A 144,179-nucleotide genomic window follows, 5' to 3' on the forward strand; every position below is an offset into this window, starting at 1 on the left:
AATGCACAAATGCATTCATATTAAAATTAACAGACTCATTCAATAGTGACTGCAGCTTTTTGAGTGTCTACAACTTCTGAAACATTGTCTAATACTTAGTTCTTATGATAAGTATTACTATGTCCATTTCATTGATAAGGGATATGAGTTCAGAGAATTCACATGACTGACGTGAAGTCCACATAACTGGTAAGTAACAGAGCAAGGCTACATGTCTGAGTCTTATTCTACAAACAGAAACTGTCTTTCTAAGTTCAGAATTTCAGAAACCTGATACATTTCCTACTGCTCCAGCTAACAGACTGAGGATCTCAGTGTGAGACTGGGTCTAAAGCTCATCTTTGTCACCCCAAAGCCCAAGTTTGTCCTATTCTGTGCCTCTGCTTTCCCATTTACTGTTTGTTATTCTATTGGGAAAGTCAAGTCATGGCCAAGTATACAGTCAACATGGAGGGAATCAAAGTGGTGCGGGAGGTGGGGGAATGGGTAATGTGATTGATTACTCAGAGACCATTAATGTGTGAGAAATCTTAGTCTGTTCTGCTGTAATAAAAATACCAGAGGTAGGGTGTTTTCCTTCCTTTTCTTCCTTCCTTCCTTCCTTCCTTCCTTCCTTCCTTCCTTCCTTCCTTCCTTCCTTTTTTCCTTCCTTCTTTCCTTCCCTCCCTCTCCCTCCATCCCTCCTTCTCTCTCTCACTCTCTCTTTTTCTCTCTCTCTGTCCTGCATTTGGTGTCTATGGTTTCCCCTTTCTCTACTCTCCTCAGCCCATGCCCACCTTACCTCCTATCCAGATGTATCTTCTTTCCTTCTCTCATTAGAAAACAAACAGGCTTCAACGGGATAATAATAAAATATAATAAAACAAAACAAAAAAACTAGGCTATAAGAATTGGACAAAATAAACAAACAAACAGAAGAAAAAGAGCTCAACAGAAGGCATAATAAACAAAGACCCACTCATTTGCACACTTACAAATCCCATAAACACACTAACCCGGGAGTCATAATATATGTGCAAAGGACCTTTAGAGTAAAAAGAGAGAAGAAAAATAAAGATTGATAAAATAAAAATGAAAAGGATAGTAAGATAACTTTTAAAAAGAGCCCTGACGTGATGTCTTGAGACAAGGATCCTCCACTGATGTCATGGAGTCCATTTTCTGTTGACCATCTCTCTACTGCTGGACATGCAGCCTACCATTATGAGGCATTTGTTTCCCCAGGAAGACTCCCTTGGATGAAATTAAATTTTCATTTACACGTGGTTGCCTGTTGGAGATTGTTCTGGATTATGCATGGTGGACATGTATGCACTTCTCTTTTCAGCTCTCAGGCCCCATCTGGTGCATTCCCATGCAGACTCTGTGTTTGCAGCCTTAGCCTTTGTAAGTTCAGATATACATCAGTCATATTGACTTAGAGGGCTTTGCCTTCTTGGTGTTTTCCGTTCCCCTCAGCTCTTACACTCTTTCCTCCCACTCTTCCATGGGGTCCCTGAGTCGTGAGGGAAGGGATGTAATGGAGACATCTCATTTAGGGCTGGATGTTCCAAGGTCTCACTCCCTGCATGCTGTCTGGCTGGGGGGTCTCTGTATTTGTTCTCATCTGTTGCGTGAGAAACTTCACTGATGATGCTGAGCAATGCTTTATGGCACTGGTTTATGAGGACAGTAAAATGTCACTGACCTCATAAATTAATTTTATAGCTATTTTTGTTTTGTTTTGTTTTGTTTTGTAGAACAGCAAGTTTGGTCCATGGCTGTCTAGTTGCAGGCCACCCCCAAAAATGTCAGGGATGAATTCTATCTTGTGAAGTGAGCCTTAAGTCAAATCATACATTGTTTGGCTACTTCCACAAGCTTTCTGCCACCGTTGTACACTAGCTTACCTTGCAGGCAGGACACCAAAGTAGATCAAAGGGTAAATGGCTATGGTGGTGTCTACATTCTCCTTTGGTAGCATGCAGATACCGCCCTGTACCAAGGCACTATGTGAGGAAGACGCTGGCCTGACTTTGCCATATTCAAGGCTTGTGTACACGTTGTCTTTAGCGATCAAGCTTTGCTGTCAGTTTGTGGAGAGTAGCCTATAGTCTTGGCAACAGTATGGGTCATTTGGGGTTTCCCATGGGACCCCTTTGGCCCACAACTCACCCAATCCTGGTACAGGAAGCTTTATTTGGTAACAAAAGATAGCCAGTTGGGTCTCTGTCTCCTCCATTATTTGGTGTTTCATTTACATCACTTCCATATATATGTATATGTTAGGAAACTCCTACTGTATCCTGTTTCCATACTACCCCTCAGAGGACTCATTTACTTTATTATTCCTGTCCTCATCCCCCTCTTCCCTTCCCCTCTACTTGATCCTCCTGTTCCAGCCCTTCTCTGACATTCATCCGTTAGGGTGGCTTTATTATAGTACTGGAATATGAAGATCTGAATATGAAGCCAAGTTCCAGTATGGTCTGGAAAAAGCCAAAAATTGGTAAAAGCCTTCTTCTTGGATTATATATCACTATCTTCTTATCTTACATAGCAGAGAGGAAAGGGAGAAAGGGAAAAGACAGTGAGTGGAATGGGGAAAAGGGAGGGAGCTAGAGGGGGAAGGAGAGAGAGAGAGAGAGAGAGAGAGAGAGAGAGAGAGAGAGAGAGAGAGAGAGAGAGAGAGCTCTTGTTCTTGTAAGGCCTCTAATCTCAGTGACAAAGTCTTCACTCTCACACACTGTCTCCTAAACTCTGCATCTTCTGAAACAAACTCATTAGAGATTAGAGTTTCAACATAGAGATTTTGAGATGGCACATATATAGTTCATAACACAATTAAGCTGAGGTTTCAGGAGAAAAGCAATAAAAATGATTAAGGAGATGAGGCAAGTAATAGAAGAAGGATGTGAATGTTATCCCTGATTATAAGCATGAAGACATGAATAAGATGGATAAATTCCTAATGCACCCCTGCTGTTCATATGGGAAATGGGGATTGAAACCATTCACGTCACATGGCCCCTGTAGGGATTAAATGAAAAGGCCATGTAGCATTCTTAGCACATGCCTTCTTTTGGGTCAGGGCTGAACTTGCTGTCATAAAATCATTGCTGATAATTTAGTTGTTAGTGTCTATTTTGGTGAATAGCTTCTTGAGCAGAAAGGTCATAAATTAGAAAAGTGTAATTGATGTCTTTAAGATGTACAGTTGTGAAATTGACAAGATAAGCTATATAACTTATTATGGAAGAAATATGATAGATTCTCCAGTGCTGAAAAGCCCCATCAGAATAGAGCTGCTTCTATAGGGGAAGTAAGCTTCTATAGGGGAATATATATATATAATGGTACAGGGTTTGTCCATAAAAACATAATGAAGACAAAAAAAATTCTTGCTGTTATTTATTGAAGTTCTGCTGTGGTACTGCCACTGCCCAAGTGTAGCATGTAGTTTTTGGCTGGCATGAATGCACACGCACGCACACACACACACACACACACACACACACACACACACTAGCTTATTCTCAACCAGTCTTCTTGGTTCAGTTGCTGGGTGCTTCTAATCTCCTGCCGCCAGCGTGCCCTTCCCAATACTCTTAGCTCAACATCCTAAATCTGCCCTTGGCTTCAGTTGCCACCCCAGGCCCCATTGGGGAAGTGGGCAATGGCCACTCCATCCTAGATCTCACATGACTAGTGGCCTTTTCACCCTCTGAAGCATGGTGTAATCTCTCTTCCTCTCTCTGCTTCTCCTTGCCTCCTCCTGTGGGGACCTGGAAGGCCTGCCTCTCCCTTCAGCCCAGCAATTGGCCCCTGGCCTGATAGGTCAAGAACCAATTGGGGAACAGGACCTTAGCATCGGAACCACCCCCTACACCCAAGCAACTGTATGTATAGCATCGTGTTTTTACTTCGTAAAAGTCTGTTAGGAATACTGTGTCATTTGTAGTTTACAGATCAGATAATTTTGTTACTGAGACACAAGTGGGTTAGGGAAGGACCCAATATTCTAGCCTTCTACTGAGTTTACTTAATCTACTTAAAATAAGAATTCTACAATAATGGCCAATATTAACTCCTCATATAATTATGGAAATTATAAGGCAATGAATCAGCTCTTCTTTGCCACTTTGTCAATGAAGAGCCCCACAATGTATATTTTGAACTAAAAACTATTGCTGCTATTAATACTTGTGCATGCATAATGTACTTGTGTGTGAGGGGGAATACATACTATGGTTCATGTGTGTTGGAGTCAGAGGACAACTCATGGACTCAATTTGTTCCTTCCACCTTTACCTGCGTTCCAGGGATTGAACTCAGGTCTCCAATTTATACAGCAGGCTCCTTTACCCACTGAGTCATCCCTTCAGCCTCTGCATTTTACCTTTTGATATTTGTATTAGTAACTGTTCTCATTACATGGATAAATACCAGACACAGAAGTTTAAAGAAAGAAGGAATTGGCTTTGACTTATGGTTTTAGAGTACAGACCATTGTGATTGCAGGTGTGAGAGGTCACACCTGACCACATCTGGCCATAGGAAGCAGAGAGAGATGAGTTAGTGCTTATTAGATTTCTTCCTTTATTCAGTTCCGGACCTTAGCTTATCAGATGGCTTTGCTTAAATTCAGGGAGTGTCTTCCGTACCTCAACCTATCAGATGGCTCTACTTACCCTCAAGGTGTGTCTTCCCACATCAGCCAAATCTCTCAGAAAACTCCCAGAGCCCCCGTGAGTGGTAAGTCTCCAGGTGATTCCAAATCTAGTTAAGTTGTGGGGAAGACAAGCATCACAGTTTTTTTCTCCATCCTTAGCTAATGGCATCTATTATAGCGGAATAACCACATTGCTCACATAAAAGAAATTCTTTCTTCATTTTTGCTCCTCTATAGATACTCTTCATCCCGATTTAATGATTGGGGGAGTGGCCTTGGCTCGATTTGCTTCTGTGCATAGTCTGTAGTTCTCCAGCAGGTAGCACAAAATCTTATCAACATGATCATACCCTTGTCTAGGTGGATGTCTAAGGGTAGAGGACAAGGGGAGATTTTCTACATCTCGTTGATTTCACCTTTTCTTCGTCTCTGTGCTTTGCCCTACAGAAAGAAAGTCCTATGCTTACAGGCCAACATACATACATATATCATTAGACCAAATACTACAGGAGAATAACATGCTTTTGGTCGATCCAGATCATTTTAAATGATTTTTTAACAATTCGGGAGCTGGAGAGATGACCTAACAATTAAGAGAGCTCATTGCTCTTGGTGTTGGAGTATAGTTCCCAGCACCCAAGTTAAACAGCGAACAGATGTCTATAACTCTGATTTGAGTGGTTCCAACACTGTTTTCTGGCCTCTACAGGCACCTGTGCACATGTGCATTCTTTCACACACACACACACACACACACACACACACACAAATAAATAAATCTAAAAAAGAGTTCAGTAACTATTTTTTAAAAAAACCTATAATTATTTGAGTGCTTCCTTTTAGAACATATTGCTTCTGGGAGATTAAATGGGAACCTTTTAAAATCATTACAGGCAACATCAAAGAAAGAAAAGGGTCTCTGCATTAAAATTTTTTGACTTAGCTGAGAATTTCAGAAATCTAAACAGTAAGAAGAAAATCAAATGCTAGATGAATTTATGTAAGTGTTATTGTATAAAACACTTTTCTGAGTGTCTCCAGCTTTACCTTAAAGAGACAAATGGCCATGGATTTGTAATGACATGGGAAGCACCATTCATTTGTAGGAAAACATAACCTGAAGGAGCAGAAAATAATTTTCAGGTTGCCATACTAATGTGAATAGTATGACTAATAGCAACTTTCCCTGGACTTTTCAGCAGCTGCCTGAGTGCTTATAAAACCCATGAGAACTTTTATTTGAATCCTGACTCTTTGCAGCACAACTTTCTCTCTTGATCCTGATGGGCTCATGCCTGGTACCCAGTGGTCAAGTCACATGATCTTTCAGTGCCTACTCACTTTACCTTTTATGAATCTTCACAAATGAACAATCAAAGCCAAAGATGAAACACTGTTAATGTTCTAGAAGATTTATGGTTAGGTCTGCTCAAAGCCTTGGTGCACTTCAATAATCTAAGAAAAATTGTGTGCATGTGCTCTTCTGTGTGTCTGTGCTTGTATGTGTGTGCATGTGTACATGTATTTGTGCTTGTTTCATGTTTATGTGTGTTTGTGTGTGCTTGTCTGTGCATGCATGTACAATGTGCATGTGTGCCCATGTTTGCATGTGTGTGCATGTGTTTGTGTGTTTGTGTATGTACGTGTTTGTGTGTATATGTGTGTGCATGTGTCTATGTGCATGTGTTTATGCTTATATGTGTGTGTTGTTTGTGCTAGTGCTTATGTGTGCATGTGACTGTGTATGTGTTTGTGCTTGTATGTGAGTGTGTACTTGTGTGTGTGCACTTGTGTGTGTATGTGTGTGTGCACTTTTGTGGTTGCATGCGTGTACATGTGTATGTATATGCATGCATGCACATGTTTGTGTGTGCATGCTTGTGTGTGTACATGTAGGTCCACATAAGTGGAGGACAGAGGTTGAAATCAGATATCTTCCTCAATTGACTTCCACATTAGTTTTTGAAATAGAATATCCTACTGACCTGAAGCTAACCAATCTGTCTTGGCTGACTGACCAGTGAGCACCAGGGATTTTCTTCCTTCTTTCTCCCCAGAGCTGGGGTGACAGGTGTATCCACTGTATATAGCTTTAAAAAAATATTCATGTGGATGAGAGAGATCTAAACTCAGGTCCCTATGCTTGTGAGGTAAGCATTTTACAGATTGAACTGTCTCTTTCGTCAGCTCAAGTTTTTTGTTTGTTTGTTTGTCTTTGTTTCAGAAATAGAGAACCATTGAGTTTTATTTTAACTTATAAATGAACTGACTGTACTTATGAATTACCATGTTTATGGATTACTGCGTGGCAGCTGGGCCAGAGTTATTATTATAGTCGCATGCCTGTGCATGTGTGATGTGTGTTGTGGGCATGTCAGTGTAGGTACATGTATGCCACCTTTTGGGAATTGGTTTTCTTCTTCCACCATGGGATCTAAGAATCAAACTTAGTCTTTATAAGTCCTTACTACCTGAGCCAATCACTAGCCCCAGACAATTAGGTTTTAAAGTTGTGCACAGTTGACTCTGCTTTAGCATACAGTCCTCAGTACAAAACGGCCACCACCTTCATCAGATCAACCATGGCTGTTTGTAGGAGTCCATCACAATCTGACCTATTGGCTGTCTGGGTTCTCTCATAGAAGGTGGGCAGGAGCAGAGAGCACTGGGAGGGTCTAACAGCTCTACCCAGGCACTTAGTATGCAACTTTATGTGCCCAGGCCTTGAGAGGTGTTAGAGAAAGACTGCATCTATTCACATGAGAAGCCAGGACCCATGCAGTATGAAGACTTCTCAGTGTAGCTGCTTTGGTGATGGGGCTCTTGGGGGGGGGGTGTTGACCCAAATTCTTGAAAGTAGCCCTCTTGCCCATAAACAACCTTATTATTCCCCAATTTGAACTTTGATGAAATATACTTTAGTTTGTCCCTGGAACCTTAAAAAGACTAGAAGGCAAATGTTATTTATGTCTGAGGAGGAATCTTGCAACACCTCCTGCCTCCAGCACTCTCACTGTTTGTACAATGGCATTTTCAGAACAATTGCTCCATCTTAAGTTATACACTGACATGTTCAACAGATGTAATGATTTTCGACAATCATTGTCAAGCCTCTATGTTCTGTTACAATAAAACAAAACAAGACAAAAGCCTGTTAGAAATATCTCATTATCTCAGTAACTTTGCCCCCACAGTGTACAATAGTGTCAGTCGTTACTGCCAGCTGTAAGTTAACAGGGTCACCTAAGCAGCTCTTGTGTGTGTAGACTTCACTTTCAGGCACCAGCTACTGCTCTGTCTCTGGTATAACAATATCTGATGATGCAGCATTAGGCAGTATCAATGCTGTTTCGCTTTGTACTTCACTGAAAAAGTCTCAGTAACATTGCAAGCCAAGTACCATTGCTACCCTCACCATCCAGATAGAAAACACGACTATTGGAAGGTTTGTCTAACATTTATCATGAAAATAGGAGAGCTGAGACTTTTTTTTTTTGATGTTTTAAAAATATTTTTATTAATTCTTTAAGAACTTTACAATGCGTTTTTATCATATTCATCCCAACTCTACCCTACCTCTTCTCAGATTCACCCCCCATCCTTCTACTCCTACAATTGTATGTACCTCCTTTTGGAAATAATGCGTTGACTCCAATTTGGGATATCTATATACTCACTGGTGTGGGGCCGTCCTCGGGAGTGTAATTGGTCTACCAGGAGCCACTCCCTTAAAGAAAAATGCAACCCCCTCCCCTAGAAGCCAATGACTGTCCATAGCCCTTCAGTTGGGGGTCAGGTCTCAGGAACCCGTGAAAGCCCGTGGAAGAATGTCCCCTGGCTTCATCTTGTATAGATCTTTTGCAGGCAGCCACAGAGACTGTGAGGTCAGGAGTATCGAGGTCCTGTCTTGTCTAGATGGCACCATTTCCTCCTGGTTCTCCATGACCCTGTTTCCTCTCCATGACCCGTTTCTTCCCAGTTCTCCATGAACCCTGTTTTCCTCCCGGTTCTCCATGACTCATTTCCTCTCTGTGACCCCTGTTTCCTGCCAGTTCTCTGTGACCCCTGTTTCCTCCCTGTTCTCCATGACTTGTTTCCTCTCTATGATCCCTGTTTCCTCCCAGTTCCCTGTGACCCCTGTTTCCTCTCCCTGACCCCTGTTTCCTTCCAGTTCTCCATGAGTCCTGTTTCTTCCTGGTTCTCTGTGACCCCTGGCTCTTACATTCTTCCCTGCTCATCTTTCTCATTAGTCCCTGTGAGGGTTTGTATATGCTTGGCCCAGGGAGTAGCACTATTAGAAGGTGTGGGTTTGTTGCAGTAGGTGTGTTCCTTTGGGTGTGGGCTTAAGACCCTCACCTTAGCTTCTTGGAAGTCAGTATTCCACTAGCAGCCTTCAGATGAAGATATTGAACTCTCAGCTCCTTCTGGACCATGCCTGCCTGGATGCTGCCCTACTCTTGCCTTGATGATAATGGACTGAACCTCTGAACCTACAAGCCAGCCCTAATTAAATGTTGTACTTATAAGAGTTGCCTTGGTCATGGTGTCTGTTCACAGCAGTAGAACCCTAACTAAGACAGTCTCCATGCTTTTTGGAGAGAGGGTTTGATATAGATGTTCCCTTACTGGCTGAATATTCTCTGCTGCACGTGTTCTCTGCACATTGTAATGCTGAAATCTTAAAACAGTGTTTACTCATCAGCTCATTCATCACGATATTGCCTTCTCCCGGGAAGGTGTTCTAGAAAGCTGAAATTCTTTCCAAGTTGCTTTGAATTAAATTACTTTATGCACTCAACCATGAGTGTGCAGTCACGTATGTGGAGGCTTGAGGCTGGAGGCAAGAGGACTGCTAAGCTTTTATTGATGCCAGCTAACAGTCATCTTGTTGACGTCGTAAGCAACCTGAGGAAAACACCTCAAAGAAGCAAGGGTTCACACTGACTTACAGTGCACGGGAATCCTTCCATCATCAGGCTAGCAAGGACATGGTGGGAGTTGGGAAGGCACAGAGACAGGGGCAGGGGCACGCACAGTCAGCCAACAGAGATTGATGTGTGTCTGTGCTTACCTCATGCCGGCTCCCTTTTTCATTCAGCCCGTAGAGTGTTGAGGCCCACGCTTAAGGTTGGTCTTCCTACCTTATTAACCTAATCTCTGAGGGATTCATTTCTACAGTGATTCTAACATCCACTGAAAAGACAAGAAGAATCCTCACAGTCCTTGGTTTGACTCTTACTCTGAGTTTTGATGATGTGCACCCTATTGGTCAGCAGGACAATGTGGGTGAAACACTGAGTCCATATCTTCCTACAAATATTCTGTGAGCATTGTTTGGATATTTATTATTATTATTATTATTATATTATTATACAGAAGCCATTTTATTGTTTAAAAGCCTGACCCTTGTAGGAAGCACTCTTGAGAACTCTGCTTTAGACTGTGAAATATCAGCGACTCTCTAAGATACATCTAAATCAATGGCCCTTGATAATTTATATGACTGCATTTTCCCCTCAGTGTTGTTAAAAATAATGAGAGAACCCACACTCTCAGAGAATGTAGCAGGCCATTTATGATTCTCACCCTTGGTTTGGTCATCTAGAGTATGCACTGAGCATCAGCTTTAAGCCTTAGTGGGGGATTCTCTGAAGGAACAGCAATTGCACAGGTGCTTTATACATGTTGTGGCTTAAAAGAGAAAATGTATCTTCCATGCAAGCTTATTATTTTGTATGCAAATTCCTTCCTGGGTTTTCTGTGTAATTCTTAGGGTTCAATTCATTACCCCTGATCATCATTCAATTTGTTGGACTTTGAGTGCCTGAATAATTGGAAGGTAGGCAAGTGTTATAAATTATATTGTCCGCGTTCATAATCTCCATTTTAGTATTTATAGCTTCGCTGTAAAAATCCACTGTGTCGGAACCTTACCTACAAGCTCTGATATTGAAAACAAATCAATTTGTAAATACTTTTTTTTTTAATACTCTGAATTCTTTTATCACATTTTACACTTTTTCAGATGTGGTTTTTATGGCTTTGGGTGCCACAGCAACACCACCAAGCAGTATATCTCACAGACTGACTTATTCGTTTCTTTCGTGACAAATGTTTATTGGCGTTCAGTGGAAGGCGGTGGCTGGTTCAGCCAGTTCCTTTGAGAAGAACGGGAGGGAGCTAAGGCTTTAAGAGTTATAATCTTTCTTTTCTGAAGCTTCCCCTTTATCAGTTATTTTCCTATTGCTGTCATAAAATACCATGACCAGGGCAACTTATAGAAGAGGAACTTAATTAGGTTTACGGTTCTAGAGGACTAAAGCCCAGGATGCCCAAGTGAAGGGGGGGCAGCAGGAACAGCTAAGTGCTCACATCTTGAAGCACAAAGCAGGAGGCAGAGTGAACACTGGAGGTGAGAGTCTTTCAAACACCAAAGCCCACATCCCTCCCAAACAATTCTACCAAGTGGTGACCAAATGTTCACACCTATGAGCCTAACCAAAATAAGCAAAGGCAAAGTATGATATCCCTCCACGGCCTGTCCCCTGGATGCCTGCCTCCCAATCTTATCAGGATCAGGAGGACTGTAAGTTTCTCAGCTTCCCTGTGGGGGTGAAGTGGGGGGGTTGGGGGAACAGGGAGGGCACTCTGTTCTACAAGCACACAGTGGAACTGATTTAAAGCTGAAAAGAGAGAGGATGAAAGAGATCAGTAGGGAAGGGCAAGGAGAGGAGGAGAGAAAGAAAGAAGGCGTGAGAGACATTTGCATGTTTGGCAGTGAACAGGCCTCAGTCTTATAGACACAGTACTTGCAGTCCCAGGGTTTGAACTTCCTCAGCACTGCCTCTGTTTGCTACACAGATTTACTGCTCAGTTTTACCCTGGTGAGAATATCTTCCATCATGTGACAGTTCTTGGATTTCTTTGGAAACTCACATTGATGGGCCACACCCATTTACATTCTTGCTAACAGTGTGTTATGTCCTTTCTTGAGGATACGTGTCAAATCAAAGTGCCATTCCAGTGCGTGTTCCTGTGGACACACCCGTCAGCAATGGGAAAGGGGTTTTACATCATTTAAAAAAATAACGAACTTGGGAAAGCAGGCAGCTGCTGGCATCTAAATAGAGAACCTGTGCCGTGCTTTGGAGACAGGTAAAGAGAGCTAGAAGGAACTCTCTGGTATTTCCAGGAAATAGAATACAGATGCACAATCACCTTTTTTCCAGGTACCTACATTTGTTAATGTCAACTATCTGGGTACTATCCCAGGCAGAGGAATGGACAGACAAGGTGTGTAAGGGCCGTGGGTCCCCAGAGGCAGCCTTACTTGGTGAGGGTTTGGTAAAGGCAAGGCTTGACCGGAAGGAGAAGAAAGAGAGGAAGGAAGGAAGGTCGTGAGTGAGCCTTCCCTGCCTCCACTCCCCTCCTTTATGTGTCAGTAATGAATACCTACACATGCATGAATCTTCCAATAGCTAGGGAAGACAACTCTGAGACATACATACCTTATAGGTATAAATGGTTTATTGTATAAAGATTTTTTTTTAGTATTATTAGTACCATTCAATATCTGAGACAAAATACGCGTTTGCATTTTATCCTTTCAAATGCACTTCAGCACATTCTGGCTTCCTATGCAGACACTTTGGTTTGCTAGAGAACGAGAATGGTTAGAAGAAGACATAAAAGCTACTTTTTTTTTTTTATGGGACTTGTACATAAATCTTACACCTATAGCACGACCGAGCGGAGTGAATTTCCAGGGCTTGTTTTTGTGTCACTGGCTTGGTTCCTTCTATAGCAATAGCCAGGAGTGGAATTGAGCTCCTTGTCTGCGTCATAAATAAAGGAGGGTGTCATGGCTGTTTTCATTTGACTGAGCAGTAATGGAGTTAATTATACTTTCTGTCTCTTTGTTTTTGATCTGTGTTTCCAAAGTCATCTAAGCTTCAGGGCGCTCTCTTTTTAACCCTCTCCTGGCTAGATAGTGGGACCTCACACTTACGAGCCATTGATCTTTTAAAATTTCCCCTTCTTGTTTGTGATTTTTTTCCAGATTATGTTTTGTCATAATTCTCCAGAGAAATATGGACATCAAAAGCATTATTTTGTACTTAATATTTAAGATTTATTACAGGTATTTTACAATAATTATGTGTGAGATGTGTAGATTTTTTTTCCAGTATGAAAATATACTAGGCAGATACTCTATCACTGAACTATATCCAGACTTAATTTTTTTATTATTTGTGTGTGCGCAAGTATTTGCATATGAGTTACATATTGCCACAGTGTGTGTATAGAAACAAGAGGACACCTTTATAGATTTGGTTCTCTCTCTCCATGTTTATTTGGAATCAAACTCTTATCATCAAACTTGTGACACAATTACCTTGACTTATATAGTCAACTCTTTGGCTAGAGGCTCCTTAAAAACATTTTAATTTTGTGTTTGGGGGACATGGCCTTACTAAAGTTTCTAGGCCGTCTTTGAATCTGTTATGTAGGCCCAGGCAGTCCTTGAATTTACAGTCCTCCTGCCTCAGCTTCCCGACTGGCTAGGAATGTAGATATGTACTAACAGGACAGAGGGAAGGAAATATGTTAGATTAATATTGCATATAAAGAAAGCATGTTAATGAAAAGTGAATTCTGGAGTTAGATCTTGCAAGTTCCTTTGTTATTGTTGCTGATAGTAGGAACCATCATGACAAGGTCTCTGATCAGTATTGATTGATTGAATTTGAGGAGCTATATATATGAACACACACATATACATCTATATGAATACACATATATATCTATATGAACACACATGTACATCTATTTGAGCACACATATGTACATTATATGAGCACACATATGTACAGCTATATGAATACACATATATATTTATATGAACACACATGTACATCATCTATCTGAGCACACACATGTACATCTATATGAGCACACATGTACATCTAATATGAACACACATGTATATCTATATGAATACACCCATATATATATGAACACACATATACATCATCTATATGAGCACACATATGCACATCTATATGAACACACATGCACATCTATATGAGCACACACATATATCTATATAAACACACATGTACATCTATATGAGCACACATATATACATCTATATGAACACACATGTACATCTATATGAGCACACATATGTATATCTATATGAACACACATATACATCTATATGAACACACATGTACATCTATATGAGCACACATATGTACATTTTTCTGAACACACATGTACATTTAATATGAACACACATGTATATCTATATGAACGCACATGTGTATCTATATGAACACACATGTGCATCTATATGAGCACACATAGAAAAGTTTAGAAGTATCAAATTAATTTTCCATCCTTATTGATATTATTTATTTGCATCTATATCAATAAAAATGTTCAAATGAAATCATTCTGTATAATTTATGTTAAGATGATTGAGAATAAAGGGATTCTTAGCATTGTTTTCTCTTATGGTTGGATAATTGGAATATATGAGACAAAAAATGAAGCATATACTATCCTCATGTATATATGCATGTATATATATATATATACACACACACAGACAGACATTCATTAAAAATAAAAAATACTTTATGATTTGCTTTTATTTTGAATGTGGTTTTGCTTCTAGCAGATACATCCGTTTTTTTGTATCACTCCCTTGATCCTGAGTAGCTTCCCGCAAATTTTCTAATTTGTTATAATTCTTAGAATGGGGCTTGTTTTTATAGACTACTCATATAATCACCCCCCCCCCCCGTTTTTTCAAATTAAAAGTGTGTTAGAGATTCTGTCATGAAATGACTTCATCTTGTCATTTGTCTCTGGTAATAAGTTTTACTATAATTCATACTGTAAATGAATACTGTTATTTTTATGAAAAGATCTAGGAACTGATTATTTTGTTATTTGTTGGAGACAGATTCTCCGTATGTATCCCAGGATGTCCTCAAACAAACAGTTCTTTCACTTCAACTCCCAATGTGCTGGGATTAATTACAGAATTAACCTCTCTATAGGAGTGGATGGCTTACTTTTTTATCACACACTGAAATCGTTTACATGTAGGAATGCTACGCTCAGGACAGGATAGGGAGTCGGCTGATGTTTAGGAAAGAAGATAAGCAGAGAAGCACCGTTCCCTGTAAGGCAGAGAAAGAGCCTTAATTTTCAGCCTGAGGTTTCATATGAAAAGTTAGGATTCCTTCAATCCTTTAGGACACCGGACCATCCTGGTTAGTCCTGAACCCATGCTAACAGGTCCAGGGGATGCCACGGCAGGATTCTGTGAACTGGCAGGTCCAGGTCTTCAATGTGAGATTCATCCGTTCCCTGTCAAGAAAAGCCCTGTGATATTAGGAACACAATCCAGTAGGAGCAGAGTGAATCAGCATTTTTATTCTTTTTATTTTTTAAATATTTTTATTTTCTATATTCTTTGTTTACATTCCAAATGATGTCCCCTTTCCCGGATCCCCCCTCCCTATATGTCCCATAAACCTTCTTCTTTAATTTAGCAATTTCATTTCAACAAGATCATGATTATATTGCATCTGGTGCTTAAAAGTCAAGGAAGAAAAAAAACACCTAGAATTACTCTACGAGTGTGGAATCAAAGGAAACAAAACCCAGCCTGCAGAGTGCTGAAGGGTCCGTGCCCGTCTGTCACATGATTGACAGGGAGGAGAAAAAGGCAAACTTCCACATTCCACGTTCTTCAATGGGGCCACATTTCTACCTTAGGATCCCATAAAGTGAATTTTGACCCATTTTGATTTATTGCAATATGGCATTTGACACAACTTTAGTACTTAGAAACACTATCACAAGCTAGAATCCCTCCTTGAGGGTTTCTGGGAACCACAAAGAAGAGATGCAAACTTCCAACATGTTTTATTAACACTCCAGAAATCCTGTTCCCAGCCCCTCTTCCCAAAGCTGCACTTCCTTGTGTGTCAGGCTTGGTTTATGTACCGTTTGCATGCCCTGGACTGTTTTCTGCTATCAAGAGAGGCTGAGCCTAAAGAACACAGTTCTCATGTCTCTAGTTATTGGCAAGTGGGCTCCAGAGGCCCTGGAGGAGGCACATCCCCCTTCAGCCTAAGGTGTTTATTTCTGGTGAAGTTTTGATCAAGTTTGTGTGTCAAGTACTCCCGCACTTAAACCCCACAGAGGAACAGGACAAACCATTGTGAAAGTCATCTCCATTTCAACCAAATGGCACACATCCATTGCTTTCTAAGAAGGTGCCTTTCAGCAGTTCTCCTGCTTCAGGGGCTGAGCATCTGAATCTCGTTCATATTCAAAGTCTACTCAAAGGGGATTTTCCACTCGGGTTCTGGGAAGGTCAGTGATTAGGCCAGTAAACCCCGATTTCCTTAATCCGTGAGGAAACCATAAATGTGCTCCTTGAAGACATTTAAAATAACTCGGTTACATTAGCGTCAGGACAAACCCCAACCAGCTAAAATGATTGAACTCAGTCAGCTTTCAAATTCCCTTCTGCCAATCAGTTTGCTTTTATGAGTGTGACATTGCTTTCTCCCCCAACTCAGCCGTGTTTTATTAAACTTTACTTATGTGCTACATGCTTACAGCCTTGAAGATGTTACTTTTCAATATCAAAGTCGATTAGTATAAAGTAATTTTGTGTTCTATAAAATAATTTCATCTGTGAGGAAGATGCCGAATGATCAATAAAACAGGAAATATTGCACTTTATACCTATTTATTTATTCTGTCTCTCTCTCTCTCTGTGTGGGGTGTGTGTGTGTGTGTGTGTGTGTGTGTGTGTGTGTATGTGTATTGGAGGATGTACATGCCTCTGCATGTAGTTCAAAGGTCAACATCAGGGATCAGGAGTCTTTCTCTAACACTTTCCTTGTGATGTTCTGAGACAGGGTCAATTGAATACAGACCTCACTGATTGGCTAATCCACCCGTTTCTGCTTCCCCACGACTGTGGTTATAGGTGCTTCCATGCCCAGCCTTTTGTGCAGGTGCTCAGGACCATCAAATCCTCACGGCTGTGCAGCAGGCACTTTACCCACTGAGCTGTCTCTTCAGCCCCCAGAAACGGTTAGAAGTTCAATGTAGCAAGGAGAAAAAAACTTAGAAAAAACTCTGGATTTCTGACGTGGGCCACAGGGAGGGGTTGGCGTTGTAACCTGTATGTGGTATTAACAGAGAAAACACACAGTGGGAAACAGAAGACGGGTTTACGTTTGTAGCTATTACACGTGAGCATTCTTCAGACCCCTGAGAGGAAAATTCCTAGCTAGCTCACAAGGATTGGAAGCTAGAACTCAGAAGTTGGGGGCATTTGCATATCCCTTCCAGGGCATGCTTGTTTTATTTTACAATGTTCTGCGGAGCCAGTGTCATCTGGGAAGAAATTGTTATGGTAGTGTTTCCTCTAAATCTTTATATATTTGCTATTTATGTGTTAAGATAAAGCTTTCTTAAGCATAATGAGGTGTGTGCAATGTTTTAGACATTGCTTTATAGAAAAAGACACTGTAAGCAGCCCTTTCTGAGATGGAATTCCCGCCTTTGCTTTCCAGCCCACACCCCCGTGCAGTTCTGAGTGACATATGCACATGGATGTCAGCCTCAGGTCTGGTCTCTCAGGGACAGTCTCCTATGTGCTTTGAGACGGGCTTTCTCTTTGGCCTAGAGCACCCTGAGCTGCCTGGGCTGGCTCCGCCAGTGGCCCCAGAGATCTGCCTGTCTCAGCTTCCCAAGTGCTGGGCTTACAAACACATGCTTCTGTACCCCCATTTAATCTGTTACCTGGGAAACCTGCTTTGCCTTCCTGAATTTGTTTCTTTACCTCTTTTAAGAATAGGATGTCTCTAGCTGAATTAAAGAGTTACCCGGAAGAGGAGATGGGATAATACAGAACACCTTCCTCACAATCAACTCCAGCTCTGGGGGTGACAGCATCCTCTTCTAGTCTCTGTGGGAACCAGGCATGCACGCCAGGCATGTAGACAAAAGCATTAAAAGACTCACACACATAAAAATAAATTTGAAAGCTGTGTAATACATTAAATTCCTTCATAAGACAGGTAGAACTGAGGGCTTTCTAATATAGTCATTGCCTTGTGGTTCTGAACCAATCACTGAATCTGTGTTTTTATTATTTTAGTTTCATAAGACATCATTTTCAATATATAGAAATTCAATTTTACCATCATTATTTTCTGCTTCTCTTACTGACTTTTATAAATTGGTAGGTAGGTAGATAGATAGATAGATAGATAGATAGATAGATAGATAGATAGATGTATAGATAGATACATAGATAATAAGATAAATGATAGACCCATCTATAGATAGATAGACATATTGCTATATTTGTACCCCCCAGAGGTGGTTTTTAACATTTATTCTTCAGAGAAAACACAGTCACAGGACAAAGACACAAAATAAAATCCATGAAAGTTTGAAAGATGTTGTAATAACCCACAAATTGATTCAAGACAAACTATCAGATTTTATTTGGCAGAACTAAATCAACTGCTTTCCTATGATTGCTTATGATCCTAAGGGAGGTTTCTGTAGCTTTGCAGAGATCTACATCTTTAAATTTTGAAAAGGTTTATTAATTTTACTTGTTTTGTTTATTACATTTAACTTGAATTTTGTGTATTTGTTGTACATGCAAATAGAATGATAATTTTTGCATTGTTTTTCTGATGAGTACATGTCTATAAAACCATTGCTGATTTTAAAATGTGTATTTAGAAACTAGCATTCTGAATTTTTTTCATATGGTTACAGAGGGATAGGGCATATCTAAGTATCAGATCTTGCATTTTTTTGTTCTTAGTAATGAAATGAAATTTTTCTTATAGCAGTTTATGAATTACTGCTATAAAACAGTTAAATTCCTCTGATGTATATAAACTCTAAAATAAAGTCAAGTCAATAATTTATTATAAAAACTTAAATTATTTAAATAAGATGACTTATAAGGCTTATATAAAGAATGAAATTCTATTTATTTTCTTTATTAAAAAAGTATTTATTTATGTATTTTATGTGAGTACACTGTCTCTCTCTTCAGACACACCAGAAGAGGGCATCAGATTGCATTACCGATGGTATGAGCCACCGTAGTGATTGCTGGGATTTGAACTCAGGACCTCTGGAAGAGCAGTCAGTGCTCTTAACCACTGAGTCATCTCTCTACCCCAATTCTATTCATTTTCATGATTCAATGTGGCATGCTTAATTTTTTTTTAATTCAATGATGCTATCCATCATGTTTTTCCTTTAGTGTGTGGCTGAGAGGGTCATGAAATGACAGACATGTGCCACAGGATATCTATGAATGCTCACAACACAAAGTCAAAAGCTAGTTAAACCATTGGGATGTGGTTTCACACTTAGTTTTGTAACACATTTATATGGTTTTTGTTTGTTTGTCTTTTCAGAATAAACCATTTTTTTTAACTCACAATCACAATACAATTAATTCAAGGAGGCCAAACACTTGCCCAGTAACCAACACTACAAGCCTCAGTAAACATCTATAGTTCGATCTCTTTCATGGCCATTCCAAAGCAATGGAGCTGTTAGAGATAAGGGTCCACACTTGTACTATTAATTATACAGAACCAATTTTACATCTCTTCAGCTTGAATTTCTTTGATTAGATTAAACCATTTGCAATCCTACACTGCCACAGCACCTCCTTGAAGCACTCACAGGGCTTGACATCTCTCTGGTTCTGAGCACACTCCAGGAATTGCTTGATCTCTAGAGAGCAAGGTCCTAAAGACTGCTGGTTCTGCAGCTGGGCTCCCGAGGCTCCTGGTCAGTGATGTCAGGCTTTGGAGGCTCAGCATTACCACCTGTGCTGAAGCCCCCAGTGATGGCATGACCCAGGGTGTGCACCACTGCAGAGCCCACAGCCACACAGAGCCCACAGACACACCGGCTGCAGTGGAAGCCATCTGGGCCATCAGGCCTGGCTGCCGGGGTGCAGCAGCAGGTGAGCCACTGCAGATGGTGCAACTGCTGCTGAAGGCTGAGCTGCAGATGTTCTTCTGGGAGCCAGGAAGTGCGACTTCTGCTTCCACACGGCATCCTAACTGCTTGTAGTCTCGGTGTTCAGTGAAGACAAACTGTCCATGTACATGGTTTTCAAGCATGTACTTTGTATATGACAAGAATTGTGTCATAATATCAAAGGTTGGACACACCTTGTCTATGTGAATGTCTGCTATGCTGGGCTGGTTATTGAGGATGGACAGCCACAAACTCAAGCTTGACTATGTTTATTCATGTTCATAATGAAGATTCATTGACTACCATGTACTGATTCATACAGATCAATGACATGGACCTAGAAAACTATCTGTTTTGAAACAGTCCAGTTCAATGGCCTGAATAGTCAACTTATTCCAAAAGCAGCCTGAGAAAGAAAATCTACTAGAAAAACTAATTTGTTATTGTTATTATTTGAGAACCTGGGGTGTCATATGGTTTAGAACAGACCCACTCTTTCTAGAAAGTTCTGCATGACTTTGAACTCCTGATCCTCCTACCTCCTACCTCCTACCTCCCAAGTACAAGGATAACAGCTGTGGACTCTTACACTCAGCTGGAAAAAGTAATTTGAACTGAGAATATAACATTTCTCTCAGTAAAGGTAAACACATTTGTATGTCACAGACACAATGTGAACAGCACTTTGCTAGAAAATTAAACTGAAAAAGAGCAAAATCCAAATGACAAGTAAATAAAAACAGAAACACAACTGTGCCCCCGTGACTTAAAAAAATCCACTTTTTTTCTGAAAGAAAAATACAAAGGTTGTGTAATTTCTGATAACATGACCATAAAAATAAACACATAAAAAAGTCTTAAAGACTTAACTCTTTAGCAATAAATCTCCATTTCTTGCTAGTTGCTGCTGTCTATTTTATGGTCATTGACTAAGCCACAAATACTGCAGCAGCATAAAGGCTTCATGTAGTAGAGACATCAATGAAAGAAATGTGTCCAATGATCCATAGGGAACGAGACCTTTTTGCAGGTAATGGGATTAGTGTGTTTGTATGTTTTTCTTTTTACTAAGACCAAATCCTCCTAAATGAATGGGCAGAGATACAATAGCAGTAAATGTGAAATTACCAGATACACATATTCACTAAAGAATATAAAATATTTGCACCATGCAGCATCTATCACACATATATCATGTTCCACGTCCTTTGTCCTTTGTGATTATAGGTGCCCAAGTGGGGCAGTCCTTAAATGGGTGAAGATTTGAGGATTTAAATGCCTATGTGGTGATGAGATGTTTATGTTTATTTGTAATATATAATTATATATTATATAAATATGGAGAATTAAAAATATCTATCATCACTTTAGTGTATGAACAAGGACATCTAATCACTTAAAACACAAAAATAAATGGATATAATGAATAAGTTGCTTTCCAAGAGGAATCAGGATAGGTATAGACACAATTAGAGGAATTGGGATGAGTATGAATGTGATTAGAGGAGCCTAAGTGAATCCAGAAATAAATACAGGAAGCAGAATAATCATGAGCACCATGAGGAGAACCATGATAAGTATGAACATAAGTAGAAGAAGCAGGATGTAAATAAATGATTCGAGGAATGAGGGTTGGTGTGGTCATGATTAAAGGAATCAGGATGAGTATGATATGATTAGAGGAACTAGAGGGTGTATAGACATAGTTAGAGGACTCAGGATGGTTATGAGCATGTTCAGAGGAACTGGGATGGGTGTGCACACAGTTAGAGGACTCAAGATGGGTGTGAGCATGGTTAGAGGATTCAGGACCAATGTAAGCATGGTTAGAGCATTCAGGATGGGTGTGAGCATGGTTAGAGGACTCAGTATGGGTGTGAGCATGATTAGAGGACTCAGGATGGGTGTGAGCATGGTTAGAGGACTCATGATGGGTGTGACCATGGTTAGAGGAACCAGAATGTGTCTGAGCATGGTTAGAGCACTCAGGATAGGTGTGAGCATGATTAGAGGACTCAGGGTGGGTGTGAGCATGATTAGAGGACTTAGGATGGGTGTGAGCATGGTTAGAGGAACCAGGATGAGCATGAAGATGCTGCTTCTAGTCTGACTATATCACAGGGGCTTCCCAGTACATCCTCGCAGGTTAAAGACCCTCATCTGTCTTTCAGAAGCCCTTCATCTCTTATAAACCGTCCAATGGGATGTGAGTAAATATGGCCACTGAAGAAAAACACTAAAAACCTGTGACGCCTTGAAGCAAGCACAGGAATTTCAACATTGAAACCAGAAGAGGGCAAGGGTTTGAGAGAGGTCAGTCAACACAATGGGTTGCTGGTTTGAAAGGAGAGACATACATAGGATACTGCAGAGGGGTTTGATGAGACAACGGTTCAGACCTGGTGATGAGAGGTGATGGACCTGTCTGCCTGTGCAATTTAGTTAAAGAAGCCAGGTACATAATGGGCTGGGCTGAGTGTTGAACATGCAAAATGAAACTGTGCTTTTGGAGTTCCAAAAGGGATTTAATTATGGTAATGAGTTAAAGTGGACTCTTTCCCTTCTTGTCTGGGAGAAGTGAGGCTTACAATAACAGGATGAGATCAATAAGTCAGAAAGAGAAAGGGGGAGCCAATGAAGATGAAGGAGGGAGGAGAAAAGGAATGGCTAAGAGGTCAAGGCCATAGAGTTGTCTGGAGGCGGTGGATTGTTAAGCACACAGATAGGTTTGAAGAGAAGAACCCCAAGACAAGAGTGTGCAAGGGTATGATGCTCGGAGATAGAGGGTGTGGGGTTGAAAGGACAGTGGTGAGTGGGGTAGGGGGGGGGCGGGGGAGAGGCTTGACTGAGAGGCAGTGAAAGCCACATGAAACCAATGCCAGACACTTCCAAGAGTTAGGTTGTTTCTTGGTTTTCTCTAAAAGCCCAAGGCTTGGGTTTGGGTCATTGGGCAGCAAAGGCACACACACCTTACCAGATGAAGAGACCGGTGAGGGAGCAGGAGCTCTCGGGTTTCTATAACCCACTATGGGTCCACGAGGACTTTAGTGGAAGAGAGACCAGAAGCAGTCCATAGCACGGGGACTCTCTGGGATAGATCGGAGGGCAGAGAAATTTGGAGTACTGTGGAGTCATGGCGCAGAACTGAGGAATTCTAAGGCTATGAAACAGCTGTAAAGAAAAACTCAAATAGTCCACCATGGGACCCTAGAGTCAAAGACTGGTCAAGGTGAAGGTCGTGGGCACTGAGGCCTGTGACTGGGTGCGGGTTTTGAGGAGAAGTCAAAGAAGGGTGAAGAACACATGAGTATACAAGAGTCTGGCGGAAGCTCAGAGATGGAGGGACTCAGGTTCCTGTCTGTGAGGCCAGCGGAGTGGTTGCTTCCACCCACAGGCTTTGGCCATGGTGGCCAGCTAAAGCCAGAAATAAAAACCTGTGAGCGTCAAACAGTCGGTTGCTTGGGGTGTGTTTAGCTCTCCGATGTGACTCTGTTTTCCCTGCTCTCTCCTTTGACATTCCTAGCTACCCTCCTTGACCCACCTTCTCCCTTGTTGTCACTGATGCTGGGTTTACCTCCACTGTGCTAGCAGCTCAGAGAGCTTCCTGCTATCCCTTCTCTGGTGTGTCCCAAGCCCTCGCTCGGAAGAGTCATCTAGACAATGCTTGTTGGAGGCGTGTGTACAGAGCAGAGTTCAATCCTTTTTCATTGTTCTCCATGCTGGAATGGCTTGTGTACTCATTTCCAGTTTTCCTGTAGCAGATTTTTCATTTGGAAACTTCTGTTTTTCACTCATAAGTTCCCATTGGTTCTCTGTCACTGCTCTAGAGAAGTCTGTTCTTTTAGGAAAACCCCGAGTTGCCCTTCTATAATGCCTGGGAAGATTCCTTAGAACAACTCTGTCACTTTAATTAATTTACAAATGTTAAGTTTTGTTTTGAATTGTAGTTGGATATATTTGACACAAATAGTCTGATTAGGGCCATGACTTAATATGCCCATGCGACAATGGAGTTGATGTGTGCTGGAGAATACATATTATACCAATGTTTGCAGATGCTTTCACTGAGGGAGGGATGATAAATCTTGTCAACAAATCCTCCTTGGGCTGGCAAGATGGCTGTCTTAGTCAGGGTTTCTATTCCTGCACAAACATCATGACCAAGATGCAAGTTGGGGAGGAAAGGGTTTATTCAGCTTACACGTCCACAATGCTGTTGATCACCAAAGGAAGTCAGGACTGGAACTCAAGCAGGCCAGGAAGCAGGAGCTGATGCAGAGGCCATGGAGGGATGTTTCTTACTGGCTTGCTTCCCCTGGCTTGCTCAGCTTGCTTTTTTTTTTTTTCTATATTCTTAGTTTCCATTCCGAATGCTTTCCCCTTTCCCAGTTCCCCCCACCCTATCAGTCTCATAAGCCCTCTTCCCTCTGCCCATTTCCCAATCACCCCTCTCCCATTTCTCTATCCTGATACTCCCCTACAATGCTGGATCAAGTCTTTTCAGAACCAGGGCCCTCTCCTTCCTTCTTCTTGGGAATCATTTGATATGCTAATTGTGTCTTGAGAATTCAGAGCTTCTGGGCTAATTAATATCTACTTATCAGTGATTGCATTCCATGTGTATTCTTTTGTGATTGGGTTACCTCACTTAGGATGATATTTTCCAGTTCCTGGCGGTTCCTCAGAAAACTGGACATGACACTTCCGGAGGATCCTGCTATACCTCTCCTGGGCATATACCCAGAGGATTCCCCGGCATGCAATAAGAACACATGCTCCACTATGTTCATAGCAGTCTTATTTATAATAGCCAGAAGCTGGAAAGAACCCAGATATCCCTCAATGGAGGAATAGATACAGAAAATTTGGTATATTTACACAATGGAATCAGCTTGCTTTCTTATAGAACCCAAGACTACCAGTCCAGGGATGGTACCACCCACAAGGGTCCCCCCCCCCCAGTCCAGGGATGGCCCCACCCACAAGAGTCCCTCCCCCCCAGTCCAGGGATGGCCCCACCCACAAGGGTCCCTCCCCCCCAGTCCAGGGATGGTACCACCCACAAGGGTCCCTCCCCCCCAGTCCAGGGATGGTACCACCCACAAGGGTCCCTCCCCCCCCAGTCCAGGGATGGTACCACCCACAAGGGTCCCTCCCCCCCAGTCCAGGGATGGTACCACCCACAAGGGTCCCTCCCCCCTTGATCACTAATTGAGAAAATGCCTCACAGCTGGATCTCATGGAGGCACTTCCCCAACTGAAACGCCTTTCTCTGTGATAACTCCAGCCTGTGTCAAGTTGAGACACAAAACCAGCCAGTACAATGGCCTAGCAGGTAAGGTGCTTGCCACCAAGCCTGATGACCTGAGTTCGATCCCAGGAACCCACGTGGTGAAAGGAGAGAAGCACTTTCCATGAGTTGTTGCCTGCGTTTGCCCTATGGCACAAATGCTCCTCCCCCTAATAAATAAATGCAAAAAAAGATCAAAGAGAAATAAAGAAATATATAGTAAAAGCTGATGATCTCCACACTCCACTGGAAAAGCCATCACTTTGTATACATGAATGCAAGACTGCTTAGCGTACACACATAGGGAAAGCACAGGCAGGTCATTACAGGGTTAACACTGAGTCTGTGAGCAGCTAAAGTGCATGCCACTTTTGAGAATAAAAATTGTGTGTACCTTATTAAAAACCCGCCTGACAGGGTCAGCAGCCCCGTCACAGAGTACCTACCAAGAACAATTTCAATTTTAATAGGTTTTACTATGTATTTCATAAGCATGCCCATTGAAATTGAGTCATCAAAGCCTCCCAGCTCCTCCAAGACAGATTTTAGCCGGAGAGCTTGGAGTAATTATCCAAGTGCATGTTAGCCTGTGTAGCCATTTCAGTCTCGTTCATCATTTCAAACAGCTACAGACTCTGCCTGCTAATTTCTTCCGATGGATTAGCCGTTCTCACTTGTCTATCTCTCTCTTTTTTTTCCTGGGGGGTGAAATATTGCCTTCCTCCCACGTTTTAATAAGCCGAGCAGGCACGCGCCACTGCACAGCGCTTCACTGCTATTTCTTATAGCTTAGAGAATGATGTTCTGGGGGAAGAGATGCAAAGGTGAGAACTTAGGCGTTGCTTCCCGCAGCCTACAATCAGCTGCATTGCTGCATTGAAACACTGGCTACAAGAGCGGTACTGGGCTGCTCTGGCCTATTTGCTTCCCGTCCAGAATTTGCCATTCTTCCTGCATTGCTTCTGTGTCCTGCGGGGGGTGGGGGTGGGGGGCTCGGATCTTTATTTCCCTCCCCCTGAATCCCACCTCTGCTCTGCCCGTATCTGTGCCTCCCCCACACCTCCAAGGAGCCTCGGTTCACAGGGCTTTCGTTTCAACACGGAACTTCCTCAGTGTCTCACTGTAATGACCCTGTTTAAGCCTTTTAATTTGGGAGTTCAATAATTTCTTTATTCTCTGACCTCCCAGTAAGAACACACACCATCACATGCACATGCTGGGATCACTCTCCTTAGGCAGGTGGTGTAAAAGGGGATCCCAGCAGGGGAAAAAAAACCCCACAGTTTGCGTTCTATCTCTGTGTTTTAGAAGCTCGTGACCTCTTTGGGTCTCTGTTCTTCTCAGTTTTCTCAGGATAAGCGTTCCTTTACAAAACATTAGGCTGTAGTGGGAAATTATCAAGGGATAGCTAGGAGGGCAGCTCTGTGGTGGGGGCTCCGTAGGGAGCTTGAGGTCCTGGGGTTGATTCCTAGGGCGGGGCGGGGATGGCGAATCATGCACTCATCCTACAGTAGAGACCTCCGCACGTGAATCGCACCATGCGTCTTTTGTCCTTGGTAATTGAACAGATGGGATTTCTACCCTGCTTGCCCTTGCAATTGATGTCCATTAGCACTCTGATAGCTTTATGGTGGATTTTACAGAAGTGGCTGGAATGAAGGCAGGGGCTTGGAGGCTCGCTCTCTCCACGCACCTCTAGCATTCACAGCCATCTCCATCCTCTTTGATGGTGCCTCCTGACACCTTCCTGTGACTCGGCTTTGTGTCTTGATACTAGTTTGAACGACATGGATTGGAAAAAGTAAACTGACCCTGGTATCTAGAGTTGCTTAGCAGATGGCTGTTCCCCAGATAAAAATCTTAAAACAAGAGCAAAGGTAGATTTTCTAGACTTTAGAGAGAAAAAAAAAGCCATTACCTCTACTTGACAATTTAAGGAAAAACTCCCTTGACTCAGCTCCAGAGTTATAACATATTTCCTGATAAGTCAGAGATGGATAGCTTTTATGCAGATCGGGAGAACTTGTAAAAGACAGTAACTGGTAATTCATATCAAGAGTCGCGGCTCTCGGGTCCTTCTCGCGATAGGTTTTGGAGATGTGCTATGATTTGGAATTATGTTCGGAAGAGCACCGTCTAGGAGCAGAAACTTGAAACTGGTGGATATTTCTTTTCTTTTCTTTCAGACATGTCAAGCTTCCATACTCTTCATTTACCCATAAATTATGTAGGTGGATAAAATCCCCATCATTAGAGAATGACCTTGGTGTTAGGACGCATTGATATTATGGGTGATGTTCTTTGAATTTTTGCAAATTTTCGACATTAGTTATGGTTCAGCGCCAGTATCAAGATCATTAGTATTGAGTCAAGTACTTCCGTGCTCACCAGGTACTAATTAAAATGATGTGTCTGACTATTTATGTATATTTCATCCCATGAGACAAGACATACATATAAAATATATATTTCATCTTCAGTTTTTCTTCCTTCTGGATTATTCTGTCTTTATTTTTGCTTTTGGCCTTAGCCATTTAACGCTGGAAAAGAAAAGGCACAATCCTGGAACCCTGCCAGAGAAGAGTCCTGCCTCCTGCTGCTGCTCTGTGCGACCCTTTAAGGAAAACCCCCATCTTGTGAGCAAACCATCTTAAAGCAGCAGTCTCACTGCCCTCCGTTCCCTTCAGGGTTGAGGCCTTCATGCAAACTAAGCACACACTCTGCCGGGCTTCATTCTTGCTTATTGCCTTATGTGAAGAAAGAAAATCGACTGTCTAAACGTCTCTTCTCAAAACAGCAGTAGCTTTGTTTATTCTACAGAGCCTGGATTCTGCAGTGGAGAAGGATGCTTGGTAAATGCACATCCATTTATGCATAAATGCATATTGTGGCTGTGCCCAAGAGATAACGCTTGTGAAAGTCAACTAGAAAATTACTTGCACAGTATCAAGTCTCTGTCAAGTAGCGTGTATACCATTTATCATCATCATCAACATCACCCTCCTCCTCCTCATGGAGACAGGCTTTCTCTATGTAGGCCTGTCTGTCTTGGAACTCGTTCTGTGGACCAGGCTCACCTCGAACTCAGAGATCTGCCTGTCTCTGCCTTCTGAATGCTTGGATTAAAGGTGTGCAGCACCACTGCTTGGCTCATGTTACATGTATTTTGAGGTGTTATTATTTTTTTTTAAGAAATACTTTTAATCTTTTTCTTATGCATGTGGGTATGCACATATGTAAGTGTGTGAGTGTGAACACATGACACAGCATGTGTGGAGGTCAGAGGACAATGTGCAGCAGTTGGTTCTCTTCTACTGTATGGACCCCAGGGACTGAACTCAGGTCACTATTCTTGGTGTGAAGCTCCTTCACCGACCAGACTCGGTTGTCCTAAACTCTGTGATTTCTAAAGCAAATTTATCCTCTCTCTAATTATTTCTCTATCTCTGTCATTGTCATCCATAATTCAGGTGGCTTCTGACTCTGAGGATGCTTGATAAGCAGGAGGGAAAGGGGCGCCCTTTTGAGAGGAGAAATTAATTTTGGAAGGATGCTACTCGTGCATATTCCCTGAAAGGTTAAGTAAATGAGTTCTGTTAGCTCGAGAACTCAGAAGCTCATGGTTAAGTGCTGCCATGCTTCCCTGGCAAATGCTTAACACTAGACAGAGAACCCAAGTCCCCGCAAATGACCAGTCGTAAAGAAAACAGCTAGCCGATGCGGCATGATGCCTTTCATCCCAGCACTTGGAAGGCAAAGACAGATCTCTGTGAGTCTGAGGCCAGCCTGGTTCACATAGTGAGTTCTAGGACAGTAAGGGCTACTCGAACAGTGACGACTACATAGTGAGACCCTGTCTCAACAAAACATAACAAAAAGAAAGAAAGAAAGAAAGAAAGAAAGAAAGAAAGAAAGAAAAGAAAAGAAAAGAAAAAGAAAGAAAAGAAAAGAAAAAGAACATGAATGGCTTGCTAATTATTCTTCCCCAATTAAGACATCATGCTTTGTCTTTTAGATATGTCTTATGATAAAGAAGGAGCTAGGCGTGTTATAGGGAGGACTAATAAGAAAGATTTTTAAACGTTAGTTCATCACTGACCATGGAAGAACAGAACCTCAGGATTTGCATGTCTTCTGCTAGTTTATGGGTTAATATGTTCGTGGACTTTTAACAGCTTTGTTCATTTGCACGCAGCTGGTGGTTTCTTTATTCACGTGTTGTCGTCTTACCTTTCCATAAGGGTCTAGAAGAAAGCAGCGCGCGCTGGAGAAGCTGTCCGAGTTGCTCTTGCTACCTCAGCAGGCACTGCCATCCTTGTGGCTTTCAGGACTGTGAACAAGATTTCCCTGAGACTAACCTGTCCTGAGACCAAAAAGAACAGTCTTTAAGATCCTGACTTTCCTAAACGACAACAATCTGAATTTTCTTTTAAGACAGGATTTCACTGCATACCCCAGGTTAGCTCCAAACTCAGCAGCACACAGCCCATGCTGTCTTTGAACGAGAAATGCTCTCACCTGTGCTTTTCAAGTGCTGAGAATGTGGGCATGTGCCACCATGCGTTTAAACTTCTGCATTCTAGCCACTGTAAAGCCCATCTCATTGATGTCAGGACTACGGAGGTCCTTTCCGTCCTCCTGGCACGAGAACCAAGCAGTCAGATGATGGATGGTGACACTTATTAAAAACTTTAATGTGATTTTCTTTTTTAAAGATTTATTTTATCATTTTAAGTGCATGCATGCACATGCTTGTATGTGTGTAACTATGTGTGTGTGTGTGTTCATGTATGCATGCACACATGCATGTGTACTGAGTACAGATGCTATTAGATTCCTCTGGAGCATAGGCAGGTATGAGTCTCTTGATGTGAGTGTTGGAAATCAAGTGTATGTCCTCTAGAAAAATAGTAAACACTCTTAAAAGCAGATCCTTCCCTTTTTGCCCCTAATATTATTTTCAAAGAAGCTCAATAAGGGCTCAACTCAACTTGTGTTTTTAGAACTTTGATATTGCATACCTGCTAGACAGAGGCATGGGAAGCCAGCTTTCTTCCCTTCCCCCTTTTTTGCTTTTTCTTGATGCTGTAAAACACATCCTGCTGTCTCTCTGGTAGCAGGTGAATTTTATAATAATACTTGTTGACATAAAGCTGCAGCAATTTCTACCAAAGATTGGGTCCAGAGACCGAATCACAAAGACCTTTAAGGATTAAATTCCCATAAGAATTAAAATTATAGCTGTGTCTGAAGACTGAACTGCAAGGTAAGATTGGGTACTGGCTGGTTTTGTGTGTCAACTTGACACAAACTGGTATTATCACAGAGAAAGGAGTCTCCCATGAGGAAATGCCTCCATGAGATCTAGCTGTAAGGCATTTTCTCAATTAGTGATCAAGGGTGGGAGGGCCTGGCCCATTGTGGGTGGTGTCATCCCTGGGCTGGTAGTCCAGGATTCTCTAAGAAAGCAAGCTGAGCAAGCCAGGGGAAGCAAGCCAGTAAGTAACATCCCTCCATGGCCTCTGCATCAGCTCCTGCTTCCTCTCCTGTGTGAGGTGAGTCCCGACCTCTTTTGGTGATAAACAGCAGTGTGGAAGTGTAAACTGAATCAACCTTTTCCTCCCCAACTTGCTTCTTGGTCATGATGTTTTGTGCAGGAATAGAAACCCTGACCAAGACAGATTGGGTACATGTTATTTCCCTGTGAATAAATATTTAACTCCAGCCACAGCATTGGTGATAAACACATTCATGGAAACAACGGAATGAACCACCGACAATTTATTTTGTCAAATGAAGCTCTTGGACATCACTGTAAAGTCACATCATACTGTACTTCTGTGTGGGGATATCAGCCCTACTCGTCTACAAGATAGCAAACGTTTCATGATGAATGAAACTATTCCTGAGCCAGTGTGAACATTAATTTCTTTTCTCTGGCTATGGCAAAATATCTAGTGAAGGAAATTTAAGGAAAGACTCATTTTGGATCTTGGTTTGAGAGTGCATGCTGGGAAAGGAATGGCGTTGAGAGGTGGTCCCTGTATCTGTGTTCAGGAGGGAGAGGGAAGGAGGGAGGAAGGGAGGGAAAGGAAGAGAGAGGGAGGGAGGGACAGAGGGAAGGAGAGAGAGGGAGAGGGAGAGGGAGGGGGAGGGGGAGAGGGGGAGAGAGAGAGAGAGAGAGAGAGAGAGAGAGAGAGAGAGAGAGCACGCTATTGTATAACTTTCTTCTTCTCTGTATGCAGTCCAGAACGAGACCCTCCAGCCAGCAAGCAGTGTGTCCCACATTGAGGGCAGTTCTTCTCAAAGTAGCTGATCTAGAAACTCCCTCTTAAGCACATCTAGAGGTATCTTGCCTAGGTGACTCTAGAGCCTTTCTAGTTAGTTGACTGTCAATATCTCAGGGTATTGTCAGCTTTTGTGAATATCAGGCAGAAAAATGACCGAAAAGATTTTGTCCATGTCAGTGAAGACTCCAGCTATAGAATGTTGCTTCTATTTGGTTACTTTTTGAGATGCGGCATCTATAACAGGGACACTGACAGGAAGTATGTGCTGAAGTGCTTCAGTCACTGTTGCTAGAGCATAAACAGTCTCAAGACATCATAACTCAGGAGCAACAGATACTTTATTGTAATGGTGTGATTTCACACAGGCTGAGAAATCCCAGGTCGTGGCTCAGTTCTGGTCTTTATCTTATTGGCAAAAGTCTTCAGCCAGTGCATGGTGGGAAGGCTGGGAATGGACCCATTTGTGTGCCTGCTGACTTGATGGGGCACCTGGGAGGTCGGATAAGCTGAGAAGTCACTAAGTCACCCCCTGAGCTCTCTAGTATGAGAATCCAGTCAGAGAGGCCTGCTGGATTCTCCCACAACCAGAATCATCAGAAAACCAAGAGAATCTAAGCCATCTTTCTGAGCCAGTGTTGGAAGTCTTACAGTTTCCGCTCATCTATATGTTATGAGCAAATTCTAAGTTCTAGAAAAGGGAATTTGACCTACCTCTGGATAAGAAAGTGAAAAAGGAACTCACTACCATCTAAAGAAAAATCTCCATAAATATGGAAAAGAAATACCAAAGACTCTGAAAGATCGTCACTCTGCAGGTCCGCATGGGGGAGAAAGAGTTGGTAATAAGCTTACTACCCCAAGTTGACTTATAATGGGGGACAGAATGGCAGCTGATTCTGTGCTAAGGCTCTAGTCACTAAATGTGTAGAAAGGAAGAACAGCCCACTCTTTCCTGGAACATATCCTGAACAGGAGACAGCATCGGCCACCTAAGATCCTGAGGCAAGGTATGTAGAGAGTTTTCCGTGATGCCGCTGACATCATTAAATCCCTGTGTGTGACTGAAAGTGATCCAATCAAGAGGCTCGTTCAGTGATGCTTTCATATAAAAGTAGTCTATTCTATGGCATAAACATCTCCAGATATTTGTACAAAGAAGATGAGAATCATGGCCCTTGCGGATAAAGTATTCTAAGGGTTAAATTAATAGCAGAAATGATCTAATCCTCGCTTAAAATATGCTCTGTCATAGAGGGGGAAAAGAAGGAAAATGACGGGTATTCACATGATTGACAGCCTTTCCAAATAGAAGTGTTGCTATAATTAAGCAATAATGTATGAGCGAGTGTGCGTTGTGACAAATTGGAAGCTTGGCTGATTAGATTGAGCATATAAGCTGTCAGTATAATTATCATATTTTAATCATTTTTTTCTCCATTTTTTTTTTACAACAGCATTGTCTTCAGCCTCATTTGGTGCTTATTAGATTGATGTTCTTGGAGGAATCGTACAACGTAAAACATGTCCTCACACAGGGTGAACTTTAGATAAGGTTGCAGCTATGTCTATAAACATTTGTAACAGTCGCTGGTGTGTCTTCTACGCGCTTCTCCTATCTCGTCTCTTGGATTGAAGCAAAGTTTCTCATTCTTGATGAGAATGAGTAAACCTGGGCATGTGCCTCCCACGTGGACTGCTGGTTTTCAATAAAACACATCGAAGGCTTATTAAAAAGATTGTTAGAATGTCATTTATGGGTCTGGTCCTCCTTGGGCACAAATGTTGAGTTTGCTAGCCACACAGGAAGGGAGTTTGGGGGCCGGACCACTTGTGCAACCACAGAGGAGGCAATGCTAAAGAAAGGGTGTGATAATCTTGGGTTCCTGAATTTAAATATACAACCTGTGCATAAATCAGCCATGTGTTTCCAAGAAGAAGGCTGGGCTGGACTTTAAAGAGTCTTGAGTATTAATTTTCATCCCTCTGCCTTAGATCAGAATTCTAGTTGGGATGGCCCCAGCCCTTCATTCCTCAACCAGAAAAGAAAGCCCTCATCAGGTCTTTAGGTCAACATGTTGTCTTCCTGAGACAGAGGAACTAGACTGTTATAAAATATAGACTTTGGAGTGTGGAAGGATACACACACCTAGAAGCTGGAATTGTCTCCATTTCTAACTTATAAACTGCCTCAGTACTGAGACTACAGCTCAGCAGTACAGCACAGAGCTACATCCTGGAGGTCATAAGTTCGATTCCCAGCACTGAAGAAACAAGCCAACCCATCAACTTCAGCGGAGGTGTCAGCTCAACTGGTAGCACATGTTGCATGTTTTGCAAACCCAATGACCTGGTTTCATCCCTTAGAATAGGTATCAAAACAGAGCTGGCATGGTGGACATACCTGTGTACCACAAACCTGGGAAAGCAGATCCTTAGAGCTTACTGGCCAACCTGTCTATCCTACTCGGTCAGTTCTTGGCCAATTAGAGACCCCCACCTCAAAGTGGGGTAATGCTCTGACAAACAATGCCAGAGGTTGACCCCTGGCTTCCATACACAGGTATGTGCATGTTCCTGCACCCCTGCATCTGCCCACGCAAGAACATACACAAACACACCCATATAGTAAATAAATGAACACTGCTGCTTTATGCCCCGGACCACGTGACCCAACCTTACTTGCCCTTAGGGGTTGGGGGTGATATGTCATGAAATCAGTGGCTCAGACTCACTCCTGAGAACGTCGTCGCTGCAAGCTTTTTTATTAATCCTTTCAGACACCCTTTATATCTACCCATCTCCCACTGGTCCCAAGCAAGCGTGTCTTGCAAGTGTCAGTTCCGGACTGGCTGGCATCGTCTGGCTCACCAAGCTTTAGGTTCTCAGGCCGTCTTCAATTAGGCAATCATGCAGAAGTTGATTCCGCAGCTGCGTGGTCCCGATGTTTATGCAGAGGCAGCCATTGCTTTGTCAGTGAGGCCTGCTGTTAATCCTTCAGAGGTTCACACGAAGTCATGTGATTAACCTGCAGGGTGTAGCTCCAGCTGACCACCGGGCTCTAGTCCTCTCTGGGGATCACATGGCATCCCGGTTGTGATACAGGGCCACTCTCGGAGTTATTGTATGTACCTGTAGACTGAGAGTGGTGCCTCTTGCCCACTTAGCTCCTAACTCACTTCCTAAAGTTTGAGTACAGACTCTCTGAGTCACTTTGCACCTCCTCCACGTAGAATGAAATACTGCATTGACCTTTTTAATTCCCTGGACTTTTTACAATCTTAGAGATTCGGCATAACAGCAGGACTTTAATCTTCCTCGTGCATGTAAGAGACAAAATAAGGCCAAGGGAGGAGTGACCTCCTTCAGAGTGTCCTGCCGCCGTAGCTTTGTCAACCTGCCCGCCCCTGCGTACGTTTCATTCAAGGCACAGACAGCTGCTCTGCCCGGGCCACGTTTTTAAACATACCACAGTGTTTATATTCTATACTATGGTTCTCCTCGAAGGATGCAGTATTGATTGATTCCAAATGGCACTTACTTAAAGGTTTCGAAGTCTTTAGTTTTTCCAGTGTGCCTTTGCAGTTTCTGTGATTCCAGCCTTTAGCTCCAGGAGGCATGGAGCCGCAGCAGTCTGTTTACACGAACATCCGAGGCGGGCGCCGGGTTCTTGAAATCTAATGAAGTGGTTAGCCAATTCCTTGCGGCTTTGGCAGAGCCCGATCATTTAGCCAAGTGTCACTGTACGCGTTTTTGAGTTTGAGGTCTCAGATGTTGTGTGGTTTGGTTGATGGATGAGATGGCCTGGAGAAAAGGCAGAAAGGGGGAGAACAAAGAGCAATGTTCCTCACGTGGCCCAGAGTGACAGCGCACATCAGCGGCTCACCTCCCCTGCCCATACCGCATTGTGAGCAGGGAGACTGATGAAGAATCCTATCAGGTCTGAGCTGTTCGGGTGTCATTCTGATCAGTCCTCCCAGGATTCCCCAGAGCATCTGGAGTGGTCCACAGCTAACGCGGGCAGCTCCTGCCCAGGCTCCCGTCCTTTCCAGGTTCTGGGCTGGCGACTGTCACATTTGTGGTGGGATTTTGCACCTCTTAGTTTTCTAGGTGACCACCTTTCACAGTGTCTCAGGCTGGGGAAATGGCTCAGTCCATAAATTCCTTGCCTTATAAACACGATGAGCCTGTTAAAGCCCCGAAACCCACATTACAACAATGTGGCACATGGTGGTAATTCAAGCACCGGGGAAGCAGAGAGCCTGGGTCTCAGTGGCCAGGTAGCACGGCTGTGTCCCAGGCCAAGGAGACAACGCACCGTTTCAGGAATGACATCTGAGGTTATTCTCTGACCTCTACACACATCCACATAAAATAGAATGAATAAATGTTTGAAAAAAAAGGATGCTGGCTAAAGAGGCGGCTCAGGAGGGGAAGTGTAGAAGTTGAAGGACACGAGCTCCATCTCCAGAAACCGTGTGAGGCAGAGTGCAGTAACATCCTGCAGTTCCAGGGTTCTCACCGAGGGGTGCGAGGCCGACAGGGCACTCCCGGAAGCCAGCTAGCCTAGCTTACACAGTGGCAAGAGATCCCCACCTCAGGCCGGTTAAAAGACAAAGAACTACACCCAACATTGTCCTCTGACCTCAGCATGTGTGATGTGGTACAGACACACCATTCCTGCATGTGCACAGACAGACAGACAGCCCCGCGCGCGCGCACACACACACACACACACACACAGAGTGTATCTCACAGTAGCTTGCAAGGCCATAGTTAGCCTCTGAAATTCGACGTACAAAAAATTAAAAGCAGTGTGTAATGAAGAGGTTTTATCATTTATTTGAGTGTTTGAAATTAAAACTATTGATGCATAAAATAGCCTCTATAGAAAAAGACAGACTTTCTGAAAAATCCTTAATTCAATTACATCTACCAGATATAATGTAAGGCCATAGAGTTATCAGATGTATATATATTTTATAAGAATTTGAACTATATAATACCATTCTCAATCTATGACTTAATTTTTTGTTTGTTTTTGTTTTTTGTGTAAGTGGGATTTTTTTTTTGTCAAGGCGGCTCTTTTTTTTTTCAAACTCTATATCTCTTGAAGGAGCAATAAGTACAGAAAAAAAAATGAGCCAGGCAATGGTGGTGCACGCCTTTAATCCCAGCACTTAGGAGGCAAAGGCAGGCGGATTTCTGAGTTCAAGGCCAGCCTGGTCTACAGAGTGAGTTCCAGGACAGCCAGGGCTACACAGAGAAACCCTGTCTAGACACACACAGCCCTCCAAAATGATAAAGATATCATTGTTTGACCTGAGATTGGAAGCCTGAGACTTTATAAATTTCTTCTATTTGATTTATATTAGATGATGCATCTAGACATTATTGGCAAGAACTAACCTTTTAGTTAAAGAAATAGACTTTTTAAAATTAACTCATTAAAAGTTATTAGGACATGAGCAGAGCTTGCAAGTGCACTGATAGTGCTGGAGAGGTGGAGAGGTGGTTCCGTGGAGAGGTGGTTCCGTGGAGAGGTGGTTCCGTGGAGAGGTGGTTCCGTGGAGAGGTGGTTCCGTGGAGAGGTGGTTCCGTGGAGAGGTGGTTCTGTGGAGAGGTGGTTCCGTGGAGAGGTGGTTCTGTGGAGAGGTGGTTCTGTGGTTAAGAGCACTCACCGTTCTTCTAGTAGCCTGGAGTTCAAGTCCCAGCAACCAGCCAGGAGGCTAACAACCACCTCTAACTGGAATTCCAGGTAGAACCAAAGCCCCTGACCTCCACAGGAACCACACTCATGTACACACACACACACACACACACACACACTTAAAACACAGTAAAAACAAATATTTAGAAAACTGCACAAATGCTGTACAATTTTCAGACAATATATTATGGACATTTTGCTTTTTAAAAAAAAAAACAATGTTGGTTTGTTAATACTCTTTAAAAGAATCCTTGTTGTTTATCCTCTATTGGGTATGAGATTCCTACAAATTGTTCCATAGCTTTCACCAAACAAGAAACATATATATGAAAGTATATTTTTTATTTACTTATGTGCATCTATGGGCATGTACAAGTATTTGTGAATGCAAGAGCCAGCTGAGGCCAAAGAGGGCATCAGATCCCCTGGAGCTGGAGGTACAGGCGATTGTGAGCCACTTGACAGGGTGCTGGGACCCAAACACACCGCAGCACACATCCAACCACTGAGCCCTCTCCTGGCCCCATGCACCAACATGCTAGTTCTTCTATATATTTCTTCTATTTCATCAGAAATGTTTTCCATGTAAATCTCTGATTTTATCACAAAATATTTTTAATTCCACCTTCAATTAATTTAGAAAGTTTTTGAAAGATTTATTTATTTATTTATTTATTTATTTATTTATTATATGTAAGTACACTGTAGCCGTCTTCAGACACTCCAGAAGAGGGCACCAGATCTCCTTACAGATGGTTGTGAGCCACCATGTAGTTGCTGGGATTTGAATTCAGGTCCTTCAGAAGAGCACTCAGTGCTCTTAACCGCTGAGCCATCTCTCCAGCCTAGAAAGGTTTTTTATGTCTACCAATTTATATGTATAATTTTTCATGAAATAGTCAATTTTAACATGATTTTCTATATATTTCTTGAATTTTATCAGAAATATTTTCCATGTAAATCTGCAATTTTACCTGAAAATGTTTATAATTCCACATTCAATCAACTTAGAATTATTTTTATACCTACCATTTTATCTGTAGAATTTTCCATAAGCTTCAATTTTAAGATATTTTTCAATATATTTCTTCAATTTATTAGAAATATTTTCCATGTAAATCTTCAACTTTATCAGAAAATGTTTATAATTCCACTTTCAATCAACTTAGGAATACTTTCATGCCTACCATTATTATATCTATATAAAAATTTCCATGATAATCTTCAATTTTAACATGTTTCTCTACATTTTTCTACAAGATACTTGAGGAAGGAAATTTCTATATCTTATCAGAAATATTTTCCATGTAAATCTTCAATTCTATCATAAAATATTTCTACTTCCTTTTTCAATCAATTTAGCAATGTTTTTATGTCTACCATTTTCTAATGTGTTTTCTATATATCTCTTCTATTTTATCAGAAATATTTTCCATGTAAATCTTCAATTTTATCATTAAATGTTTTTACTTCTTTTTTTCAATAAAATAATATGCTTTTCAAAAAAAACTCTGGTTGTAGACGTAGTTGATTGTCTAAAGAATATGCTTTCTTCTACTGAATTTTTTAGAAAAACAGTCATCAGTTCCCTTTGTCACCAGTAGTGGGTAACCTTTTTCCTTAGAATACTTCTGATTCCACCTCAAGCGTGCTTCTATTCTTCATAGTGATTGGCTTATCAGGTGTCATGTGATCCATTTTTGACCAATGAAATGTAAAGAGATGTGTGTGGTTTTGCTTATGGCTGTGTTTTAAGCCGGAGGATCGTTTCTCGCCACTTACCAGGTGTTGAATAATGGATTCTAAACGAAATAACATGAAATGCTAAAGGATTCCTCGTTCTAAATGAGAATAGTTCTTCCTGGAGATTGTTGGGTTTGGATGGAGGCGATGTCAGGTGTGGTTGAAGACTTTTCGCCGTTGGTGTATGTGTGAAGCCTGTCTCCAAAGGAGCAGATCCAGAAGTCTGGAAGCGGCAGAGTCCTCGCTTACAGACCCTGGTCTTCTGGGCTCCCTGAGATGTTTTCATTGGTTAAGCCATTTTGATTTCAGGGCTTCTGTCACTTTTAGCTAAAGTGAACTTCATTGATACATACTGCTGAATATCAAGACTTTCACATTTCTAACAATCTAATAACATCCAACTTAACACATAAATAAGCCAAACACGATGCCCTGGTTCCGATAGACTCCCATCTTGCCTTGTGACTCTGTTGAATCAAGATTCACTACATTGATACATGCATCTGGGATTACAAATGTGATGTGTTTGGTTTTCCATTCTTTCTTTTAGTTTTTTGTTTAAAGCGTTTGTTTTTGTTTTTATTTTTAATTACATGTGTCAGTGTGTGGGGTCAGTGCATGTGAGTTCAGGTGCTTCAGAGGCCAGAAGAGGGCGTCAGAGTCCCTGGAGCTGGAATTGCAGGTACCAGAAGTGACTGCTGGGAGCTCACCTGTCATCCTCTGCAAGAATAGTGAGTTTCTGCCCAAAGCCCTCTCTCCAGCCCCACAAACACAACTCCAGGGTTTATTTCTCTTCTTTTCTTGCTCAATAGCTGAGGGTGACCTTGAACTTTTGATGTTCCTGCCTCCAACTTCCAAGTGCTAGGATTATAAGGCACATACCAACATACTAGGGTTATGCAGTTCTGGGGTTCAAACAAGCTAAGCCCTCTGAAGGGTTTTAAAGCAGTGTCCATTTCTGAGTATAGGATGAGGAAACAGACCAGAGAAGGAGGTCACATGGTACATCACCACAGAGTCCACAGGGCTTGGACTTGCCCCTATTCTGGACCAGCCCTCACTGTGATTCCTTTTGATCTTGTATTTCCTATTCCAGCACCGTACTTAACATGTGTTCCGAACATAATGTGTTTAATTATCATCTCTCCCGTTTGAGTGTGTGGACATGAAAGCTGGGGTTGTTTCTGTCTAGAGCACTTAGCAGAACAAATGGGCAACACCAGCAAGTGTTGTCTTAGAGAGGAAAAATAATTGTGGTGTACAAACATGTTGGAGGAGTAATTAGGGAGGAATTGTCTTGTTTTTGAGTTCATAGAGTAAAACTAAGATTTGTGGTTGAATCAACAAGTCATACTTTATCACTACAAAAAAAAAAAAGCCAATTTAGATCCCTTCTTGCCAACCCTGACTCATGCCCCTCCATGTGTGGCAGGTCTCCTGGGGGGTGTGGGAGCCTCCATGTGTGGAGGGTCTGTGGGTCTTTCCCAAGGATGTCACTCTGCAGACCCTGTTGCAAATGGACAGTAAGGCTAAAGGGACTCTTTGTTCCCTCGGTTACTAGGAAGCTAATCCCTGACAGATTCTGGTTCTAATTAGGGTAGGTAAGAGAAAATAAGATGGGAAAAGTTCCTCTTCATGGTGGCCACTGGGGATAACAACTACAAGCAAACACAATGGTCTTCTTCCTCCTTCTGAGGATTCTACTGAAAGAAGCAGCTCTCAAGCAGATAAAGAACAAGCAAAGCAATTTCAGTAGCAGTGAGTATTAGGAAGAACAGGTTACTGTGCAGGGAATGGGCAGCCTTGGGTCCAAATGAGGTTAGATGAGTAGGTGGATGACAGTGAACACTTATATCTTTGCGGCATTAAATACTCTGGAAATATTTACTACTGGCAGTCGAAAAGTTAACACCGTCTCTGAAAGTCCTGGTTCTGTGCATCGCACAGATGTCAGGGAGGGAAGACACACATGCTGATGGGAGGAGTTACAGCCATTTTGGGGAAGACAACCATGTAATTAGCAAATAGTGATATAGAAAACGAGAGGCTAGAGGTAAATATTATAGAACATAACAGGAGGGGAGAATAACGTGGTTAGGGGCGAGCAGGGAGGATGGGATTGAGAGGATTGTAACAGTGCGTCACTTTACAGTGACATCATCAGAAAAGCAAATGTTCAAGATTATTGTTGCCACGGTAATGGGGTGCCTGTTATAGGCCTCATATTTGATCTGTTACAAATTTCTGACATGCTTCTCTATGTACAATGTATCATTGCAAGCTCAGGGCCCATTAACATGAGCACATGGCTCAGCAGCAGATGGCCTCTCTCTGTACAGACATTACCCATGCAGATATTAGCTGCTCAGACCTCACCCATTCCATGTAACTACGCTCAGAGCATGGAACCCTAGGGTTACTTAATTGTAAAGGTTTGTATTATGTGACTTTCTCTCTCTCTCTCTCTCTCTCTCTCTCTTGCCAACCATCACACATAATTCTCAAAATTGCATGTTAGGGCACACTTTGCAATAAAATAATTATTTTTACAAACACATTGCAATCCTTTTCCTCCTCCTCCTCCTCTTCCTCCTCCTTCTTTTCTCCCCCCCCCCTCTCATTCTTGAAAGAGTCAAAGTGTATGCTGCCCACTTCCTAGGCTGGAGATCAAATCCACAGTCACAGGACTGTGCTCTGCTGCTGAGCTATATATATAGTCTCAGCACGTGCCTTCTTTTGGGAAGGAGTGACTGATATTGGAGGAGAGAAAATAGGAAGCTTTTTACTTTTATCATCTACTTGTTTCTTAAAAAATAGAGAGATTGATGTGAAGCTGTGCAGCAGACACAGTAAAAGCAAGCGAAAACGGTTTTCCCCCTTTCCTTGGACATTGTAAATAGCAGAAGGTTCCCATCAGGGTGAGCCAGGATGTTTTACAAGCCCAGCGTAGGAGCACCGCCTACAGAGTCCTTATATGCCAGAGTCAAAATATGCTCATTTTATGAGATCAAAACCAGACAAGTTATTTGAGGAAAATCAACACCTACATAAAGAGACACAGATGCTAAGCGCCCCTAAACTGCATTGACACTGGCTTGTCTTACTAAGCCATAAATCTTTGCCAAGGAATGATTATCTCCAAAGCAACTGGAATTTTGAAACAAAGAGCAAGTGCATAAAAGTTTATTTAGAAAAACAAAATGTTGCTAAGGAAGGAAAAATCTATTATTATTATTATTGCCATTTCTGAAATAATCTGACTCTTAGAACATAGCACAAAAAGCTCCCTTCAGCCTGTGGGAATTTCAACTTGTCACGAACAAATTATCAGATGCCATTCTGTGTGAGGACAGCCCTTACCCTCAACCAGGAGCCCAGGGCATTTAGAAAGTCCTTCTGAAAGTACACACTATACATTCACAGAGCATTAGGGACCTGGCTCCAACACTGTATGAATAGTATAAATGAGAACCCTGGCATGGTCTCTGCCCTACAGCACAGCCCATCTCCTGGTTCAGTCGAAAGCGCTTAGAAAACAAGGGAAACCAGATGTTGATATATTGCACATCTGGCACCGCAGAAGGAGTTTTGGGATGCAGGAGACAGGAGCCATTACTTTTTCCATCAGTGCTATCTTCTTCGGGGTTCCATGCTGGACAGTGGATGAGGATCTCATAAATCTCCAAACAGAAACAAACTCAGTGCCAGGGTTCTGCCTGTATCAATGAACAAGACGGGAATTCAAAGCAATTGACAGGATGCATTTCAAAAATTGTCAACAATTTTCACACTGTTTGGTCAAATCTTATAAGGAACATAAATTATGCAACAGCCTTCCCCTCTGGCTACTCCACTGACAGGGAAAATGTCGAAGGCGACGTGAGATTTTGCAGACATCCTTAGTTTTATATTTTAAAATTTAGGAGCTAAATTAAACACCAAAGAGTTCTTATTATTCTTGTATAACGGTATTTTAAAGAATTATTTAAGAAGCATGATAAAATAAGATGAGCGGTCTGAGGAAAGCATTATCTTAACAAAACAATGTTGCTAAGTTTTAAAGGATCATGACTAGAACCAACCACTCTGTCTTAGACAGCCTAATTTCAGCTAATACAGACAAACTCCTTTGCAGTGTGCCATCAGTCAGTTTGCAGTAAATAATGTGAAACTATTTCAGATCATTTTAATAAAAATAGTATTCAAGGCTGAGAGGTAATTTTTATTGTTAGTTTTGTTCTATACACTATTTTTAGTATGTATAAGGAACCAGGATTGTTTTCAAGGCTTGAAGTATTTCTCTTATCTTTATTTTTTGTTTTTGTCAAAAACTATTTTAAATCTCTTGGTAGATTTTTTTATTTTTAAAATGTGTTTATTGGGAAGACTTGAGGAAGGTTGATTTTAGCTTCCAAGAGTGTAATATAAAATTCATTCCAGGTGGGTTAATTTTGTCAGCATGAAACTATTTCTAATTGCATACCATTATCATTTAAAATATTTCGTCTAATTTTGAATCTCTTAAAAAATATCGTGAATATAAACAATTTTTTAGGAAAAATTACCACAAAAGCTTCCTCAAAGTAAAATCGCTAGGAAGAGATGAGTGTGACCAGAAAACTTTCTGTAGCATGGCAAAGACAAGAGAGGCAGACAGGCAGACAGACAGACAGACAGAATGTCCGGGGAGCTTTAATCTGACCTTTTATTTTAGGAAGGCACCTGGAAAGCCCACTCTTTTGGGCCACTTCTCTTCTTGGCCACCAGATGGCAGACTTTCATTGTTAATTTGAATTTCTTCCTGCCCCAGCAGATATCTTTATCATTTTATTTGTAAATTTTCACTATTCTGGAAATATTTCTCCTCAGTTCCGGCCCACAACTTGAGAACTTTGACTCTGAATATAAAAATAAAGCCATTCATTTGAGCTGTTTTACGCACACAGGTGCAGCTTCTGTTGCTGCATTTTGGTTTCAATTTATTCTTCTTGAGTTTTATATTTAAGATTTCTTTACATTTATGATGTACGCCAGTAACTGTTTCCTTTTAAAAAATTGGCATGCATTTATGTCCCAAAATATGACTGTATTTTAAGAAAAATATAGGAAACATGGGTCATTTATTCTAAGAACATTAAATACAGTTTTTTTTCATTCTTACAAAATGAAAACCAGGTGGGCAAGTATTGTGTTTTTGATATAAAACTCGCCACACAGATGTTATTTCCCCATTAACATCTACAACAGTTATACATTTTCTAGTGTTCTCATTTGATAAATAAGCATCATTTAATTTAGTCTTTAATGCAATTTTATTTGGGAAAAAGTAAACATCAGATCATTTTGTTGCTTTGTATATGCTATGATCCAAATGCACACATGTTATTAAAATATAAATTCATCCTTTCTTTGAATTACGTATAAGGTGTGGTGAATGGTGAATTAGTATGTCTCTCTTACATGTCTTTAAAGAATTATGACTTTTGCTTCTCTGTTCAACTCCTGAAATGCATTGATAAAAACACAGCCTAAGACATGGCTTCTTACAAAGACCAGAGGCAGTCTGGTGGCACAGCGTTTGTGTGCATTAAGATTTTCATACTTTCTTACTTAATAGTCTGACTCTGTGTGAAAGTTCAACAATGTCCTAAAGGACATCACTGGAGCAAGACAAACCCAGCAAAGGCTATTTTCTGTTTGAATCGCTCAAAAGGTAATTTTAAAAAAGATGAAGCCTTTGCCACATGAATTTAGTATGTTCATAAGGGTAAATGTGAAGTTACCGACCAGTCACACTGAGTTAAAAAGGAAGGAGCCTGAAGAAGACAGGACTCTGCTCTGCGGGGAACCCTCATTTAGGCCTGCCTCCCCACCCCATGGAAGCCCACCGTCTCTGGCTGTGAATGAACAGAATTGTGATTGCTTCCCATCTGCAGTTCTAAAACCTTATTTCTTGTTATTCTTCCAAATTGAAAACTGTCAAATTCTGGACTCGCTAAGTCTATCTTTGTTGGTCATGATTCCCTTTGGGAAGCTATTTGGCTATTATTCGTTTTAGAATTTTATAGAACAACAATGCAAACAAAGACTATGTTATCTCATACACATTCGTCCCACACAACTTTCCGACTGTGCTCTGGGGTTCTTTCTGATGGATGTATTTGTGGCCGGCTTTTCTTTGATAGCTACAAAGTGTCTTTGTTTTAAAATTAAGCTATATCCCATGTGACCTCTTAAAGAATCTGTATGTATGTCTTAGTAAGCAAATAAAACTGAACCTTCCCTTGCTAGAAGAGACTCCGTCCTCACTACAGGAACCATCCAAAAACTAGAATGCTTGTCAAAGGTACCTTTTGTAATTCTGAGGTCCGTTTGATTTCCTGTGATATTCAGGGGCTTTGCTGGTTACAATGATCAGTCCATGCCCTGTTTATGATACACTGGTAGTGTTAGAGTTACAGAAAGGCAAGTTACTGCTACAAAGTAGACTTACGGGGGGGAGGGGCACCCCACTTCAGATTTTTCAAACCCTTGAAAGATCTAGGACATATAATGAATAAGAATCCTGTTACTTTTCCAAAGAGACTTGAAGGGCTGCCCTGAAAATATGAAATCATAAAATGCATCCCATTTTGAGCAATATTTGCACAGCTACGAATAAAATCATCCCCAATCTATTATGTCCTGTAACCACTTTCCACCTATTTTCCACAGCAGTAAAAACAAGGTTGAGCTGTAAGCTTTGATGTTTGCAGATCCCACCACGAAGCCTTCCAAGGTGTGGCACACAGCACGCTTGCTGTGTACCGTGGCACTGTTGCCTTTAAGGTACATGCAACACAAAATGCTACTAAAAAAAAATCCATATGCTATTCTGAAATGGAAGACCACATTACCGGGTGGAAGATACTCTGAGTTTTTGGAGCATTAGATACAATGTAAGTGAATCCTAAAGAGAGTTTTTTGTTGTTTGTTTGTTTTTTTCCTGTCCTAGTATTTTGGAAGATGGAAAATGCTTTTTCTTTTTTTCAGGGGGAAGTAGAACATTTACCTTACGAATCACTCAACAGCTATTTAAAAAGAAAGCTGCACCTCACCTCTTCTGCCTATGTTCTTTTTACAATTGTTGCAAAGATTTTACTTTTTAAAGCAAGACTTGGTTATGAACTTGATCATTTTGTCCATGGCAGAAAAAGACACTTTCTGAAGGAAAAAAAAAAAAAGATACTCTGTCGTGAGGCATTTTTGAATGCCTTTGAAAGAGGCATGGAATGAATGCAGGAAACTTTAGCTGTACCCACTGAAGGCGAGAACCCACTGAAGGCTCCTGCGTACGAAACATAACTCATTAGGCTAATATGTCATTCCTGACTTCCCAGGGCTCAGCTCCGGGAGGCGGTTTCTCTGGAGGGAAGAAGAAACTTTGAGCTCTCCTGTCAGCTTGATCTGGCCGATGGGAGTCTTGAGCTCCCATCCTAATATCTCCAAGTGCTGGGAAATCTAATTCATTAACTTTTCCAAATGGTTTTAAAAGTTTTTTTCATCAGGGACCGTTCCGACCTTCTTTATCCATCTGAGTCTACAGATCAGAAATACAGATGATGGTAACTGAGAGTCATCAGTCAGTAGCCCCTAAGTCTGCCCTGTACGACTGTATGCTGTACAGGCAAATTATATTTGTACAAAAATACCCCCATATTTTAAATGAAATGCTAGGCAGCTATGAAGACAAGTATTTTTAGATCATAATAACATGACCTAAATGTTTATATTCTAAAAGTGAAACAAAAGAATATTTTGAAATGTGCTCATTGTAGAATATATTTTAAGTCACCCTCAGAAACTGGACCTATTTTTTCCTTTCATTTTCATGCTTAACTGAAATACTAAAAGCTAGTATTTCATTTCACCAAAATCCTGTGAAATGAGCACACTGAAGTGTAGGATGTTTGGTTTCCTCAATATGCTTCAAAACTATGGGATAAATCTTTTTTAAAAATGTATTTGTTTGGACAAAAATGAACAAAATTTACACGTGTTTTTCTACTGAATAGATTCATTAAGATTTAGAATATTGATGTTGAACATATCATAAACAGCCTAAAGGACAGTGGTTATTAACCAAAACTGATTTTTAAATGATAATTTCATTTATGATAAGTATTCATAGCCATTTGTTACAATGGAATTGTTTTATGAGTCAGTATAAAATATTGTGTTCATAAAAACAAAGTGTCTTTTATGGCACAAATTTAGAATGCACTGGAGTTTTCAGTATACAGTTTAGACATCTGTTAAACCTTGAGACGAATGAAGAGTTAATTTTAAGGTTATCTACGCTTGTGCATGCTGACACTGAATTCTGTAGACTTAGAGTTTATATTTTCTTATGTGTTCACATAGCTGTATTATATCTGCCAAAGGGGAGAGATACACACATTAAAAATATTTCAAATATTTAAAAAAACCCAAATTATTGCTCTTTTTTTTCTTAGTCAAATGTGACTTCATTAAGATGAGACAAATTAGTAAATCTCTGTGGTTGACAGCTTTAAAAGGAAAAATTAACTCTAAAATCAATTTTGGATGACAGCATTGGTGAAGATCACCATAAAAATCTGTCAGACACTTAAAATCTGAACGATACCAGGAGATGATACGATAAGATCAGTTTCTTAGAAATCGTTCCTTTTCTATTAGCTCTGTCTGTACCTTTTGACACTTAGAGGTTAGACCTAATAAACTTCACTGCTTTACATGCTTTCTGAAATTATAAATCTGAAATTATTATTTGTTTAAGGACAAAGGTCCTTAAACAAACAGAATAATTTTCCAACCAAACAGACATCTCAAGCCACACCTATGCATAGGCTATCTTTAGGGGGCATGCAAGCACAAGTCACAGCTACATCTTGCAAGTTTTGCATGACAATAAGCTTACCATTGAGTAATGAAAAATATATCTTTCATTACACGGGCTTATTTTCATTTGATGCTTGACAGAAGGCGTCTGCACACACATACATGTTGGACTCGTAGGAAATTTTTTTTTCTCTTGCCAGGAATTACCAAGGTCCTGAGCTCTAGACTCCCATTATTCCTGTATGTGAATCATTAATAAAGGTGTAGGGCAGTGATTTCACCAAGTAGTACCTGGGATAAATATGTACTCTCCCAGTTCTGGGTTGGCTTCTTCCTGACCAAAGAATAAACATGGTTAAGTTACCAAACCTGGCCCAGAAACATTTTTATAGTCAGTTTATAAGAATATTAATTTATTTAGGGGTGTTAACTATGACTCTGTGACATTTATTCCTTAAGACATCTACCACCTCTCTCTCTCTCTTTCTCTCTCTCCATAGACACACACACACACACACACACACACAGAGAGAGAGAGAGAGAGAGAGAGAGAGAGAGAGAGAGAGAGAGATCAGACACTGAACCCTTTGAAGGACAACTTCAAAATCACCTTCTGCACCTGCAAACAATCACTTTAAAACAGGGTGCTTTTTGGTGACTACACTGTGTGTTAAAAATGGTTTCTTTGCACTCTGTCAACAAAATATTGTTTCAATGCACTCTAAGCATGCTTTGGGACTTGTATTTTCTTCCTCACTTCTACCACATTTTGATAACTTTCAAGTCCAATACGGTTCATTTTAATGCCCGACTCTTGAACAGTCTTAAAGAAAAATAATACATAGAGAGTCACCCCTAAAGATGGTTTAAATTTTTTCTCATTTGCATAGCAAGATTTAATTTCCATCCCTTAAATATGACGAATTGCTGAGATTTTCTTCAGTTAATGCCTTTAACAGCTCCCAATAAACTTCATTAATCAGGCAAGCTCAGGCCCAATGTGCAGCCTGGAAACAGCTAATTTGCTTGATGAGACCCCGACTTTAGTGAATAAACAGGTGTATAATCTAAGGGCTTTATGGCCTTAATTACAGTCTAATCAGTTCAGCGGTTGGCGGGCAAAAAAAGAAAGAAACGGAATGGGGGAGTCTCTTTTCTAGAAGGCAGCAGCCGCACCCTTCGTTACACTTGGGCTACTGCCCTCCATGCCTCTCCCCGTGTTTCCTGCCTTCCATTATCTGTCCTGGTCCCTGCTGCAGCGGCTTCCCGGCTTCCCTTGCTCTCCCCCAAAGCCGGGCTGGTTTTCTGTCTCTGGCAGAGCACCTTCTCGATGCTGATGTTTTCCGGGGCTGCAGGGTCACTTTGCTCCCGGCCTCCTCCTCGACTGCTCGCCGCTCCCCGCCCCCACCTCCCCTCCCCGGCTGAGCACCCTCCCTGTCACCCGTGGGCCGCCTACAAAATCACTTCAAGGGCACTGGAACTTAGAAGGACGAGACAACGCTTGGGCATATGGTCCAATCCCCAGATGTTGCCGTTCTTCTTCCCAGGCCCACCTCCCCCTTGCCTGCCGCCGGTGCAGCCTCACGCCCCCACGGCCAAGTTCACCGCCTGGGGAGAAGTGACTTCATTCTGGTTAAGTCTTTTGTTTTTCTGGCCTTCCTTCCTAGCTGATTAGCACTGCAAAGTAAAGATTTTCCTGAGCTGAGTGATTGGTGTTTTAATTCTGCAAGAAAGGGTCCTCTTGTCCGTGAACAGGATGTGGGGTGCAGAGGAGGGACACGGAAAGATGAGGTGCTAAGCCCGGTCAGGACGCATCTGAGTGACCCGGGCACTGCCCGGGCTCCCGCTCACCCGGGTGCGTCTTTGCACCTCTGGTCCCTGCCGGCCAGTGTTCTTCGACTTTGGGCTGGCAGGAACTTCGCGCCTTGGGTGGAAGTGGCAGTCCTGTGATGCGCGCTCTAGGTCGTCCAGCGAAAAGAGCTGGGCAGGCAGCGACCCTGGGCAGGCAGCGACCTAGTGCACCCAGGACCCGGCAGAAGCATCTAGGCTCCTGTCAACCGGGCTCCACTGGGCTCCCCCCATTTCTGCCACCCGACACCCACCCCAAACCCCTTGTGGTCAGCGGGTAGCCCCTTGGTGAGCCAAGATGCTTTTGGAGGAGAGTCACGCACATGCGGGCACCGCAGCTCTGAGCTGAAGAACTGTTGCCTAAGCACAAACTGGCCGGCAGCTGGCTAGTCCACTGCCAAGCCGCCAGCCTCTTGGCCATGATGGATCCGTGAGCGCCCAGAGCCAGCGCCCCCTCCCACTTCTTCATCAGCTGCCTTGATCTCTGCAGAACCACCCAACTTTGTTGGAGATCAGTCAACAAAGGCGTGGGGAGCGTGGGTCTTCCGCAGGCAAACAATGAAAAAACCGAGAAGCCTGTTTGTACACATTACCCCGAACCTGCCTAAGAACAAGCCAACGCGCACAGCAAGCGGCAGGACTCATCTTCCTCTCTGTTTTTATTTGTTTACATTGAAGGATGGTAAAAAGAAATAATACTGCCCAGGAAGAATAAAAAGGCAGCCGCAGTCTCTCCCACTCGTTCTCTTTCCCTGAGCATGTCTGAATGTCCTCGGTAAAGCCGCGGACAATTCAAAGAAAAAAAATGCAAATCCTAACCCAAGAAAGTAAGATTCAGATAATTTGTTATTGTGCTCCCCACCCCCCCCATCTCGGTGATGATCCACTGTGTTTCCTATTTTATTTTGATTTGATCCCAAATGTTCAAACCACTAATATTAGTATTTTTTTTTTAAAAATTAGTCATCTTTGAAACCTAATCTCAAAATATATAAACCTCATACACAATAAAATCCGCTGATTTTTTTTTACTCTTTTGCAATAGAAAGCAGAGTTCTATGCCAAATGACCAAATTAGAGAAAATATTGATTGCTGTCGAAAAGACACGTCACACTGTATTTTCGCCATAAATATTTCAGTGAATGGTTGAATTAGCAGAAAATTATTTAAACTGTCCATGTTACAATTGCAACTTCTTCAAAAGCAGATCGTGGCAATAAGTTAAACCATTTAATCATCCAGTCTGTCATATTAAATCAAAGGTTTGGGGAAGGACCAACAGGAATTAAAAATATATGTATATGGATTTTCTTTTCTTTCTTAAATTTAGATTTCATAGTCTTCTTGGACAAAAGCTGGCCCTCGACCTTTTGTTCTCTTTTTCTTTCATGAGATCATGAAAGAACGGATGTATTGTGGCTGGGTGAGTGAGACATGGCCCGAGGAACGGCCATGCCAGCATCTTCCACTTATCTAAACTAAATTACAGCTTTAATAATACCCCGTCTTGCTGCGTGGATGCTCTCGCACACCCGAGTGGCCAGGGCATCTTACTGCCTAATTTCTCTTTTGTATTATGTCTTGGTAATGAAAATACATTATTATTTCTCTTTTAAAATCCCTCTTTGCCCCCTCCCGTGTCCAAGTTCTGAAAATTCTCAAACCAGCCCAGAGAAATACAAATGCACAAAGCGACAGGCGAAGCAGGCCCTGTGTTCAGCACTCAATCATTTCCTGTCACAGGTGCAGCCACTATGCATTATCCCGCCATGATTGATAGAGTGGGTTGTGGAGACTGGGGGCGCCAGCCGGGGAGGCTCAGATGGGGTCCTGTCATTTGGGTTCCATTTCGTGCTACCTGTAGGGAAAAGCAAATTCTTTGTGGGGATTGGCTGTTTAGTGAGTTTTAAGTTTTACTTCCTTGCCTATAATAGAAAGGTCATATTCCCTAAAATCGAGGTATAGCTTTAAGGTTGGTCTTAGAATAAACTTCGTGCTGGGGGGAAACAAAAAGGGGTAATCATAACACAATAGACCTGTTCCACATAGCTTGGCGTGTCACAGAACATACCTACAGCCATGTGTCTTATTACTGTGTTAGTAATTACTGTTTTTTTGTTAAATCCTAGTGTATAAACAGAAAAATAAACAAATGCCTTATATTCCCAAATGGTCACTTGAACTTGATAGCTGTATCAGAAGACTAAACAGAGGAGTTAATGTTGTTATGAATTAAGTCACTAGAAGATGAATTATGGTATTATATTCCATTCAGTAATAAACAGAATCTTTGACGAACATCCGGTTTCAGGCTTGCATAAAAATGCAAGACAAAAGCAGAATCTTTATCATCTTATGTGTGGCTATCCCTCCCTCTAGCTGGGGTGAGGGTTTTTCTGTGTTTTCTTTTGCTGTGATCAGCCAAGATCTTAACTTAATTAATGTAAGATCAAGGCTGACAACCATCACACTCCTGTTATGCAAAACTGTAAAGTCCTCCAGGTCCTTCATTTCTTTTTGAAATGGCTAAAGGCAAAATGATTTGCATAAGGAGATCTCAGATTTTAAAATGTAAAACTTCTTTCAATGGGATTATTAAGTGGCTTTTCGCGATGCCCACAGATGTTCAGGCACCCACTGCAATGCTTTACTATTGTTCTTGTGGGCTTTTTATATACACAGTCTAATCGATTGTTTAAAACGATAGAACTGGGGAATTAAATTACTTTTTAAATGTTCCACTTTTGACTGCAGAACGTTCTTCTATATCAATATATCTCATTTTGTAACTGCAGCTAACAACATTGTTTGGCTGAAAATTTTTGCTAACAAATTGTGATCCCAAAATGTTCATTTTTTAAAAGCTGACAAATTATATCCAAATAAAAGCAGGGTCAAGCACTGTAGCTCATAAATCTCCCACTAGAAAAGGAACCACATTTAGAAAGATTTTTTTCTTTTACATAGTTTCCCTATGATTGAGACAATCTGGCAAGCTCAACAGTTAAAAAAAAAATCCAATGGCTCAAATCATCCTTCATTTGGGATAAAGGTTTACATAAGAAACATTTATAAAGATGCACTAAATATATACTAATGGTAATTATATAGAAAATGTCTCCTTTTAAAAACAAGATTAAAATGAGAAAGAATTACAGATGTTTCTCAGTCAGCCCTCAGTTTTATCTTAGGAAGTTCTTGGAGATTGCTGCACACGGAAGCAAGCAAGTAAGCATCTACACCAGTGCAGCTGTGGACCTGCTGTGTGCAAGCTCAAACACTGTCCAGCACTGCATTTTTAAGCATTGATGCAATAGCTTTATTCTCATAGTTTTTTTAAAAAAGCAAGACTTTAAATATTCAGATGGTTCTGGATTATTTTAGCTGTTAGGAGAATGATGTGTCACAAAGATACAGTGTTAAATACACCACTTTATTGCTATTAGAGTTCAGCAGTCCTGGATTCCATAGTTAACTCTGTCTGGTTTGTTTTCTGTTAACCATCAAGCAAGAACAGTAGTTGTGAAATGTTCACGATACAGAACATTCCTCCAGCATTTGATTTATCATCAGATGAAAATAGCCTTCAGAACAACCGAGCCACCACGGTGTTTGTGACTGAAGGAGAATCTGTGTGCCTACAGTGCAGGACTTGCTGTTTTCTTGAAAGCCAGTGCAGTTCTGGTTTATACTGAATCACACACACAGCTCTAAAATAACCCAAACCCATTGCCAGTTAAGTGAAAAGGAAACTTTCTGAGAAGTCAAAAGAAAATTTGATTGGCACTAGGTGTAAACACGTGCCTGTCTGCTCCGTGCTAGGTAGTTTCAATTTTATCTAAATATTGATGTAGGTTGTAGCAGCTCAGTGGAAGAGTGCTTGCCCAGCACGCTCAACAACCTGGATTCAGACCCTTAACACCATCATAAATAAATATTGATGCAGGATTCAAAATTGACTGAGAGGGCAAATAAGATATCATACAGGAGCTAGCTAATCTCTTTGGCATGTATTTCCCCAATGCTAAGAGTAGACCAGAAGCTGCCAGTGTGACTGCTAGGTGCTGGAGCAGATTTCCTGTCTCTGCAGCTTCTGGCCACAAGTACCAAAAGTGGACAGAGCTGATTTTTCAATAATTGGTGATATTGCTTATTCAATAAAAGCATCCATCCCGTTCTGTTTTCCAAATGAAAGTGTGCATGCTCATATTGACATTTTCACACAAGAACAGTGTCATGATACGAGAGGGGGAGGAAAGAAAGAGAAGTGGCGTAAGGGAGTTTAAAAGGCTGAGATTTAAAGTATGCTCTCAACCAAGGCGAGTAATGCCATCTCCCTTGCTGGGTTATGCTTTCTGGAGGGTCGCAGACACTAACTGTGGGATCCAGCATTCTCGGGTTCAAAGCAGCATGAGACCTATCCACTGCTTCTCCCAGTGACTCCAGGGAGACAATGGGACAGGTTCTTAAGGAGATGATAGCCTCATCAAGCTCTCCTCTGGAAAACAGGAGTCTCTCCTTCCACAGTCTCTCTTTCCTTCAGGTAGATCTCAGGAGAGTTGATTCTTTAATAATATTTGAGACTCTCATACACGCACATGGACACGTCCAGCATTCCTTTCTTTCTCTCCTGATTCTCCTCACATCCACGGACACCCCTTCCATCCTCATGTCTCCACTTTTTTTTTTTTTTAAATAACCGACTCAGTCCAGTTTTTGCTCCTCATGTAGCCATCCACTGAGCTCAGCAGACTGCCATGGGGCCTCACTCCTAAAGAAAATTCTCTCTCCTCTGGAAGCTATTACCTGTCAGTAACTCCTCAGCTAGGGGTGGAGGCTCGGAATCCCTCGCCCTCTGAGAATGCTGACAGTGGTCTTCGGCATGCTTTTGTGCCGGAGTTCTCAGGTGCTTTGTCCTGTCGTGTTTTGGTCCAGTCATCCATAAACTGGCTCTGGCAATCTTTCTTCTTCTTCCCCTCAGGGCTCTGTGGGCCTTGAGGGAAGGGAGTGTGACATAGGGGGCCTGTTTGTAACTGGGGATGGGTTTTTCTATTTGTTTGTTTAGCGTCTTACAACCTTAGTGCTTTCTTAAGAATTCCATACACATATACGATGATATATCTACTCCCTATTTTTCTCCTCCAACTTGTCTGGGTCTCCCTGCTCCTTCTACCTCTACCTCCCAAATTCGTATTCTCTCTATGTCTTCCTTTCTTCTTTTTATAAAGTAACCCATTAAATCCATTGGGTACTGTCCATAAGGGGATGGGTACTTGCATCCACAGGGAATTTGCCAATGAAAATACCTCCAAAGAAGAATGATTCTCCCTTAGTATCAATTAGCTGCCAGTAGCTTCTCAGTTAAGTTTCTTGAGTTCCTCCCCTGTCTACAGTGGAGTCTTGTCTGGCTTGAACTTGTGCGGCCGGCCCCATGCAGGCGACTCTAACAAGTATGGGTTCACATGTCCGTGTTAGATCCCAGAAGACATAGCACAGCCCTTTCCCACATCCTCTGAGATATTCCCTGAGTCCTGGCATGGACCTTTAGCTAGAATGTCCTCATTAAAATATGCCATGTACATAGAACTTATTAAAGTAGACTCACACACTGACTTATTACTAGTGATAATTGTGTATCTAAGGGCATGTGTGCGCATGTGTCTGGGTAGCTCTCCAGTGGCAGCAATATATGTAGTAATAGCAAGAACATAGAATAGAAAGAACTTGGGCGTCTCTCTGAGAAAAAGACAAATAACACAAAGGCAATGAGAGCTCAGGTGACCATTCAGCCCCACAGGTGAACCTACAAGTCGTTTCACTGTTGCTTCTTTAGCTAAAAAGTATCTACAAAAATTGGAGTAGCTACTATTACAGACCACGGAAACAAATTGGGTGTATTTAGGCAGAGGCTTGATTTTGCAAATGTACAGATGGAACTTTGTTGTCTCGGTCACATCCTGGCTTGGGGTTAAAGCTGAAACAAACAAAACCAGGAGCAAGTATCCCACTTTTCAGAAGGAGACCCATTCAGAGCTGTGCGGCTGTAAGGGTGGACTGTGGGTATGCAGCATCCGCAACAGCTCATCTAGAGGACGCTGGCCCACACTCACAGGGCTGGGAATCTCTATGTTCACCAGGCCACAGCTGTTTCATCTGCATTGACAAAGGCAGAGAAGCTACAGCAAGCAGGGCCACACTTTCTTGGAACCGTGTCTTCTTCTTTAACTGATGGCTTTTTTAGGGAGGTTTTGACTAGAGAGGTTGCTGATGCTACATCTGAAGCAGTAAAAACTTAGGGAGATGAGGAATTTGTTGGAATTAAACTCATTGGCTGTGTAATCTACCTAGTAGTCTTTAAAGCCCAGATGATGCCTAATTTCCTGTATTCATTTTGACTGCATAAGGCATGAGAGTGTTTCATAGCTACATGTTCATGCGATAATTGTTGGTTGGACTTAACAACCATCTCTGTGTCTCTAAGGACGGAAACACTAGCCATACTTTTTGAGGACATATCCTCAGCCTGTCTATCTCTTTCTCTCTCTTTTCCTCGCCCTCTTTTAGAGCACAGATGTGTATTTGCACAGGAGTAAGCATACCATGGCACACATGTGGAGTCAGGGAACAACTTTCTGGGGTCATTTGCTACCTCCCACAATTATATGGGTTCACAGGATCAAACTGAGGTAACCAGGTCTCTACTGCAAACAGCTTTAGCTGCTGAAGCATCCTGCTTGCCCCACAAACTGTTCTTCCTTCTTTCCTTCCTTCCTTCCTTCCTTCCTTCCTTCCTTCCTTCCTTTCTTGCTTGCTTTCTTGTTATTTATTTGTTCTTACCCTGGATTGTCAACGTGTAGTACAACAAAATTACTGGAGAAAATGGTCTGGTTTGTACTGGTGATTTGTCAGAAATGACCTGTGATGCTTTAGTTTCTCGGCCAAGGCTAGGCAAGCATAGGACCCAATAGGCACTGGTAGCTCGGAGCTGCTAATAGATGATCATTAGACAGATGGATGGAGAGAGAGTTGGTAAAGATCTGTGTAGAGAACTTTTAAGGAGGTTTGTGTGTGTGTGTGTGTGTGTGTGTGTGTGTGTGTGTGTGTAAATATTCTGCCCGCTGGAGGAGACTTCAGTAGCTCTTACGTTCAGGAGGAAGCCAGTTCTAATGGAACAAGTTCTACCAGGAAGCTGGCAAACCACAGCTGCAGAACGTAGCTCTTACGTTCAGGAGGAAGCCAGTTCTAATGGAACAAGTCCTACCAGGAAGCTGGCAAACTACAGCTGCAGCACCACTACCTGAGGAGGTATTGAGTTTGAGAGCTCTCTTCAGGGACAGTGGCTTGGGCCAAGAGGAAAACCAGGAGACTCTGTGGAACTATGGTATCCATAGAAAACCCTCAACCTTGTTACACATGGAATGGCTGCTTTAAAAAAAAAAACAATAATAAAATTTGGAAAAAGTTTGGCAGCATCTTACTTTACCTGAAATGAACACTGATTTCAAGACCATAGGTGGGCTCTTCCTTACAGATGGCAGGAAATGACTAAACACATACTGTAAAAGTATTTGGCTTAGAAAACAAGTAGTCTTTGAATCAGCATGAGGAAAGACCTCATTGTACAGCTCAGTAATTAACCAAATACCCAGATTCCTCTCCCTGTTTCCTTTCTTGAAGCAGCGACAGCTTGATCAAGACTCCTGGGTTCGTAATGGGTTCATTCCCCAGCAGTTTCTGTGCATATCCAGTAAGGCTTTTGCTGCCGGGAGGGAAAGAGCACACCTTCCCCTTACATTTCAATGAAGACCTACTGCAGGTTCAAACCGAGCACACAATTAAGAATTAGCACAGCTAATGAATACAATGAAGCCTCTCTTCCAAACAACTATGTTAGAGGGTTCCAGAACAGTTTGGTGTCTGGGGCCATATCTGATAGGCAGGCAAGTTTAGATGTAGCAGAATAGGTGACGGGGCTGGCTATAACAGGCCAGTTGATGGAACTGCTGGCCATGCAGGATCACTACCCACTCATACTTTTGTTCTTTCTCAACCCAATGATGTAGCTTTCTTTTTGCTGTAATGTATGAGGTACTTGTTACAGAGATAAAGGGCTCAGATCTGGCTCTTCCCAAGCTCCCTCCTGACGTGGGTGACTAGTGCATCATATCGGTGCATGTAACAGATTTTCTGCAAACCAAGTCACTAATTTGATTATTAAAAATAGAAAAAAAAAGATCAGGTGTAACTTTATGATCTGCTGGAAACTAATTATGGATTCTGAATCTCTGGGCTTTTATATTAAAATCAGTCCAGTTTAGCCACAGTGATATAAAAGCCAAGATGCTGTCACTTGAGAAAGAATATAGAGAAATCTAAGCTGTGGAAGGGGAGAGCGGGGTGAGGGGAATCGTGAACGCACGCATAAAAGCAATGCCCTCCAAAGGAAGGCGCAGGGTAAGAGCCCTGGTGTGCCCCTCTGAGGAGCACTAGGGGCTGTCTCCCTCTGGGGCCCTGCAGCCTGGCTGCTCTGCTCAGCAGGGACCGGTGTCAGGGAGCTGCAGGTGTCGCTGAGGCTGTGAGTGATGGCCCCATCAGCTTCCCACCGCGATCCATCATGCGGGCCCCAGCCGGTGAAGAATCACAGCCTCAGCAAGGTGCTGAGCCCGGCAACATATCATTAAACAAGGTTACCACCAGCAGATTTGTTCCCATGATCAATCTGGTCAATAACCGTTCCACCTCGATGTACAATCCCTCCCCAACCCCCACCTTAAAACATAAACAAGCATTATGGACGCGTTCGCAGAACAATGCAAAGCTTTCTGAAGTCTTCATTTCTACCGTGGCATTCGCAAGCTTCTTGAAACACCCGTATAAATCATGAAAAATAACCTTTTCTACAGGATATACCCCCAGGCAGGTGCTCTATCCTAATTCCATATTTTATTGCCTGATACCACCCGATTTTTTTAATTTCCAATTGATTACTGAACAGCATTGGGACAATTTCTTTTTTTATTTCCCCTCAAGTCTGCATAGCTCACTAGTTTCTTCCTTTAGGAGGTCCCAAATGAGATAGAAGTAAAACACGTATTGCTTTTACTGCTCAACTTTAATTCTCTTGCTTTGTATTAACTCCTTCGTGGCTTTCACAGAAGCATCTCAGCGGTGTTGGAGCCTTGCCTAACAGGAACCGTATGGACACCGGAGAGCAGGCTGTCGACTGGAGTAACCACGGACTCGGAAAGATTGGAAGGGGACCCGCGTGGATCAAACCTCTTCGGGATTCTCTGTAGCTGTTGGTTTACAGCAGGATTCCAGTCCACCTAGGACTTAAACAAAAATGTCCTGCAAAGAAATGGTATTTTTCTAAGGATGATCCATTCTTTCTGACCAAGCCCCTCTCAATAGTTTCAAGAATTTTACATTTCTCTCATTGTATTTCAAACCAGAGGAAGTGTTTATATGTTGAACAAAACAGAAATGTTAGGAGGAATAGCTCCCTCTCTCTTCCAGAGTTAAATTGTCTGTTGATCCAGCTACTCCTTAAACTTGAGTCATTTGTGCTCTAAGTTTATGTGCATTTAATGGAAAAACTGCATGTACATGTCTTTAAACATAGATGTACAGGCAATCTTGGCCTTCATTTAGCTTGATGATTTTGCTGAACAGAATAACTCTTTGTAGAGAAATGTAATTGTTAACACAAACACAAATCCTGCAACAATTTTTAAAACTCCCAATAATTGAAAATGTGTTACGGTGGTCTTACTCTAACCCTTTAAAACTGCCCCAGATAGAGAGAAAAGATTTTATTTTAGAATCTCCCCTGGAAAAGACTTCTTAAAAGTCCCTTTCCTGTGATTTTATATAGAAAAAAACTGAGTTGCCTTCTCTATCTTCTTTTCTGCTTTAAAAAATATTTATGAATACATGTGCGTGCGTGCGTGCGTTGGGGGTGTGGGTGCTGCCTATGCCTGTGCACAGATGTATGGGTGCCAGAGGTTATTGTCTGGTGTCCTCATTTATTGCCTTCTACTTTATTTATTTGTTTTGAGAGGGAACCTCTCACTGAACCGGATGATCACTATTTCAGCGAGGCTGCCTTGCCAGGGGACATCCAGGGTCATCCTTTTTTTGACGCCTCTAGGGATAGGTTTATGGTTCACTGCACCCAGCTTTCCATGGCTGGTGTTGATCAGAACACAGGTCCTCCTGTTTCCACCACACTGTGTGCAAGGCACGCACTTTAGCTCCTCTTAGGACCATCCTGAGGCTGTGGTTACAAGGCTGGGTTGACAAGCTCCCAGTCTGAGTCATGCGGCAGAGACTGAGGAAGACATAAACTCTATCCACTGAGCATCTCCTCAACCCTGTTTATTCTTTTCTGTAAATCCACTTTTCCAAATTCCTTGATCATCATCTAGGTACAGAGGAATTATAGCAAGGATTGTCTCTGCGTAGCATGTCTGAGTATTCTTAATCATCCAGGATACATAGTCCTTCCTTCAACTGTCCACGGGCTCAAAGAATATCATTGTCTTGTAGACCCCTGTCCTCTGCAATGTCTTGTAGAGTAAACAAGTATTAGTGTTCTCGTTGAGTGAAATTCAGACGTTTCTAGACAGTATAGCTCATTGTTGGAGTTCAAGAATGTATCATTTATTTCTTTAGAGTTGCATGTTTACTTTACTGGCCATGTTGATACAGGTCTGTAATCTGAGTACTGGAGAGGATGAAGCAGGAGGATCATGAATTTGAGGATAGCCTGTGCTGCAAAATAAGTTTTGGGACAGCCTGAGCTATATAGCAAGAGAGGGCGGAAAGAATTGTTTAGTGTATAATAATGGAATTCAAGTAACATTATTTCTTTTAAAAAAAAATCTTTATCCATTGTCTACTTGTAAGTGGTCTTAAAGTAACCCTAGTTAATAAAGCCAGATTTTAGCATACTTACTTGTGTTAATATTTCTCCAAGGAGGGCATTTGGCCAGCGACATAGAAGAAGAACATGTGTTGTTTTCAGAGAGGATGTGTGATAGCTTATTAATATCCTGGCTACCGTGAGTCCCACAGTCTCCCCCGGGACATCGTTTCACGCATCTGGTCTGATAAAAGTGTATAGTCTTGGCAACTCTTCCTCTGCCAGTTCACTTATAGGAAAGGTTTATAGCCTGCCTGGGTAAATCTGTAGCTTAAAAAAAAAATCTTTGTTGTGTGCCCACTGTGTACAAGTCATGTACTTTAGCACCTCTTAGGACCATCCCATGGCTGTGGTTACACGGCTGGGTTGACAAGCTCCCAATCTGAGTCATGCAGCGGAGACCTAATTTGGTTAAAATCGAGATGACTTATAGTCTGGACACAATATTCATGGCAGCTTGGTAATGGGCCTGGCTGGCTCTCACAGCACAGTAATGTAAGCTTGAAGGAAGCCCTTGCTTCTGTTAGACACCATAATTTGACTTGGGCTCTGCTTAGATACAGTCATCAATAACTCGGTAAAAACAATTTCGAATCTTAGCATCAGCTCTAATGACAGGGACGCCTGGACTCTCCAAAGAAAGCAGATGGAAAGAGTGTTTCCTTCCCGATACCTGTCAGCTTCTTTTTGTTACTGATTAGGAACTAACATCAGACTCAAATCCAAAAGGATGTAGTAGAAATACATATATGGAAATATATTAGTTATGGGTGGATTTAAAGTGTATCTTCATAGCATTTTATAATCTTTATGAGATTAACTTGCAAATTGCAAAAATGATGGTAAATACAAGTGCTTTGTTTTTTAACCCTGTATATTTTCCCCCATGCACATCAGGCAGGCCCTCTAGGACCAAGGGCCACACCTCCCATTTTCCTATCCAGGAGTCACTGAAGGCCACCCTGCCCCCATGCGTGAGTATCAGGATGAAATTTATGTCTTCCTCAGTCTCTGTTGTAAGTGTCAGACCCGTGTCTCTCTCCATAAAATTACATACTTTTCAGAATCCTTCCCGCCCCAGCTTGGTGTGAATGGTATTCTTGGAGAATACTGCAGAAGAGCGGATTAAGTACAAGTTTCTGTCATGACACATGTTACTTGTACTGCATTTAACCATTTGAAAATTTGTTTTACACGTGTTTATTTACAGTGTGTTTGTTGCATGTGTGCAGGTTAGCATGTGTGGGCACGTGTGCGGATGCATGTGGAAGCCTAAGGCTGATATCAGGAGTCTGCTCTCTGCCTTATTCATTGAGGCAGCGTCTCTCTTCACAGACTCAGCTAATCTAGCCTGCCTGCTTGCTCCAGGGACCCCTCGTCTCCTCCTTCCCTGTACTGGAATTATGGGGAGGTCACCACACCCAACATTCATGTAGTATCTGGAGGCTTCATTTTGGATCATTATATTTGGACAACACTTTATCCACTGGTGCCTGGATATCCTTTCTTGATATCTGCTTATTAGAATACACCCATCTGTGGTCAGCATAGCAAGGGTCAGCTAAAGGTCAAAGGGCAACATAAGAAGGCTCTTATCCTGCCAACAGTTCCCATTAGAGGGTTCCCTATAGGTAATTTGCTGGGTTCACAGTCCTTGAATGGTAATCTTACAAATGTTGCAAATACAGAGTCAGAACATGTTGCCTCTTCTATTACTATCAGAGAGACTGTGTAGCATTTTTTTGTTATTTCTAGATAGAGCTGTATGCATCAAGAGGCAAAATAAGACTAATTGTGTGTTTCCATGTGTCCAGTCAGTCATGATGCATTGAAATGGCCAAGCACCAACAGCAGGAGCCTGTAAGTTCAGCCCCTTGCAATTCATCTCACTAGAGTGGACACCTTGCAGACAAGCAGGTCTACTGATTCGCTAAACACCCTTGAATGAACACAGGTTCCATGTTTTGCTGGCTGGCTTGTTTTATTCAGCAAACACACTGAAAACAATACCTTACTTAACTTTTCTTGCCACTGTAACCAAACACCTGACAAAAGGCATCCTAAGGGGTATCTTGTCTCAGCTAGTGGGTAGAGAGAGTAAGTCTATCACAGTGGGGAAGGCACAGCGGATTCTTAGGGGCAGGGCTTATGAGGCTTGGTGCATGAATCTCTGCAAATGAGGAATGAGAGGGAGAAAGTAGGTGGGAAGTGTGAGTGTGTCAGACTTATGACCCATAGGACCTGTCCCTGAGGGATCCACTTCTTACATATGCTACCACTTCCTAAAACAGGATCACTGGCAAGCACAGTGAATCCCACACTCAAGTCATCATTCACAATAGCACCATGAGATGGGATCACCACAGGGTGTGTGAATGTGATATCACCAATTGTGGGGAGTGTCCTGTTTCTAGCAGTAGAGGAAGCTGTGGTTATGGACCTGATGGCCATGGCCGAAGGTGACGTGGTGGTCTGGGATTGGTTGCTGTGGTAGCAGATGATGATAGAAACTGCAGCTAGGGCTACAGTGCTTAGCAGGAGAGGGGGGGGGGAATGGTGACAGTTGTCCTACATGAGGACAACTGAACTGTCACCTGTGACCAATGAACTGTCAACTGTGGTTGAGATTTCAACCACAGAAGGAATGGTGAGCCACTGTTAGAGGTCACTGCAGTTCCAACTCCTGTTCAAGACTACCACAGCCACAGTTGGCACACACACACACACACACACACACACACACACACACACACCTCTTATATATTGTGCACAATATGTCCCTCTTTAGTCTTTTAATACTCTTAAATTCAAATTAGTTTCAAATGTTCGCAGGTATGTACATACGTGGACTTCCTTGGTTGGCCTGGAACTTGGAACCTGCTCTATAGATCAGGTTGGCCTCAAACTTGCAGCCACCCTCCTGCCTCAGTGTTCAAAGAGCTGGGTATTCAGATAAATGTGTTTTTGACATTCTTTAAATTCTTGCATATTTGCAATAGCTGCTCAATATCTCTGCTTGTTCCATTGTCTTTGCCAGTTATATTTCTCTGTGTGTCATCTCTGTGTGTTGTCTCTGTGTATTCTCTTGTCTCTCTGTGTGTTGTCTCTATGTGTTGTCTCTGCGTGTTGTCTCTGTATTCTCTTGTCTCTCTGTGTGTTGTCTCTGTGTTGTCTCTGTGTGTTGTCTCTGTGCATTCTCTTGTCTCTCTGTGTGTTGTCTCTGTGTGTTGTCTCTGTGTATTCTCTTGTCTCTCTGTGTGTTGTCTCTGTGTGTTGTCTCTGTGTATACTCTTGTCTCTGTGTATTGTCTCTGTGTGTTGTCTTTGTGTATACTCTTGTCTCTCTGTGTGTTGTCTCTGTGTGTTGTCTCTGTGTATTCTCTTGTCTCTCTGTGTGTTGTCTCTGTGTTGTCTTTGTGTGTTCTCTTGTTCTCTCTGTGTTGTCTCTGTGTGTTGTCTCTGTGTGTTGTCTTGTTCTCTCTGTGTGTTGTCTCTTTGTGTTATCTCTCTGTGTTGTCTCTGTGTGTTTCCTCTGTGTGTTCTCTCTGTGTTGTACATGTGTTCAAGAGTATGCACACATCGTGTGTGCTCAAATGTGCTTGTGTGTGCTCATGTATGCAGGGGTTAGAGGTCAGTCTGTGTCACCGTTCACCATGAATTTTGAGACAACTTCTCACTAGGCCCAGGATTCAGTGATTGGGATAGAGTGGCTAACCAGGGAAGTCCTGGAATCCACTCACCTGCATATCCTCAGAACTTGATTTGCACATGTAAACCATCATGATGTGCCTTTTCTATGGGTGCTATATATTGGATCTAGCTCTCCACACAGGCATAACAAGTGTTTTCTTCCACTGCAGAAAGCCCAAGCACCAGGCTGAGTACCCACCGGGGTCACTGTTAAACCTGCTAGTCCCCTCAGAACCCAGAACTCCTGAGACAACCCACAGCTAATAATGAAAGTCCTTTAGGTGTCTGAGAACTCCTGTGGCAAATTCATCTTCCCACCCCTAAGAATCAGGTTTCGCGGTGGGCTCAGCAGTTCCCGAAGGATGTGGAATCATGTTAAACCCCAGCAAGGTCTAGGAAACCAGCTCCCTGCCTAGTGGCTAGCCCTCTTGGCTATCTGTCTGGCCTCTTGGTCTCATTGCTGGTCCGCTTGTAAACAAAACTAATTTAAAACTGACCAGTTCCCCGTGGATATTTTACCCACACCACCTTTCCATTCAGTTGACTGCTATTCCTAGTGTGGGGATGGAAAAGCATGCTGGGAAATGAAGAGGACAGAGTCTTGCATGGTGGCTCCAGGTAAGGAATAACCATGGGCTCAATACCTGTTCACCCTTCTGTTCTCTAAAAGTCATGGCCTCAAATGGGTGGCATCTGTGGGTATAATAATTCTGCCTACTCTGGCTTTAAAGGTGAATTTTGTAATTTTTGAAAAGGTCCTTAGAATCACATTGCAGAATTAAAGGGTGTATTATAATTATCAATATCAATAGTAATAAAAGTTTATTAAAGGTCATTAAAATGAAAGGGGATGGCTCTAGATCCATCAATCTGAATTGACTCCCTCCTCGTGTGTTAATTAGAAACCTCAGATAATGGTCCTATGGGGGAGTCGAGGGGAAATTTAATTACGAAAGTTTAATGGGCCACTCTCTACTTCCTGCCAGATTAAAAACTGATGATTTACACAATTTTAGATACTACCAGAGGCTCTTCTAACAAAACATGTTGCAGAGTATTGGCAAAGTTTACCTAGAGCCTTCCACTCACTGTAAAACAGTGCCAGCAGAAGACACATTTAAAAATATTAAACCAGTATGAGCTGCATGCATTCCTTGCCTACAAATACTGGAAATCTTAAGATGTGGAGCGATTAGCAAATGCATATTTTTTCTATTTACATAAATCAAAAAGGCAACCAAATCCTTTATTGTCTTAGGATAAGGAAAATGGATACCTGCTGTGGGGAGACAGGTAGATTGTGTTACCCAGGAAAGGAAACTTCTTAATGCTTCTGACTTAGGTTTTTCATTGACTATACTCATCCTGAGTCTCAACACTCTAAGCATGGCCCTCACCCAGGGTTGCCTGCCTCTCACCGAAGGACAGGCTCCCTGGAAAACACGGAGGGAGTTAGATAACTTGATGGCACAGAGCAGATGAGATAGAGAGTTCATTCTTAATTCTGATTTGATGTTTAAGTGATGTAGCACAGAGTCGTTGAAAGATCAGTTTTCATTCTGTCTTAGAAATGTAGGCTGTCTGCTTTTCCAAACACATGGAAGGACCAGCAGTATGGCCCAGTGGAGAAAGGCTCCTGCCACCAAGCCTGAAGACCTATGTTTGATTCTCAAGACCTGTGGGTAGAAGGACAGAACTAAGTATTGTCCTCTGACCTCCAGATGTATATCATGGTATGGGTACACCCATACATACAACAAATACAAACACACCAGCTAACAAAATTTAAGAACAATTAAAATAAGCAATCATAGAGTCTCACAAATACAGTGATGAATTTGGGATTTATTAGCAAGCCTCTTCAGTTTGTAGTATTCTATTTGGTAACCACTATCTACTCATGGAGAACAGATACTTAAAATGCCAGTAGTCCTATAGTGACAATTTTGGAATTTTGGTTTCTTTAAAAAGATACAGAAATGGGGGCTGGAGAGATGGCTCCAATGGTTAAGAGCACTGTCTGCTCTTCCAGAGCTCCTGAGTTCAATTCCCAGCAACCATATAGTGTCTCACAACCATCTGTAATGGGATCCAATGCCCTCCTCTGGTGTATCTGAAAAGAGTGACAGTGTACTCATATACATAAACTAAATAAATAACACAGAAATATGAGACTGTTTTTGTTTTAATCCCAGGTGTGGGATATGGGATGCTTTAGGTTGTCCAAAGCAGCTGACTATGATTTGCCTCATGCTCTAACAGAAGCATGGTTTTACCCGCTGCAGACAATTTATGTGATTGTGTGATGCTTGGAATTCTAGGGACTTTTCAGAGGGTATAAAAATGCTAGGGCCCTGAGAGGCAGGGTGGGTTGTTGGTTGCTGTTGCTTGTAGTGTAATAAATAGTTGTGCTTAAAGAAGGAGGAAGAAGAGGAGGAGGAGGAAGAGGAGAAATTAGATATCTTGGTGGTGAAGCTCAAACTTGTCCCAAGGAACTTGATACTTATATTCAGCAAAAAGTAATCTAACAATAGCATCACCTCCTTTCTGACCCCTTTCCCCTCTTCCCTTCCTTCTCTATATCTAATGTTAGGATGTTGAAAGGGTGGGCAAGATGGGGCAAAAAGGGTAAAAGAAAGAAGAACCCATAAAGTAGCTAAAGCTCATCTGTTCTGCAATTATCAAGTGAACTCCAGAATTTGAAGACTTTGTATTTTAAGCATGGATGTCAAATAGCCAGTTAATAATTTTCTGTTCCTCACCTGTTGAAATAATTTACCTATTGGGCTAAAATTTTAGTTAAATTACTTTTTTTGCTGTCCCTTACTTGTTAAGAGTGACATCTTGAGATCTCACTTTGCCCTGTTCTCACTGGACATGGATTCTAGATACCCATTGGATGATCACACGGATGGGAGGTGGTGGAAGGAGCCTGGTGGATTTGGGAATAATTTTAAGGACCAGCAAGACTCACCCTGCAGAATGGTGGAGGGAGATCCAGCTCAGGGACTGGAAAGGGAAGACAGACAATACCTTGATGTTGATCTGCTCACAGCTGGAGGGGCTGAGGGGTTTCCTAGGGCTTGCATTAGCCTCTTTAGAGAGACCATGAGCTTAGGCTAATAAGTGAGGGAGACAGTGATCTAAACTGAGATGAGGAGTATACACAGCCTTATGGGAGTAGGTGGCTCAGGTTGCCTTTCATTCTAGTCTTTGACCATGTGTCCAGAGTGAGTGAGCTGGACAGAGGAAGAGAAAGCTAATATTTGTTCAGTTTTGGTTGCTTGAACCTTCCAGAGAACCAGGAGCTGATTGGATATTTTTCCGTGACTCAAAGTGCCATCTCCAAAGCTGGCTTGTCAACCTCAAGAAGAAGCTGCAGACAGTGCTGGCTCTGGAAAGAGGGCTGCTGTGTGGACTTCAGGAGATGCTCTCTGCATAAGAGATTTCTACATCAGAAATTACGTCCATGAAGTCTCCTCAACATGGTGGCCTAAAGATGCGCTAAATGATGCCAGCACAATAGGTGCACTAATGTGGACAGAGGAGAGCCCCGGAGGCCTCAACTATAGGCTAAGAAGAACAAGCAGTAAAGGAATGTGAGAACTGGAGAAAGAGTCTTCCCAGTGAAGAAGCACACCAGTTATTTATTCAATGCCAAATGATCAGCCCTAAAAACGTGTTCATACAATAGCAATAACAATAAAAAACAGCCTGAGCAGTTTGTATGTATGTATATATGTGATATGTATATCATATATGTGTGCATATGTATGTGTGTATATATAGTAGTTATACAGTTATATATAAACAATTACAGAAAAGAGGCCATGAATTTGAAAGAGAGCAAGGGAGCTGTACATAGGATGGTTTGGAGGAAGAAAAGGCAAGGGGGAAATTATATATTTATAATATAATCTCAAAGAATTAAAGTTTATTTTTAAAAGGTAAATTATTAAAGCAAACTTGAGTAAGTTATTAACAAAATGGAATTGCTTTATTATTCTTAGGTGGTGTGTAGGAAAAAGGTGTAACTGTTTTAGGTTTGGATTTGGTTTAAATTCATATTTTCAAAGCGATTTTAAGACAAGGAAAATACTTTAAAATATAAACAGGCTCCTAAATTAGATACACTCTATGATCCAGACTTATAGAATAAATATTAGTAATTTTTATTGGTGAAAATTTGAATGATGAAAGACAAAGCATAGCAAAACTTTCTTAGTTTTCTAATCACAAGTGATTTTTATCTATGCTCCTGTTTAACTAGATTTCCATGTTGATACTCTACGTTTTTTAAATGTGAAGTTACTAAAGAAAAATAGACAATAGGTGCTCAATCTACACCTGGCAGATGCTTGGATTCCTGGGACTGGAGAGACTGAAGCAGGGGGAACCGGCATTCAAGATTAGTGTAGAGTTCCTGGTGATCTGAGACTCAGTGTGACCATCTCTCCAAGGTCAGACTTGGTAAGATGCAAGTGGTATCAGGAATGTGTCTCCCTTTTAGGTGATCAGGAAGTAAGACCAGGAGAGTGGCTGTGAGCATGATGGGACAGAACAAATAGGAACAGAGAGTTTGCATATGAAGGCAACCCAACACAGCCCCGTACAGCACTTGTCAAATTTCAGAAACACGTAAGGATCTACCTTACTCGGGACAAAGATCTGTTGTACCAAACCATCCACTGAAATTAGGACAGGCTATGGGGAGCAACAGGGGTGGTTTAATTCAGCAAGAATCAACCATGCTATGGGCTACAAGACAGTCACTAGAAAGAAGGGAGTTTCCAACAGCAGGGAAATAGCGACTGCAGTTCACTGGCTGCAGGAGTTGGAATATAAAACTGTACAGTCTCTAATTCCATTATGCAGAATATGTTCTATAGTGAAAAAAAGAATGGAGTCAATGGGATAGTTAGTGCTGATTTACCAAGTTAATTAACATTATTCTTCATATTTTTTAATTTGCTCGGTATTTTCCCACAGAAAAATGTGTTTTCACATTGGGTTTACTAGGAGATTCTCTATGATGCTCCCCAAAAGTCAGGTTGAATAGTCCAGGGATTTAAGAACAATGAGCTATAAAACAGGGAAGGACCAGTGACTGTAGGAGATGGATTCAGGAGCTGGCCAGAAGGGATGTGGATGGATGGGCATCTTCCCGAGGTGAACACAAATGTCTACTCCCTCCAGACAAGGCAGCAACGACACAAGCCAAGGAAGGATTCCAATCAGATGTAGTCTGAAGGAGCCCTGAGTTGACTGGGGTTACTTGCAGAAACATGACTGAAGAGGAGTTTGTAGGAATAGGAGCTGTTTGTGGGCAGCTACTCCATTGAAGAAAGCGCATCCCTCTCCCAGCAGCCATTCACTGCTTCTGAATCTTCAGGAAGGAAGAGACCTTGCCCTTTCTTTACACTCCCCCATCCATGATGGACAGTTAAAGGGCCTGCTCTCATATAGATCTCCTGGGGCCAATCAATCTGCTGATGGTTCCAGGAGTAACAGCTACATCATGCCCAGCTGACAGAGTCTGCGACAGACAGAAGCTCTGTCCAGTTGCTGCTTTTGAAAACAGCTCTTAGAAAACTTCTTTTTCACTATTGCTCTGTAGTATTGCTTGAGGTCAGGGATACTGACTCCCCCAGAATTTCTTTTGTTGTTGAGAATAGTTTTAGCTATCCTGGGTTTTTTTGTTATTGTAGATTAATTTGAGAATTGCTCTTTCTAACTCTATGAAGAATTGAGTTGGGATTTTGATGGGTATTGCGTTGAATCTGTATATTGCTTTTGGCAAAATGGCCATTTTAACTATATCAATCCTGCTGATCCATGAGCATGGGAGGTTTTTCCACTTTTTGAGGTATTTTTCCATTTCCTTCTTCAGAGTCTTGAAGTTCTTATCATACAGATCTTTCACTTGTTTGGTAAGACTTACCCCAAGGTACTTTATACTATTTGTGGCTATTGTGAAGGGTATCATTTCCCTAATTTCTTTCTCAGTTTGCTTATCCTTTGAGTATAGGAAGGCTACTGATTTGCTTGAGTTGATTTTATAACCTGCCACTTTGCTGAAGTTATTTATCAGCTGTAGGAGTTCTCTAGTGGAGTTTTTTGGGGCACTTAGTAGACTATCATATCATCTGCAAATAATGATAGTTTGACTTCTTCCTTTCCAATTTGTATCCCTTTGACCTCCTTATGTTGTCTAATTGCCCGAGCTAGTACCTCAAGTACAATATTGAAAAGATAAGGAGAAAGGGGGCAGCATTGTCTAGTACCTGATTTTAGTGGGATTGCTTCAAGTTTCTCTCCATTTAGTTTGATGCTGGCTACCGGTTTGCTGTATATTGCTTTTACTATTTTTAGGTATGGGCCTTGAATTCCTGTTCTTTGCAAAACTTTAAGCATGAAAGGATGCTGAATTTTGTCGAATGCTTTTTCAGCATCCAATGAAATGACCATGTGGTTTATTCTTTGAGTTTGTTTATGTAGTGGATTGCATTGGTGGATTTCCGTATATTGAACCAACCCTGCATCCCTGGGATAAAGCCTACTTGATCATGGTAGATGATCATTTTTATGTGTTCTTGGATTTGGTTGGCAAGAATTTTATTGAGTATTTTTGCATCGATGTTCATAAGGGAAATTGGTCTGAGGTTCTCTTTCTTTGTTGGATCTTTGTGTGGTTTTGGTACCAGCGTAATTGGTACAGTGATGGGCAGGCAGATCAATGGAACAGGATTGAAGATCCAGAAATGAACCCACACAGCTATGGCCACTTGATCCTTGACAAAGGAGCTGAAAACATCCAATGGAAAAAAGATAGCCTTTTCAACAAATGGTGCTGGTTCAACTGGAGATCAGCATGCAGAAGAATGTGAATTGATCCATCCTTATCTCCTTGTACTAAGCTCAACTCCAAATGGATCAAGGACCTCCACATTAAGCCAGACACTCTGAAGCTAATAGAAAAGAAACTGGGGAAGACCCTTGAGGACATCGGTACAAGGGGAAAGTTCCTGAACAGAACACCAATAGCATATGCTCTAAGATCAAGAATTGACAAATGGGACTTTATAAAATTACAAAGTTTCTGTAAGACAAAGGACACCATCAAAAGGACAAATCGGCAACCAACAAATTGGGAAAAGATCTTCACCAACCCTACATCAGATAGAGGGCTAATATCCAATATATACAAAGAAGTCAAGAAGTTAGACCTCAGAAAACCAAATAACCCTATTAAGAATGGGGTACAGAACTAAACAAAAATTTTTACCTGAAGAACTTCAGATGGCTGAGAAGCATCTTAAAAAATGCTCAACTTCATTAGTCATTAGGGAAATGCAAATCAAAACAACCCTGAGATTTCACTTTACACCAGTCAGAATGGCTAAGATTAAAAATTCAGGAGACAGCAGTGTTGGCGAGGATGTGGAGAAAGAGGAACACTCCTCCACTGCTGGTGGGGTTGCAAACTGGTACAACCACTCTGGAAATCAGTCTGGCAGTTCCTCAGAAAACTGGGCACATCACTTCCGGAGGATCCTGCTATACCACTCCTGGGCATATACCCAGAGGATTCCCCAGCATGTAATAAGGAGACGTGCTCCACTATGTTCATAGCAGCCCTATTTATAATAGCCAGAATCTGGAAAGAACCCAGGTATCCCTTAGTGGAAGAATGGATGCAAAAAATGTGGTATATCTACACAATGGAGTACTATTCAGCCATTAGAAACAATGAATTCATGAAATTCTTAGACAAATGGATGGAGCTGGAGAACATCATACTAAGTGAGGTAACCCAGTCTCAAAAGATCAATCATTGTATGCACTCACTAATAAGTGGATATTAGCCTAGAAAATTGGAATGCCCAAAACATAAACCACACATAAAATGAGGTACAAGAAGAATGGAGGAGTGGCCCCTGGTTCTGGAAAGACTCAGTGTAGCAGCATAGGGCAAAACCAGAACAGGAAAGTGGGAAGGGGTGGATGGGAGATCAGGGGGAGGGAAGGGGGCTTATGTGACTTTCTGGGAGTGGGGGGCCTGAAAAGGAGAAATCATTTGAAATATAAATAAGAATATTTCGAATAAAAGATTAATAAAAAATAAATAAATAAAAAGAAAACTTCTTTTTCACTTCAGAACAGCATATGTGTTCTTCATGCAGGGAGGTGACCAACATTCTCCAGTGGTCGCCTTGCTTTTCCTGCTTAAATTGTCGGTTTCAGAAGAATACAAATTATAGAATCTTCATCATAATCTTTCTTTAGAATAATATCTATCTATCTATCTATTATCTATCATCTATCACTTATCTATCTATCTACTATCTACTATCTACCTACCTATCTATCTATGTACCTACCCATCTATCTATCTACCCATCTATCTATCTACTATCTATCTATCTATCTATCTATCTATCTATCTATCTATCTATCTATCTATCTAATCTACCTATCTATCTATATTTAGAAATTTGGAGATATTTCAAGTCCACTCAAGATGAAAGTATTTTGGTCTTCAGATACTAATAAGAATTATTTGAAGGAAAGCAACAAGTTTTAAATGTGTGCCAATTTTAAGTCCCCTTGGCTTTCTAACTTGTTTATAAAATACAGATTAGTAGTCTTCAAAACATTTTTCCACAGCCTATCAGCTCCCAAATATTGAAAAACCTAAAAAAAATAGTTCTATGATATTGTAAGACCATGTTTACATAAAATATCTACATAACATCCATATCTACATAACACACACACACACACATATGGCATACATAAAATAGAAACGTGAGGGGTATTGTAAAAGTAACATCTTAAAAGCTTTTATCAGTTGATGACATTAAAGGCAGAAGGTGCAGGTGCCACTGCTGGGTTCACTTCACTCATTTTGAACAGTCATGACTCATTCTTTGTCACACAGTGAACTGGAGGTCTTGTCCTCAGGTCTTTATTTTAGTAAGGATTTTCAAGGATATCATCATAAGGAAAGATGGGCCTCCCAAAGAAAGAGAGATCCACATAGGAGAAGTTCTTTCTTGGCCCATCTTACTAACTCAGGGCATTCATTTTCAACCCCAAGCTCAGTCGTGCAAAGGTGTTCATGGTTGGCAACACTGGCTACAAGACAGAAGACACAAACTCTTTAGGTACGGGTGTGGAAATGGCTCCATGACATAGCAAGTGAGAAAGGCTAGAGAAGAATGCTCACAGACTACGATTATCCCTTATGGAAGTCAAGGATGAGGAGTGAGATGTAGCTATGGCAGGCTGCTACGCATGCAGAGCACGGCCGTGTCAGGACCATGAGCTTCAGGGACTTCTGCAGTCTTAAGAATGGGAAAGCTGGTCCTGATGTGCATGTGGCAGGTAAAGGCAGGGTCACTGAGAACTTCAAGGTCATTCTTAGCTACATAGCAGATTTGAGGCCAGCCTTGCCTACAGGAGATCTCAAAACAGACAAACAAGACAGAAAAGCAAAAAGACAGAAGGTAGGAAGGACAGAAAACAGGGCAGGAGTCAGAGGGGTGTTTCAGGAGAAATGCCTTGGGTCTCTGTACTGTTTGTTCTTTAGAGATTTGATTTTGTACAATGTAAGATTATCACTTATTTAAAATTTTGTTTATATTAGCATAAGTAATTTATTTTTACTATGTTGATAATGTCCTATAATGTGCAAACAAACACACTGTAGCCAAGGGATTTCAGTCAGCCTTCCTTCAGGCTGTGAGCTTCTCTTTCTCAGCATGCAGCAGGGTCCCACATGGGGGACTGGGGAGGCAGCAGGGTCCCACATGGGGGAGGGGGGAGGAGGAGCAGAGGGACAAGTGGCATCTGTCCTTGCCTGGGATCAGAGAAGCCCAATTCGTGTTCTTAGAACTTCTTTGCAAAATATACATGACTAAAGTTGAATTATTATCATTTCTCGGCCCTACAGAATTCTTTTAAATCCTCCTCATCCAACCATCTCTCTCTGAGAACAGACCATTGCTGTGACTGCCCAGCCTCAGTGTTTACTGAAAGAGAAGGTTTTAGTCCTGCGTGTCCCACTCACTAGCAATGAGCAAAGTTGCACCTGGCAAAAACTCCATGCAGTCTTAGCCTCAAGGTAAGTCAGTGAAAAAAGGAAGTTCCCTGAGTCGACTTTGCTCTCTTCTTTTTGCACCACAGACAGTACAAGCTACATTCTGGTCACTCTGCACATTCAAATGAAGTGTCTGCTTTTCGTTGTGATGATTATCTGAACATCCATTTTTTTTTTAAAAGAGACATTTATGCAAAGGACAAGAAGTGCCCAGAGCAAAACAGAGACGCAGGAAAAGCCAGTTTGCATCCTTGCGTTTTCTGACTTGAATCTGACATTCCACGCTATAGAGCCTCACATCAAGCCGGTCCGAGGTCACCAGTGTGGACCCTTCTTTCTCAAGCAGCTCTCTTGCCCCAAGCCATCTGTCTGACTTCTGGACACCACTGGGTCATAAGCACACTCTTGAACATTTCAGTTCACACCAAAGTCAAACACTGAGAAGTCAGACACGGATCAGGTAGCGCCATGCGAAAGCCACACAAGTTCACAACATCCTGGTTTTACGTCACATGTTCTATGGGGCCCAAAGACATAAATGAAACATGTACTGAAAAGAAAACATTCCCAAAGCATTTGAAATGTGTAGGAGAAGGGAGGGACCATGCAGGTGACAGGGAATGGATGTAAGGAAAATCATCACATCATCACAGAGGCAGCAGAAGACCCATGGTCCCGTTTCCTTGTAAATACTAAACCAAAAGTGCCCTTCTCAGATTTCCTACTTAGTTTGTTTACATGTGTGGAGGCCAGGGGGTCAACCTCAGATATTCATCTTCAGCCACAATTCACCTTGTGTCCTACTGGGCCAAAGCACACAAATTCAACTAGCATGGCAGGACAGACAGGCTCGGGAATCCCCCTGTCTCTGCCTCCCAAGCAAGCACCACCACACCAGGCTTTATTTTAACATTATTTTTATTTTTTTGAGCTTACAATATGATGGCCTCCTCTCACCTTTTCTTTTCCTTCCTTCAATCCCCCCTTGTGCTTTCTAATTCATGTCTTCTTTTTCAATCACTTGTTGACACATATCTGTGCGTGCATGTGTAAATTCCTAAATCTATGAACACAAGCTCTTCAGTCTGTACAAGGTTTCTTGTAAGTGCATGTTCTCAGGGTTGAACATTTGATCTGGAATAATTGATTCATGTGTTTTTCCCCGAGGAAGACCATCTCTTCTCCTCTCAGCATCCCTTGATTGCCCGTAGTTCTCAGTGTAGGATCGAGACCTCCCAGGATCCCCACCCCACCCCCACTTCCACCCCGCCAGCCCCTCCCCACTCCTGTCCACATGAACATGTCTGTTGTTATTGTCCCCGTTTCTGCTCACTTTCCCTGTTGGTCCTGTTGGTCAGACCTGACGGGTGTAGTCTCCCACAGGTCTAGAGACACAATTTCACAGGGAACTCTGTAAAGCCTGATCTTCCGGTTCTTCCCAGCCTCTCTTCTGCAATGCTCCCCCAAGCAACTGTGGAACAGGACTTGTCTTGTAGATGCACCAGATAAAGCTGGGTTCCCATCATAGGGACTGACATCCAAATTTTGATTGGTTGTGGCTTTTTGGATGATTTCCATTTTGCAAAACTATGTTTCCTTGATACAGTTGTGGGGATTTAAGAGCAAATATTTAGGAAGTGGTTTTGGATTATGCTGGTTTAGTAAAGGGCCATTCGCCAGGCCTTTTAAATATGGATTTGAACTCACAGCTTCAGGCTTATGCAGCAGCTGCATTATGGACTGAAGTGTCTCCCAGGATCAAGCTGCTCATTTTACCAATGCTCAGTTATCAACACGATGCATCTAGATGGGAACCTTCTAACTCTAGCTTTTCTCAAAACTTTCAACCCCACCCCACCTTAGTCTCTTAGGAATCCAAATCTCTTTCCTCCTCCCAGAATGTTTTTGGGCAATATTACACATGCAGATACATACTTGAACATGTGTATACACACAGAGAAACATACAGATACACACAGAGAGCAATCTGGGATATTTGCATTGGGACATGCAAGTTTGATTCTGAGTTTAGTGTTTGCAAAGAAAACTATGGAAAAGCTAGAACATGTGACATTTGGTCCAGTCTACATGTAGCAAATTTGGGGGTGTTTTGGTTTTTTGAAATGCCTAATTCTTTCTCCAATTTTATTATCTTTTTAAACATTTAGTGTGAGTTTATGTGTGTGCATGTGTGTGTGCATGTGTGTGTGAGTTTGTGTGTGTATACATGTGTGTGAGTTTGTGTGTGTACGTATGTATATACATGTATGTCTGAGTTTGTATGTATATGTACATGTGTGTGAGTTTGTGTGTGTACCTGTGTATGAGTTTGTGTATATATGTTCATGCATGTGAGTTTTTGTGTATACATGTGTGTGAGTTTGTGTGTATATGTACATGTGTATGTTTGTGTGTACATGTGTGAATACATGTGTGTGAGTTTGTGTGTGTGTGTACATGTGTGCGTGCGTGTGTGTGTGTGTGTGTGTGTGTGTGTGTATACGTGTGTGTGTATATGTGTGTGTATACCTGTGTGTATGTTGGGGGGGCACAGGCCATGGTGTGCATGTGGACAATGTTGTAGCGTTCATTCTTTCCTTCCACCATTACCTGGGACTCAAGAAAGGAACTCAGGTTTCAGGCTTGCTCGGTAAGCACCATTAACCACTGAGCCACCTGCCAGCCCCTGTCCAACCACTATGACGCTTTCTTCTTCCATTTCAGCTTAGTCTGTGCGCCTGGTTCTCCTGCTTAGAACAAAGTTCTCCATTGAAGGCCACACCCCCATCACGTTTGGACGAACTTCTCCATTGAAGGCCTTGCTTTCACATTTGATTAGTGTTTGCTTTGCCTGATGGTTTTGGGTTGTTCAGGGAGAAAAAAAAATTAGCGTGAATGAGAAGTAATTTGATTTGATTATATAAACAGAATTCTTTCTGACATCCTTTTGATTTTTCTAGTTTTCCTTTAAGCGGCCAGTGTCTCCACGTGCTCCTGGTCCCCGCAATCACTGCAGCTGCACTCCTAAAGCTGTGGAAGTGTTTTTGGACTTTAGTTAAGGCGGTGATTGGCACATAATTACCGATGACCAGAAAAGAATGGACTGTGATTTCAGACTCATTTTCTTGAAGCTATTGAGTGATTTTCATCAAGAAAATTTCCCAACGGCAGGATCTACAGTAAACATGTTATGGTAACCAGTGACAACCCCAGCAAAAACTGAGTTGGTAGGCTGGGTCCCTTGTGCCTGTCTTCCCAGCTGTTTATCTCTCTGTTCCCACCAACTCTAACTGTAGGTCCTATTCTTTCTCTTGTCTGGGAAATGGTTTCTTACCTATCTCCAGGTTAAAAATCACCAAGATTTAAAGGTAATGAGTGTTTCCATTTGAATAGAAAAGAGTTTGCATAAAAACTTTGAAGGGATGATTTTGAACTTGAAGCTGTGTGTGTGAATCAAAGTCTTTGTTAGCTAAATGAGACTCTGTAGTTCTGGAAAAGAAATCAGACAGGGGACCAGGAGATTGAGGTCCCCCAGACTTGGGATATTGGGGTTCCCCAGGCTTGGGAGATTGGGATTCCTCAGGCTTGGGAGATTGGGGTCCCCCAGGCTTAGAAGATTGGGGTCCCCCAGGCTTGCTAATTTGGGTCCCCAGACTTGCTCATTGATGTCAGTTTTATTTTGAGACAGGAAGGAACACTGTGGCTCAGGATGACTTCACACTGAGGCAATACTCTTGCTTCAGCCTCGCAAGGTTTGGGATGACAGGAATGGACCATCGTGGCCAGCATGTGGTCTACTCTTCACGCTATAGATTGTTGGTGCAAGTGGGTAGGCAATCTGTGTCCTCCCTCAGAAGAGTGTGTTGACACCCTAATCCCATTCTAATGCTAGCTAGACCTGAGGTCTTCTGCAGATAATTAGGGAATGTGGGCAAAGCCCTCACAGATGATACTAATGCCCTTCTGAAAAAAAAAATGCCAGATGCTAAGTAGTCCCTTTCCTACATCACAAGGAGCTGACAGTTGGTAACTTGCAAGAGAGCCTTTAGCAGAAAGGTCAGACTGGCACGCTGACCTCAGACTTCAAACCCCTCAGAACTATGAAAATAAATTTCAGTTGTTGATAAGTCACCATGCCCATGGCATTTTCTTATAGTAGCCTGGACTAAAATAAGATATTTGGGTCTATGCTTATCTTGGAATTGAGAGATGCGCCGTAATTGAACTGACAGGAGCTTTCTTTATCAGAGTTCATAAAATAATGGGTCGTAATGCATCTGAAAACGTGCATGACATTTTAGAGTCACTAAAACATGTTAAATGTGGTATTTAGCAATTTATACGGACACGTGTCCAGTCCTTCTTCACATCCCTCTCTACCCCATGCACAGAAGATTATCATAGCCATTAGATTTGATGCAGATACCCTGAGGAACTCAAGTTTGAAATCATGAAAGGAAGACAAATTAAGATATTTAGGCAAAAATGTTTCTATTCAAATAGGTGATTTCAAACATTGACTTTAACATTTCGTGTATCTTTAATAAATTATACAAATGCCCTTGTTTTTTTTTTCTGGGTAAACATCTGCATCTAACCAATATCCAATGGTGAGAAGCACACTAGCTTCTCTGTGCACCAATACTGTGATATCTGCTTCACCTACAGTAATATTCTTAATTCTGGTGCTCCTGGGGGCTCTGTCACCATCACCTTGTCAGTCAATGGATCCTGCAGTAAATCTCAAGAATCTACAAAAATAGGTGGGGTTATCAAGATGCTATGAATTCTGCAGAAAAGGGATAATTTTGGAATTCTCACACTGAAAATAAAAAAGCAACATGTGGAATTAAAAGTTAGTTCAATGGAATTCACAACAGATGGGACAGGAGAGCACAAGACAAAACAGAAGTCTCCTGAGCAGGAAACAAGTTAAGGAAAATGAGCAGAGCCCCAGGGATCTAAAGGAGAGTATGTGGGTGCGTGGGCGCAGGTGGCTCAGTGGGCAAAGGCACTTCCAGGCGGTCCTGACAACCTGAGTTCCATCTCCAGGATCCCCCTGGGGAAAAAGAAGATCAGTTCCTGCAAGCTGTTCTTTGAACTCCACAAAAGCATTGTGGAACATTTGTGCACATGAACACAGACACACAGACACACACACACACACACACACACACAATTAAATTTATATAGTCTTTCACAAGAATGAACCCCCAATTGGTTATCCAATATCAATTGTCCAGTTCTGAAATCATATACCTACAAGTTACACTAAAAGAATGAGCAAGTTATATTTATATAGTTATATATTTATGTATGTGTGAGTGTATGGTGTATAAGTGTGTGTGTCTGTGTGTTTGTGTGCACACAGTGTGTATATATGTGTATGTGTGTGTGAGTGCATGGTGTATAAGCGTGTGTGTCTGTGTGTGTGGTGTGTGTATATGTGTGTGACTGTGTGTGTGTGTATGTGCACAGTGTGTATATTTGAGTGTGTTGGTGTATGACTGTGTGTCTGTGTATGTTGGTATTTGACTGTGTGTCTGTGTGTGTACAGTGTGTGTATGTATATATGTATGTATGTGTGCATGTGCTCATGTGTTTGTGTATTGACAGTGTGTATTGTATGTGAGAATATGTATATGAATGTGTGAGTTTTTGTGCCTGCCTGTGTATGTATGTATGTGTGCTGTGTGTGTGTAGATATGTGTGCACACAGTATGTATACATGTATGTGTGTGTTGTGTGTGTTTGTTAATGTATGTATTGTGATGTGTGTGCATATTATGTGTGTGAGTGTGGTATGTATGAGTGCGTGTATGTGAGTATATGAGTGTGTATGCACACAATGTGTATATATACATGTATACATGATTATGTGAGTATGTGCATGCATAGTGTATGTGTGTGTGCATGTGTATATACAGTGTGTATATGTATGTGAATGTGTATATGTGTGTATGTGCATAGTGTATATGTGTGTATGTGCATAGAACATTAATGTATGTGTAAATGTGTATATGTGTGTTTGAGTGTATATGTGCACAATGTATATATGTGTGTATGAGTGTGTATGCACAGAACATATATGCATGTGTATGAGTGAGTGTATGTGCACAGTGTATATATTTGTGTGTGTTTGAGCATGTGCAAGTGTGCATAACAAAAACAATTCAAGCACATGGAGCTCACACAATGGGAGTCAGTACATGCCATCAACCCGGGGTCCGCTTTCCTCCAGAAGAGCCACTTGTTAAGCACTTGCCAGCAGAGCTGGGAGCTGGTGATGTTCCTCATTGGCAGACCATTCGCTTTGATATACTAGGCCCTGGGTTGGATCCTCAACACTGAAAAGTAAGTTAACAATATAAAACCAAAATAAGATAAAAACATGTCTTCACTCACCACGACACTCTGAGTGCCGGGAAAAAAACTCCGAGAAAGATAAAGTATCTTCAGATACAATTATAGCCACAGCGCATGCTCAGACACAATGCAGACAAAGATTAGGTATAACAACATGCTATAATCTAGGAGTAAAGGGGGACACTTTTTCATTGCCCATGGGAATGCAAATTTGTGTAGTCCCTATGGAAACCTCCACTAATGTGGAAGATCCTTGAAGAACTGAAAATTGATCACAAGATCCAGCTGTAACAATTGTGAGCATACTGTATTGAAAAAATCCTAGGTGTGTATGGTAAATGGATGATGACGATGGGGTTTATTTATGTAATAGAATATTTATTATCCAGCTGTTAAGAATAAAATAAAATTTGAAGATAAATGGATATGGTAAAAATAATCATTTTGAGTGAGGTAAAACAGATCTCAAAGGACAAATACTGAATGTTTTCTCTTATATGTGGAGGTTAGCTTTTAAGTTATAGAAGTGTATTTAAATTAGAATAACACAGAATTTAGGTAGCTAGTAAAGGACAGGAAAAAGAAAAGGATCTTGTAAGAAAGGGGAAATGGAATACAGTGTTACAAAGAGATAAAGGAGAAAGTGGGTAAGAGTCAAATGAGGAGGAAGAGGGAAGACCAGAGTGAAGAGGAAATATGGGAGCGGCAGCTAACACTCAAGGTCTTTTGAGAAACCATATGGAAACCTACTGTAGAAACTTTCTAAAATACACACAAACACACACACACATGTACATACACACTTACATATGCATATAAACATGCACATATATATATATATATACACACATATATATATATATACATATATATATATACACAGGTACACATACATAAACACATAAATATATACATACACACCTAGACACATAGACACATATATACATACACACATACGCACATGCATATATGCACAAATACACATATACACATATACTCATATACACATATACATATGTGAAAAGTATTTAAATGGAGTCACCATATAAAGAGGGAGACAATGCCCCAACTATGTGTTTTATGCCATGAAGTAAAAGTTCCCTGTGCCAGGGATGGGCTACACTGTGTAGAGTCATTGGCCACGGGGATCCCAAAGACTCCCCCAAACAACATAGACTATCTCTAAGGCTATTGAGTGCCTTCCACAACCTTCTGGCAGAGCCCTGTGGCAGAGGATACCACTTACTTATGATGCCAAACATAAAGAAACTGAGTTGCTGGCCAGCTAGAAAACCCAACCCCTACTGACTGGAATTCATGGTTCTAGAAGGTACTTTGCATTCTATTATATAGGAGGAAAGTCATCATTAGTATCACCTAACTACAAACCCTATGGCCTGCAACAGTAGTAGCCTGCTTCCAAAATAAGCTGGTGGGGTAGAGGCACAAGTGTTATGGGAGGAGCCAACCACTTTTTTGATTTGATTTAAGGCTCACTCCATGAAATAAAACTCATACCCAACACTGCTAATGTGGCCAAGAATCTGATAGTAGATAGTCCATGGGCACTAGGGGCATTGCCTACTATCTTTATAGTAGAAGGCAACATAGCAATCAATTGACTCTCAATGGCATATCGTCATACCCATAGGTCAATACATCACTAACCCATCATCAGAGGAGTTTCTTCTTGCAGTAGATGGTAATTAACACAGACACTCACAAGTTGACCCTGTATAAATGGTGAGAGATTTTGGAACACTCAGCCCTAAGTGAGGTGTATTTACCAAACCCCTCCGCTGGCACACAGCTCAGAGATCTGTATGGAAGAGGAAATGGAAAGAGTCTATGATCTAGAGGTGGTGGATGACTCCAAGAAAAGAACATCTACAAGACACAGTATGACTGATATCAATTATAGAGACTGTGAAAGCATGCACAAGACCTGCCCTTATTGAAACCACATAAAATCCCAGTACAGAAAAGAGGCAGTGATCAAGGCCCATCCTTAACCAATAATGTAGCTGACAGCCAGGGCTACAGAGAAACACTGTCGTGAAAAACCAAACCAAATGGAACCAAACCAAGCAACCACCACCACCAAGCAAAACAATTGATACCTGCTCAGTTTTCCTCCTTGAGGTGACATTGCACACCAACCACACTGTAGGAGGGGCCACATACCCAAGAGCAGTTGGCCAACACAAAATAGACTCCACGCTTAGTCACATTTTTGGACTTGCCTTTGTATTTTTTGTCTTATTGGTTATAAGTTTGTTTTGATTTTTTTGGTTTGTGTGTGTGTGTGTGTGTGTGTGTGTGTGTGTGTGTGTTTTATTAGAGAGAAAAAGAGAGATAAAAAAACAAAGTTAGGTGAATCAGGGAGGAGTTGGAGGAGGGAAAAAGAATAAGAGCAAGTGTGGAGAGCCTTTTGCAGTGCTGCTTGGCAGGAATCTGACATTGGCCGGGACAAAGAAATGGACTTCAAACAGGAATCTGACATTAGGGCTTGACAGAGAAGTAAGTTCAGCCTAATCTAACTTTAGGCTACAATAGGGAAGTAGGTTAAGGCAGGAATTTTAATCTTAGGGTGGAACAAAAGAAGTAAGTTTCAGGCAAGATTTTGGGCTTGGACAAGGAAGTGGGCTCAGTATTTTGGTCGTTCTGACACTCCCTTGGAAACCCCTGTAATTGCAGGGACTTTGCTCATTGCCTTGACTATTTCCTGTTTATTATTTTGCTTGTTCCTCATCGTACTACTATTGCCCTTAATACTTGCATGTAATTAAAATGGTATAAAAGCAGATTGGGAAAAAGTAAATCTGCCTTCAGTATCAGAATTGACTGGGATCAATTGTCTTTTTTCTTTTTTAATCCTCACTCCTGCCCTGGAGAACCTGTTGACTGATTCAGCAGACTTGGTCAATCAAGATATATTATATGAAAGATTTTTTGGTTAAAAATATGTAAATGAAAGTAAAGAATAGATACTGTTGAGCATGAAAGCCAGAGTCTTCATCCTTAGACGACTGTGCTGTGCTGCACACTGCTTGTGCATAGCTCTTGACGCTGGATGGAGCGTCCTAACAAGAGGAGACATTAGTGATGGGCAAACATGTGATTATGATACCAATTTTCTTTCTCCTGTCAAATTCCTTAAAACTGAGTAGAGTACTTACAAAAAATAATAATAACATTACAATGTAAGGCCTAGAACCTATGTAGGTAACATATACAATAATAGTTGCACAGAATTTTTGAAGAACCTAAATACAAAATGTCGTTTAAGATTCCTACATTACATTTGTAGCCAGTAATACCAAGTCCAGGTAGACTATGAGTAAAGATGTAAATTGAAATCTCTGAAGAAATCAGAACAAAGAGAACAGTGGAGTGGATGGAATGGAATACCACAATACTATCTGTTCAACATAAAATACCCGCATAGGGAGTGATGCACAGCAGCAGAGTCAACAGCATGATACAGATATAAAATCACACAGACTTACATTACAAATCATATGCAAACAGAATAAGCACTCTAGTTCTAAGATGGAAAAAAACCAGACAATAAAATAAGACTGATCTACTCCCTTCATAATAAAATAACACTGACCCACCCAGACACATTTCAGAAATTCAAACACAAACACACTGGAAGCAAAGGGATAGAAAGTGCTGTGATACAAAAACCAGTCTCAGATACAGTGTCATAAGAAGGACTCAGTTCATCCAGAAGACACCAATCTCCAATGTGTATGAATCTAATAACAAACCTTTACAAGAGAGTGATGCAGAAAGACAAGAAAATTCACACCAGAACTGAGAATTTTAGTCTCCGTTCTTAGTAACTAACAATGTGAATACACCTATAAAGTTACAGATTGAAGTGATATTCTCAATTTATTTGATCTAAGTCATCTACAAATATAGCCATACGCTGAAGAACACATGGTTTTCAAGAGTTCATATACTAGTCATAACACTTATTAGGAAATATGTCAGTAAAATAATTCCAATTACATGTTTACACTTACTAATTAAAAGTTGATAATAAATAACTGGAAAAACTTGGAGCTGATAACAGGTATTTCTAAGTAACTTATGGGTAAAAAAAAAAGAAATAACAAAAGAAATTAGAAAAGGTTTTACTGAATGATAATAAGAATATATCAAAATTAGATAGAAACTCCTAAGAAGTATTTAAAGGAGAGTTTTTGCTTTAAAATGCTGTTATTGGGTAAAAGTTCTAAAACTATTATCTAAGCTGCCACCCTAAGACAAAAGCAAAAAAAAAAAAAAAGACATGAAAATTAAATCCAAACTAACTAGAAGAGAAACCAAAATCATGTAGTCCAACGGTGATGATTTTTGTTCAGGGAGCAAACCTCTAGCCAAGTTGCTCAAGGTAAGAGGGAAAAAACATTTAATGCTGTCAAAGGTTAAAGAACGCCTATCACTACAGATCCTACAGATCTGGCTGTCTTTATTTTTTGGTGGTTCCTCTAAGAATTGATACACATGTTACCATGTCTATACTGACTTATTTCTAACGAAACACAAAACACTACTCCAGTTTCCACCCATTTCCTAACCTTTCTGCGTACTGTTGTGACACCTATCAAATGTGCATATATATTATAAATATGTATAACAAGTATATACAACATTGCTATAATTACTAGTTGACATAATTGTATACCCTTTTAAGATAGTAGAAGATCACAAATTCATATGTATAATATGATAAACAGCACATATTCTGTTTCTTATCATTGCATAAACACATAGTTATCTTTATCACCACTTTTTCATTTTTTGTTTTAAGATAGATTCAAGTTACTACACAGTATCAATTTCAGGCTGAAGAAATGCCTTTAGAACCTCATTTTAGGGAGTTACATTTGCAAAGGTTCTTGGGGCAATGTCTTTAGTTTACCTTTGGGAAAACACATTTGCTGGACATGGGTCTCTGTTGGCAGGAGCTGGGTTCAGTTCTTTGCAGACATCCGTTATTTGCCCTCCAGTCTCCATTTGCTGTGATGGGAGTCTGCTGTGCACTCCTTTCTGTTTTCCTTGTACAGGCCTTGCTTCCTTTCGTGGCTCTTACCATGACCTCTGACTTCCAACAATTTGTCTCTTTATTATGTAAGATTTCCCTGAGTTTGTTTCACTTGAACCACAGGCTGGCTGAGCCTTGTGAACATGTAGGTTACGAGTCTCAACTTAATTTGGAAAATTTATAGCCATTCTTTCACCACATGGTTTTCCATATTCCCGATTCTCTCTTCTAGTACTTCTGTACCCACGCGCATCTCACGGTATTTTGGAATTTCCTATGGTTTGGAAATTTATCTTCCTTTTTTTTCCCCATGTTCTTCAGATTGCTCAGTCTTCAGATTGAGCTTGTATACTGTCTAAACCTTCAAGATGGAGGGTGTATCTACAAGCTTATTCATCTACAAGCTTGTTGATCTACAAGTTTATTATTCTTCTTTCTGTCAATTCACATCTATTGTTGAGCCCTCTTTTGAGATAACCTCATTTATATTATTGCAATTTTCAATTGTGTAATTCTCTATAGTTCTTATTTTAAAATAAACTTTTCATTATAAAAATGCATTTAATGCATACAGAAAGATGACAGAAAGTACCATGAGTTCCCACATGCATTTCCCATGTTATTAATATCTAAAGTTAGTAAAGTATACTGATTATAATAAATAAGCCAGTGTTGACATGAATTTTTCCTCTGGTCCTTGGCATGGATGGTATTCTTTAGTGGGTAGCTGAGTGTTTTCTGTACACACTCAACAGTGACTGTGTTGGTGATTCTGTCCCTCTGGTGCTGGTCATTGTTCAGATGCTTATGTCTTTAATGGGCCCATCTGAAAACATCTTTAAGGTCTGCTTTCTCCATAATACTCAGTTCATGATTCTTCTGCTCAGGTTTTTGCCTCTGTTTTACCCTTTAGGTTTTTTACCCATCACCTTAAGGCATCATAAGTCATTGGTCAAAGTATGTTCTTTAGTCTCCTTAGGCCATTTCTATTACACGTGGTTGTTTTGCAGACTTTCTTCACAGTTTTGTGGGGTGGTTAAAATATCTGAATTTAGTCAGAACCAGACTTACTTCACAGGGTTTTTTTTCGGGGGGTGGGGGGGGGTTAGAGTATCTAAATTTAGCCAAAAGTGAGTGGTGGTGGCTCACAGGTGCTCTTTCTTGGCACTCCTGACAGGATCCAACACTGAGCTTGTCTACTGTCTAAACCTTCAAGATGGAGAGTGTATTGTTCTTGTGCTTAGATTTCCTTCAGTGGCCCTGCAGGAGGGCTTATTTATGGTTCAGCTCATAATGAGTCAAACTTTCCACTAAAGTTGCTGGAACCAGTAAGAAAGCCAAGAGTCTTCTGATAGGCTTGAATGTGACATACGCCTTTAAAAGCTGCCCCATGTCTGACTGGATTGGGAGGTGCTCCAAACCTAGGCGTGTACTCAGTCATCCTTACAGATCATGAGGTTGGCTATGATTCTGGCTGGACTTCTCACGATTGCAGGATTGCCACCATCTGTCTCCAAAAGCTAGAAGCCTCTTAATTGTGCTTATCAGAATATCATTATTTTCGACAAGAACTTTAAGCATGGGCCTCTATGTTCTCTTCTACATAAAGTCCGTCCTTTTATACAGAGCTCTGGAATTTTTCATACAGAATATTGTCTTTTCTTCCCCTGTGCTGAACTCCCCTATAGCTGAGAGAGGGTATCTCACTCTTTTGAGTGTGATCTGGCAACTGATTGTGGGTATGGATGGTAACCGCTGGTCTCTAAAGCTTACCCTTGAGACCTATAAGTAAGAGGGAACAGGGGCACGAGATGGGAGAGGAGAGGCATTGTCATCAATAATAATAGGCCTGCTACAGTTGACTCAGAAGTTTGATCTAAGAGCTGAGTGGGGCACACAGGCCTCTGGGCCATCCCTACCTGGAAACAGAATCTGTACCATGGTGAGCTAAGATGAGCAACCATTCATAAGGAACCACAGACTTGGGGGAGCTAAGGGAAGGTCCCCAAAAGAGAGGTAATGAAACAAAATGGAGATTAGAACCCTGATATTTACAGAGATACAAATATTTTCTTGACTTAGTTTCTCTATCTGCTTTATACTCTCCGTACCCTGGCATGGCTGCTTTACTAGGAAGAGGTTGATGAAGTCCTTCAGAGTAGTTCCAGAACTACTACATCGACAGATGTGATAGATGCATTCGATGATAGCTTCATGCCTATGAAACTGTTTAGAACAATGAATGAATTCCTTGAAAAGCACAATTTATCACGCAATTGTAAGAGGCCATGGACCCTACTTTTCCTGTAAAAGATAATTGGTACAAGATGTTATTGTTTTCCTTCAAGTGGACTTGGACAATAGTTCTCCCAAACATGCTTTGAGGCTGGAGACATACTTCAGCAGTTAAGAGCACTGGCTTCTCTTCCAAAGGACCAGGTCTGATTGCCAGGACCCACGGGGCAGCTCACAAACTGCCTGCAACTCCTGCTTCAGGGATCCAATACCCTCTTTCAGCCAGGAGGACACTGAACTCAAGTAGTATACAGACACAGATATAGGTGAACCCTCATACACATACACTTTTTAAAATAAAAAAAAAAGAGCTACTTCATGATTTTGCCCTTTAATTTCTACTTTGATGGGCACCCTGGAGCCATGATTTTTTTAGGCCTCCTCATCAATAACATTTATTGCAGGACACAAGGCCTTCTCTTTCTGTGTTGTTATAAAACTTCTGAATGCTTTGTTAGGATTGATGAACTGGAGCACCTAGATGGTGAGAAGAATCGGATTCTAAAATATACTTCTCTCTTTATGAGGAGAATTCTACACGTTTTGTTTCATAGCCTATCTCAACGGAGTAGAGAATTACTACAGCTTTGTGTATTTAGTCACCAATGGTCCAGATGCTTCCATTTCAGTGAGGTAGTTGTTTATGCTGAAGTGGCATTGACCTTGGGTAGATTCCCTGCTCTGCTTTCTTCGGGGAGACACCACCTGTGAGGCGCTGACTGAGGAAAGACTCCTGTAGGTTCCACCAAGCTTCTCTTGCTACATCTACAACCCAAATCATTAAGATGATGAACGGGAAAGATGAAGGACAAGAGGCAGACTTGGCAGATTCCCCTGGAGTAAGCCAATGGAATGTTCTAGTAGCACTTGGATTGGCCTCAGTCACTCTGTGTGCAGAAATATCTGATATAGCAGGTGCCAAACTGTTGACTTCCCTCTCTCCAAGAAGGAGTGATCTTAAAAATCTACCTGGCTCGTGAGAGCCGGTAAGCAGGTTCGTCAAAATTTCCCCTTGGGTCAAGCAGCATCACTGTGTCTGCTGTTTTATGTCTTTAACAGAATTATTTTCTTCTTTGTAAATGTCTGCCAAGACTTTTCCTGCCAAAAACTTCCTGCCAAATTTTTCATCCATTATTCCAGTCTACTGAGCCCTGTTGAAGCCTGCGTCTGTGATCCAACAGATAATTAAGTTCGGCTTTATACCATCTCAGAGTGTAATCGACATTTCCTCAGACCCATCAGGCCCTAGTTTTCTCATCTGTGAAGTGGGCATAATTACAACATCAAATCCAAAAGTTTCCTACCAGTATCAAGTGAGTTAACTGGTGGAAATTTTGTAGCAAATTCTCAGTATCTTAAATACCATTGCAGTTATCCTTATCCAATAATTGATTTAACATAAAGAGTTTAAGCTGAGACTAAGTACTACATCTTATAAGCCTCCTCCATGGACCAGTGGGTTCATCATCAAAATTATTTAGCTTTCTTGTTTATCCCACGGCATTACTGCTGTTGGACAACACCATAATTATCCTTCTTGTGAGAATGAAAGTGGGAGTTTTGTTCCATATATTCCTCAGATAAGGTGTGACATGGATTCTTAAGATAACTGAAATCTGAACATGAAATGTGCATGTTGTTTCCATTGTGAGCATCTGACATTCTGAATCCTTAGAGACTCTTTGAGCATTTCCCTCTCTCTCTGCTCTGCTCCAACACAAACTCCCTGTGTGCTCAATAATTGCCATTATATTAAATGAAAATCAACTAGGCATACATTATTTTCTAGAAGTCTTAAAGTCTAAGGAACTGCAGGAAGTCAACATAGTTATAGGAAATTTATAAGTAGATGGTAAAAAGGCCAAGAAGAAGGTTTGCAGAGGCATCCCTAGGGACAGGCACTGGGCTGAGTAAAAACAAGTCAGTGCTGGTACAGGAAGACAGTTGGGCATTTGACGAAGTAAGCATGTGTGTGATTGGATACAGAGTGTGTGTTCAATGAGATGTTGGGAAGGTGTGTGTGTGTGTGTGGTGTGTGTGTGTGTGTGTGTGTGATAGAACACAGACATGTATGTTCAATGAGATGCAGGGGAAAAGTATGTGTGTGTGTGTGTGTGATGGTATACAGAGTGTGTGTTCAATGAGATGCGGCGAAGAAGTGAGTGTGTGTATGTGTGTTTGATAGAATACAGACATGTATGTTCAATAAGATGCAGGGAAGAAGTGTGTGTGTGTGTATGTGTGTGTGTGTGTGTGTGTGTGTGTGATGGGATGTGATACAGAGTGTGTGTTCAATGAGATGCAGGGAAGGTGTGTGTGTGTGTGTGTGTGTGTGTGATAGAACACAGACATGTATGTTCAATGAGATGCAGGGAAAAAGTGTGTGTGTGTGTGTGTGTGTGTGTGTGATGGTATACAGTGTGTGTTCAATGAGATGCGGCGAAGAAGTGAGAGTGTGTATGTGTGTTTGATAGAATACAGACATGTATGTTTAATAAGATGCAGGGAAGAAGTGTGTGTGTGTGTGTGTGTGTGTGTGTGTGTGTGTGATGGGATACAGAGTGTGTGTTAAATGAGGTGCAGGGAAGAAGTGTGTGTGTGTGTGTGTGTGTGTGTGTGTGTGTGTGTGTGTGTGTGATAGGACACAGATGTATGTGATGGGATACAGGTAGGGCAGAGAGGCAGCTGTTGAAGTCAAGGAAGTAGCTAGTAGATCTGCCCTTGTGGGAACCGGCAGTGAGATCTGAAGAGCCCTGAGAGGCACATGCTCAGGTTGGTGCTCCTTCAGACTGATTGGCTGACTGATTGAGGTTGTGGAGGGTTGAGATGTTACAGGTTGAGAGCCAGCATTATCTTCGGACACCTTCTTAACAGCCACTTATCATCAGCCTTTGCATCCAGCCTAGCATTGTTTTGAATATCAGGAAAGCCATTGGGATGCACTCACCTAGCAGACCACTAGCTTCTACCAACTCCACCACTAAGGGCGCCCTCCCTCGGACAGCACCTGAAACCTGAGGAGAGGTTTCCTCACATTGCCTGCAACCTGCCTCTCTTATGTCCTTGTCCGAGGTATTTGGTAAATGTACTGCTGTAGTCTGTGAGGATAAAAGTTGGACCAGGAGATGCCTCCATGGATAAAAGCCCTTGCTGCAAAGGCTGACGGCCTGAAATCAGTCACTGAGCAAGAAGAGAACTCTCTCCTACATGTTGTTCTCTGACCTCCACATGTACACTGTGATATACACACACTCATGTATGAACATGCATGTGCATGCATGCATGCAAGCATGTGTGCGCGTGTGCACACACACACACAGAAAAATAGATTTATAAAAAATGTAGCCATTTCTACTGTGAAACATGGGATCCAGAGCAACCTAAGTCTATATTCCCAGCCCAAGATTTGGCTCAAAATAACCCAATTTGTATTTTCTTTGAAGCAAGAACTGTGCTTTACCTTAATCTTAAGAACTGATTATGGGGAGGGGGGATCCGGAAAAGGGGAAATCATTTGGAATGTAAACAAAGAATATAGAAAATAAAGATATTTAAAAAAAGAACTGATTGTTGGAGTTACTTGGGTGCTGCTATGCATTCAAATGCTAAATTCCCTACCCCAAAATCTTGTTGCCACAGGAGCCACAAGTATGTGAGCAAGTTTTCACATACACCAGCTTTTGTTGTACAAACCTTGCTCCCCAAGTTATTGGTCAACAAATGGCTAAGCCTGGGGTTGCTTACTAGAGAGAGGAAGGTGGGACTTCTTGGGAGGAAGAAAGGAACTCTGGGAAGATAGAAAGAGGAAGGCCTTTCACCAGGAGACATGAGACAGACCTAACTACAGGCCTGGAAGGGATAACTAGCCGCATGGAGTGGATGGAGCCAGGGGAGAGTCTGCCCAGCTAAGGCCTAAGCGTTGAAAGGATATTAAAAGGGGTCTGCGTGGTTATTTGGTGAACGAGCTGATTAAGGAATAACTGCTTCCATAATGATTTGCAGCATTAATTAATGTGTGCAAAATATTTATAATCATCTTATAACAGATACTAGAGAGATGTTGACCAGGGTTGGGGTGAACCAGTGAATAATACTGTGTGGCAGTTGAGTTGATGCCAAGTTGATTATTAAATGAATCACTGCTTGTTTTAACTGCTTAGTAAAAGGCCGGAAGAAGGAAAGGGCGTAGGGAATAGGGAGAAGCGGAGTACTTCTCTAGACCAAGGAGGCCGACGGCATATTGCTGCTACTCTGAGTGTCTGTGCTGGTGACTGCGATGTGGCTGTTCTTTGAGATCTGTGACACACTGTATGACAAAAATGATGTCTCCTTCCTGGAAGGCCCCCTTGCTCCCAACATCTCTGCAGACCAGGAGACCCATGACAGCCCCAGGAACTGTGGTGCCTCTCATCCAGCAGCGGCACTGAGGTAATGGTAATTCCTGTCCCCCTGACAGCCCATAGTAAAAGTAGACTATGTCTCTGCTTTCTTTGCGAGAACAAAAATTAAATATAATTTCCATTTTAGTCCCTTTGTACATGTGTGCAAGCATGGTTGTTCTCCACACATTGGAATAAAAGAAAATCTTAGCAGGATGAGTTTGTGTGTGTGCGCATGTGCATGCACATGTACATACATATACACACGTGTTCATACATGTACTTAGGTTTTTACTGACTGAGCTACCTCTCCAGATCCTTCAACCTATTCTTGACTCAGGCTTGATTCTTCTCCAACAGTTTTCAACTTGAGTCTCAACACTTTTTGAAAGTACCAAACTAATGAAAATAAAATTTATTTCATATAGAGATTATAATTCAGTAGCTTTTGCTGGCCCTCCCCGCTACAGTGCATAACATTTTCTGCATTCTGGGACCCAAGCTTTCATCAACTGACTCATTTCAAGAACCCCAGGAAGTAAGCAACTTCTTTCAATCGTTGTCACAAAATCTTAATGGTCCCTTCAAACAAAAATGTACCTCGCAGGCCTAGTAACTGACCTATTTGATTCCAACATAGATCATAATAATTTACCAGTGTCGCTCACTCAAGAGTCCGATTGCCTTCTTCGCCTCCGGGTGCTGGAAGAAAAGGGCTTTGCAGCTGAAAGGGTTAAGTAGGTTGTATTATAATGCGTTCCTGTTTCATTCCCTCCCTTCAGCTTCTTCACAAAATGTTAATCTAATTGTGATACTATCAGTTTGATGACAATATGACAAGACAGACAAATTTGATTTTATTCTCCACAGAGCAAAGCATATGCTACTTGGAAGGCCTTGACAGAGAGAAGGACATAAAACAAATGGAGTTCATGAATATACAATTTTTATGGTACACAATAGTGACATCTAGACTTCAGAGACTAGGTGGGCAAGCCTGAGACTTTACTATTGAGATTAATGGGTACGTAAAAAGGTGCCAACAGAGAGTACTACAGTTTATGTTAAAAATGTCGATGTGGATAAGAATAATTTTCTTCTCAAGATGGATGATACACTTAATGGCTGGAAGACATTTGGGCTCAGTAGCAGTGCCTCCGAAGTAATTTTTTGTTGTTATTGTAAATTATATAATCTTAACTGCAATTATAGTTCTGTTCCAGGAAAGGTCAACTTAGCACCGTGGATGGTTATGAAGCAAAAATGGAAATCCGTCTGTGGATTCCCTTGTTGATCGCTTATGAATGATTTCAAGTAAGATGATTTTTTTGGTAACTCTATTTCTCATTTAATGCAATACAGCAAGTAAAGACAGCACACATTAACAAAACACAAATTAGATTTCTCTAAGTAAACATGTATCTTCTAATGGACTAGGGCTGTTGGAGAAAGGACAGTATGAAGGTTAAAGACACCAGGTGAATGGGGAAGGTTTATGCTGAAGAAAATCAGAAGCAGAAGTAGTGAAGAATTCTTTGATGGATTTAAATCTCTGCTTGGGTTTGGTTTCCACAACACAAAGTCCAACCAGGCTTCTGCCCTTGGCTTTTGAAAGTTTACTCTGACATTGAGACTCAGCCACCTTATTGAAAGGTATGGAAATGATTGTCTCAATACCTGGTTGCTAAGCAGTAGGCTTTGGATCTTCCTATGGTAATGACTTTGAAGGGATTCAATCCGGGTTCAATTTTAATCTCAATCTTTTTCTTTATTTCACGAAGAAATGTAAATGCCAAGCTCACAATATAAAACATGTGAATGTAAAATATGCCAGCCTTTAAAGATTTCTTTATTTTAATATAGTTCCTGAGATCAAAACTCTACAACAATATACTTAGAATTAACTGTGGCAATGTATCTTGAGAGCTTTGAGTTTTAATCATGTAAATTTATCTACTAGAACTTTCTCATGGTTCTGATCTACAGGAAAGTTTACAGGAAACATTAGAAATGGCCAGAGTGACCTTATACTTTACAGATCACCAATGATTATAATCACAGTTTGTCCTACGAGTTGCCAGTCCCAGCATCTCTTAAGAAAGGATGATTATTCTGCTGCTCCAGATCCCACGTGCCCCTCCCCTCTCCCTTTCAAGCTCATGGTCTCTTTTTGTAATTAATTGTTATTACATGTACATGTATGTGTATATATAATGTTCCTAAATGCATAAATGCAATCTGCTCCATCCCTATGATGTAACTTGTATTTTTATGTTTTCAGAACTGATTCTTTAGCACTGGACGACTAATTGGTACGCTCTTCCCTGGGGAAGACGATTTCTCTCTACTTTCAGCATTTCTCAGTTGCCTTTATGTAGGGTTGAGGCCTCCTGGGTTCCCTATCCCCAGCCCCTGTCCACACGAACATGTCTGTTGTTGCCCATATTCAACTCATTCGTAAGAGGTGATGTTGGCAAGATGGTGGAGAGAGATGGGTGGGTAAGGCTATTATCCACTGTACATATGTATGGGCTTTTCAAAGAATACATAATTATTTGAAATAGATGGTGGAGACAAAAGCAGAAATATATTTCACTGATATTTTGGCAGCAGCTGGATGATACGAACTTTAAATAAGCTACCCAGCACTTTTTTGTAAGCAGTGCCATCAAATAGTTGCATATATATATATATATATACATATATATATATATATATATATATATATATATATATATATAATTTTAAAGAGAGGAAACAAGTAGAATAGCAATTTTGAAGACCTGATAAGGCCAACTTGAAACTCAAAATAAACTTTAAAGAAATCCTAAGATTGTTCTAGAATAGCTCTCATGGAAATCCATCTGATTTTTTCTTTGAGCACAGCTATCAGTCAACATCTTACCCACAGTATGACCTAGCAAAAGGACACTTTAAATATAGCACAGACCGTATCATCCCAGTCCAGTAAGATGGGACTGTAGACAGAGGGAAATGGTGACTTTCTGCTAGGCAAGGAAAGATGTTTGGTGTGACATGCTGTGTAATATGCTCAAGACCACATCCATGTTCTATCTGGTATCTCTGTTTGATAGGATGCACGGCTACTGGGAGGATACATTGGAGCTGCAGGGAGCTGGGGTCTATGGGTGACGTTCTGACTCTTACTCCTGAATTCTGGACAACACAGAACATCAACTTCTTCCTTGTCACACACTGTGTGCTTCTCTTACTCACACAGACGATTGGCACATCACACACACACATGCACACACATAAACATATACACATGCACACATACACACACATGCACATGCATACATGAAAACACACATGTCCACATATAAACATATTTGCATGCACACGCATACATGCAAACACCCACATGCATACACATAAACATATACGCATGAACACTCATGCACACACATACACACATGCACACACATGCACACAAGTACATGAAAATACCCACATGCACACATATAAACATATATGCATGCACATACATACATGCAAATGCACACATATATATATATATATACACATGCACACACATGCACACATACAAACACATACATACATATTCACACATTCAAGACATATGTACACATGTATATTGAATTCTACAGAGAACTTCTTATGGACGTATCTATACAAATATTAAGTAGCAGTATTTTGTTCCAATTGAAGGATTAAAATAGGTAAAAATCTGGCTTTTTGTGAGCATGTTAGAAAGCCTTATGCTAAGCCAACTGAATTCTTTTTAGCTCAGTATTGTTACTTGGGAAATATGTGATTAGGTAGATTCATATGTAGATAACCACTTGATCATGCAGCAATTTCTACCCTATCTAAATTCACTGCTAATTGAACATAAATCAATTTTATTAAAGTATAGTTTTCTTCACATTACAAAGATGGATGTTCTATTGAAGACGTGTGATGCCGTCTCAAGCCAAATGTGTATGCCTGCTCATGAACACATATGTGGGCACAGACACATGCATATGCATACATAAATATTTTCGTGATTACACATGCATGTGTAAATTGGGTGTTTCGGTTCATCTCTGCACCCCCTCTCCCACTTGGTAATGTTACAGGCTCAGCTCCCTACCACAAAGGCATGTCCTTTCAGCTATGAATTTATACTATGATGCAACCTCCTGACTTCAGTTTCTCAGGTCAGAAGAGGACACTGAGGCTCTGTGTATCCTTGACATAGGGGGAGAACTTCTATTATAGGCAGAGGGGAAAGTGAATGGATGATTCCACAAAGCCCAGGTTTGACAGCAACCATCAGAGGTTTAGAAAGAGTTCTGCAAAGGTTCTTGCCAGAGTGTTCCAGGAGAATGTGGCCCTACCCCCACAGATTCACACTTTTGCGTATTAACATGGGTAGAGAATTCATTCCTAGTTTTAAGCTACCCAGGCTCAGGTAATTAAGAGGGCCTTACATGCTCTTTGGTGTGCCTAGGAAACAGTTTCTGGAGGCTAATGTGTTTAGACACTTTGCCCACTCCAGCTGCAGCTGTTGTTTGGAGAGGTTGTGGAACCTTTAAGAAGTGGGACATGTCTGGGGTGGGGGGCACTGTGGGGAAGGTGGTCATGAGGGTGAAGGCCTGGTCCACCTCTAACTCCAGCTCTGCATCCCGATCCGAGCTATGCAAGAAGCCTGAACTGCACAGACCACACCTCTTCAGCCACCACCCCTTCCTCACTATGATGGACTGTAACTCCTAAGACATGAGCCAGAATAAACCTCCCCTTGCTTAAGTTGCCTCTGTTGTGTATTTTTGTCACTGGCACATAAAAGTAACAAATGCACCTGCCAACTGGGGTCCTTCCTTTCTGTCCTATTTGGTCTTCAGGTTTCTAGGAGTAGAGACATTGTAACTCTCAGCTCTATCCCAGTGCGGTCTGAAACTTGGCTCTGTATATTCATGGAGCTAGTCAGATACTTCCTCTTGCGTCTCATGTACTGCCCGAGCCTGGCTGCTGCTGCTGCTGCTGCTGCTGGTGGTGCCTCTTTCCTGGGAAGCAAATTGTTCTTTCTTGAGTCAAAAGTGATCTTTTCAATGGTCCCTGTTCCATCATGCTCTCTCCTGTGTCTCTTGAGAAGTAAGAGTGAGCAAGCATGTGGTCTGTGCTCTGGGTGGGAAGTGGCCACCCTTATGTATTTGTGATGTCCCTGAGGGATTCAGGGAGTCATTAAAAGGCAATTATATGGAGCAGATGCCATCACAGTCCACACAGAGGTGCTCGTGTGAGAAGGTCAGACTTACATTTTAAATGGATTCCAACACAACAAAACTGTGTGTGTTCCTGGAAAGTGAATACAGCTCAAAATAAAAATGTCCTTTCTGATCCACCAAGATGTGAAAAGATCCAACCATCTACTCCTGCCACCACACACACAGCCACCACACACACAGCCACCACACACACAGCCACCACACACACAGCCAGCATACCCACAGTCACCACACACACAGCCACCACACACACAGCCACCACACACACAGCCAGCATACACATAGCCAGTGTACACACAGCCAGCACACACAGCCAGCATACACACAGCCAGCACAAACACAGCCAGCACACACACAGCCAGCACACACACAGCCAGCATACACACAGCCAGTGTACACACAGCCAGCACACACAGCCAGCGTACACACAGCCACCACACACACAGCCACCACACACACAGCCACCACACACACAGCCACACACACACAGCCAGCATACACACAGCCAGTGTACACACAGCCAGCACACACAGTCAGCACACACACAGCCACCACACACACAGCCAGTGTACACACACAGCCAGCATACACACAGCCAGCATACACACAGCCAGTGTACACACAGCCACCACACACATAGCCAGCACACACACAGCCAGCACACATACAGCCTTCTCTGTTGATCCTTCTCCATCACAATAGACAGCACCTCCTCTTGTGAGTCAAGACAAGACTCTCCCTCTCATACATTGCTTTCGCCAGTGAGGCCAGTGCTCTGCTAAGTCTGTCCGCATTGTTCTTGGGCCTTTGGATCTGGTTTGTGGGAGGACTGTGAAGAAGTTTGGAGCTTCAAGCTAGAGAATCAGTAGTGTGTTGTAAGTGGAGTTGGCTGGGCTTCTGTGGTTTAAGCTCAGAAGCCTGGAGTATGGAGAGTAAAAAATACTTATGACTATTCAGACAGGAATAAGGACTCTTTCAGAAATGGGGCTTTTTGTGATGTTACGTTTCACCAAAGGATCCAGCTACATTTCACCCATGTCTTGAAGTTTTGAGTGAGACTGAATGGGAAAGCAACGGACTAAGTTAATTTGGTGGAGGAAATCTCAAGATGGCAGAAAATGCTCAGGTTTTAACATAGTTGCTGTCTACTGCTTTTAAACACTTAAAATGTGCAGTGTGTGGCACGGAAGTGTGAAAGATAGCTGGTGTGGGTAGGAAAGGAGAGTGAACACGCCTAAAGTTCCACACGGGTGCAGCAGAGCAAAAGTCGGTGGGTTCCTGCCGAGAAGAAGACAAAGGCTCTATGTGAGAAGATAAAGTCTGGATGCTCAGGACTGTATGATCAAGCCTCAAATCCTCTGTGCCTATGAAAGGATAGAGACGCAAATCAACCATGACTTATGATTCCACGGATTTGGTATGTTAAAAACTGCAAAACAGACATTATTATAAATGTTTAAAGATCAATCATCAGGGCACAATGAATCTTTTATACGAGTAAAGGAGATATTCATTTTTTATTGTGGCATTGGTTTGGGGGATAAACACAGTGTCACTGATTTTGGGGGGTAGACATAATATCAGAGCTTATCGAATCCTATATTTAATACTTTAAACTATATTATATGACATATGAATTATTATCTTGATGAAAAGAGTGATGAAAGATTTCATTTAGATAAAATCAATAAAAGTTGTTGTGAATTCAAATAAACCCAAGTCAACAGGCCATTCACAAAAGTAATGTGAAACAATTTACTTGGGTATCTTTTGCTCCTTGAACATAAAAATTTTACCTATTAGCAGTTTGATGATATTTGTTAACTATAAATCTTCATTTTTGAAATTCTCAAATTTATAGAGGAGCTGAAAGATTACTACTGTCAATGTCTTTAAATGTCTTAAACACATTTATTTAGTTTCTGATAATTTCATACATTCCTACAACATACCTTGATCCTATCTGTCCCAATTTCCCCCTTCCCACTCCCTCCAGAAATTCCCCAACACAGCCTTTCCCCAACTTGCTGTTGCCCCCCCTAAAAAATAATGCCTTGAGTTCTCCTCGCACTGACTGCTGAAGTGCTATCCTGTTGGCTCGCTCTTGCGTAGGTCTTGTACTGGTAGCCACGGCTACAGCAAGTTCATAAACAAATCGGCCATGCTGTATCTGTGAACACATGGGCTGTGAAGTGCATGTCCAGAAGACAGCATTTCACAGCCCTTTCCTCTACCCGCCAGTCTCACATTGAAGGGTTTACCATTACTTTTAAAAGGCAAAATTGATAAGTGCTTTGGCTGGTGCCGAGCATATCACTTGCACTGTTAGTCACCATGCGGTCATAGCATGTAGCTCTTCTTTGATCACCACCAAGCTGATTGATGGATGGATGTGAGAGATGAGTATAGCTCAGAGAAGGTTAGAATGGTTTAGCTGAGGTCTCTGCACTGCCAAACCACTAATGGTCTCCAGAGATGTGGAAATAAAATTGTTTCAACATATTTTATTATGATCTGATTGGGAAAATGAGTAGTCATTCTAAAACAGTGAGGCCTTTAAAAACAACAACAAATGCTAATGGTTCTTTTCCATAAGAATTCTATCACCCTTGATTGTTAATGAAGTTTGTGCTTGAGATAGCAACCCCTTGGCCTCACTGTTTCCGTCAGATTCCTGGGAACCACAACTGCTTGTTTTAAAAAAACCACACTGTAATTTCAGGGAACATGTGTGAACTGCACTTTTGCAGTATGACATGTTGTCCAGAGAGTCCCTGGCCAGCGTCATCCAGGCAGCAGAGATCCATCAGACGGTGACTGTGGCAGATGGCAGCTTTTGTGGAAATCCAGTGACATATGGTCTGCCTTCACAGTGCTGAGGGCTCCTTGTCACCCGTGGCTGGATTGCAGCAAAAGTCCCAGTTCTCCCAGGCTCCTGGTTTGTGTCTCCCAGACCAGTCCCTGTAGCATTCTGTTCAACAGGCCACACCCCTTCAGAGATCACATGACACACACAAGCTTTGTTGTCTGTTACCCACTCTTCCCTTTCTTATGACCTCTCATTTGCTCTTTGCAACATGCCTATGCAATGCTCAGGGGTCTGTGGTGACTGCTAATTAGTAATGAGATGCCAAGCTAGGCTCCACTTTGAGTGTGCATGTGATGTGCACCTTAGAGAGCCAAGGGGACCTCGCTGATCCTCTCAGGTCTTTATCAAGTAGCACTGTCCCTTCCTGTCTTTGCTTCATGATTTCTTTCTTGTCAGAACACTGGCTGTACTGGCTGGTTTGGGGTGTCAACTTGACACAGGCTGGAGTTATCACAGAGAAAGGAGCCTCCCTTAAGGAAATGCCTCCATGAGATCCAGCTGTAAGGCATTTTCTCAATTAGTGATCAAGGGGGGGGGGCTTGTGGGTGGTACCATCCCTAGGCTGGTGGTCCTGGGTTCTATAAGAGAGCAAGCTGAGCAAGCCAGGGGAAGCAAGCCAGTAAGAAACATCCCTCCATGGCCTCTGCATCAGCTCCTGCTTCCTGACCTGCTTGAGTTCCAGTCCTGACTTCCTTTGGTGAAACAGCAATGTGGAAGTGTAAGCTGAATAAACCCTTTCCTCCCCAACTTGCTTCTTGGTCATGATGTTTGTGCAGAAATAGAAGACACTGACTAAGACACTGGCCTTAATCTTCTCCACTGCCTTCCTATTCTCTGTCTTCTTTTCCCCTTCCCGAGGTCTTCCACATGTTTACACCATTCACCTCTTCCAGGAAGCTGTTCTCAACCTGGTCCCTTCCCAGAGTTGTGGCAATCCAGATTTTTTTCATTAGTCTTTGTCTTGTTAAGAAGACTGTAAGTACTTTAATGCCCTGTGTGTGTGTATGTATCTGTGTATGTATATGCATATGTATAATTACTAGTGTGGCTTTTTTAAACTTACATATTGAAATTGATCCTTAAATTGGGGCAAATGTCATGATAAAAAAGTTATAATTAATTTACTTTCCACTTCTTTTTAAATTTTTATTTGTGTATTGTGATATGTCTCTCTCTGCCCTCCCACCCTCTCTCTCTCTCTCTCTCTCTCTCTCTCTCTCTCTCTCTCTCTGTGTGTGTGTGTGTGTGTGTGTGTGTGTGTGCATGTTCATGTGCCTGTGGCTGTATGTGTTCTGCATATTCCTTCCATCATGTGGGCCCCAGTGAGTGACCGCAGGTCTTCAGGCTTGGTCACAAACACCAACGAGCGACTGGCTAGAGAATTTGATTTGCATTCAAGCTTCCATGGCTCTAAATCTGAACCTCACCACCTGAGTCTGGGTGGGGCTGATTGACGTGGGTTCAGTGGGCTTCCTGTGTGATGATGGCAGATCTCAGGTGCTCTGGGGGAGTGCTTTTGTCCCAGAACTCCTTCTGATCCACCGTGAGGGAGAAGACCATCTTTCTCCTTCAACAAGAGCATGGTATCATAAATATAGTTTAGGTGTTCTGTCTCAGAACACTACAGGAAAGGCCAAGTGTGTAATCCGAACAAGTATTTACTTCTCTAATGAAATAAATCAAAGGCTCCTTGGTGTCCTGATTATATTACTGAGAAAAGATGCTACCGGACACATGCTGTCTTTTCTTGAAATACCCTGTACTGTGTTAATGGGTGTGTGCTGTTAAAGCAGCAGGGTGCTCAGCCCAAGAGAGCACTCGCCCTCACAACCTCAAATTTCAGGTCTTTTGCACCAAGGGGCATGCCGTACGTCCACCCTTCTCTCGAAGGCCATTTAAACGCTAGTGTCTACACTTCAGTTCTATTGCCTATGAGTGAAGCAGGTGTAGTGTGGCCCTCGGAGCATCGTGGTGTGTTTGAGGGTAAGCGCTATCTTTCATGGGCACTCTGGGATTCATTCTCACCTCACCTCATTTGCTGAGCGCTCTGTCATTAAAGTGTCATTGAGAGCTGACGCCACTTAATTTTAGCAGCCTTCACTCCTAGTTTGCAGGGAGAACAGCTCCAAATAGAGAAGGGTGCACGTGATAGAGAGAGGGATATTTTTACACCTCACTCAGCATTTTATCTAACAAAGCAGCCTCCTGGGAAATAGAGGACGACCCGTCACTAAACCGAACCCTCCTCTGATGCCAGTAAATGGACACGCAGTCTTCAGATGGCAGCGTCTATTCTGAGGAGCCTGTCATGAATATACTGGTGGGGAAATACTCCAGACTCTTGTGTTTTCCTGCCTCTCAAAATACCCTTGGATTTTTATTTTGGGTGTGGTCAAATTAGGAAAGAAAGAAAGAAAGAAAGAAAGAAAGAAAGAAAGAAAGAAAAGAAAGAAAGAAAGAAAGAAAGAAAGAAAGAAAGAAAGAAAGAAAGAAAGAGAGAGTGGCTTTAGAGATCAGCTGTCCCCTGCAGGCCAGAGTGGAGCCTTTTTACCTCTTTGCAAATTACAGAGCTCTGGAGATTTTCCCCCTATTAATTGCATAATTGCTTTTCCTGCCAAAGTAATTTGAACCCTTGGGGGTTAAGAAAATCACTTACTGTGAAATAGTGGCAATTTTTAACCCATTCAGCTGGTATTTCTTCGCCTAATTAAATGTAGAGGGGACTTTCACGATGCCCAGGGTGTGTGGGTTTCTGGGACCGATCTAATCTCTGCACTGGCAGAGGAGAGCATCTGAACCCTGATAGAGTCATTACCCTCAGCTTTTCATATCCTAACTGTCTGCATTGCTGTTTTGTGCAGGAGAAAACTTTATTTAAGCCATTGGCTGATCTGTGTGTCTATCTGTGAATTAAAAGAAATCAAAACCGAAGACGTCATTAGTTTTGGAGAATGTTTGGTTGCTGGGAAAATATCTCATTGCATGCCGACTTTTGGGGCCGATCAAAGGCTTTTCATAGAAATCCAAGTTATTATCCTAAGATATGAAAACTTGGGCCCAGGGGCTTCATGACTTTTCCAAGGTCACACCTGAAGTCAACTTCTGGATCCCAAATTATCCCTGCCTTTCTTCCTCATTGTTTCTTGCTTTAGTACAAGTCACATTGCTACTATTGTGAATGATTTGTAAGAAGCAATTTAACACAAAGGTTTATAGTTCTAAACAGTAGACGCTCTTGGAGTTTGCTGTATGTTAGAAAACTGACCTACCACAGACACTCCTTTCCCAGAACAACACTGTTTTATTGCTTCAAAGAAGTGGGGTCTGGCTAGCCACAGACCTACGAGACCTAGGAGACCTAGGAGAAACGTCACTGGATAGTCATTTTTTTCTTCCACATACCATCTAGATACAAAGATTCTTTGCTGTTTAATTTCACAGATTAACTCTTTTAGTCACTTCTATTCCCTTTAGAATTTGTCTTACTTTTATAGTTCCTTTTCCCATACATATAATCACCATTTGACCAAATTACTTAAAGTTCTAAAATTAAACTAAGCTCTTTGAAAAAGCTCACGTGCATCCACTGAAAAAAAATAAGGCTATCCTATGGTCACAATTGATATTTGTTTTCTCTTAAAGAATCTTGTTGTCAGAAGGCCTGGGGCAATAGGTCCACGGCAGGACATTTGCTGGGAGTGCACAAAACCCTGGGCCAGATATCAGGCACAGCCACAAAAATAAATAAAATCATTAAATGGGAAATAAACTTTCAATGGGTGTGGCAGAGGATGAGGTGGAAGGTGCTGGCTTCAGGAACATGAGGCTTTGGTGGGGAACAGGTGCAGAGGGAGGGAGGGCTGGAGGGAGAGAGGAGGCTGGGGTAGCAGACTGTTCAGATGCACTGCTCAGGCACTCCTTAGTGGAGCTCGTGAGGATTGAAAAGAAGACATGTCAGGGTGTGCAGGAAAGAGGGGACAAAGCTGGGGTCAGATATGACCAGAGTCTGCTTTGTGTGCTGAGCACATAAAACCAATCACTGGACACGAAAGCCCAGCCACTCTTTCTCAAGATCCCAAGTATTCTTCCCCATCTTTCTTTCCTGTTATCCTGAGCCACATTAGCAACTGCAAACGGCATGTGTGGAGGTGAACCTTTCAAATGACTTTAGGCCGTTTCTTTTACAAATAAATTCTCAGCACAAACAGTCGTTATTCACCCTGGCAATTTCTTGACCTTCTTTAGGGCACAGAACCGTGTCATTAATCCGGGCCGAGTGGCACCTTAAGCCACCCGTGCTCTTTTGTGTTCTTGTCACCGACGAGATCTAAAGTCATTGGGTCCACCTTTCCATCTGTGATTGCCAAGTGGCGCTGCTGTGCTGGGGACAAGCCCTAGCTGCGTTCTGAACGCTCACTCGAAGTGTCCACTCAAAGCAGGCGTGCTTTGGACATAGGCGGAGTCTGGAAGAAGAGAGAGGGAGGGAGTCCAGCATGTGGTCTGGGATGTTGATGAGCTGCTCTGGGAATGAGGCTATAAGGGGTTACACAGGATCTGGGGGTCTCCCTCTCCAGGGTGAACTAGAGATGAGGAGACCGGTGGCAGTCGCCTGTATGGAAGCGACTCTCCTGAGGTACAGTGAGCAATCGAATAGGTTTGCAGTAAGCGTGGGTGCTAAAGGCCATGGAGCTAAGACCAGTCTGCTTCCTCCTGGATCACTGGGCGGGAGAAGTTATGTGCCAAGCTGACTGCTGCACTATCAAAAGAAGGCTACAGTTTTTAAACCTTAGGAAGCAGTAGCACTTTGTCTCCTGCATGATTTATATTTGTTTGTAATGAATCTGAGATGCTTTTGTAAGAGTCAACTAGTGAAATTCACAGCCCAAAAGTCTAAGTCAGAGAATCTCACTCCCTCTGCACGGTGGATTCGGGGAGTTGGGGCTTTCAAGAGAGGAAGAGTAAAGGGAAGAACTCAGAAAGAGAGTCAAACCTTTGGGCAAAGTGATACTAGAGTAACAGACAATGCATTAGGGACAGCAAGGAGAAGCAGACAAGAAATGGAGCCTAGAGCATCAGAGACCTTAAGGAGGGGCGGGGCCCAGAGAAGGTGGCCAAGCTGTTAGGAACTACAACGGAATTGGGGGATAACTGAGGGGATCAAACCACTCACCCGAGCAGAAGGGGCAGATGGGAAAAGACAAACCGGCCTTTCAAAGTGGATTTAGATGAGTCCCAGCCAACCACAGTCCAGATAGGAAGTAAAGGCAGGAGGTTTATTTTAACTTATGGTTCTGAATAATGAATGAGGAGCATGAGTGATGATGGCCTTCTTGCTGGTGAGTCACAGGCAGTACAGGACACCACTGCACAGAGAGAGGGAGAGAGAGAGAGAGAGAGAGAGAGAGAGAGAGAGAGAGAGAGAGAGAGAGGCAAACAGACTCACAGACACACAGACACACAGAGACACAGAGACAGGCAGAAACAGAGAGAGACAGAGACAGAAAGATAGAGAGAAAGAGAGAAGCAGACAGCAACACAGAGACAGAAAGACAAAGAGAGAGAAAGAGGGGGAGAAGAAGAGGAAGAGAGAGAGAATAAGCCCATGCTTAGGTACTGGTCTCTCTTCTTATAAAGCTGCTGGTATCTGGGTGTGAGGACCCCACCATAGTGACCCTGTCTGGGTGTGAGGACCCCACCATAGTGACCCTGTCTGGGTGTGAGGACCCCACCATAGTGACCCTGTCTGGGTGTGAGGACCCCACCATAGTGACCCTGTCTGGGTGTGAGGACCCCACCATAGTGACCCTGTCTCGGGTCACTGTACTGATTCTGTCTAGACTTACTCACCTTTGCAAATGGTGCTATGTCTACACTGGAGTGAGTCAGAATTCCACTCTTAGTATCCTATGGTGCATATTACACTCCAACACGAGTTAGAGAGAGACAGACCCTTGAAAACCAAGACACTCAGGAATCTTGAAGGAACCTGACTAAGATGAGGAGAGGAAACGGGTTCTGAGGGTGTGTGTGAGAGAGAACTGACCTATTCTCATCATGACATTAGCGATCAAATCATAGGAAGATAGAGATGACAGACCAAGGCTTAGGAATGGGCAGCCATGAGGAGACAGAGGCCTGGTGGGTGAGAGTGGAAATGAGAGGTGGGAGTGCCAGTCTCTTGGAACTTGCTAAAAATACAGACACCACATGTCTTGGTCAGGGTTTCTATTCCTGCACAAACATCATGACCAAGAAGCAAGTTGAGGAGGAAAGGGTTTAATCAACTCACAGTTCCAAATTGCTGTTCATCACCAAAGGAGGTCAGGACTGGAACTCAAGCAGGTCAGGAAGCAGGAGCTGATGCAGAGGCCATGGAGGGATGTTCCTTATTGGCTTGCTTCCCCTGGCTTGCTCAGCCTGCTCTCTTATAGAACCCAAGAGCACCAGCCCAAAGGTGGTACCACCCACAAGGGGCCCTCCACCTTGATTACTAATTGAGAAAATGCCTTACAGCTGGATCTCATGGAGGCACTTCCCCAACTGAAGCTCCTTTCTCTGTGATAACTCCAGCCTGTGTCAAGTTGACACACAAAACCAGCCAGTACACCACATGTTCCAGACATAGGACTCCTGAGCACAGCCGGACTCTGTCAGCATGCGCAGAGACACTTGCTCATCCATGTTTGCTGTTGCATGACTCACAACAGCCAGAAAGTGGGACTAACTTAGATGTCTACCAACAATCAGATAAAGAATGTGTGGTCCATATACACCATGGAATTTTATTCAGCTGTAAAGAGGATAATTTGACATTTGCTGGGAGAAAAATGGATGGAACTAGAAATTGATATGTTAAGTACTACAAGTCAGACTCCGAAAGACAATTGCTGCTTACATTTAAGAGTGTGTGTGTATGTGTGTGTATGTGTGTATGTATGTGTGTGTATATGTATGTATGTGTATGTTTACGAATGTGTATGTGTGTATGTATGCATATGTGTATATATGCATGTATATATGTATGTGTGTATGTGTATTTGTGTATGTGTTCATGTATGTATGTGTATATGTGTATTTGTGTGTATGTATGTGTGTACGGATGTATATGTATACATGTGTGCATGTATATGTGTGTGTGTGTGGTGTAGAGAAGAGACTATGAGCAGGGAGGTAGAAATATTAACAAAGGGGGCAGCGGGAAAGCAGTATCGGAACATGAGTATCATGAGAACAGAATGGTGGAGACGTGTGGAGATAGGGAGGAAGCAGTGGGAGAGAGATTTGAGGACAGGAGAGGTCACCAGGGGACAGGGACAGATTCAAGCATAGTTCATATAAAAATGTCATAATAATGCTCACAGTCTAGCCTACTATGAGCCCCACATCAAAGAGAGAGCTTGTCTCAAAAGACAAGTGACACCATACCTGAGGAACGAGAGCTGGGTGGTCCCTATATATGTGTGCAACTGCACACGCATGAGCGCACTACAGCAGGCATGCATGGGCATGCTACAGCAGGAGAGGAAGCTATATACCCAGGAACGTTCATGCTATGTCATAATTCCTTTCAGAAGTGCTTGGGAAGTAGAAATGTCTTCTCACTTTTGTTTTAGAAAGATTTTAACATCTGTCACCCAAGTCATCATACCAAAGCCAAGAAGACTGTAGTTGCTGTAGATCTCTGGGCAAGGAAAGCATTCGTGCCCTGCAGCGGAGGATGAGTCCTTCCTCAGGGCTTCCCAAAGCTGAAGAAAGAACAGATTTGTTAGCTCGTTTTCATCCCCAACGTGCTGTGAACAGATACTTTGTAAAACAGAACAGAAAATGAATCACTGGGAGATGAATTCTGAAACCCAAATGCATACAAAATGTAAATTCAAGTGTTTGTATTGCCAGATTCAACAGATGTAAAATTACACTGTCAAATTGCTGTGGTTAACACCCTCAATGGCTGTATCCTGACATTTCATCTGAGGCCAGCTACAGTGCACTGGCTGTGCTTTTAGTATTCACCAGAAGCTATTTCTCTTCTACTCGGACACATCAATACTCTTTTATCATTGCTACAGACGTCGCTGCATACCTGGAAACCCGGGACAGCTACATTTTCAAGGGTCCATGTAAAATGGCAGCACAGATTTCAGGGAGCTAATCGTTCAGCCATTGAAAGGGCTTGCTGTTCTTCCAGAGGCTCTGGATGTGGTTCCCAGGGCCTACACTGAGTATCTCACTCTCTGTAACTCTAACTTGACACCCTCTGATGTCCTCTGAGGACACTTGTGCACGCACGCGCGCGCACCCCCCCCCCCCCCCCCGCGCATTTGGATCTAACTATCTATATATGTAGTCACATTATATATATACATATACATACATACATACATATATATATATATAATATATACACACACATCTGTACTGGCTGCTTTTGTGTGTTGACTTGACACAGGCTGGAGTTATCACAGAGAAAGAAGCTTCAGTTAAGGAAATGCCTCCGTGAGATCCAGCTGTAAGACATTTTCTCAATTAGTGATCAAGGGGGCCCTTTGTAGATGGTGCCATCCCTGGGCTGGTAGTCTTGGGTTCTATAAGAGAGCAATCTGAGCAAGCCAGTAAGAAACATCCCTCCATGGCCTTTGCATCAGCTCCTGCTTCCTGATTTGCTTGAGTTCCAGTCCTGACTTCCTTTGGTGATGAACATCAGTGCGGAAGTGTAAGCTGAATAAACCCTTTCCTCCCCAACTTGCTTCTTGGCCATGATGTTTGTGCAGGAATAGAAACCCTGACTAAGACAATATCTGAGTATATTCTAAATATATATTTATATAAATATTTTTTAAACGAAAATGTAGAGTCCAGTTTTCAGAAAACAGGGGAAAGAGTTGGTATGGACAGTTCAGAAAACTCCTTCCCTTCCTGTACAGTCTCTCTTGACTTGTCCTGATGTTATTTGTTATTAAAAGTCCTTCCAAGAAGAAGTAATTTTAAGTTGTGACTTCCTGACCTCAGGGTCACCATTCATCCAGGGATGGCACATACCAGTTTTAAATTCTAATAGAAGAGTAGATCTCATTGTGGGAAGAACTGCAGAATTGGGCATTTCATATTCTGCGCCTCAAACACACAAGCCGTCCCTTCTTAACAGACCACGGAAGGACTTTCATTTCACCCCATGACACAAACATATTCTGGTGACACTCATCCTTCAGCAAGAAGATGAGCAGGAAGGGGGCACAGAACTTCCCGTGCAGATAAAGGACGTGGGGGCCCTTTCTTTTTCTTCTTTCTTATTATTTTCAGCCTTAGAGGAATGTGTGGATGTGACTCGGGCAAGGATGTCCCAGGCCATTTGTGCAGCTTAGAGTGCCACTGAGATTGTCCAGTATTCTTGGCATTTCTGGCTCAGCCGCGGAGTGGCTTCCTGCGGCTGGCCACTGTGCACTTCATCATGAGCACAACACAGCCATCTTGCTTGCTTTGGATATGACTGAACATGTCAGCAGTCCACAGGAATGCTGTGCTCACAGGGACTGTAAAGGGAAGTCAGAATGTAGGCCTGTATGCATTCCCATGTTCTATTGTCTGGGCAGACTTAGTCACAAAATGCTACTTGTTTTACGCACATAACTACAGTAAGGTTAAAATTTTAAAGCAGGCACAGTAAACGATTCATAACCAGGCTGGGGTAGGTCTCAATGATCAAGTACTTGGATAGCATGAGTGAGACCCCAAGTTACGTTTCTAGGGGAAGAGACAGAGATACACAGAGGTATTCATTTATAGCAACAGAATAGTTATAAACCATGATAAACGTCACTGGAATGCCTATGAATCCCGCTCTCTGAAGATATGTTGTTGCCCTGCACCTGACATTTCTCTGTGTAGGACAATGAGAAATTGCACAGTGCTTCTCAGGAAGATGGCGTGAGGTATCTAGGACAGTCATTGTGCCTGGCATTAGGACACTACTGACCTTCCTCTTAAAGGGGAAGGTGGAGACATAGCATTGCTAGTTAACTGTAGGTTATCAAACTAAGACACTAAGGTAGCTCCCAAACAGGATTAGTCCTTTAGCTAACGCCTCCCCCTGCCTCTCTTGCAGGGCTTTGCTGATGTGAAGGAGACTGTAAGTGCACTAAACTCATGACCTACTTGATTAACTGCAAAGTCCACACACCAGGGCCTCTTCTCATCTGTTGCTTCTGAATAAATATAACACAACATCTTCTCCAGTAACTTAGAACTATTTAACCCAAACAACTGGTGCCCTCCAAAGTTCTTTGCCTCTGGAGAACATATGTAAGTTCCAGTCATGCAGTCTTACTCAAAAAATCATTTTATAACTCCCTTTGGAATGGCTTCTCTGGTCAGTAGTAATAACTAGAAAAAAACAGTCATTATTTTTTTTTAAGATAAATTTTCTCGTTTGAAGTATCCACATGACATGTGAGAGCACAACTGGATAACTTAGTTTTGGGTGACAGAATGTCAACCGTGGTCTAAAGGAGACTGGACTAAGGAATCAACATCACTGATGTCTGCCCCGGTGCTTGATCTGATCCACGCCTGTAAAGTCAGGAAGGGGGATCGCTGAAAGTTCCGGTTCAGCCGGGTCTACACAGTGAGGTCTGGGATGGCCGGGGCTACAAAGTGAGATGTTGTCTCAAGAACCCGAGAGTACATAAGCAAATATTTCTAAAAATGTCACTAATCCTAAGTCACTTTGTCCAGAGTTCACACAGGAGTGTCTGAGAGCCGAGCGTTGTTGACACAAGGAGATCGGTGGAACTGGCCTCCAAGATCCAGGCCACTGGCCTCCAGTCCACGTGACTTCCTGCAGCAAATGGGGAACCTGACCTGCCTAGACCACACAGGAACCATGCTCCAGGCTCCTGCCACAGGCTCCTTCCAGGAAGTTTGTTCTAGCCATAGCCTTCTGCAGCAGGTAGACCCCGTTTTAGGACCACCTTAGCTGCCCGCAACTCCCTGTACCAGCTCAACAGGAGAGAGTGGACACCGCAACCCTACTACAGTGTAGTTCTCTCCTGAGTATTGTGAATGCCACCTCGCAAAGAAAAAAATCAAGGTGAGCCATGGAGGAGATCCTTCTCTGAGAGAAGGTGCACCTTCTCTGCACTGGGATCACCTCATCTAAGTCACCCTGTTGCTGCGTGAGTTCCCTGGAATTATCATAGATCCTTAATTGAAGGTGTCTGCGTTTTTAAAGATCACATTTCTCTTCGGTGTAGTAAAATACCCAGAAGTAACAACTGAAGGGAGGAAAGACTTATCCCGGCTCGTGGTTTGAGGGAATACAATCCATCTTGGTAGGGAAGGCCTAGTAGTAGGTGGTTTTCTGGGGATGGGGGAGTGAGCACTTGAAATCATGCCAATCAGGAAGCAGAGAGACACCGCAGGAAGAGGATCTCTTAAAAAAATAAAACAACAACAAAGAGAAACAAAAACTCAAATGTGTAAAGAACATGATAGGAGATAGAGAACAAACAGGGAGCCTGTTATCTAAAGGAGGTCGGGGTTAGGATCTGCTTCTGCCTAAACCAACTACCTCTGTCTGCCCTGATTGGGGACTTGGGGGAGGGGCGGCTTTCATTCTAATGCTAGAGAGCATAGCTATTCACAAAGACCATGGAGCCAAACCTCCCAAACCCCCCCATACACACACACACACACACACACACACACACACACACACACACACACACACACGGGTTTCTTGCCTTCCTCCAGAGATGCCCCAGCTTCCAACAGTTTTACAACCCCTAAAAACAGGACCAAGAAGAGTTCATGTGGGCCTTCAAGGGATGTTCCACATTCAAACTGTAACATTACGGAAGATACACCTACTAAATTCTACTAATCTGACTATTCATTGTTCATTTAAAGTTTTACCCATATCTGCCAATGCAAGTCAGATAAATGAATGCGACTTTCAAAGAATAAGAAAAATATTATTCAAACTGAAATGATACAGATGATTGATAGCTTCTGGAGAAGGGGGAGGTTCCCATTACGGATGTGGCCACTGGTCTGTCAACTGCTCTTCAGTGGACAGCCCCACACCCAAGGCTCATGCACGGTACCAACTGGGCTTAATGTGATTTAAAAATAATAAATCGTAGTTGATGGGGTAGGAAGGTGGGGGTGGATCTGGGAGGAGCTGGTAGTGAATATGATCAAAGTACAGTGTATGAAATTCTCAAAGAACGATAAAACGTTTCATTTTAAAATGTACCTATGCCTGGTATTGACTTCATTTTGTCTATATTTTCACAAAATAGGTATTATTTGCTTAAAATGCTAAACAGGTATCATTTGGCTTAAAGTTCGTCGCCATTTTTCATTTGGCACTGCCTATCTCATGAGGGTCAGAGTCAGTTTGGTTCAAGTGGTCGGTCATTGAGAAATCCGGGAGATCCTCAGTTCCGAAACAGATGCCTGGGTCCAAGCGGGAGAAACTGTCCACTGCGTTTGAACGCAGACACTCTGGATGTGGCTTTATTAGGCATTTCTTCTCTGGTGGCCTAGTTTTAAGATCTAACTTCTGAAAACAAATTCCCACATCTCGATGGTGTCGGAGCAGATTTAACTTCAGTACCCCTCCCGAAATGGCATGGTGGGGAATTATTAGAACCTGTAGAATGAGGCAGGTTTCGTCTCTACCTCCACCAAAGCTGGTGTGATGAAAGAGAAGTAAAAGCCAGCGTACCTGTTCAGCTGGCCCTCCTCCCCTCTTCTGCACAATTCCAACTTCGGCAGTGTGTTCCATTTCTGAAGAAAAACCATGATTTCTGCCTGTCCTTTGGAAGCTTTTGCCATCTCACTGTTGAGGTATCCTGTGATTTGGTGTAAAGTAGGCAGGCTTTGAAATTCATTTTTAACATTTTTCCGCCTCTCTTTAGCTAATATTTTTGCATGTTTGAGCCAGAATGTCAAAACTCCTTCTGCTCTGTTCTCAACTCCTCATTTTAAATCCTTTATCAAGCCGTACATGACAGCAGTTAGATATCCCCCAGACCGTTATCTAAAAAGCGATATTTCAAATACACACACGCCAAGTTTCTCCGCGTGTTGAAAAGAAACAGGATGTGCTTTTGTGTCTGGAATGTGATCTGACACACATATACATAAACATGTTTGGAACCCTCTTGTCTCCTCCAGACCTTCCTGTAAACTACATCAGAAGTGGCCCTCCTTGGTGGGGACATGGAGAGGGTGGGGGGAGATGCGGGAGAAAATTGAACTTTCCGAGATCAGTACTTAACATAAAAATTTCATCACAATCTTTATCATCTTGCCGCGGTTGCAGAAAAGGGCCGGTCTTCCTCCACCTCTAACTTCCCGAAGTCGCCTGTTTTACCTTCAAATCTGATGAAGTGTCAAAGTCATTTACCAGTAATGAGTTCTGCTGCAAATTTTATTTTGCTTGGAATTTAATTAATGGGCCAAAGACTTTCCATTGTGATTTGAGCAAATGAATAATAAATCAAGAAAGGAGAATTGTCAGGGAAGGAACATCTGTTTCTTACAAGCGTTACAACATGACTACAGCTAGGCTGGGCATTACCGGCACAAAGACAGTAGGAGTCCGCTCCGAGTAGCTTCTTTCATTTATTGCTCCAGTGAAGGTGAACGCAGAGCACTCTAATGGGCCTCTGGTGTTAATAAGAGCTCCGCGCTCCTCCGGCTCGGCGGTAGCCTCTTCCTTGAGGGCACCACTGTCCTCAGTCCATGGTTTGTTGAGCCACGTCAGGATTCTGCAGTGTCAGGACTTTATTGGATGATTAATAAGGGAAAGACAAATTCATAAGCAGAAACAATATGAAATTACCATCATATTAGTGTTTGCTGCCGTGCCTTCTACTGGGGAGGGGGTGTAATGAGATTGTGATTGAAGTTAAGTACTTTGACTTGCACTGTCAAAAAGGAGAAAAAAAATAAAAGGTCACCCGACCTGTTGGGTTTTACCTGGTTAACCAGGAACAACCTCTCCAGAATAGTGACTTTTGTGGTAGTGCCAGTGATGACAGATGGGAGGGAGGAAGAGAGACAGCAGACAGAGATAGAGAGACGAGGAGAGAGAGAGAGAGAGAGAGAGAGAGAGAGAGAGAGAGAGAGAGAGAGAGAGGCAGGCAGAGACAGATAAAGACAGAGAAAAACAGAGTGCAAGAGACAGAGAGACAGGGGAATTAGATCTACCAAGGTCTGCACTGGAAGCAGGAAGGAAACTTGCCACCACTTTTTCTGCTATTTATCACTGACGTGCACTTTGCTCCTACGCATGGAGGAGGTCTAGGTGTCTGAGAGGCAGGAATAAATCGCCTTATGAAAATGTGCACCGTGTGGCTCACTGAGACTCTGGTGTGATGTTGATAATGTATGCAAAACGGTAATAGGCACTTATGTCACACAGGAGTAGCTCTGGGTCCCACATGTCACCCTTTAAAAAAAACACCTTTCTCGAAGGCTGGTAAGATTTGATAAGGAGGATTTCTAGATTTATGATTTTTTAATTTGTATCTGGAACAACCCTCCCAGGAATGTTTCCCTGATGAAGCCGGTATTTCTCTCCAAAGAACTCATCCTGGCATCCTGTGCCACGTGCATGGTCTGATATGGATCCCGCACACGATTTCTGCTTCAGGTAGCTCTGTGGATCAAAGGTAGGAACTGTAGGAACTGTGAGCATTGGCAGAGGGATCGCAGAGATGGAGACAGGGAAGCCGTCATTTTGGAGGGGATCTTATTGGTCAACACGACACTCTGAGGCTGTTCACATTTCTCAGTGCTTGGCTATCAAGAAAGTGAATTTCATCATTTACTCCTAAACTGAAATCTCTAGGAACACTTTTCCAAATCTACTCACTTTAAACATGAAAATAAATAAATAAATAAATAAATAAATAAATAAATTCTTCATTTACTTCAAGAAATATTTGTCAGGTAACATATGACTTCTCATTGGAATTGAGTGAGTTTCAGAACAATGACTATTTTTATATACATCAAATTACAAGCATTCTATATTTTAATTGTTAAATCTAGCCAGGGACTAGTTGTTAAATTCACCAGGGACTGTTTTGTATTAGGGACATTGAAATTTCAAGTAATCAACATATATGTGATCCTTCTGTCCACAGTGACTTTACATGGGAAGAGGGCAGGGAAATGAGATCCTCTCGCTGCTAAGATGCACACAGAGCAAGGTTTGAAAGAGCTACAATAAGACTTGGTGTGTAAAGCAGATGGTATCTTATCAAGTGCACGCAGACTCGTTTTCTGAAAGTTAAAGGCATCCACAAACAGCTTATGTCCCCGAAGAAAAGACTCATTGTTTTCAGTTGAATTTTAAAAGTAATTATTGATCTTGGATAATTTTAACATACATTTAAAGTAGTACTTGAAGAACTTAGTTTGGAAATAGGAGTGAAATATAATATACTAAGAAGCAAATGCTCTGTGTATACCTGCATACGTGTCAGTCTTTTTCAGCCTTCCCACATGACCTTGACATCCATCCCTGTCTTTATCTCCATGAGCCCATTTATCAGCAAAGACACTGACAATGGCTCCCCTCGCTAGATCTTCCGGCTGTCTCAATACCAAGCCATTAACTCTCCACAAAACCAACACTAAAATTGTTATCCCCAGCCACAGTGACCATTTATACTATATCTGGATGCTATCATTTTTTAAAGAAATAGTTCATATGAATATTTGAATTTCTAACAGCATGAATATTTACAGAGTTGCTTTAGAATGATGTTGAAGACACCGATTATAATGGCAGACAATACACACAGCTATGGCATGCCCTCCAGAGTAATCACTATTCCTTGACCTTAATTTTCCTTAGCCTGTTTCTTTCCATGAATGATCTTAAGTGAGGTCATTTGGGGACACCCTTCCTTCCTTCCTTCCTTCCTTCCTTCCTTCCTTCCTTCCTTCCTTCCTTCCTTCCTCCCGTCCTCTCTCTCTCTCTCTCTTTCTCTCTCTCTCTCTCTCTCTCTCTCTCTTTCTCCCATAAATTGTAACTTTTCAAAAAGAAATAGTTGAGAGGATATATATCCCTTAGGTGTGAGGGAGCTCACGGGGTTTCAGATTTAAGGACGATGCTCCTGTCTCTCGTGAGAGCTTACAGGTAGGTTTTAGGACTGGATCCAGGTCCCATCAGGAGACGAGTGCCCTTCCAAGTGCCATGAATGTGCCTATAACCGTTTTTCTTCTGAGTCACAGGAAACAGAAAAGCCCTCCTCACTAGACATACATACAGTACACCTCAGAAATTGGGAATCCACCCAGGCATGGTCAAGAACAAAACAATTAATCAAGGCACAGGGAACAGAGTTGTAAGTGTATTATACTTCTGTGATTCCATCTTTCTTAATTGTCCAGGTAAATTATACGTTAAAGTGGAGGTAAGAGTTCTTGTATTTTATGTTTGAACACTTGGTATTAATTAAATGGCCAAGCTCATCTGGTATATTAGTCACCTAATTCTGGACATTAATCTTTGGTTTAATATAGTTAAATTGTGTGTGTCTGCAGGCAGTGGGCATTTAGATACAGGTGTGTTTTACACACACACACACACACACACACACACACACACACAGAGAGAGAGAGAGAGAGAGAGAGAGAGAGAGAGAGAGAGAGAGGAGAGAGAGCACAGTCACTGTCACACAAAAAGAGAAAACCAACTATCAAACTTGGCTTTTGTTTTTAAACATATGTACTCATAAGGCTGAAATCCATATATTGGATTGATTTTTTTAAAAAATTCAAGATTGTTTTACAATTCCCAGTAAGCTGACATTTTTTAGGGCTATAAAATACCAGGTTGTAAAGCCAGGTGAATTCTTTTTTTGGAAAGAAGTAACACACACATGATGAATAATTTAACAGGCACGTTTAAGAAAAGGGGGAGAGAAGGGGAAATTGATCTTTTTTAAATAGACCATCCTCACCCCCAAAGGCCTGTGCAGGGATGGCCAAGGAAGGTGGCTGTGCCTCAGACTCCCCCCATTGTTTGTGGAACTTATCAGTTCTGGGTAAAGTTCCACGTCAATTTCCACGTCAACCTTCACTTAGTTTCTGTTTCCATTTTTTTCTTTTGTAAGTCTAGCCTTAAAAATCAATCTAGAATGTTCACCTTTGGAAATGAGGGCTCACATGCCGCAATTGATGATGTCATTTTCAGAGTGACGCTGCTGTATCTGCTCACTCATAAAACGCCTCATTTCTACTCTACCTTCACTACATAATAGTTCCCAAGGGGCACATCTCAGAGTCACCTGAGGGACATTTTCCATTGTTGTCCCTTAACTCTGAGTTGAACAGTCCTCCTCCAAACCCCCTCCCCAAGAATTTCTCTAACTGATGCTATAACCCTCCAGAATGTTGGGGTAGAAAAAAGTTTGAAACCAACCAATCAAATGAAAAGTCAAATATTTGGTCAATTGCTAATTACTCTCTAGTCTTTTGCCACTCACACCGTGTGGTCAAACATCCAGATTAACAGATGATCAGATGATCAATTATTATCCTTCAGTATTTGCCATGACATAAATGTGGCTTTTAACCCAGTGAAATTTTCCAGACATTTTTCTACAGATTTCTAGAAAAGCTAAGAGGTTGCATTTTATATTTTATTTTATTTTATTTTATTTTATTTTATTTTATTTTATTTTGGCATTCAGTGCTTAATGGGTAGTGAAATGTCTTTCTGTTATGATAATATTTTTATGATTATCCAATCATTTTTGTAAGACTCATCTTCACTGGGCATCACAGACTGACAGGAGACCCAGAAAGACGGTCATAAACTGTAGACTACTAGGAATTTTTTCCAACCAGCCTGGTAAATGACTTAGTCCAGAACACCTCTGAGGGCTAAAGATTCAAGGGTTCAGTCTGCCTGTGATTCTTTGGCTAATGACCAAAGACTGAACACTGTAAACCTTAAAAGGCTAGAGTAGGACTGGAAGGACAGATGGGAGAACACCTGAGAATGGTTTAAGAAGTCAGTCAAGTTCTCAAAAACACCAAGAATTACTGCATCCCATCCATCAAACACCTGCTTCATCCACATCAAAGAATCCATGTTTGGTTCACCTTTGTCTGTAGTAGTATTGCCACTCAGGCCTCCCCTCCTGATGTCCTCCTGACTGTTTCTTCTTGGTTTTCAGGTCTCATTTATCCACCTGAGAGAGCTTTAGTTTTAAATAAATTCAACTTCTCCTAAACCAGCTAACCCCTCACTGGTTAATACCACTGCATCCTGATGGTTATTGAGAATCACAATAATCCTCATTTAAATATATTCTACTGTAAGCCAGGTGTGGAGACATGCCTGTCATCCTGGCACTCCGGCAGGCAGAAGCAGGAAAACCTAGAGTTCAAGGCCATCCTCGCTTACCTGGAGATTTGTAGGACTGTCAGTGCTGTGAGTGACCCCATCTCAAAACGAAACCCAAAAAGTACAAAATAATAATCTTCAATTCCAAATATCCCTCTCTAGTTCTCTTACTTGAAACCATTGATATCGGATCTATTTCTGAATTTAAATTACATTTATTTAAAGATATACAGTACATAAATAATATTTCAAAGAATTGAGTCAGTGCTGTATAATTAAGCACATTGAAATTTCAAATTTTCCAACTAAATGGATAGGTGGATAATAGATCTATGATGGAGCAATAAATAAATAAAGCATTATATACCAATATATTGGGTTTTCACTGCTATAGAAACGTATACAAGTCTTTCTGTTTTCAGGCCTTTTAGATATCAAAACAACTAATAATAGGTCTTGGTATACACAGGTACACAAGCACACACGTGCACATATATGTATACCCTTATACATACATGCACACACACATACACGTGTGGATTATTTTATTATAGCTTCTAGTTGTGCTAACTTCATCAGTGTTACGATAGGGTATATTTTATTTATCACTATGCCCCTAGGACGTGGTACCACAGCTGGCAATAACAGATACTCAAAATATAGTTATTAGATGCACGAATGAGTAACTAAAACTACATTTCTTTATCTTAATGAGTCCTGGCTGTCCAGTATGCTCCTGTGAAAGTGAGCCTGTAATTAAGTGGCTCTGTGATAGTTCCACAGAAGTCTTATGTCTATTTGCATTTTGCTGTTTTGCCACAGAATGCATGCTATTATACACTCAGCAATGGAACCTAGTTTATTTTCATCTTCACAGCCGCTGTTTCGACCGTCCTTATCTTTCCTGCCCAAACACTGTAATCCCATTCAAAAGGAAGGAATTCAGGTGGGATGTGCTCCTGGCCTCGTTAAAGAAAGGCAGAGCGCCATTGTTTTAACGTTATGTTTTAATTAGAAGTCCTCAAATAACATAAATGGTATGATGTATCATGTTGATTTGTAGTTCTGTGTTTGGAAATTCAGAAACACATTTCTCATCGAGGGAGGAAGAATGGGAGATAAACTGAGCGAGAGAGAGAGAGAGAGAGAGAGAGAGAGAGAGAGAGAGAGAGAGAGAGAATTAAAAGTAAAATTGTTGAAAGATCAAATTTTCTTGTGATTTCCAAATGTTCCAAAAGGGAAGGGGTAGATCATTTATAACAAAATTAAAATAAATAATTAAGAGCAAATATAAACCAAACACATCATCATGGTAAACCAAAAAGTATTAAAAGCTTGATGAAATAAAAAAATGTCCAGGGGCTGGAGAGATGGCTCAGTGATTAAGAGCACTGACTGCTCTTCCAGAGGTCCTGAGTTCAATTCCCAGCAACTACATGGAGGCTCACAACCATTCGTAATGAGATCTGATGCCCTCTTCTGGTGTGTCTGAAGAGAGCAACTGTACCCTCACATATATAAAGAGACAGAGAGAAAGAGAGACAGAGACAGACAGAGAGAAAACAGAATTCCTTAAAAAAAAAAATCCAAAAGAATGTAAAAGTGTCCAGTTCATAGACTGAAAAGCTGATGGTGAGCCTATAATGCTCCCTGAATTGACTTGTAGGATCAATACAATTCTTATCAAAATTCCAAGTACTTTTATTACAGCTATGCATAGGCTAATCCAGAAATTCATACTGCAATACAGTGGTCCCAGAACAGCCAAACCTCCAAGGCTTTATATATCCTAATTCCAAAGCTTCCTTCAAACAAGGGCCAGGTACTGGTGTGGAGGCAGACACACACAGATCAACGGAGTGGACTGAAATCCAGAAACAGACACTCACAGCTGTGGCCAAGTGGGATATGCTAGCCCAAAGATTTCCCTAAAGAATCGGAAAACCCAAAAGTAAGAGTTAAAACTGTGGAAAGTCAGAAGAAAAAAAATATATCAGCAATCTTTGTGATCTCAGATGCAGCAATGGTTTCCAAGAATACAAGTAGCCAGAAAAAAATATACAAGAATTTGTACTGATATTAAAAATGTACAAGAACCAATATTAGCACATGCATGTCCATACACCCACAGGAGCCATGCACATATACCAGCACATACAACGTGATAAGAGGACACACACACACGTGCACAAAACAATCTCAACTTACATATGTGCATTCACCTGCAAAAAGACATACCAACACATGTAGACACCCACCCACAAAGCATTATCAGCATATAGTATACATACACCCACACAAGTTCACACCAATACACAGTCACAGCAGTGTCAAGAAAGGTCAACTACCATGGAACAAGAGAAACATTCTTGAACCACACATCTGGTAAGTTAAGATATTCAGAACATATGCAAAATCCTTATATTTCAAAACAATAAGGACAAATATCCCACGAAAACTTGATCATGGGTTTGAATAGACCCATGATCTTCAAAGAGGATACACAAATAACCTGACTGCATATGAAAAGATGCTTGACATTAATATTCACTATGGATTTGCAAATCCAAAACCACAATGAGAAACCACTTCATATACATTTGGAAGGCTAAAATCTAAACATAAGGTGAGAATACAGGCATGGTGATGAATCCCTGTCATCCCAGCACTTAGGAGGCAGAGGGAGAAGGATCAGGAGTTCAAGACCAGCCTGGACAAGGTAACAAGCTCCTAGTGGGCTTGGGCTGTACAGTATAGCCGTGTCTCAGAAACATGCTCGGAGGAACAGGAAAGAGGTAGAGAAAAGAACACCCTTCTCTCTCTCTCTCTCTCTCTCTCTCTCTCTCTCTCTCTCTCTTTCTGTCCCTCCCCTCTCTGTCTCTCTGTCTCTCTGATTCTTTGTCCCTCTCTCTCTCTGTCTCTCTCTCACACACACAGACACACACACACAGACACACACACACACACAGACACACACACACACCAGTGAAGCTTCTTGGTAGTGTCTTAAAACTTAAATGCAAATGTATTCTGTGACCTAGAACACTCACCCCAGGTATATATCCAAGAAACCTGAAATCATATCCACTGAAAACGTTGTATTGGAATGTTTAACACAGTGTGTCCAAAATTGGCAGAGAGCAGAGACACCTGGAATATCACTCTTGCTGACGGAGGTAGAACCGAAATGAAATGTGGGAAGGAGGTGGAATATTACTCAGCTGTATAAAGAGCTAAGGCACTACTCTGTTTCAGTAGTGACGGATTTTGAAAATATGATAGAAGCAAATGAAAGAAACTAGAGACAAAAGTGACTTCCTGCATGATTCTGCACGTGTGACGATTTCAAATCACGTCCAGCCACAAAGACAGTTAGCACATGCTTTCCTGGGTGCAAAAGTGGTAAGGACAGGAAGAGACTATTTAACTGGGAAAGGGGCTCATTTTGACATGCTGAGACTGTTCTAGAATTAGATTTAGACAGGGATGATGACTGAGGAGTACAACAGGAATTTTTAAAAACATGAAACATTTTGAATTTGATGGTATATACAAAAATACCTTAATTTAAAAATAGATGTAGGAAATATTTCTGAAGACATGATCTTTATAATGAAGGATGAGAGGCTTCATTTGAAATGGATTAAAGAGAAAGAGGTTCTTTGGGGGAGGGGAGAGGAGTGGAGACCTGGGGCAAGGGGAGAGGTAACACAGAAGGACAGAGGGGGGGGCAGAGACAGAGAGCGGACAGCAAGAAGGGCAAGTGCCAAGGAGAGAGGGGGGGAGAGCGAGAGAGAGTAAGAAAGGGAGGGAGAGCGAGGGAGAGAGAAAGAGAGAGAGAGAAAGAGGGAGAGAGGGAGGGGGAGAGGGAGGAAGGGAGAGGGAGGGAGGGAGGGAGGGAGGGAGGGAGGGAGGGAGGGGGAGAGAGGTCTGGGACGGGTCCCTTTTATTTGTAGCACACACCTGGTGCACCTGGATATGGTGGTAGATCATGACTTAAGCAGCTGCATGGTACCTGAGGCTAGGCCAGTGGAATTGTCTGTATACTAATAACTATATTAAATCATCCGATTGCAGTGCTGTTTAGTAAGTAGATTGCATTGCTATACATAAAACAAAGAATGCGGTTTTTTTTTTAAGTACTGAATATATAAGATAAACACAGCCAAATAGAAATACAATAACTGGACTTAGCTCTTCTATTATACATAACCGCGAAGGATGATGGGGAGAGAGATAGTAGTCTAAGAACTAAACTCAAAACCAACTTACTACTTACATGCTGCAGTTCACCTGCGTGCAAAGGAGAATCGGTTGAGTAAACCCAAAGCTTCGCCGGGGCTTTCACGGGGCATCAGAGCCTCTCTGTCCACTCTGGGTTTTCATCCCAAATCAATTAGGGTCTCATCTGGAGAAGTGCCCACCTTGACTTTCAATGAGCCATAGAGAAATAATGAGGTAAGTTTCAGATGATAACAAGAAGGGCCTTGAAGGGAGGAGGTGCCGCCGGGCGGGCTTAGCACACAGTTTGGAGACAGCCACCTGGGGCACATTTCTGCGTATTTCCCGTTACTATTTATCTTTAAAGATGCACGATAACCTTCTGATATGCCTAGAGAGACCCTGGGCCAAAAGAGTAACCAGTTATAAACAAAGGCAATTGTAGGTTTGGATATTTTACTTTTTATGACATTTCATAAGATGTTCCACTCATCTCCTATGATTAGCCACTGTCAGGGAAGGTGGGGGAGAAAAGGAATCAGGCAGAGGGAGATGGCGGCAGAGAGCTGCACCCGAAACTCTCTTCATGCAGCAATCTTACTGCTCTGCAGCCTACGGACCAGGTCTCATCTCCAGGTTCAACCCAAGTTGTCTTCGTGAAGAAATGTGATTTTATCCCAGAGAGGTTCTGTTGATTCCTTCTTTAATAAGAATCTAAAACATCCATTCCCACAAGAACTTCCTTACTACAGTTTCAGATTTCATAAAACTAGGTAAAAGTTTACTTGTTTGGGTGATAATTTCAACAGTGGGCAAGGAACCGGGATTCAAGAGGCCACGCCCACTGAAGACAGTCCTCATCAAAGTGCGTGGGGAAGTTCATGGGTTATCGTTATCGTTTCTCTCTTGGCCATGTCTTATTCTGAAGAGGATAATAGCGCCCGGCAGCTCTTTTGTTTAGTGCTTCTTATATATAGTAAAACACAGTAATTTAACAGCTTGCTGGGGGAACAAGGATTTGTTCCAGTTCCTGATTTAAATGTTTATGCTAATTGCTATTTATTGGCCCAGATGCAAATGATAGGTTGGCCAAAGTGAAATTTTATGAGGAGCAAACTCCCCCCTTTTGTGCAAATTGAAAAAGTGAACAAGAGGAGGGTGAAATGAGCCGAAGATGGTCTTAATGGCTGCTTTTTAATGGGGAAGATAAAATTAAGACTGATTTACGCGGCCAACTCCCCTGTTTTCTCTCACCAGCTCATTTGGCAGGAAAAATGTAAAAGTAATTGTCCCTCTTTCAATGTGGGCCTCAAACCATTATTTATTGGCTGAAATTAATCGCTGTTTATCCTTCATTCACGTGGAAACCGCTCCATCAGCATTACGGTTCTCAGTAACTCAACTAATCCCTTGCAATTTAGCCCACAGCAGCAAGCGTGGATCCTGATGAGGCGTGCCTTAATTTTCTGGGCTGTGGGAGTTAATGAAGACTCCTTCCTGAGGTGGACATATTTGTATTTCTACAACATTAATAACAAAGACTCGTACTTTCTCTTTGGCAGCAAATAAACTTTTTTTTTTTTGAGGAAAAAATTATCGGAAGCTCAGTGCTTGAGGAGAGGCACAAACAGAACCGTGAAGCGGAATTGACTTCACACTCATTGAAGAGCCTCTTGGAGAGCCAGTCACACATGGGGATGCCCTGCAGACAGCTCCAGAAAAGATGACTGTATCCTGTATCCGAGGGCTAGTGTTGAGGAAGGACTCCGTCCTTCCTAGTCCCGCCTTGCCTCTACTGAACTTTCTTGATGCATCTAATTGACAGCTCCCCCCTCCTCAACCCCGGGCAGAGATCTGGGATCGCCTCCTGTTCTTCCTCAGGGAACCATCTGGACCCGACAGTCTGTCCTGCAGATTCATGTCTCCCTCTTTCCAGTCAACCAGTCAATCACCAAGCATTTGTGCTCACCTTCTGTGCCCTCCAGGCCTCCTTAACTGAGTGATAAGTGCGCGTGCCCAGAGCATCGGGCGCTCCAGGAAAGTCTGAGCGTCAAAAGTTGCACTCAATCTCCTGGATTAGATTAGATATATTAGATTTTCCATTTAGGAGACTATTATGTGAACACTTTCTAATCTCTATACTTCCCACAGTTCAAATCAGAATTACTTTGTTACATAATGAGTTTAACTGGTGACTTAGGCATAGATTATTAATTTTTCCTTTTTCCTTTCCTTTTCTTTTTCTTTTTTTAAATTTGACGTGTTTTTTTTAAAAATCTGTTGAAAATTCACCTATTTTCTTCAATTGTGAGGATGAAGGAGGGGTTGTAGTGGGACTAGAACCCAGAGCCCTGTGCATGAGACAGACAGGCACTTTAGCAATGAGCTACTGAGTTACTCCTCTAACATTGTTTCATCTTTCTAACTACTAGAAAACTAGAAAGTGAGCATTTGCTACCCAGGGAATCTGTATCCAGATGTTTGCTGTGATCTAGTCTTTTACCCAGCAAATGGAAGGTGTCAGACACCTTTTAAGTACCTGAGCATTCCTGGCAGAGGGGCCAGCAGAGATGGAATGCCCCACCTCCTGGGAGCCGACCTCCTAGAAGATTCTGGATCTTCTGAGAATTCCGCATGTTGTCATCACTTCTTGCAGAATTAGGAACAGCCACGTGCCATTCTGTTGACTCATCTGTACACAATGTTGCTCAGGCAGCTGACAGACAGGACAGTGATAACTAGCAATGGACACCTTTATGTGGACTTTCTTTCTTTGCTTCTCATTATTCCTTTTTAGAGCTGGCGTGGTCTAATTTTAGAATCTAAGCTCCCCCAGCCTGTCAGCACCTAAACCCTCACTCCCGGGAGTCAATTCTTCTAACTCAATTTATATTGTATGATCACACCATGCATCTTCGTTCTCTTTTAAATTACATATCTATCATCCATCATCTATCTATTGCCTACCTACCTACCTTTTATCTATCTATCTATCTATCTATCTATCTATCTATCTATCTATCTATCTATTTCTCATCTATCTATCTCTCATCTATCTATCTACTATCTAATCTATCATTGGTCATCTATTTATTGTCTACCTACCATCATCTATGTACTTATCATCTAGCTAGCTAGCATCTGTCATCTATCTATAATCTACCTACCTATCCTCTATCTATTATATATATATGTATATATATGTATATATATCATTGACTATTTATCTTCTATTATTTCATCTAAAATTTCAGACTTTATTGTTAAGTAGACTTTTATTTATTTATTATATATGAGTGTATGTGCCCCATCATGACCCAGGTGTGAAGGGGGGTCGGTTCTCTTCCCTCCAGTGTGTGAACCCCAGGGATCAAGCTCAGGTTGTCAGGTTTGATGGCAAGCCCCTTTATCCACTGAGCCATCACATGTGCCCCTTAGGTAACGTTATATTATAACAAACCCAATTTGAAACAGCTGTTCTGTTGCTGTGGTTCCTGTAGGAATTGGGCTCAGTCATCTTATTCTTCGGTAATTTGAATATTTAAAAGTACTACCAGACATTAAAATGGTTGATCTCGATAGCTCTAACCTTCCTGAAGAATTTTCTCAAGTTTTATTGCAATATTGATTTTAGAATCCATAATATAGACTTTTATATATTGATTCTGTCTTTTAGCTATTTTTATTGACCTTTCATTAGTATTGAATTGTATTAAGAATAAACAAACAAAAATGTCAATCTTTTAACATTGGCTATTGGGAACAAAACTGGGGTATGGGGAGCTAGAGCCCTGACTTCACAATTAACAAATACTGCTCTTGCAGGGGACCCAAATTTGGCTCCCAGCACCCACATCTGGCAGCTCCCAAGGGTCTCTAACTCCAGCTCCACATGATCCGATGGCCTCTTCTGATCAGGGCGCCTGCACTCACCCACATGCAGTCACACACACAAGCACATAATTAAGAATGAAATCATTAAAATCTTATTTCTAAGTAGGTTTCTCTCTTACGGATGTGAAGGAAAGCACCCCAGTTTCTTTAGGGTGTTAATAAACCCCAGTTGACTAGGATAAGAGTTTAATGTTGCATGGGGAGACTAGAGCAGCTCAAAATCTAATGACTTAAAAACAAAATTAAATCATTTCCCAATCAAAATGAAAGGACAGTGGTGAAATAATCATTCCGTTTTTAGGCTTGAAAGTGTGTGATATCTTTAGAGATACCAAGGTAGATCTGTAGGAACTAAATTCAGTGTGATGCTTTCTAGTCACCAAAGTAACAAAGGGGTAAAAAAAGAAAGCTCTTGTCAAAAAGCCAGGGAAGATCATTCAGAATGGGTTCTCTACTAGGTTCTGTAAGATACAAAAGACGTTCCCCTCATTCTATGGAGGTGAGGCTTGGAAGCAAGCCCCTGTGGAGGTGGGGGGACAATTTACAGTAATCTCTTCCTTCTTTCCACCTTGGGGGTCAAAGGTGGGTCTTCAAGCTTAGTAACCAAGTGGGCCTTTACCCTGGCAGCCATCTTTCTGCCTCCTGGGATGTGTTTTAGATAGGATCCACAGTGGTCTCTGAAGATCAGAATGATTTCCAAACTCTGTGAAGACTCCGTTTCCTTCAGATTGATCATGTGTTCTCTTGATCACGTTTGAAATTTGGCAGTGTTGACATCAAAGACCAGTCAGATCAATTCTTATGATCTTTCTAGAAAGGTCTCCTGTAGGCAGCAACTTGACACGACTTAGAAACACTTGGGAAGAGAACATTAATGAAAAATTGTCTAGTTCGGGTTGTTGGCGTGTCTATGGGTGATTGTCTTGATTTTTAATCGATGGAGGAAGTCCCAGCATACCGCAGGTGTCAACACTACAGGGGCTGCGTTGTTTATGAGTGGAGAAAGCCAAAAGACAGGAGTTGTGTGTGTCTGTTTTCTTTGCTCTTAGCTGTGGGTGTCCTGCTGTGAGCTCTAGTCTTGACTCTCCCTCATTGATGGACTGCAGCACGGAAAGCCAAGTGAACCCTTTTCCTCCAGTTTGTTTGGTGTAAGGGTGTTGAACAGAGCCACACGACGAACCCACAGTGCTCACCCTGCCTCCCGTCCCAGGTGCGTGGCTCCCTCCTTCATGCACTTTCAAATCATTGCACACGTTAAGTCCTCCACACCAGCGTTCATTTCACTATGCAACTTACTGTGCACAGAAGCTAATTTGTGATGCTTGCCTCTTATTTACATACTTAGATTTTATTGCCTCGGAATATATTCTCAACCATTTTCTAGACATATTTGCATTATAATCTCCCAGACTTTGCAAATTGCCTGTAGGAAGATCAAATGATAAAACATTTACTAAGCGTTCGCTTACGTGTCATACAAACTGTTCTGTTTTTACAACTATCTCAAGGATGTTATAGAAAAACCGAGGCCAAAAGGAGGCAGGGTTAACTTATTTGTCCACAGTCCCAAAGATTGTTAGGGTAAGCCACCAGATTTTTTTTCTGCCTCTCAAATCAGAGTGTAAGAAATCTATCCAGTTTTCAGAGCTGGGCTTCCTCCTATGTCTGGGGTTCAGTGGGAAAACTTCCTTGAATTCCCTTGTACTAAGTCAGAGATACAGAGGGCTGGAGTTTGGAGTTGTAGCTATAAACACCAGAGCCTTCTGGGAGCAGACAGACCTCCAGTGTGGAAGACATATGCCAAACACAACTGCCTGTGAAAGAAGTTCACATACCAACTTGAGGAGACAGTCCCTGGCATTTCTAAAGTGTTCTCACTGCTTCACGTAGCTCCAGGATTTTCTTCTTGTTTAAAAACATTTTCAACGGATATGAGTTGTATGAAAAGTTCTAAAGGGATCTGAAGAACTGTAGTCTTTATTTAAGAGTAAAATTGGGTCTCTGCTTCACCAAAGAGAAGAAAGCAAAGTTACAGTTAAATAGAAAACCCAAAAGGATGCTGGGAGTTTATGCACACTATCCTTAGTGCAGGATGCTGGGATTTTGCACGCAGCCCCTTAGTGTTGGATGATGGGAGTTTGCACACACCATCCTTAGTGCAGGATGCTGGGAGTTTGTGCACACCATCCTTAGTGCTGAGTTAATGGTTACAGTGAATATTGCTTATAATCTTCAGGCAGGGGATTTTATCAGAGAAGGCAAGGTTATCCTTCAAAGTAGTTATAGCGCCACTAACCAAATATAGGTACTCTAACAAACAGAAGGGTTTCCCTCCTGGCTGCCCCCAGCCAAACGAAACAGATCTTTACTTACTTAGAAAAATAAAAAAGGAAGCAAATTAGCTAAATGTGCAGGTTTTTCTTCCTAAAATTGGAGTTTCAGTTACTGGCAAGGAATGAGTTCTTCTTGTGATATATATCTATAAAAAAAGATGAAACAGTTAAATAAAGAATATTTTATTACTGAAAAATGGAGCTTTTTCCTTTAATGTCACAGCCTCTCTTGGGCCTGTTTAATCCTGTAGTATTCCAGGACTGCCTTGGATAAGCTTTCCCTCTGTCCCGATTCCTTTGTTTAACCTCTGAGTTTAGTGAAGAGTTGTCTCTGTCCTACCACAGTTGTAAAGGTTAAGGCTGACCTTCACAGTTTGCTTTATTAATTTAAAACTTGAATCTCTTTTTTCTTTTTTACTATGAGAAGGTTTTATAAAATTGATCCACCTACAAATGATGTTGGAACTTTAGGGTCTCATTGAGGTTAGTCCCCATTAATTAATTATAAGCTGTATTAATTATTCTTTAATGATAATTATCCTAGCTCCTAAGCTTTTGCTGGATTTCTCATTGGTTTTCTGAAGATTATTTAAGCTAGAAACTGTTTGAAAGCTAGTTTGGCCAATACATTTTCCTAAATTATTTAGATGTTTGAAAGGTGCATTATAGGTTGGTAAATATTAAATTGCAAAAGGTTATGAAACTGTAAGGTCGTGATAGTGTTTGGGGTTTCTTTGACAAAAACTGTCATAAAACCAATGGCTTGTAAACAACAGGAAATTGTTCTAAATGGCCCTGGCTGGGAAGCACCAGGGTAAATATTCCACCAGAATTCATTCTTTCTTCATCGTCACAAGCATGATGGTCAACCCTTAAAGGATAGATCTGAAATCTGTTATGGGGCCTGATTCCCCCTTATGATCTAGCTGTTTGTTTATGTTTCAAGATGTTTTAAGCCACCCCAAATTTACACTCCAGAGTCCTGACACACTCTCTTCACACTCCCAAGTTCTGACCTCTCCTCATACTCTGACACACCTGGGGAGCTGAGCAGTCACCCTCGCTGTTTCACAGTCACCTGAACCTCTCCTTTCTTAATGCTCTCACGCAGCCACAGATGGTGTTTTAATTTTTCCTTTCCTCATGCTCTAGATCCAGCCGGTCTAGTATTCTCTTCCTTACCACTCTCCCAAAAGAACGAAGGACCGTCAAAAGAGACAGAGGCCTATTCAACTCAGGGCGTGGAGGCTGTAAATGCAGCTATATGATGCTGTTGTTTCTGGAGAGGGCAACCCTGGCTGGATCCCAGCGTGGTAGATAGCATCAAGGCTGGAGTGTGTGCAAGAGGGACAGAGATCCCAGTGAGCTGGAGAGACAGGCGTGATTACTTAATCCCTTCTGGGTGCAGCATTCTGAAGAACCTCATTAGTACCCACAAGGCTGCATCTGTTGAAGATCCTACACCACCTAGACATAACATCACCATGCCAAGGACTAATGGTCAGAAACATTAACCCTTTGGGGGACAAACAATAATCTAACAATGGCATCAGTTAAATTCCACTGCAAAAATACCCTTACATTTCATCTAGAAAGTACTCATTAATGCTTGTTTGGACTTGTAAGAGTCGAAAATCCACATTTCTTTAATAGGGATTATAATCCTGTTCTACCTTCAATTTCTTTCCAAGATACTTTTCTTATTGATCTCCATAGTACAGCCAAACACTGTAACTCACCTTTTCTTGAACCATCTCAAGCTTTGTGTCTCTCCATCTCCTTTTGTCTTCCATACTCTTGTTCCCTTCATTAACTTATTGAAATCAGATCCCTTTCCAGTGTATCTGAAGTACCACCAACTCCAGAGAGGTACAATGTCTCCTGTGAATTCTCACAAAAACTTGGTCCTGTGTTTTCCTGTTTTAAACTGTGTGTGTGTGTGTGTGTGTGTGTGTGTGTGCATTCATGTGGGTGTGTCTGTGTGCATACATATGGAAGGAAGCCAGAGGAGAACTATCTTGCTCTTTGATACAATGTCAGTGGTCTGGAGCGTGCTGAGCAAGCCAGGCTGAATGGCCAGTGAACCCAGGCATCAGTCTCTTTCAGCCTTCCCAACACTGTTGCCATGGTGATAAAACATGCCTACTGCCCACTTTCTGTGGATTCTCAGGATCCAAATTATGTTTATGCAACCAGAACTTAACCAGCTTCTCTCTCTCTCTCTCTCTCTCTCTCTCTCTCTCTCTCTCTCTCTCTCTCTCTCTCTCCTCTCTCTCCCTCCTCTCTTCTCTGTCCATGCTTTTTTTGGTCCATTTTTTAAAGGCATTTATTGCCCAGAGTTGGGCATTACAGGTAAGACATCTCATTGCCCTTACCCCCTTGAGGGCTGAGTCTTATACATTCTTGTATAACTATCTTCAGTGGCTCAGTGTTTTGTGAATTCCAGGCATATGAGGCAGGTTTGGATGACTAACACTTTGTCACCAGCATTTGGAACTATTGGGAAGAGAAGGAATCTACCAGGGATTCGGATTGCTGGAAGTCAGGCCATTGGCATGTGACTTCAGTGGATATGCTGGGACATGGCCCCTACACTCTGCTCACATGTAGTCCTGACAGGAGAAGATTTTCCACCACTTCCCACTCACCACAGTATTCAGCAGCACACAGGCCTCAAAATGACAGAACCAAGCAGTCACAGACTAAAACCTCAGAAACCCTGAGCCAAAATATCTAAGTTGATTATCTCACGTCTTTTATCTGAGGGCTTTGATGCTTGATATACTTGACCACATCACTGAGTCTTGATGTGGTTCATGAATAAGGTTGGTGAGCAAGTGAACTTCAGTGAATCTTCACAGAGGACTTTCTAGGTCTTCCCTTCCTAAAGAAGAAGGAGCAAACAGAACCTAGCTCGATATTTCTCTTAGATCAGACACATTGAAGAGGGAAAAAGAAACAGCCCACTGGGGAATTTTGAAATGTCCTTGAAGAGTGTGAAATTAATAAATGTATCTCCGGGCTTTTTAAAAGTGTCTTCTGATGTATGAAAAACGCCTGTGCGGATTACAAATCCGTCATGCGGTGGACGCTAATGGGAGCAAGACCTGGGAAGGTAAAGCCGTTCAGACAGAGCGATGTAAGGCGGCCGGGCCTTTGTGGCACATGCTCAGTCACCTTAGGACCTGAAGCAAATAAACTTCAGCAAGAACACTTACCCACAGATACCACCGCCCATTAGCTCTCCTCTCCACACACACACACACAAGAAATGGATCTCAGGGTCTCTCTTTGAGCTCTGAGGTTGTATTTATCCTGAAAGGATCGCATACTTAGTTGTTAAATATTGCTCCATCTTAGAATGTGAAAAATATTATTTCTGCCTTTCAGAGGGATTTTGTCAGTGGTTTGTTACTACAGAAGAGAACGGCTGTCAATTTAGGAATCTTCAAGGAAAGGTAGATCTGGGCTGAATTGTGGGAACTGGAGAAGACCACAGGGGAAACCAAAGCTGACAGAGCCAGCTTAGAAGGAAGAGGGGACAGACTGTGCTGAGGGTTCTGACTTTCAGGCATGGAAATCATGCAGATTTTTTAGGACTGAAGAGATCAGGTTCCTCCTCCTGCACATGTGGGAGGAACAAAGATTAAATTGACCTAGACTTTTTACACAAATTAAATGTTGATTTTCCTATTTCTTCAAAGGCTTACTGCCACCTGCTTTAACTCTTAATCCAGTTTGAGTCTGAACCTTATTTCTGAGAGTAATAAATTCTTTCTGTTCGGTACTTACTATTGGGAATGGCTCCCTGTACCCGAAAGATAGAGTTCTAGAGTACATGTCATAAAATATGTACTGTACAATTCAGATAGTATACAACTCACTTATTTAAAATATTTGAGTCAATGGATTCTAGAATATTTGTAGATATGTTCACTAGTACCTTGATCAATGTAAGGCAATTTCATTTTTACCTTAGAAAGAAACCCCATACCCACAAACTATATCATCCATCTGAAACCCAGGATAACATATGCGTCTCTTTGCAATTAGTTTAGTTTGCCTGGTATAGTTGGAGCTAGTGGAGCTAAAGTTTGTCTCTGCTGCATCTACACTTTTCTTTTTTTTTCCTTTTCCGTAACACTGTTGTGTGAAAATCCTGTGTTTTCTTTGTCTGCCTGCTGGCCCTTTAGATATTTCCTTTTATTGGTTATTCTAAATAATGCTAATATAAACAGTCTTACATAAGCTTTTGTGTGGAAATATGTTTCCATTCTCACAGATAGAGTAGAATTACAGGCTTACACAGAAACTCAGTGTTTAGTCATGAGAAAAGCTAGATTCTTTTCCAAGTGATTAAAGCAATGCCAGAGGGGTTTAAATCTTCCCAGCCTCACTAACATTTGTTATGGTCTGACTTGACTGTAGCCTTCAGTGTGATACCCTCTGACGGGGAGTTTATCAGTCATTTACTTGTCTTAGTGGAGGTAATTTGATTTAACAGCTGGGTTGATTGGCATGTACCTGTAATTCTGGCACTTGGGAGGCTGAGCCTTCCCAGGAGGGGACTGTGGACTCCCTACGAAGTGAGCACCAGGCTAGTTAAGGATACATAGCAAAGTGCTGTGGGCAGATAAGTTTTTGGTCAGCTTGAAATAAACTAGGGCTATGTGGGAGAGCCGTGCCCCAGGTTGTAGAATAATGAAGGCAGGGCAGTAGGCAGCTTACTCCGTGGCCTCTGCTTCAGCGCCTTCCTCCAGGTTCCTGCCTGGAGTTTTTGCCTTGATCTCCTTCAGAGATGAAATGTTTCCTTGAAATATAAGGTGAAATAATTCTTTTCTTCACAAGTTACTTTATTTATTACAGTGATGGAAAGCAAACAGATAGATATATACCATCTCAAAATGTAGTAAGCACATTAAAAACACAAAATTAAATAAATGCATTTAATAATAAGCTTATTTAAGTAGTAATTTAAGTCATAAAGGTCTCTGACCATCACAAGGATGTGTCTGAGGGAGTCTCTGTAGCCATCTAATCTGAATAGAGGTCTCAAGCTCATTCCACAGTATCTTGACTACTGCTGTACTGTACCCAACTTTCAAGTGTCTGTGCTCTAAAACACTTTTATCTTTTTCCAAGATCATTTTATCTCCTTTGGGTCCCTTACTCTACATAAATTTTAGAGTCAAATTGTTTAATTTCTACCAAAACAAACAAACAAAACCAGCCAACATTGTCGCAGTAGCTGCAGAGAGCATTCTCTTCTAATCCATGAACATGTGACTTGGGTCTCCATTTACGCACTAAGTCCTTTAGTCACTTTCCATAGTGTTTTTGTTTGTTTGTGTTTCAGAGTCTAAGCTTAGGTTTCTCTCATTCAATTTCTTTCTAGGCATTTCTTTTTTTCCCAAAACTATTATAAATATAATTTTTCTCTTCATTTTTTTTAAGATTGTTCATTTGGAAGTATAAAGGAATGTGATTGACTCTCCTGTATTGATCTTGCATCCTGCAACCCTGTGATTTCATTATTTGTTCTGATAACTTTTTAGTGGATTATTTAGACTTTTCTATAAAGAAGGTCATGTCCTCTGTGGACGGAGTGTCACTGCAGCTCTCATTTCAGTATGGATTACTTTAATCATTCTTTACTGCTTAATTACCCACAAGCCTCTCTAGTACAAATGCCCAATAGACGTAGCAAGATTAGGTATGTTTTCTTATTCCTGAGACAAAGAGAAGCATTATATTTCACCATTATTTCATTATTATACTGTTTGGGGCAGGGCTTCTTTTGTTATAAATTTCCAGTCTTATTTTTCTTTCTGAATAAACAGATTTCCTTGGTTTATTTGCATTTTAAATCACAAGACATTAGATTTCGTCAAAATGATTTTCCCTTCTATATCTATTGAGATGATCATGTGACTTGTGAGTTCTGTTTCTCATTCTGTTAACATGACTTTATATATATATATATATATATATATGCTTATGTATATATAAGATACATATATATACATATATACAATATATTGTATCTTATATATACATATACCATCCTTTCATTGCTGGGATGACTCCCATTTGGCTATCATGTACAATTCTGTTCTGTGTAGCTGTAGACATTTCAAAGTTGTGTGTACTTTGTCCAGTTATCCAGTGTGGTCATGTCCCTGGCAGTACAATGGTTATAAGAGAACTGTGAGCCCTACATTGATGAGTCAGCATTCTGTGTTCATTGCTATGTGTTGACACTGTTGGCTTGAACACTAAGCATTACCGAGAACATTCAATTGCCTTAAGCTTACCCCGTCAAACAATAGTTGATTGCATCCTCATCAATCCACATTGCCAAAGCAGAAAGCAGAAAGTCCAGCCAGCTCCTTGCTGTTGCATACCAGATACTCTGTCTATATTTGTCAACCACTTAACTGAATGAGCTGTGGCTTCAGAGCTGGGCTGTAAGATGTGGAAGCAATTGATCTATCAGTCATGTCTGATATCCTGAGCACATTGATGTTTCCTGGAGCTAGCTCAGGCTCACCACAGGCTGGCAGGTTGGAACGCCATTTAGAGAAGCTGGGAGACAAACAAAGCCAGCAGCAGGTGTTCTGAAACACCCAGGCTTTTAGGAAGGAGCGTTATTGTGATGAAGCGAGAAGAAGGATGGGGAAGTTTAGAAGACACCTTTACTTCAACTATCAAGTGTGAGAGATAATAGCTTTTCTGAGTTCCACATTCCCAGGGTGGGTCTCAACCACTACAATGATCTCACCTCATGCTCAAGTGACTGCCTAGTCTTATTTCTTGGAAGTACATATATAGAAAATGCTTGGCACATGAAAAGCACATGGCTTTCTCCCTTTTTAAGGCAGGGGTTCATGGTTCTAAGGATGGCCTTGAACTCCTTATGAAGCTGCAGAAAACATTGAACTTAGGCCTCTTCTGACTCCACCTCCTGTGCACAGGGATTGCAGGCCCGCATCAGCAGCCCAGAGTTTTTAAGTTAGCTGGTGATAGAACCCAGGACTTCCTGCATGGCAGACACATTCTCTACCACCAGAATGGCATTCACAGTCCAATAACTGGTTCTCAAATTAATGGATATAGTAAGCTGACTTATCCATTTGATGGATGACAATCTGAATCGTGATGGTTCTGACCAGACAAATCAAGGCAGCATCCATGAAAACAGGCAAAGATTCCCATAAAATGTTTTTTATTACATAACTATAGCTATCATGATGCTATTTTGAAGTATGTAGATTTAGCAGAGATGTGACTTACCCAATCAGAATTTTTGGTCAGCACTGGCAGTATCATTTTCTACTTGATAGGCCAAGCTTGTCTTAGGCTCACTGTCTCGTTTTTTACTGCTGGAAAACAATAACTGATTCCTATCAAATCCTTAAAAAAAAAATAGAAAGAAAAAACAGTTTTTTCAAGGTTAAAACACAACACACACACACATCAAGATCAAAGAAAGGACATTTTTTATCTCCAACTAGTTCATTGTGTTTTCCCAGTTCTAAGACACCTTCAATGATAATAGAGTCCCCAGAATTGTTAAAGGGCTATGATGAATAAAGGCAAAATGACTGCAATGTGAATTATGATTTTCGAAACATTAAGCATACATTCTAGAAGCACGAAATAGGGTCTTCTTCGTTTTCAGGCTTCAGTCCCTATCCCACTAGGAAATCAAACTGCATTTAAGGTATCTGTTTAATGTGGTGTGTGTTTCTGTGATGTCACGTCAAGATGACAATGAGGTACTTTAATGATAATACTGATGACCGAGGTACCCTTTAAATCTCTCTTGGATACTTATCCAATGGGGTTTCACTTGTGGGTAAATAGGTGCCCGACTGTAACAGACTGTAACAGGCAAACCAATAGCAATCATTCTCAGCCTTCAGAAACTCGGCTTCCTAGCTTTGTGCGCTTTCAGAGGAAATCACTCTAGTCTTTTGAACATGATAACTAAAAGGTGGAAATTGGAACAACCATATTTCAGTTACCGAGGAAAGGAGTGTGTGTTGCCGGAAAAGCCAGGGAAAGGTTACCCTGGGGTTCCAGTATAGTTTTCTCTGGTCTGAGTTCTTTCTACTTACCATGCTCTTGGCTTCATAGGGAAATGAATAGATGGAGAGATGATTCTATTCTAAATTAACCCATCGGTTTAGAGAGCAAAAAGAATCCATTTGGGTGTGCACATACACATGTACAGTTTAGCAGAAAGAACCCATTTGGGGACACACACACACACAGAGAGACACACACACACCACCTCTCAACATATAGGAATATAAGTTTTTGTCCCCTGTGACTATATAGCCTAAACCCCAGAGTAGCAGCCACTTTTGAGGTTAAGGCATCTAAAGTCTGGTGACATTTTGGACTGTCTGCCCCTCCCCCCACCTAGTGTCAGAGACTTTCTAGTTAATCTTCTTTAAGGCCCTATTCACTTAATGGAACTGCTTAGCTGCATAATTGCTTTGAGCCTAGTGCTGTTCCAAATGGAAAATATAATAATCTAATGGTATTGTCTCTATAAGCGAATGAGAATTTCAGGAGTGGCTGTTGGTGCCACCCATGTGATCCAGAGAGGTTAATGCAGTTAAAGTTATTTCACAGTCCATTAAGGAGCTTACGGTGACCTCACGACCTTTGCGCCAACAACACGGAATCCATTATCATCACAATGGAGGAGCCGTGGGTTCGGCTGACTTGACAATGGGCCGGGGGAAATCCCAAGTTAGTACTTAGTTTAAAAAAATGCACTTTCCTTTCTGCTTCTTGGGTATGGCTATTAATATGCCCTCCTGTAATTTGTAACATTAACATTGCTGAAGGTACGGAAAAGGACACTGAAATAAAGACGTCAGAATTGCTGACTTAGTTTGGTGCGCGCTGATCTTGGCGGTGTGTGGAGGTGGTAGATATCTAACGGGAAAATCAAGACAAAGAAAGTCAAGGAACTCAGTTAAATTAATGATACATTATCTCGGGTTGTGAAATTCATTTAGGCGAGTAATAGCTTTCCTCCATCACCGTTAAGGTTAGAATCCATCCTGGGATTTAAGATATGATTTAGAGAGAAACAAACACTTAGGGATACGATCAATCAAAACTACAATATGTGTTACCAAACTCTAAATTTTAAAGAACTACTATTCTGCTGGTATTTCCCTGTCAGGATTCACCATCCACGAATATGTTACATTTCAGACCACTACCATTCACCTTTCCTCTGTCTTGTGATTGAGTGGCAGCTACGTTTAAAGACACACAGAGTGCACACGGTTAAAAAAATAAAGATTTTATAAAACTACTGATTGAGTCACAAGTATTAATTAGTATTTTTGTCCTCTAAGATGAACTTGAGTGCACAAGTCCCCTCTGGAGAAACAGCAAGTGTGGACATTAAAATGAGATCTTGCAGTACGTTGTATCAAGAGAAGAAGAAGAAAAAGGGAAAAAAAAAGACCAGATAGTTTTTATGCTAAAAATAAAGATTATGTATAATACTTAAACTGTAAACACGGGCTATGAAAGAGTCATTTTATTCCAAACCCAAAAAGGAATCATTTTCAAATAATTTAAGGAACGCATTTATGGGTAACTAAAGAATGTAGCTGTACATTTCAAAGATAGTTCTTGCTGGGGGTCATTAGCACATGTCAGCTCATTTCAATGTGATAAGAATCCGGTGCTTACTATAACCCCGATACTGTGCTCGGAACAGAAGCTGGGGTAGATTTTCTGGCACACCTCTCAGATGCTAAGAAAATAGTTGCCTGTGTCTGACAACACAAAAGGAACCTTGATCAAATGATCAAACCTGGGCACCCGCTGAGGGAGACCTAGGCTATCTGAGGAAAATTATTTAAACAGAGTACTCAATTTCATGCTTGAAACTAGTGTTAAATCTACCCTTCAGGGATATTTTAAAGCTGAAAGAAGAGTATCACACTCACCCTTAAGCCTGATACAGATATCTTACAAATATTTGTTTAATAGTTATTTAATCATATTTACTATAAGTGCCATTACTAAGCACTAATATATTAGAATATGACTGAGGAAAAATATTATTTGGCTTTTGAAGTTTAACACTAATTTTTTTCCACTATTAAAATGAACTAGGTGCCTATTTTAAAGAAGTTATTTAATTTATTTCTGTAATTTGTTATATAATTCACAGAACAAAAATGACATACTAAACTTTAGTTACTCATGACAATTCACTAAAACTTGAGATATTTCAAAGATGTGCACAGAGGTTAAAAATTTTCTGAACACTAAGTGTTCTCTCTCTCTTCCTCCCTCCCTCCCTCTCTCAAATAGTTGCTTTAATAATCCACATAATTTTCTCCCTTGTGAGTATACTTTTCCTGATCAGGCAAAATTCCAGGCAAGACCAGTGACTACAAAGGGTGAGAAATTATTCAGTAAGAAAAACTAACACAATAAGTGAATTAACAGGGTATGTGTTTTAAAAGGGAAAAACATACATTTAGAGATCATGGTCAGAATGTTAAGTGAACCATCTGTGTCAAATGTTGACAAGGATCTGAACCACAATATGTAACTCTGTTATTTCTTGATATACAATAATAAAAATAATTTAAAAAGACAGTTAGACACTTATGTACCTGACAACAGAAGCCACGAGCCCCAGTGGGGCTGGCCTTTTCAACAGCATAAATGATATTTTATCACTGTCACTGCTATTAGCATACGTCACAAATTCTTGATACAATTGTTGCTTGTAAAAAAACTTTCCTTAAATAATATTGCTACCTCCTGTGGCTTTTTCTTAGATCTATGTTTGAAAGGAATCCCTTTTCCTTGATGAAATCTCTCTTTGTAAAAGAATTAGTAATAGAAGAAGAAAAACTCTCAGAACTCCGTTAAAATATAAAGCATGCCTTATGGAAGATGGTTGTTTCCTGGCTGGCACACAGGGGCGAATTTGCTTTGCAAAGAGATGCCTCTGTTGGACTAAAGAGAAAGTTCCCAAGAAGCTGGCAGAAAGCGAGATCTTGTGAACACAGCTTCCAAAGTGGGTCTCAGACTCCAGTAGCCAAAAATAAACCGGTTCCTGGCTGAACGGCATAAGTGCAATTGTGAAATTGATATCCCTCCTTGGCCCGGTCCCAGACAATATGTTGCCTTTCGGGGGCTGATCAACGTGATGGATGTGATCTGGGAAAGCCAGGGAGGTGCTTCTCCTTAATCAAACCCACTGTCCTACACACACACACACACACACACACACACAGTGGGGGAGTGGGGTTGGGGAGAGAGAGGGAGAGCGAGCAAGAGAGAGAAAGAGACAGACAGAGAGAGAGAGAGAGAGAGAGAGAGAGAGAGAGAGAGAGAGAGAGAGAGCAGAATCATTGTGAATGAACTCACAAGATATTCTCTTCTGGGTCTCTAGAAATCTGAGAGGCACAAACCAGAATCCACGAATGGAGTGAGAAGGCTGAGACATACGATGGCAGTAACTGAACAGCTTAGTGCCTGTCAAAGTGAAATTCAAAAGTCACTCTAATGTCATAGCAAATTTAGTAAACATGTGCAACTGGGTCTTTTGTTTTCTTCCAGAGAGAGGGAGGGAGGGAGAGAGAGAGAGAGAGAGAGAGAGAGAGGTTTTCAGTATTCTCTCTATTTAACAGTTATGACCAAGGTCTATTTCCTCTCTTTTATTTTTTCTTCCTTGCTAGTGATGTTACCATTGTAGATTTTAGTGTTTTGGTAAAATCTGTCATCAAAATAACATCCAAAGTCATAGAGAAAAAGTCAGTTAAAAATCTCTTGGAAACCAATATTAAGCGAGCAGACCCTGGTTTACGAGAGCTGGGAATTCTAAACACCATCTTTCTGGTTTTAAAATCACTGACTAGTGTTTTTCAGACTCTTTCCCACCGCTATAGCGAGAAGAGCAGCATTCTCATTTCCCGAGATAAAAATTCCTGCTTCACAAGGAGCTGGCCTTGCTGCTTTCTTCTGCTGCTACTGTAATGACTCGGATTGATTGTGGCTTAAAAGATCAGCCCCAGTCAGCCCCAGCCAGCAGTGGCCAGCCCCAGTCAGCCCCAGTCAGCCCCAGTCAGCCCCAGTCAGCCCCAGTCAGCCCCAGTCAGCCCCAGTCAGCCCCAGTCAGCCCCAGTCAGCCCCGGCCAGCACCAGTCAGCCCCAGTCAGCCCCGGCCAGCACCAGTCAGCCCTGGCCAGCACCAGAAAGCACCAATCAACACCAGCGTCTCATCTATTTATTTTTCAGGGTTTCCTTTAATGTCAAAAGGTTTCCAGATTGGTTAAGCCTCTTCACACACACACACACACACACACACACACACACACACACACACACACACACACACACACGCACACACACTGTTGTCCTGTTCACACATAATATACAGGAGCCAGCTCATCAGGTAATTATGTCACAAGCAATCAGTGAACAAAGACCACTGTTCTTGCCTGGAGAATGAGCCCTGTTTCAAAGCCACTCCAAGAGGGGACAGAACTTAGGCCCTTTCAGAGAAGGGATCTGGAGTGAGGGTTTTATTGAACTCTACATTCCATTTCAGCACTGCTGCCGCCTTGATGTGGTGGGATGTTAGTGGCTGTTATTTCTTCAACAGCTGTGTGGAAGGAACCCTGGAGCTTGAGAGAGACTGAAGTTCATCACACACTCGCTGCTATCGGAGGACACGTGACTCTTTCGTAAACCAGGACGATGTCAATTTTACAAACTCAAATCAGTAGAGCACTTTGCTCTCCAAGAGGCTTTGATGATCTTAATTTCTTTGAATAGGGAACAACCTTAACCTGGAGGGCCAACACAGCAAACTTCCAGTGCTTTCTGTGCATGGAGATGAGGTTGTTAGACAGAAGCAGATCAAAAGAATTCCCAAGAACTTCAACAGTAGAAGAGAGAGACTTTGGGATTGAAGGTGTGCAGGCTGTGAGGATGATTTGAGGTGATCTGTGAAGTGATAGGTAAATGCTTAACAGCCTGGTGCTGGCAATAGTAGTGACAACACTGCAAGTATGGAAGCAAACCCAGTATGAGCCCTAGAGTTTTGAGTGTGTTCGATTTGAGAGGTAGAGAGTTCAATGACCTGTTTGGATAAAGCATTCACTAAGAAGAAATGACTGATATTGATATTACTTCCACCCCTTTCTTAAAGTTTTAATTATATTCCTGCTTATTTAATATAATAGTCATAATTTTATGAGGAACTTATCTTAAAATCTTACTGGGGCATTAGCACACAGGGGAAAAAGATAACAAGACTGTGCCATTCCAGTAAACAGAGGTGGTTTTTGCATAAGACCAGTTGACTCGGAGATAAGGAAAGCTTGTGACTGCCTTATAAGGCCGTCAGGCTATTTCTCTGGGGCAGAAGCTGAGAAAAGTTCTGCAGTCCTTAGATCCTGGCAAGCAATAGAATAAATAATCTCCTGAAATGCTGGCTAGTTTCTATTAATATACCTGGCTAGTTCTAACCAGGAACCCTGGTTTCTCTATTACTTCATTCTGATAATTAGCTTTAGAAATTTAAACTCTGCAAACTGATTATGACATCACATGCCTGGAATCCCAGCCCTTAAGAAGCTGACACCTGAGGATCTAGACTTCAGGCCATCCATAGCTGTGTGAACAGTTGAACACCAGCCTGGGCTTCCCACACAGAGCACTGTCTCAGAATAAGTAAAAAAATAAGTTTTCATGAAATTTCAAATTCTGCTAAATTAAGACTACAATAAACTGGAATTTTAAGTATGTGACTTCTAGTGTCCATAGTACTGAAGATATGTTCCCTGTCTCTCCAATGGGTCACTCCAGAATCTGTTTGCTATTTTCATAGATGTGTTTAATTGCATTGAGTTAGGGAGAAAAATGTATCTATCCCTGTTTCTTCTTCCCCCTCTCCCTTTTGTTTTGGGACAGGTTTTCAACCTAGTCCAGTCTAACTTGTAACCCACTGCATAGCCCAGACTGGGTTTGAACTTGCAATGGTCTTCCTGTTTTAGGCTTAAAAAAATTATATGTAATTATAATTCATAATCTATCCCACTGAAAGTTGGATATCCAGAAATAAAAAAAATTATCTAAATTATAATTTTAATAACAATAAGATTGTAATTATAATCTTAAGCATGTAATTTTAGTACATGCCCGAGAACTATAAAGAGGGTAAAGAGAGCCTTTTCTCAAGAAAGCCCTCGTGTTTTGGGGGTCTTTTCTTCTAAAATACAGCATTGTCGTGGGTGGAGAATGAAGAGTGTCTTTAGGAGGAAATTTGAAAGCAATGACTTGTTGTGTCTCATGACAACTTGAAGCACAGAAGAAAGTCATTGGCTCCTTACAGTGACAGAGCTGACAATTTCAGGGGGAAAGGAACGGCTATTCTTCTTTGTTAAAACACAATTTGTAATTCTTTGGGAATTTCATATATGTATACGGTGCATTTTAATAACATGCTTACCCACAAGCCCCCCCAACTCCTCCCAGATCCACCCTCTACCTCCCTACCCCTTTCCAACTTCAACATCTCCTGTGTTTTAGATGAACTGAAAACCTGTATTGCCCACATACTCTTGTCTGTGTAACCATGTCCTGGGGTATGCTGACCTACCGGGAATCATGTCCTTAAAGGAAACTGACTCTTTCTCTCTCAGAAGCCATCAGCTGTCAATAGCTCTTTGATTAGGGGCTAGGGCCCTATGCTGGAAGGCTCACTGGCTTGACCTTGTATGGGTTTTGAGAAGCCAGCCACAACTGCTGTGAGGTTCTCAGTACAGAAGACACTGTTTTGGTCCAACACCTCTGGACCTCTGGCTGTGGCCTGTGGCTTCGAGGAAAGTCATATGCTGATGACAATGACAAATTTCACAGATTTGGAACCTCAACCTATTTAATC

General features: G+C 41.7%; 1 pseudogene; it reads right to left on the reverse strand.

The window, feature by feature from the left end:
* Positions 1-19,361: 19,361 nt before the first annotated feature.
* On the reverse strand, positions 19,362-114,857 carry LOC127697102 (coiled-coil-helix-coiled-coil-helix domain-containing protein 2-like; annotated as a pseudogene).
* Between the last annotated feature and the right edge of the window lie 29,322 nt (positions 114,858-144,179).

This window comes from Apodemus sylvaticus, chromosome 12 (assembly GCF_947179515.1).
Source record: "Apodemus sylvaticus chromosome 12, mApoSyl1.1, whole genome shotgun sequence".
NCBI classification, from domain to species: domain Eukaryota; kingdom Metazoa; phylum Chordata; class Mammalia; order Rodentia; family Muridae; genus Apodemus; species Apodemus sylvaticus.